Genomic DNA, 124,243 nt, shown 5'->3' on the forward strand with positions numbered 1-124,243 from the left:
CCTGCTCACCACTGACTCGCTGTTAGTCCAATACAGCCAGACCCTACTGCTGGTATTGACCTGCGACGCATCACCTTTTGGAGTTGGCGCAGTCCTCAGCCACAGGATGCCCGACGGAAAAGAAGCACCCATCGCCTTCTACTCTAGGACTCTTTCATCGGCAGAGAGGAACTACAGCCAGATGGACAGGGAAGCGTTAGCTGCTGTAGCTGGAGTAAAACATTTCCACGAATACCTCTACGGCCGCAATTTTGAACTAATCACAGATCACAAACCGCTGTTGGGACTTTTGGCGGGAAACCGCCCCACTCCGGTCTCCCTTTCTCCACGCATGACCAGGTGGACTGTTTTCCTGGCTGCGTACTCCTACAAGTTAATTCATCGACCGGGCTCCACTCTCGGACACGCAGACGCACTCAGCCGTTGCCCATTACCTGACCTTCTGCCAGACCCCACTCCCGAAGTACCGGTATTGCTCATTGACTGTTTGGACTCTGGACCGGTTTCTTCCTACGACGTTGCAAGGTTCTCCTCTAAAGACAATTTAATAAAACAAGTTCAAACTTGGGTTTGGAGGGGGTGGCCGAAGGGAAACGTGGGCCCGGAATTCAAAGTGTTTTGGTCAAAACGCGACGAACTCTCAGTGTTACAAGGTTGTTTATTGTGGGGGGATCGAGTTGTTATTCCTTATGCATTACGTAGAAATGTGTTAGAGGCATTACATGTAGGGCACCCGGGGATCGTTAGAATGAAGGCGTTAGCGAGAAGTTATGTCTGGTGGCCAAACATGGATAAAGAGATAGAGGAGTGGGTGGCCACTTGCGATCCATGCCAAGAATCAAGACCAGCACCCCCGGAAGCGCCCGCCACTGAATGGGAAAAGCCGAAAGCACCCTGGTCGAGAATACACATCGACTTCGCAGGGCCAGTTCAAGGTCAGACGTTCCTTATAGTTGTGGATGCATACTCCAAATGGCTAGAAGTAGTCCTAATGACTTCAACCACGGCAGAGGCAGTCATTAAGGTTCTACGGTGACTTTTCGCCACTCATGGCCTGCCCGACCTCCTGGTATCCGATAACGGGCCCCAGTTCACGGCCATGCAATTCGAAACATACTTAGCAGGTCAGGGAATTCGGCATGCCCTCGTCGCGCCATTCCATCCGGCATCAAACGGACAGGCGGAGAAAATGGTGCGATCCGCAAAAGAGGCCCTCACTAGGATGGGTCCAGGTGATTGGCAAACACGCATTGACCATTACCTATTAATCCAACACATTACTCCCAGCGCAACGACGGGTAGGAGCCCCGCTGAACTACTCATGGGCCGCCGTCTTCGGTCTCACCTGGACCGTCTGCACCCAAATTACTCTGCCATAGCTCCCCCAGACTCTACAAGCAAGATTCGGAGTTTTAGCATAGGGGATTCAGTATACGCCCACAACTATGCAGGGGGAACATTGTGGATGCCAGCAAAGGTCATTGGTATCACGGGTCCATGATCGTATCTATTGGAACTAGAAGATGGGCGGAACTGGAAAAGGCACATCGATCAACTACGGGGTCGCCTGGCGCACTCAGATCTACGAACAGAAAACGAGAACTACCTGCCATTGCAAAGCCAGCCACTCGAGACCCCCAACACAGAGATCTACGACACCTGCGAGCCAAGGACAGAACAAGAGGTCGAGCGCGAAACAGAACAACCCCCAAGCAACGAAAGCGAGCAGATCCCCGAACGTCAAAGCAACGAGGGCCTGCAAACGCCCGGAAACGAAACACAGGAAAAAACCAATCCTGCAACTACTTCCAACCAACCCGAACTGCGACGCTCCTCCCGAGTAAGACAAACACCAACGTACCTAAAGGACTATGTCACTAACCGCAACGTTCCGTCTAGTAGGGGAGGGGTGTTAGATATTAGCATATATCGGAGGAAGTCTCCTCTCTGGTCCGCTGCTACAGCGGGAAACAGGTATCGCTCTGATTGGTCGAGAGGCGTACCCGAGTACTATAAAAGGGGAACCCTCCGGCCACAGAGCAAGCTGGATCACTACTACTACTAATAAAGAGCTGTTAAGTCACTTCGTGTCCGCAGTCTGTTCTCTCGTTGCCCAGATCTAACACAAAGAGAGAAATCTTATTGTTCCCTCAAAAATGTAACATATCCTTTATCTTTGGAAATCCTCACAAAAATGGAAGGACACTTTGATTCCCACAGTGGATGAATAACTGCAAAAGTTGATGGAGTAGTAGACATGGCTAAATTGACACCTTTTATTAAAGGGGAAAAAAACACAATTACTTTTATTTCTACTTGGAAACCGCTTCTGGACTTTGGGCTTGAGGTGGGGGGAAAAATGAAACTTTGGTTTTGGGTTTTACCGATTCGATAGGTTTGTTGTTATAGAAATGGCTAGTTTATAATACCATGTAAAAGTAGAAAGTTGTGGTTTGAGGCCATTATCTTATTCTACTGCAGCAAAAGGAATAGAATAGAATAGAATAATAGAATAGAATAGAATAGAATAGAATAGAATAGAATAGAATAAGTTGGAAGGGACTTGGAGGTCTTCTACTCCAGCCCCCTGCTCAGGAAGGAAACCCCATACCATTATAGAAGCATAAGTCAATGCCTCTTCTTTCTTTTTCCCCTTCTTTCCACACTTCTCCCTTCTCTTCTCCCTCCCTTACTTTCCCAGTATTTTTTTTTTAATTTTATATTATAAACTAATTTTTTAAAAAAACCATCTTCATTTCAGATTGCCATTTACGGAAAGAACTTTTGTGTATCAGCCAAAAATGCCTTCAATCTCCTGATGCGGAATGTTGTCAGGTAACCAAGTTGGGATAATGGAGTCCCTCAGACAATGTGGAGAAGGAAGGAGGGGAAATATTGTCTCCATTTCACCTTTCTCTTCATCTCAATGCAGAGTCGTAGTCCTGGATAAAGTCACAGATCTGCTGCTGTTCTTTGGGAAGCTCTTGGTGGTTGGAGGAGTCGGCGTCCTGTCCTTTTTCTTCTTCACGGGGCGAATCCCCATTGAGGATCCCCGGTTCAAATCCCCAGTCCTCAACTACTACTGGTTGCCCATTCTGGTACGTCACGGTGGTTTTTTGGTGGGCAATTGTAGCTGTTTCCTGCCTCCTTGAAAGCTTCTTAAAACAATTTTGGGCAGGGAAGATCCAAAATTGAGGGCTGAGGTACAGGTAGTCCTCTTGTGACCATAACAGAGTCTGGAATTATGGCCGTAAATCATTGCAGTTATAAATTGAGGCATCCCGCGACTGAATCCGTTATTTTTGGCAGCAGTTGTTAGGTAAATGCTGTGGTCATTAAGCGAATGCCGCAGTCGTTAAGCAAATCCATTTTACCCGATGGCCTTTTTTTTTTTTTTTTTTTTGCTGGAAAGCAGATATAAATGATAGGGACTGGCAAAAAAACAACAACAATCAAAAATTACAGTTGCGACTGTGGGACATTATAAATGGCTGCAAAGATGAGCTGGATGTCAGATCATGTGACTGCATGGTGGGTGGGTGGGTGGGTGTGGGTTTGCCCATTGCAGCTTTGTAAATGAGTCATAAGTAGCTTTTGAGGGGATCCATCGTTAAGCAACCGGTTGTAAATTGAGGACTACCTATACATACAGCATATTAAATCTATGAAAAGATTCGGCAGGCCCCTAGATCCAGATGAGTGGGTTGCAGTGGTGGGGTTCAAATTTTTTTACAACCTCTTCTGTAGGTGTGGCCTGCTTTGTGGGAGTGGCTTGCCAGCCATGTGACTGGGTGGGAGTGGCTTGCTGGCCATGTGACTGGGTGGGGGTGGCCAACTTGTAAAATGATGTGAAACTCACTTAACAAAGCTCTTGCTTAGCAACCAAAATGTTGGCTCAGAAACTCTGGCATTTGAAGCATGCACGTCTTAAAGCTGTCAAGTTACAAGACCCTTGCACCCCTAACCCTTTAGAAAAGAACCCTCCAGGTGTGTTCAAACTTGACAACTTTAAGATTTGTGGACTTCAACTCCCAGAATTCCTCCTCCAATTATGTTGGCTCAGGAACTCTGGCATTGAAGTGTGCAAGTCTTAAAGCTGTCAAGTTACAAGACCTTTGCACTCCTAACCCTTTAGAAAAAAAAACCCCAGGGGTGTTCAAACTTGACAGCTTTAAGACTTGTGGACTTCAACTCCCAGAATTCCTCCTCTCGCTCTTCAGCTTGATGATGCGCGGACAGGCAGGGGGAGGGAGCTGGAACCGGTTCTAAACGACACTGTAGATTTGTGGAACCTCTTCTATAGAAGAGGTTAGAACTGGCAGGAACCCATCCCTGGTGGGCTGGCATAAAATTGCATGGGATCGAGAAAAACTGTTGCTTAGGGCAGAAAGAGTCAGAGAAACTTTAGCCAAGTGGTCATTAGTAAACTAGTGACTTAAGTCTGTAGTCAACTGTGAACTGCTTCCTGTGTTCTTCAAACACGGTATGGTTGATAAGAGAAAGAATGGAAAGAAAGAGTGCAGAGAAGAGCAGCAAAGATGATTAGGGGACTGGAGGCTGAAACACATGAAGAATGAATTGGGTATCTCTAGCTTAATGAAAAGAAGGACTAGGGGTGATAGGATAGCAGTGTTCAAATATTTGAGGGGCTGCCACAACCTATTTTCTAAAGCACCTGAAGGCAGGACAAGAAGCAATGGGTGGAAACTAATCAAGGAGAGAAGCAACTTAGAACTGAGGAGAAATTTCCTGACAGTTAGAACAATTAATCAGTGGAACAGAAAATGCCTCCAGAAGTTGTGAATGCCCCAACACTGGAAGTCTTTAAGAAGATGTTGGATAGCCATTTGTCTGGAACGGTATAGGGTTTCCTGCCTAGGCAGGGGGTTGGACTAGAAGACCTCCAAGGTCCCTGCCAACTCTCTTCTTCTGAATATAAATTGTGAACCACCAATTGCATCTTTAAGAACATGGTTCACTTCAGGGTTGACACATGGTTGATAGGAATATCATAAAGTAAATTGCATCCCACAGTATTCTAAAACTGAAATTTCACCATCTTTCACTTCTCTCTCATTTCCTTCCTCTCTTTCTTTTGCTTCAGACTGTGGTTGTAGGTTCCTACCTCATCGCCCAAGGATTCTTCAGTGTCTACAATATGTGTGTTGACACGCTGTTCCTCTGTTTCTGTGAGTATTCTTCCTCACATCTCTGGATCCCATTTCCCTAAGAGCAGTGTTTCACAAAGTGTGGTCCAAGGAACCTTGAGGAAGCCCCAAGTTCCTTTCTGGGGTCTGTGAGATCAAAATTATTTGCCAGCCTTGGTAATACAATATTAAAATCCCATCGAACAATGGTGAGAAGTGGTAGTGGTCGCAAATGCATTAATTTTAATGTTTAATACCGTAAATATCAATACATATAACCCATACAAGGTGGTGTGGAAACTCAGTGGGTTAAAAGACATCAGAGGAAGTCTATACTCCCAACGCTTTGAGTCCTACTACTGTGTGACAGAGCAAGTTCCCCTTACTTGCCTCTACTCCTGCCAACCTGCCAGTTGGGAAGCATGTACAGTATAAAGGCAAGTAGATAAATAGGTACCACTTCACTAGGAAGCTAACAGCTTTCAGTGTTATGCCGTGTGTTTTGCACTGTGGCGTGATGTCATGCTGGCCACATGTCCATGGAAACATCTTTGGACAGCACTGGCTCAAGGGCTTAAAGAAATGGAGTTGAGCATTGCCTCCTAAATTCGGATACAACTAGGGATGTTAAACCCACAGGGACTCCTTTACCTTTAAGCCCATACAAATGAAAGCACTTTTGTGGTCATAATTTTTAAAAGGGGGGGGGGGCTCGGCCTTGATGGCCTCCTGCAGCCCTGTCCCAGCAAAAACGGAATCCAGGGAGGCTGTGCGCAGTTTGCCCAGGGTCTGTTTTGGGCTGCAACAGCCTCCTGTAGTCCTTAGGGAGGCCGTGTGTGGCCCATCCAAGCTCTGTTTTTGGCTGTGACTGCCTCCTGCAGCTCTCTGCCAGCAAAAGCGGAGCTCGGGTGGGCCGTGTGTGGCCTCCCGAGCTCCATTTTCGCTGGCAGAAGCACCACGGACTAGTCCTTCACTGTTTCCAGAGTGGGCCCGCGGGCCTTGAGTTTGACACCCCTGCTCTAGAGAGTATACCAATCTGGGGAAACTCCTCCAGATAGATTGCGGCTGCTTCAGTTTGGGGTTTAATCCCAAATATATCTGGTGCTCTGGTTTAAAGGTAATGGGTTTGGGGGAGGGAGTCTTGAGTTCTAATCCTGCCTTGGGCACCAAACTCAGCTATGTGTCCTTGAGCTAGTCAAAGTGCCTAGGAAGACATTCCTGGCAAATTAACCATTGGAACAGCTTTCCTTCAGAAGCTGTGGGTGCTCCATCAACGGAGGTTTTCAAGAAGAGATTGGATAGCCATTTGTCTGAAGTGATGTAGGGTCTCTTACTTGAGCAGAAAGTTGGACTAGAAGACCTCTAAGGTCCCTTCCATCTCTGTTATTCTATGTACCGAATTTTTCAGAATATAAGACACTCCAGAGTATAAGACGCACCTTAGTTTTTGGGGAGGAAAGTAAAGGGGGGGAAATTTTGCCTCTGCCTACCAGCATTCATCAGTATTCATCTGGCTAGCGTTCTTAGCAAAAACCCTGGTCAGCTTCAGCCCATTAGCCGGTTCAGCACGAGCAGCTGATGGGCGGGCGGATCGGCCTCCTGGAATACCCCCCATTCAGCTGTTCCCAGAGATGAACGTTAACAACAGGTTTGGTGGTTGTGAGTGCGCACTTGCTCATTGGGGAAGATGCACAGCTTCAAAATTGCAGCTGATCATCGCAGGGCGCTCCAGTGAGTTCAGCAGGCGAAGCGCAGAACCGGTCCAACAAGGCAGCAGCTGTTCCGGGTTGCCATTTTGGCCTCTGCGGCTCGTGTTTTCATCCTCCGAAAGCTCCGTTTGAGAGGACGCGCGGAGGCCGAAGGGTGGGGACCTGCAGGTGGGCAGGGCTACATTCGGGGTATAAGACGCACCCAAATTTTCACCCTCTTTTTGTGGGGGAGGGGAAGCGCGTCTTGTACTCCGAAAAATACGGATTATATGAAAACGTTGCTAAGAGACTATGAGGCAGCTGTCCATGGAGTCAGCAGGAATCATACAATAATACAATAGTAGAGTTGGAAGGGACCTTGGAGGTCTTCTAGTCCAACCCCTGCTTAGGATCAAGGACCTGGACAGGATCTGGAGGGTCTGAAGTTGGAGAAGAAATGTATCGTACGTTTAATAGCCAACCTGGTGTAAACATCTTCTCTTTGCCCCCATAGTGGAAGACCTGGAGCGCAATGATGGTTCCCAGGAGAAGCCGTACTACATGTCCAAGTCTCTTATGAAGATCCTGAACAAGAAAAACAAGAAGGCCAAGGACAAATAGGAAAATCCGGGACTGGAGGAAACCCCTCAACTTATGTTATTGGTCCCCATCATTTCTTCATCATTTTTTTGTCATCCGTATCTGAGACAACTTAATGTACTTCCCTTCCCCTTCACACAATGTTGTGTGGACTTCCGCAAGATGACTTGAAACTCTTCTTCATTTTTTTGGGGGGGGGGCCATATTGCCAACCCACCTATATTGCTGTTTATTGTGCAGATTGTCTATTTATGAATAGTTGACCTATTTAATTTCTCTCCCGTGCCATGGGTCTCTTTTTGGAATCCTTGTTTTGATCTCTGTCTTCCCAAAGCATTTTTTTGGCCACCACTCCGCTTCCTTGGTCTGGGATCATTTAACCGATCACAGCTGTTTTGCACTCGTTCTGGTCAACTTGTCTTTTCTGATGGGTCAAAATCAGGGCTCTTTTCGTAGTCTTTGGTTGTCCACTTGCTCCATTTGTAAAATACAACCAGGCAGTGTGGTGAACCACAACAAAGCTCCTTCTTAAAGCGTGTCATGCAGAAGCAAATCTTCTCCTGTTGCCACCATCCCTGGGTGCAGCAATCTCAGAAAAATCTTGCTTCCCTGGCACGTTGAGTTGGTACCCTCTGGAAAGAGTGCTTTGGGCCAGGTGTCCAGATGTTCTCCAGATGTTTTGAATGTGAACTTCCGAGCTGGAGTCAGAACCCAAATCATTTTGATTGCTCGGTCCATCCTTCTTCCGCTTTGATGACTGTTAGCACATGGTTGGCCTTTTCAGAGATACCTGGGTTATTTTCTAAAGGGCTGTTCCTACCTTGTCTCTCTGATTTATATTTTTATCCTTGACTATTTTTTAGAGCATTAAGCCCCCGCGTGTTGTTGAATTCCTGTTTCTGACTCCTTCCCCAGCCAAAGACTTTTCTGAAACTGGTAATTATTCCAAGGTGCCATCTTGTATTTCAGATCAAATTGTTCTTTTTCCTCTTGAGCCAATTCTCTTTCTGAATGTCTTACCGGTTGAATTGTTCAATATTGCACTGGCCAAGCACCAAATGACAAATGGTTTTCGGTACGCTGAATGTCGGCCATCTTATTTCCTAAGTGCCTTTGTGGATAAACTCCATTTCTGATATTGCAATGCCAACATTTGGCTCGAGTTTATGATTTACAAGCCAGCTTAAATCACGCCAACTCCCTGTCACCTCTAATTTTGCTTTGTTTCCTTCACTTTTATCTCTGCACTGGTTTTCCTCTCTTTTTTCTTTCTTTCCAGGGTATCTCTTGCCAATAAAAAATAAAAATCATACTGTGGCAAGGTGCAAAACACCAACTCTGTTCTTCGGATCAATTTATACCTTATGCAAGGGTGCCGTTGCAGGCATTTTCTGTACATAGCTTTTTCTCTTATGTATAAAAATGAAAAAAATGTTTTATATAAAGAGTGCCTGTATATTAAATATGATTTTAAAATAATATCGATTGCGGTCTTCCTTCTGTATGTAGAGTCTCTTGTTTTGCCAATAGGAGTTTACCTGGTCCCAGTAGTCCCACTCTTTTCTTTTATCATAGCCCGATTATGAGTCCAGGAGGGTGACTTTGGGCCACTCATTCTGTCTCAGCACAATTCATCTCACAAAATGTCTATGGAGATTTTCAGTCATCCATGGTTGTCCCTAAAGGAGGACGGCTTGACAAGATGCCTTTTCAAGCGGCAACTGGACTTTCTAGAACAGGAGTGTCAAACTCAAAATCTGCGGGCCGGATCTGGCCTGCAGAGTTGGCCTGGAAACAGCAAAGGACCGGCCCTCGGGGCATCTGCCAGAAAAAATGCAGCTCAGGGGACGGGGGGGGGGGGCACGTGTGCCCACCCTACTCCATTTTCAGCCGTGACGGCCTCCTACAACCCTCTTGTCAGCAAAATCGCAACTCCGTTTTCGCTGGCAGGCAGCTAGCAAACAAAAACAAAACAAAACAAAAGGATAAATGTTTCTCCTTTTTCATTTCAGAAGGGGCAGGAAAGGAGAAAGGGAAAGAAAAAGAAGTAAGATGGGAAGAGAGCAAGAAAGGAAAAATAAGGAAATAGGGGGAAGGAAGAAGAAAGGAGAAGGAAGAGGGAAGGAAGGAAAGGAAGGAAGGGAGGGAGGGAGATTATAAGAGTGAGTGAGGGTCTCAGGGAAGTCCTGCCTTAGCACTTGGCACTACAGATGCCCCCAACACAAGTGATGTTGAGCTGATCACGCCATGGCCACCCCAACCCACCTGCCCTCCCGAGGTCAAAGACAAGTTACACAACCCTGATGTGGCCCTCAATGAAATCGAGTTTGACACCCCTGTTCTAGGAAGTCCAGTTGCCTCTTGAAAAAGCATCTTTGGATCACCTCACGGAATTGTTATTGAGGGGAAAATAGGAAGCGGAAGGAATATTTTGTGGGTTTTGTTTGCTGCCGTGAGTTTGTAACAATAATAAAGGCGGGATACAAATAAATAAATAAAAAACATCCCCACAGAGATGCGGCAACATGGGAAAATGGGCACGAGTCTAAATGAACTGTTGTAAGTCAAGGACCACCTATAGCTTTGGGTTTGTTTGTTTTTTAAAAAAAGACCTGTTTTCTTAATTCTGGGTTAAGCCGTTGTGAAAGCGGCAGAATTCCAGAAAATGCAAAGAAGGCCCAAAGAAGGGTAAAGGTTCTGATTTTAAATCTCCTCATCGTGTTTTGGTTTTGGTCTGATCTAAAATGGGCCTCTTCTCCCCCTAAAAACCCCCAAAAGAACCACAGAAACATCATAGGCGGCTTTGTATTGCCATTTTAATTTATTTCAGGCAGTGAATTTCTAAAACAGTAACTTTCAGCTTGCAAAATCTTTTGAGGAGAGCTCTTCTCACTAACAGGGAGATGCCGCTCCATCGATGTTCATCCAGAAACACGTCCCTTCCCTCCCCAAGCAATGAAAATCAAAACACCTCCCCACATTCAATCGACCTCTGCTCATTTATTTCCATTCATCCAGTGGCCGGTTCTCCTTCTTTGGCATCTCTTGGTTCTTTGGGTCTTGGAAATCGGGTTCAAATGGAAGGAAGCAGGAGATGACCTGAAAATGAGCGGGGGGGGGGGGGGGGGGAGAGAATAACATTATTGTTGCTTTTTGAGAACTCCTTGCCCGAATCATTAAGTGTTGCAGGTATCGTGAGATTTGTTGTTGCTTAATAGCAATAGCACTTAGATTTATAGATCACTTCATAGTGCTTTTACAGACTTCTCTAAGCGGTTTACAGAGTCAGCCTATTGCCCCCAACAATCTGGCTCTCCATTTTACCAACCTTGGAAGAAGCCTAGGAAGGAATGCTCTGAAGAAAAGTGTTGTGGCCCGCCAGCGGCCAGCAGATCTGGCAGTACATACAGACAGTGAGGAGGTTGGGGAGGAACCTGGGCCAGTCCTGGAATCTGGGGAAGGCTCTGATGAGGGCTCTGTGTCAGAGGAAGAGATGGGGCCAGGGCCGTCGGACAGTTATCAGCTGCCTTCGGAGTCAGAGATCAGTGGGGCAGAAGAACAGCTGGAGAACTATTCCCGATGTGTGCATGTGCAGAACTGCCAGGAGAAGAGAACAGCTGAGGAACAAGGGTCGACTCGGGAGTAAAGGCACAGGTGGAGGGTGAATGGCCCCTCCCATAGGGAATAAAAGAGGAGCGAAAGGGGAGGGGAGTTTGCAGGAGACAATTAGTTCAATTCATGAGGGTGAAGATCTGTTCCTGACTTCTTGCCAAGTATTGTCTGCTACAGAGTGGCGTTTGGAAGATATCGGCCTGGCAGCTCTCCAAGCCCGATAAAAGGTCTGTAGTTGTGAAATCTCATGAAAGACAGTTGGCCGGGACTTTGCGGGAGTGGAATTCCCTTTAAACTAAATAAAAAGGGTTTTATCGGGACGAGGAGTTGGCCTCATACTTTTGGGAAGCCTAGGTCAGAACAGGAAGAAGATGGTTTGCCAAAGAACTGGGTCGGAGCCAACGCTAGTTCAGTTATCACATGGCATGACTGGTTCCAGAGCAGGTTGCAGGTGGTTGAAGTTGGGAGAGGAACTAGCACTCTCAATCAGAAAACATCCTCTCATTACGTTTCCCTTTTTAGCGGGGGGGGGGGGGGATTAGGATGAGAAAATAAAACTTAAAAAGATAGAAGGAAAACAGAGGATGGTTAGAAATGGCAGGTACAGGTAATCCTCAATTTGCAACCATTCGTTTAGCAACGAAAATTACAGCACTGAAAAAGTGATTTATGACTGGCCCTTATGACAGTCGCAGGATCCTCATAAATGCATAAACAAAATTTGTGTCCTTGTCAGCCAGCATGTATTTACGATGTTTAACTTTTCTCTCCAATACAATTATCCTTCCTTCCTTCCTCCCACCCTCCCTTACTTTCCTTCCTTCTTTCCTCCCTTCCTCTCTCCCTGCATTCCTTCCTTTCTCCCTCCCTCCCCCTCCTTTCCTTCCTTCCTGCCTTTCTTCCTCCCTCCTCTCTCCTTCCATTCCTCCCTTCCTCTCTCCTTCCCTTCCTTCCTTCCCTTCCTCCCTTCCTCTCTCCTTCCCTTCCTCTCTCCTTCCTTCTTTCCTTTTCCTTACTTTTCTCTTTCCCTTTCCTGTGGTGGCGCAGTGGTTAGAATGCAGTATTGCAGGCTAACTCTACTGGCTGCCGAATGCCAGTAGTTTGGCAGTTCGAATCTCACCAGGCTCATGGTTAACTCAGCCTTCCATCCTTCCAAGGTGGGTAAAATGAGGACCCAGATTGTTGGGGGCAAATAGGCTGATTCTGTAAACCACTTAGAGAGGGCTTTGAAGTGGTATGAAAGTAAGTGTTACTGCTGTTGCTATTGCTATTTCCTTTCCTTCCCTTCCCCTCCTCTCTCCTCCCTCCCTGTTAAGAATTCATCCACCAAGTCAAACCCAAATGGAGGACATAACTGTATGTGCCCAGCATCTCCAGTGTGGTGAAAGCTGCTCTCCCACTCAAACCCTTTATTGAGGCCCAGTTCCCATCCACAAGTGTTTTCTTTGCCTCTTTCAGGAGTTGGCAGTGGGCTGGCCCTGGTTGCCATTGCCACATTCTCAGCCTTGTTCCCGTGACTTACTTTGTCCCTCTGGAATGTGTTTGCTTGCCGTGGCCCAGTGAGTCTGTAAGCGTTGAAGGAGCCGGTCCTTCTCCTCTCCTTCTCGCAAAGCTTTCTGCCAAAAATAGAAGAGGAAGGTGACGTTGAACCTGAGCAAATATAGGAGGAGTAAATCCAGGGATATTTGGGAAGGGGCAGAAGGTCAAAGAAGTCAAGATGGCAGCTTTAGCCTTGCCATCAAAACTCCCTTTTTTTTAACGTGGGATTGCGTGGCTGCCATCTTGATTATTTTTGACACCTGGAGACTTCCCTGAGGAAATCCTGCCTGCTGAAAAGGCACCACTTTGCTCCACATGGAAACCACTTCTGAACTTTGTGCTTGGAGTGGAAAAGAATGACATTATGATTTGGGATTTTACCGATTAGACTGATAGATCTTTATAGAAATGGCTTGTTCATATTATTATGAAAAAAACAAAAAGTTGTGATTTGATGTTAATGCCTTATTTTACTGCCACAGAGGGAGTCGGAAGTCAATGTTTCTTTTTCTTTTTTTCTTATCCTTCCTCACTTCTCTTCCCCCCTCTTCCTCCCCACCGTTTTCCTATTTACTTTTGCATTTGTATCTTATTTTATCTTATAACCCAATATAAATGTTAAACCGAAAAGGCACCACTTTGGAGAAAACACTGCTGGTGATTAATCCTGTATAAAGAGAAGTTGCTAGACACAGGTAGTCCTTCATTTAGACTGGTCGCTTAGCGACTAAAGTACTCTCCAGAGAAACTCAAGGCCCGCAGGACGGATCCAGCTCGCAGGGTGCTTAGCAGCCCACAGGGCTCCCCTGCAGACAATGAAGGACCAGCCCGCAGTGGGTCTGCCAGTGAAAATGGAGCTTGGGAGGGCTGCGTGTGGCCCGCCCAGGCTCCATTTTGGGCCGCGACGGCCTCCTGCAGCCCTCTGCCAGTAAAAATGGAGTTTTTTGGGGGGGGGGTCACGGCCAAAAATGGAACTTCGATAAGTGATGTTGAGCTGCCCACCCCAGCCACGAGGTCCCCCTGAGGTCAAACACAACCCTGATGCGGCCCTCAATGAAATCAAATTTGACAATACAGGTAGTCCTTCACTTACAACCATTCATTGACCAACCGTTCAAAGTTACAACAGCACTGGAAAAAGTTACGACCGGTCCTCATCCTTACAACAGCGGCAGCATCCCCAAAGTCAAGTGCTCATCGCCTGGGCCCTTGGTAACCACGTAGTTACAATGGCTAAAGTGTCCTGGGCCAGGCGATCCATCAATTGTGAGCTTCCCAACAAGTCAAATCAATGGGAAAGGCCAAATTCTCTTAGACAAGTGAATTTGCTGTGATTTGCTTATCAACCCTGGCTGGGGGGAAAGGTTGTACAATTGGGAGTTAACTCACTTAACAACCGCTTTGCTTGGCAGCAGAAGTTGTTGTCAACAATTGTGGTTGTTCAGTTGAGGACTACCTGTAACATTGTTTCTGACCCCCAAATCTGAGAATCCTCTTCCAGTCATTCAATTGTTTCCCAAATCTAGCGCAAAGGCCTTGATAATTTTGATCACCTCCAGCGCATGTGCCTTTAGGTTCTCCATCTCTTGGAGTTCAGCCAATTTTGTGCAATGTTCCTCTAGGAGAACAGCTCCTTGGCTTAGTTTGGCTTCAGCCTGGGTCAGCTGACTGCGGAGTTGTGCGATATCCTGGCTTCGCTCTTTGACATCCCGAGATTGTTGACGTAGCTGCTCCTAAATAGGCAACAGAGGAACAGAAGCTGTTTACTTCCACAGAGAAGGGGTACAATCAAAAAACATTTTTAAGTTGTGCTGGCCGATAGTTGGAGTGACTGTACAAGTACAGGTAGCCCTTGACTTACGACCACAGTTGAGCCCAACATTTATGTTGTTAAGTGAGAAATTTGCCCCACTTTATGACTTTCCTTGCCACATTTGTTAAGTGAATCACTGAAGTTGTTAAATTAGTAACACGGCTGTTAACGTTAAACTGGCTTCCCCATTGACTTTTGCTTGTCAAAAGGTAATCCTATGATTCTGGGACAGTGCAACCAACATAAATACCTGAATTTTGATTACACAATCATGAGGGTCCTGCAATGGTCATAAGTGTGAAAAAAAAATGGTCATGTCACTTTTTTCAGTGACATTGTAACTTCAAACAGTCACTAAATGAATTGTTATAAGTCAAGGACGATCTGCACTGCACATAAAGTATATCCTGGGTGTTAAATTCGATCGCGTCAGGAGCCGGATTGTGACATATCGCAACATTTTTTTTGCCTTTGCGGAGCTGGGATGGGCGTGGCCTGCGCGTGACTTAGCCAGCCCTTAGGCCGCCAATATGACAGGCCTGAGGTAGATTTAGCTCATCTGGTTTAGCTCATCTAACTTGTTTTATCCCGTGAGGTTCACATCAATCTTGGAAGTCTGAAAGTGCACTCTTCTCCTCTCACCCCTCCATCTTCTTTACATCTTCAGAAACTAGGGAGCAGTGGTGAAATCTAATTTTTTTTTTTTGCCCATCAGTTCTGTGGGCGTGGCTAAGTGGGGGTCATGTGATGGGGTGGGCGTTTTTTCACTTTTTAAAGCATTTTTTTTTCTCCTGCTGGTTCAGGAGAATAGGCAGGAAAAAATGATTTTAAAAGTGGGGGGGAAAAAAGCTTCCAACGATCATGCGGCTCACAGCTGATCCGCGCGATTGTCGAAAGCTCTTTTTTTCACTTTTTAAAGCATTTTTTTAAAAAAGTGGGGTGGGGGGGAAAGCTTCTCGCGGATCAGCTGTGAGTCACGCGATCATCAGAAGCTTTTTTTTACTACCGGTTCGCAGAACCAGGGACAATTGTTCCTATTGGTTCGGCTGTACCGGGAAGATTTCACCCCAAGGAAGGTTCCTTCTGAACCTCTTGCCCCGCCCACTATCCAGCAGGAAAAAAAATGCTTTAAAAAGTGGGGGGGAAAGCTTTCCGCGGATCAGCTGTGAGTCTCGCGATCATCAGAAGCTTTTTTTTCTACTGGTTCGCAGAACCAGGGACAATTGTTCCTATTTGTTGTTTGGCCAAACCGGGAAGATTTCACCCCAAGGAAGGTTCCTTCTGAACCTCTTGCCTCACCCACTATCCAGCTGTGGGCTATGCTGTCTCTTCTCTGACTATTCCCTTGGCAGAGTCTGTTTTCCAAACCCCACCAAGGTCTTTCCCACATGCCATCACAAGATCAAAGACAAGATTGAAGAGAAAGACCAACCTTTTTTAGGGTTCCCGGACCTCGTGATGCCCCCAGTTGCACCTATCGTTACCTGGAGTTTGTGCTCTCGGGCACTGGCTGCATCTTCTACTACCTGCAGCTGCCTCTGCCACTCGGCCTGGAGCCGTGCCTGCTCAGCCAAGGACTGGGCCAGCAAATCTTCCTTCTCCTGGATCTGCTCGAGCAACGCTGGAGACAAGTCGGAGCTACTGAGGGAATTTGCAAGAGCCTAGAGCCGAGATAGAGAGGTGGAAGAAGAATAGAATAAAAGAGTTGGAGGTCTACTAGTCCAACTAGGAAGGAAATTACTGTACTGGCATCTGTGACTGAGTAGAGAGGTGTTATAGTAGAACAGAATAACAAAGTTGGAAAGGACCTTGGAGGTCTTCTAGTCCAACCCCCTGCTCAGGCAGGAAACCCTACACCACTTCAGACAGATGGCTATCCAATATCTTCTTAAAGACTTCCAGTGTTGGGGCATTCACAATTTCTGGAGGCAAGCTGTTCCACTGATTAATTGTTCTAACTGTCAGGAAATTTCTCCTTAATTCTAAATTGCTTCTCTCCTTGATTAGTTTCCACCCATTGCTTCTTGTTCTACCCCCGGTGTGCCTTGGAGAATAGTTTGACTCCCTCTTCTTTGTGGCAACCCCTGAGATATTGGAACACTGCTATCAGGTCTCCCCTAAGTCCTTCTTTTCATTAAACTAAACACACTCAAATCCTGTAACTGTTCTTTATATGTTTTAGCCTCCAGTCTCCTAATCATCTTTGTTGCACTTCTCTCTGCACTCTTTCCAGAATCTCAACATCTTTTTTACGTCGTACTGACCAAAATAGGATATTTCAGAGTTGTCCAATGTGGAAAGGGCCATTTTCTAAAAATGTTTGAAGGTGCAGGTAGGGTATTGGGGAAGGTGCTAGATTAGAAGGAGGGAGGCCCAGGACATAAACATCTCTCAGCCATGTAGTTTCCCTGAAGTACTCTGGGCCAAGAGAAGAGAGACCCAAGTTCTAACCATTTTTCAACCATGGAAGCTGCAGGGAACACCCTTTCCATCCAACCTACCTCAGAAGAGTATGGTTGTGTAGAAAAATAAGTGGGAGAGCACCGTTAGGCGGGATACAAAAACAGGTAGGCCTCGACTTGCGACCACAATTGAGCCCAACATTTCCGTTGCTAAGTGAGACAGTTGTTAAGAGAGTTTTGTCCCTATGTTAGGGCCCTTCTTGCCAGAATTGTTAAGTCAATCGCTACCTTTGTTACATTAGTCATAGGAAGTTAGTAACCCGGTTGTTAAGTGAATCTGGCTTCCCCATTGACTTTGCTTGTCAGAAGGCCGCAAAAGGGGACCCCGGGACACTGCAACCGTCATAAATATGAGTCAGTTGTCAACTCACAAAGCATCCCTGGCCTGCTCTCGAGTTGCCATAGGCAAGGGGGATGAAGCAACACAGCAGCCAAAGCAGAAGCACATTCCAGACATATCTTCCTCAAGGCTGCCTCCCAGGGGTTAAGAGCCGTAAATACGTGGGGTCAGAGTTGGCTTCACTTGGAACATGCCGACATGAAGCTCTTAATAAATAACTGGATTTCTTTTGAAGTTTGGCTTGAGGTTCATGATTTAATTAGGGCATCCGTTGTAACCCTGACAGAAGCTGCCAGGTGTCTCAATTTTGATCACCTGACCACAGGGATGCTACAATGGTCGTAAGTATGAAAAACAGTCATAACTTGCATTTTTCGATGCCATTGTAACTTTGAATGGCCACTAAATGAACAGTTGTAAGTCAAGGACTACCCGTACAACATATCAATAACTAAAATCTGGATTCGGTAGAGGAAGAGCTACCTCCACATCCTTGGTGCTACTGGTCAAAGCTTCCTGGAGTGCTTTAATCAAGGTTTCCTTCTCCTTCAAAGCCAAGACCAAGGTTTGGTTCTGCAATTGCCAGGCCTCCTGAGTTGAGGCACAGAGAGACTCCAAGCGATGGGTTTCCCGCTCCTTCTGGTTCAAAAACTCCCGCAGAGCCTGGGACATGGAGGGAAGGGAAGGAGTTTGAGTTTGAGTTTATTTAATTTATAAACCGCCCCCTCTCCCCGAAGGGACTCGGGGCGGTGTACAGACAATAAATATACAGTAGGACAACAAGGCAAAACACAAAACCCAGACAAACCAACTTACACATACAGTCCGTACAATAACCAAACTAACGATAGTTAAAAATAGTTCCAATTAAAACCAATTTAAAAACCCCAAAATTTAAAAATTTAAAATGCCATCCAGGAAGGTCAGGATTAAATTATACTATATTTCTGATTACAATTACAATTGGGCCAGGCCGGCTAGTCGGAACAGGTGGGTCTTGAGTTTCTTACGGAAGGAGCGGAGATCAACAGTAGTTCTAATATCGGGGGGGGAGGTCGTTCCAGAGGGTTGGGCCCATCACAGAGAAGGCTCTACTCCTGGGCGCCGCCCGCCCGCATTGCTTAGCGGATGGTACCCGGAGGAGTCCCTCTCTGTGAGAGCGGATTGGCCGCAGGGATGTGTGGGGTAGGACCAGAGAAGGTCAAAAGCCTCCAGACAACCCAACAGCTGCAGATTCGCGCCTGTCCCAAGCCTCCCTTCTCGATATTCATTAGAGATTTTTTTACACCAAGGATCATTCCTCCAACCTTGGAAAAATCGACACGATGGCTAGTCTTTGATTTATGACTCTCATGGACTCTGCCCATGATAAGTCACGAGAGTCGCTAAACAGGTCACTTGATGTGACCGACCCAACTTTATATAAACTTTTTTTTGCAGTGGTCATTAAGCGACGACATGGAGTGGTGCAGTGGCCTAGAGGTGGAGCGAACTCACCTCACGATCAGGAGGCTCTGAGTTCGATCCTAGATAGCGGCAGATATTTCTCTCTCTGGGCACAATGAGTAATGATATGCTGCGAACTCTGCATTGGCAACAGGAAAGGCATCTGGCCAGTAAACACTCTGCTTCATTCAGTTGCTGTGACTCCACCCCGATGTAAGGGATTACGGGGTCATTAAAAGACATATAAAAAACCCTGGCATGGTCATTAAGCAACCACTGCAAAGTGAGCACTGTGGCCATAAAGCGAACCCCTTATTCCCTGTGAACCATGCTAGTTTTCAAAAAAACCATCATAAACATGATCATGGGAACTTAAAGAGTTGTTGTAAATGGCTGAAAATGTGGGCCAGTTGCTAAGCGCCTGATATGAGATCACATGACCTTGGGGAAGGGGGCCGGACATTGGAATTTTGGAACTGGGTTGTAAGTACCCCTGGGGAGTCAGTTATAACTTGAATGGTCACTAAGCAACTGCTGTAAGCTGAGGACTATCTCAATTCATACAGCAAGAATGCACACTTTAAAAAAAAGGAAATAAAATGTATAAATGTTATTAAAACATATAAATGTATAAATAGCATATAAACAAATAAACAAGTATTGTCTGGCAGGGAACAATCACCTTTGAAAGAAGGAAAATGCAATATTGTTAAATACTATTTGAAGTTATACTAGACTTCCATGTCGGAAGCCCCGAAGCACTTCCATGGTGAAAAGATCAACGGGTGACATCGCCGTTGCCCGAGGGATGCACAGTTGGGGGCTCCTTTCGCATCCCCATTAAGTTTTCCATCAAAGTGGTACCCATCTATCTACTCGCAGTCGCCCGCTTTCAAACTGCTGGGTCGACAGGAGCTGGAGCGAGTGACAGGAGCTCACTCCGCCACAGGGTGGCAAACGGGTCTCAAACGAAAGCCTGACAATCGTCAGCCCAGGATCCTAACCACATGAGCCATCAGGCTTCTAACGTTTAAAGTTGTCACACTCTTCCCAAAACCTCACACATCCAGAAACATGAGAAAAAGTACTAAAAAGGAAGCCAGGGCTACAATGACTTCTCCCATCATGCTGCACCAAGTCAAACAATCCTTCATGACATTGTCTGCATTACCGGATCCCTCCCGACTTGACCCCAGGTCTGTCCATTCATACATGCATGGTCTCCTCTTCTGTGCGGAGGCTGGTGTTGAGTAGTGCCAAATCAGCATCTTTATCTTTCAATGCTTCCTGAAGGTGTCTTAACTGGCAATGAACGGACTCCAGGGCCAATAAATTGTTGGATTGAATCTTCTGTGGCAGTCAAAGCAAAAAAAGAGAATTAGGAATTATTTTTGATATAGATAGATAGATAGATAGATGAGAGAGACAGAGAGAGAGAGGGAGAGAGAAATTGATATTAGATATAGATTAGATAGCTATAGCTATACATGTAGATGTAGATATAAGATAGATAGATAGATAGATAGATAGATAGATAGATAGATAGATAGGTAGGTAGGTAGGTAGGTAGGTAGGTAGGTAGGTAGGTAGGTAGGTAGGCAGGCAGGCAGGCAGGTAGATGCAAGAGAGAGAGAGATTAAATATACAGATATAGATTAGATAGCTATAGATATATAGATGTAGATATGATAGATAATAAGATATAGATAGATAGATAGATAGATAGATAGATAGATAGATAGATAGATGATAGATTAGATATACAATAATACAATAGTAGAGTTGGAAGGGACCTTGGAGGTCTTCTAGTCCAACCCCCTGCCTAGGCAGGAAACCCTATACCGTTTCAGACAATAGATATATGTAGATATAGATTAGATAACTATAGCTAAAGATATATAGACGTAGATAAAGATGGATATTAGATAGATAGATAGATAGATAGATAGATAGATAGATAGATAGATAGATGGATGATAGATAGATAGAAAGATTAGATACATGTAGATATAGATTAGATAACTATAACTATAGCTAAAGATATATAGATGTAGATAAAGATAGATATTAGATATATATTAGATATAGAGATAGATAGATAGATAGATAGATATAACGATTAGATACATGTAGATATAGATTAGATAGTTATAGCTATATATAGAGAGAGATATAGATGTAGACAGAAATAAGATACAGTATAGGTAGGTAGGTAGGTAGGTAGGTAGGTAGGTAGGTAGGTAGGTAGGTAGGTAGGTAGGTAGGTAGGTAGGTAGGTAGGTAGATAGATAGATAGATAGATAGATAGATAGATAGATAGATAGATAGATAGATAGATAGATAGATAGATAGATAGGACATCACCTATCTCCAATTTACAACCCAGTCTTTTAAACAGTTCCAAGAAAGCTCCACACCCATTTGCACTACTCAGGTGACCTTGAGGATACAAATAAACCTCCAAGTGGCCTCAATGACTCTCTAAACGGATGCAAATGACCAGCTGTGTGCAAGGAGTATAAACCCTTCCATTCCCCACCATCCAGTCAGAATTGAAGAAGCTTCTTGAGTGAAGGGTGAAACATCCTCAAAGAAAAAAACAGAAAGTCCAGTTGCCTCTTGAAAAAGCACCGTTGGGATTTACTCTTTATGGTTTACCTCTAATGCGTGGTCTCTATCTTTCAGACGCAGGGCCATCTGCTTGACCAGGGTTTCCAACTTGGGGGCGTTCACCCCAGGAGATCCGAGTGACAGCAAGGTGGCCAAACAGTCCTGGAGAAGAAAATTAAGACAAAAGGATCAGAGAGTTCCTTTCTGAATGGACCAAATTCTTCCTTAGTTCCGCATTTTCATCTCTTCTTTTTCATTACATTTGGGATATTTGTTTGTTCATTTGTTTGTTAAATTTACTTCCTCCCCATCTCACACTGTAAAGTAACAGAGAGAATTTTGTATATTATCTTTGCATTTCAAAGAACTCTTGAGCCCATAAATTACTGTGTTACCTGCTTTTTCAGTATTTTCCCTATGAAATACAACACAAGCAAACATAAATGCATACAAGCAATAGAGGTAAGTCTTGATTAATATAGTTAATGAATCTGATAAAATGATTGCATTATCAGTGGTCCTCGACTTACGACCCAAATGAGCCCAAAATTTATGTGATTAAGTTGAGATTTGTTAAGTGAGTTTGCCCCATTTTACGACCTTTCTTGACAGAGTTGCTAAATGTTCAGTTAGTCTCACACGGTTGCTAAGTGAATACGGCTCCGCCATTGACTTTGCTTGTGGGAAGGTCGCAAAAGGGGGTCACATCACTCTGGGACACAGCAACCGTCATAAATATGAGCCAGTTGCCAAGCATCTGAATTTTGTCCATTATCTAATTATGCAAGTGATATTTCTATGGAAAATAATTTGTTCCAGCTTCATGGAAATGGGCAAGGAAAAACTTAATATGTATAACATTATATATATGTATGTATGTATGTATGTATGTATGTATGTATTTGTGTTACAACCCCTGGTATGCCCAAATATGGGAGGGAGCTCGCTCCTCCCTCTTTCTGTCCTTCGGCTCATCACAGAAACCATCCAGGCAGAAACCCATATTTTTATTTTTAAAGTTGCCTTTTTATATTTGTGTTGCATTTGTGCTGATAAATAAATAAAGGGAGACTAGTATAGATCTATTTCAAGCTATTTAGCTCTCATCAGCTAGCCATACCCTTACTGGGATTTGAACCTGGGCTGTATTATATATTACGCAGGAGCCTTAGGATTTGAATAATGGCACATGAAGGTATGTCACCCGGCACCCACAGCCTTGCCTGTATGTCTTCTGGGTTTCTGGCACGCATGCATGCGTGACGATCAACTGTCCTTGGCGTGTGTGGCAGTGCCAAAAACAGGTGTGCGGAAGTGCACTGGGAAGTTTATTGTTGGGTGCGCATGCACGCCAGAGGCCGGACGTTTGGCTTTTCCGGAGCACAGTCCCTTTGCGCGCACAGCAGTGTCCAAAATTGGCCCGTGCATATGCGCCAGCCAGCTAATCATTTGGCACGCATGCACGCTAGAAGCTGGACATTTTCTGGAGCACGGCCCTGGCAGGCGTGTGCATGCGCGACGTTTCTGCACAACCTTTTCGGCTCTTGGTGTTTGCCGAGAAAATGTTTGCCATGCCTTAGGATATCCTTCACCCTGTTCCAGAAAATGGGACAGGTGAGGCAGTCATCCGATCACCTGTAGTGATCTCTCTTGCTGGGCTCACCTGTAATACCTCCTCCTTGCTTTGCAGACACCTGGTCAGTTGATGGGTCAGCAGCTCCTGGTGATTCGTGTCCTTCTCAGGTGGAAAGCCAGCTTCCTGTGTCACAGAGAGAGGGGGGGGGAATATTCCAGCTTTGCGAAGTAGCCCAATACAATACAATACAATACAATACAATACAATACAATACAATACAATAGCAGAGTTGGAAGGGACCTTGGAGGTCTTCTAGTCCAACCCCCTGCCCAGGCAGGAAACCCTATACCGTTTCAGACAGATGGCTATCCAACATCTTCTTAAAGACTTCCAGTGTTGGGACATTCACAACTTCTGGAGGCATTTTCTGTTCCACTGATTAATTGTTCTAACTGTCAGGAAGTTTCTCCTCAGTTCTAAGTTGCTTCTCTCCTTGATTAGTTTCCACCCATTACTTCTTGTTCTACACTCAGGTGCCTTGGAGATTAGCTTGACTCCCTCTTCTTTGTGGCAACCCCTGAGATATTGGAACAATGCTATCATGTCTCCCCTAGTCCTTCTTTCTCTTAAGCTAAACATACCACTTCCTGCAACTGTTCTTCATATGTTTTAGTCTCCAGGAATCATCTTTGTTGCTCTTCTTTGCACTCTTTCTAGTCTCCACATCTTTTCTACATCGCAGCCCAGATAAGAAGCACAGTCAGAATTAATAGCTCTATCTTTAGTGCAAGATTATAGGGAGGCTCAGTGGCTGAGCTTGTCGATCAGAAAGGTCAGCAGTTCAGTGGATCGAATCCCTAGCGCAGAGAAATGGAGTGAGCTCCCATTACTTGTCCCAGCTTCTGTCAACCTAGCAGTTTGAAAGCACATAAAAATGCAAGTAGAAAAAATAGGGACCACCTTTGGTGGGAAGGTAACAGTCTTCCATGTGCCTTCGGCGTTAGTCATACTGGCCACATGACCACGGAGACGTCTTCAGACAGCGCTGGCTCTTCGGCTTTGAAATGGAGATGAGCACCACCCCCTAGAGTCGGTAATGACTAGCACATATGCGCGAGGGGAACCTTTACCTTTTATAGTAACAGAAACTTGCATGTCTGAAAGTACACGTAGTCCTTATAACCGTTTATTTACCGACATCTTGAAGTTACAACAGCACTGAAAAAAGTGACAAATGACCAGTTCACAATTACAGCCAGTTACGTGAACTACAACAGTTGTTAAGTGAATCTGGCTTCCCCACCGACTTTGATTGTCATAAGGTCGCAAAAGGGGATCAGATGACTCCGGGACACTGCAACCGCCATTAAATATGAACCAGTTGCCAACCGGCTGAATTTTGACCACGTGGCCATAAGGATGCTGCAACAGTCGTAAGTGTGGGAAATGGTCATAAGTCACTTTTTTCAGTGCCGTTGTAACTTTTATCAGTCACTAAATGAACGGTTGTGTTGAGGATTACTAATATCGTCTGATTTCAGCTGTAAACCAGAGACAAAACAAAGTAAGACAAAGAACAATTACATACTGAATTATTAGATATCTGAATTATACTGAACAATTAGATAATGAACCATTAGATATCTGAAACAATATAGGGTTTCCTGCCTAGGCAGGGGGTTGGACTAGAAGACCTCCAAGGTCCCTTCCAACTCTGCTATTGTATTGTATTGTATTATAGATACGAAATTTAAAAAATCTTGCATTTTAAAAACTATACTTTAAGCTTTTTTACTGTAAGTTAGAACAAGCAACTTTAACAATAACAAAACGTACACTAGCGGTTTATAATATAGAAAAGCCTCTGTGAAAAAAATAAGAAAAAAAGAATCCTAAAAAAGGGATCAAAGAAATATAAATGTTCAGAAACATTATGAAGGCTTCGAAGTTTGAGCAGATTCAGTAAGAAATAACATCTAAGGACACTGTCAGATTTTAATGAAACACCTAAGTATCTCAAGTTGGTTTTCAATCCCAGGGAACCTGAACAGGACAAACCGACATGGATCTCAGCTAATTTAAACCCTAATTCTGCTTACTTCTTTCTGGCTGAGTTTAATGCATCAACTCATCCCAAGAAGAAAGCTGTGTTTTATTATAGGCAAGGAAGCAGTCATCCGTTTACTATAATCTTCTCCTGCTTTAATCACAACTTATCCTCACATCTGAACCCAGGATCCTAGCTTTATGCTCCTCTACTTACTTCTTCTTTCATTTAAGCCCATTGCAATCAGTTTACTCTCTTTGGCATCACTGACAGAGAAAGGAACAAACCAGGCATTGGTTAAACACAGTGTTTTCCCTCCTCTGTCACTTTAATTCTGACTTAAGTCAATTGGGTTTGAAACCCCGAGATGCACGCAATGGGGCGAGCACCCGTTCTTGCCTCAGCTCCTGCCTGCCTAGCAGTTTGAAAGCAGGCAAATGCAAGTAGATTAATAGGTACCACTTTGGTGGTAAGGCAACAGTGTTCTGTGTGCCTTTGGTGCACAGCCATGCTGGCCACATGACCACAGAAATTGACTTCAGACAACGCTGGCTCCCTCGGTCAAGAAACGGAGATGAGGCACTGTGCTTAAGAGTCGGACATGACTGATAGGGAAGCCTACCTTTTTAGCCAAACACACATGGAACAGGACAAAAATGAGATATTATGGTGGGCAGAATGAGGTTACACAGCCATAAAGGCCCCCTTAAGCAAAGAGGTTGGACTAGCTCTCTCTCAACCTCCACCAGGCCAGTTTATTGGGTGTAAGACTAGACTACCGTATTTTTCAGAGTAGAAGACACACCTTTTCCCTCCCCAAAAGAGGGAGAAAATCTGGGTGAGTTTTATACACTGAATACAGCATTTTTGGCCTCCCGAAAGCCCACCCGCTTCACAAAATGGACATGCAGAGGGTTTGGGAGGCCTGCAAAGTGCTCCTGGGGGCTGGGGAGGGCAGAAATGAGCAAAAAAACGGAGCATTTTTTACTTGTTTTTGTCCCACCCCAGTCCCTAGGAGCATTCTACAAGCCTCCCAAAAGCCTATGCACGCACTGTTTTTTGCAAAATTTGGGGGCCGTTTTAGCAAAAAAAACAGGCCGTTTTTTGCTCGTTTCTGCCCCCCCCCCCAGCACTTCGCAGGCCTCTCAAACTCTCTGCATGCCTCATTTTTCACAAAATTATACTCCGGAAAATATGGTAATTTTCTCCTGGAACAAACAAATGGGAATGTTCTGAGCCAAAGGGGGAGGGGGATCCAGGAGTTGGGGGTCAATTCCTCTGCCCTTGGAGGGGCACCAATTGCTTGGGAGGCACTGCTTAACAAAAGAGACATAGAAGACTTACGGGTTCTACCTGGTTGAGTGCCTCTCCTTGTTTCTCCTGAAAGCTCTTCAACTCTCTCTTGGCTGTTTCAAGACGTTCCTTCAAGTTATCAAAATATCTTTGGAGGTCCTGGTGCAGAGACCGCGGAACCTGGAGCTTTGGGAAAGACAGAATAGCAGAACAATAGAGTTGGGAGAGACCTTAGAAGCCTTCTGGTCCAATTCCCTGCTCAAACAGACCCTATACCATTTCAGACAAATGGCTGCCCAATCTCTTCTTAAAAACCTCCCGTGATGAAGCACCCACAACTTCTGAAGGGAAGTCGTGATTAACGTATTTTTCTGAGTTTAAGACGCATCTTTTTCCCTTAAAAAAGAGGGTGAAAATCTGGGTACATCTTATAGAGAGTGCTCCTGGAGGCTGGGGAAGGCAAAATGAGTGAAAAATGGGCAGTTTTTGCTCATTTTTGTTGCCCCCGCCACCCGCAGGATTACTCTACAAGCCTCCTAAAGGCTATGCATGTCTTTTTTTGACAAAAAAACAGGGCCGTTTACGTACCTTCCCCCCCCCCAAAAAAAGAGAGTGAAAATCTGGGTGCGTCTTACATACTGAATACAGCATTATTGGCCTCCCGACCCCCCCACCCCTTTGCAAAAATGGACGTGCAGAGCAGTGGTGGGTTTCAAAATTTTTTAGAACCTCTTCTGTAGGTGTGGCCTGCTTTGTGGGAGTGGCTTGCCAGCCATGTGACCGGATGGGAGTGGCTTGCCAGCCATGTGACTGGGTGGGCATCGCCAACTTGTAAAATGTGGTGAAACTCATTTAACAACGCTCTTGCTTAGCAACCAAAATGTTGGCTCAGGAACTCTGGCATTGAAGTGTGCAAGTCTTAAAGCTGTCAAGTTACAAAACCCTTGCACCCCTAAACCTTTAGAAAAAAAAAACCCTCCAGGGGTGTTCAAACTTGACAGCTTTAAGACTTGTGGACTTCAACTCCCAGAATTCCTACTCCAGTCATGTTGGCTCAGGAACTCTGGCATTGAAGTGTGCAAGTCTTAAAGCTGTCAAGTTACAAGACCCTTGCACCCCTAACCCTTTAGAAAAAAAAAAACCCAGGGGTGTTCAAACTTGACAGCTTTAAGACTTGTGGACTTCAACTCCCAGAATTCCTCCTCTCATCTTGATGATGTGCGGACGGGCGGGGGGGGGGGAGGGAGCTGGAACCGGTTCTAAACGGCACGGTAGATTTGTGGAACCTCTTCTATAGAAGAGATTAGAACTGGCAGGAACCCACCCCTGATGCAAAGGGTTTGGGGGGCTTGCAGTGCTCTTGGGGGCCGGAGAGGGCAAAAGTGAACAAAAAATGGACTGTTTTTGCTCATTCCCCCCCCCCCCCCGGGAGCACTCCAAGAGCCTCGCAAAGCTCTGCATGCCCTTTTTTTTTTTTGTGAAAACAGCCTGGTTTTTGCTCAGTTTTGCCCCTTCCCAACCCCCAGGAGCCCTCTACAAGTAACCAAGGCTCTATATGCCTCCCCTTTTTTTGCAAAAAAATGAGGTGTACAGAGGGTTTGGGAGGCCTGCAGAGTACAAAAACTTTTTTTTTCTAAATTTGCCTCTTCAAAATTATGGTGCATCTTATACTCCAGTGCATCTTATAGTCTGAAAAATACGGTACCTCTATGCCTGAACTCAGCAGACCCTAGCTTACTTTTTCGTGCCTCTTACCTTTGGCTCAAAAGGCAGAAACTCATCCATTAGGTCCTCATAGGATTCTTCTCCCACGGGGCTCTCTCTCTGGGGAGCGGCCCTCCGCCAGTGGCCCACCAAGACGGGGATTTTACTTCCGGGTGGGACCTTTAGCTGCTTCCTTCTAATGTCCTTCAGGTTTCTCAGCGCCTCCCTGGCTAGTTCCGATTCTGGCAGAGTGTCCAACGATAGCATGGAACACGATTCGACGTCCCCCAAGCTCTGGGACCGCAGAGAGGCCTCGGAGCTCGCGCAGCACACGGTAGGCATGCTCTGTGACTTGTCCCGGCAGAGGGGGAAGACAGGGGACCCCGTTCCCAGCCGTCTCGGTGTCCGGCACACCCACTCGTAATTGTTGTCGTCCACCCTCAGCCCATGACAGCTGCGACATTGGCGGTTCCGACAAGGGGTGCCTGGCTGGCTGCTGTCGGGGGCGTCAGCCCAGCATTCATATTCGGAGAGGGCCATATCGTCCTGCAGGAGGCGCTGGTACTGCACGTGGGGCAAATCCGCTATGCTGGCTGAGATCTCTTGGCCCGCGTAGGACGCAGAGGCCTCGTTATCTGGAAATTGCCGCCTGTGGATGTGGCGCAGCGAGCGGGCCAACTGGTCTTTCTCCGAAAGCAGGCGCTGGAGGCGCTCAATGGAGAGTGCTTGAACCCGGGCAATGACCGTGTCAAAATGGTACACCCGCTCCAAGGCCTGGGCGCATTTTCCACACAGGAATTCTCCGCGCCCATCTCCACGCTGGGGAAGCTCTTGGTCGAGGACATAGGACAGTATCACCAGCAGGTCGGGGCGCGAGCTGCGACTGTTCCGGATGAAAAGCCACCGCCGATGATTCCCACGCAGCACGCTGCCACAAAGACGGCAGAAATTGTTGGGGCTGTCCATGATTTCAGAAGCGCTGAAAGTGGAACAGAAAAGAATCTTTTATTTCGAATTTTTCTCAGGCTTCCATGGAACCAGTCAAAAAGGTGCTTTTTCATGAAGCAACCGGACTTTTTTGCTTTTTCTTCGAAAACATTTCACTTCTCATCCAAGGAGCTTCTTCAGCTCTAACTGGATGGTGGGGGAATGGAAGGATTTACCGTATTTTTTGGAGTATAAGATGCACCTTCCCCCCCCCCCAAAAGAGGGAGAAAATCTGGGTGAGTCTTATCCACTGAATAAAAGCATTCTTGGCCTCCCGAAATCCCGCCCCCTTCACAAAAATGGACGTGCAAAGGGTTTGGGAAGCCTGCAAATTGCTCCTGGGGGCTGGGGAGGGCAAAAATGAGCAGAAAATGGGCTGTTCTTTGCTCATTTTTGTCGCCCCCCCCAGCCCCCAGGAGCACTCTACAAGCTTCCTAAAGGCTACGCATACCCTGCTTTTGGCAAAAAACTAGCCAGTTTTCGCAAAAAAACGGTCCATTTTTTGCTCGTTTCACCCCCCCCAAGAGCACTTTGCAGGCCTCTCAAACTCTCTGCATGTCCCGTTTTTCACAAAAAATGAAGCGTGCAGAGGGTTTGGGAGGACTGCAGAGTGCAAAAACTTTTTTTATTTGCCTCTTCAAAATCCAGATGCGTCTTATACTCTGAAAAATACGGTATATTCCTTGCAGGCAGCCAAGTCATTATAAATCCCTGATAGCGAACCTGTGGCACGCACAGCTCTCTCTGTGGACAAGCGAGCCGTCACCCCAACTCAGCTCCACCGCACATGTGCGCACACCTCCTGTGGGGTCAACTGGTTTTTGGGTCTCTCCCACGCATCACAGGTGGAGGGGCGCATGCGGGAGGCACGCACGTATGTGGAGGGTGCGGGGGAGGGGTCGTGTGCACATGCATGGGGGTGGGGCACATGTGGGGATCATGCACACCTGCACGGGGGGGTGCAAGGGAGTGATCACACACGCATTGCATTATGGGTGCATGCCCGCTTTTGGCACTCAGCGACAAAAAGGTTAGCCATCACAGTTATAAATCCTTCCATTCTCCACCATCCTGTCAGAGCTGAAGAAGCTTCTTGATGAAAAATGAAACGTCTTCGAAGGAAAAAACCAAGAAAGTTTAGTTGCCCCCCAAAAAAGCACCTTTGGGGCAACCAGGACCTGGGTGACTGAGCATCTCTACAGACTTTTAGCTATACAATGTGGGATGAACACCTTTGGAATGGTGTGGGAGTAGGAATGGATTGTCAAAGGGGGGAAAAAATTGCAGACTACCCTGTTTCCCCGAAAATAAGCCCTCCCCGCATAATAAACCCAATCAGGCTTTTGAATGCATGCGCTAAAATAAGCCCTTCCCCCGAAAATAAGCCGTCCCCCGAAAATATTGCACCACAGCAGCAGCCATGAGGTGACCACGCTCGCCTCCTCCTGCACCTCAAAAATAATAAGACCTCCCTGAAAATATTGCACCACAGCAGCAGCCATGAGGTGACCACGCTCGCCTCCTCCTGCACCTCAAAAATAATAAGACCTCCCCGAAAATATTGCACCACAGCAGCAGCCATGAGGTGACCACGCTCGCCTCCTCCTGCACCTCAAAAATAATAAGACCTCCCTGAAAATATTGCACCACAGCAGCAGCCATGAGGTGACCACGCTCGCCTCCTCCTGCACCTCAAAAATAATAAGACCTCCCCGAAAATATTGCACCACAGCAGCAGCCATGAGGTGACCACGCTCGCCTCCTCCTGCACCTCAAAAATAATAAGACCTCCCTGAAAATATTGCACCACAGCAGCAGCCATGAGGTGACCACGCTCGCCTCCTCCTGCACCTCAAAAATAATAAGACCTCCCTGAAAATATTGCACCACAGCAGCAGCCATGAGGTGACCACGCTCGCCTCCTCCTGCACCTCAAAAATAATAAGACCTCCCTGAAAATATTGCACCACAGCAGCAGCCATGAGGTGACCACACTCGCCTCCTCCTGCACCTCAAAAATAATAAGACCTCCCCATACAGCTGGAAGGGACCTTGGAGATCTTCTAGTCCAGGCTTTTGCTCAAGCAGGAGATCCTATGCCATTTCAAATGATTGTCCAGTTTCTTCTTAAAAACTAGGTTGCTTCTCTCCTTGATTAGTTTCCACCCATTGCTTCTTATTCTGCCCTCAGGTGCCTTGGAGAATAGTTTGACTCCCTCTTCTTTGTGGCAACCCCTGAGATATCGGAACACTGCTATCATGTCTCCCCTTGTCCTTCTCTTCATTAAGCTAGACATACCTAGTTCCTGCAACCGTTCTTCATATGTTTTAGCCTCCAGCCCCCTAATCATCTTTGTTGCTCTTCTCTACATACTTTCAATTTCCTTTGGAGAACACAACTGTGGACAAGGAAGTCCCGCTTAGATCACCAAGAAAGGAGGCAGATGGTAATCCGTTTATAAGAGGAAAAGAAAAAATCCGCTTAAAGGAAAAGATCAATAGAAGGAAGGAATTATCTAGGGTCGGTTCACTTACATGCATGGACACATCCCATATGGAACTTTCTTCCAATATTTACAAAACTGATAAGGCTAAAAAGTGAATGTGTGTGTGTGTGAGAGAGAGAGAGACAGAGAGAGAGACAGAGAGAGATACAGAGACAGAAAAATGGAGAGAAGCATGCCACTGTCTTATTTTAAAGAGAAGACCAGTTTAAAAATGAATCAGGCACATTTCCCCAGAAATATGACATAGCTTACACAATCAAGTGCATTAAAATACAACAAAGCCTTCAAGTCACATCAGGGTTGGTATCACCCAACCAATACATTTTTGCAGACTAAACCCCAGAAACTTCCAAATCAACAGGTCACCCATCCGGTTTCCAGCTGGCCTGGAACAATCCGACAGGTACAGGTATGTACTTCCCTCCTTAAGAATACAGCCTTTCTGTTCTCAGCCCTGCCCCGGATTCAGAAACAGGAAGAACCAGCTGCTGAGTCATGCTTCTGGTCCCTTTAGCCTAGCAATGTCCCCTTTTCAATCCAGCCTTGGCCACGGAGATGCTACAAACTCCCCTCAGTTGCTTTGGCGTGCGGTTTGCAAACCAGGGCTTGCAAAGCAAAGCTGAGAGATCAGCTTACAGCAAATTTGAGCAGACCACGAAAGGCTGAAGGAGGAGAAAGCCATTGAAACTCCCTTCCTGCTACTCCCAGTTTGGCAAAGGGGAGAGCCATTCCCTCGAGAGATATGGGGGGGAGTATTTCTCATCCGCTGCAACTCCTTCCTCCTTACCTTCCTATTGGTCTTCGGCCCCTTCACTCAGAGCAAAGGGCAGGAGATTAGAGCACACCTGGCTCAGAAGCTCCGCCTCCCAAGGAGGAGCACAGGGAGGAGCTTCTCCTTGGATAAGCATTTGGGCTTTCCACCTCCTCCCCTTGCAGGTGCAGGGAGGAGTTAGAAGCTTTGCACTACTTCTCCCCCATCTGGATTGTAGAAACGGGTTAATTAAAAAGGTTAATTAAGAGCTGAGGTGGCGCAGTGGGTTAGAGTACAGTACTGCAGGCTACTTCAGCCTAGCTGCAGTTCAGCAGTTCAAATCTCAGCGGCTCAACATTGACTCAGCCTTCCATCTTCCAAGGTGGGGTAAAAGGAGGACCCAAATTGTTTGAAGGCAATGTGCTGACTCTGTAAACCGCTGACAGAGGGGCTGTAAAAGTACTGCACAGCGGTATATAAGTCTATGTGCTATTGCTACGTGCTATTACTTCGGATGAGAAGGGAAAGGCCTTCAAAGAAAAAAAAAAACAAGGAAGCCCAGTTGCCTCTTGAAAAAAGCTCCTTTGGGGCAACCATGACCTGGATGCCTGAGAATCTCCATAGACACAAAGATTACTTCCTCGTAATCTTTGACCTGGCCAAAGGATTATCAGATCCTTACTCGGGTCATTCAATGCCCCAAACAAACCCTCTGCTCCACCGATTATTCCGTTTGCAAAACTTGCCTCCTCCCCCGACCTCCCCCACCCCACGACTAAAAATTTTGGACACGCACCTTAAAACACGCGCGCATACCCCACCCGTGCTTCCTCTGCCATTGCAACAGGTAGTAAAATCCAATCGGGGGGTGGGGTAGGGTTGGAAGCTCACTTTGCTGTATCGGGATGCACCTGACTGTCGCTTGCTCGCGGCGGGGGTCTCCGGACTCTCTCTCTCTCTCTCTCTCTCCCCCGAAGCGATCCCTTTAACGGGATCGCTCCACCCCTCCTCCCTGGGCGAAGGATCAGAGTGATCGGAAGGGATTCCCGTCTTGTCCTCTTAACCCTCTCGCGCATCGGAAAGCCACTGGCGCCTTGTGAAGCCTCACTTCCGGATTGTGAAGAAAATTCGGGGGAAGAAGGTCCTAACTACCTCGCGCCAATTTCCTCAGTGGATCCCAGTGGATCCCTCTCCCGTGCAAGGTCGAGCCCCGTTTTTCGCGATCCGCCGTCCCGATTCTTCTTGCCTTGTCGAGGCTCGTCCCGGTTAAACGTCCCCTTCCACCACCACCCCCGGCCCTCGCCCACTTGCCTTTGCGCCTCCGGGGTTGCCTGGCGGTTCGGGTTTGCACGGGGACAACCAGCCCCCTTCGCGGATCGTGTGAACGCTGGATCCATGGCCGAAGTACAGCAGCGTGACGGTTTCCCCAGCGCCCTTCCGATCTGCGCATGTGGTTCCTTGAATCGCGCAGAGGCGGGGCGCCGATCTGCTTACTTCAGGGAGCCCAGATGAGTTCACTGCACGGTTTTGCTGCCATCTAGAGGCGGTCCGCAGCTTTGCAGGCCGGATCTGGCCACGCTTCCGCGTCGGGAGTCTGGCAATCTGGGCTCGCCCGGGTAGCAGTTCTCGGACGCGCCGCCAGAGGGAGCCGCGCCGCCAGATCTAGAAGCGTCCAGAATTAGAGAGCCTTCGCTCACCTGAAGACGGGCCGGTTCCTGCCACGTGGCGCCCTCGGCCTCTTGACACTGGCTGCAGCCGTGCAAAAGCCACCCGGGGCCTGTTTTTTGACGCCAGACCTACTGTGGAAAAAAAAAATAACTTTGGGTCCTAGGAAGCCTGCAAAGGGTGATGGCTGGCAAGCAGGCTCAAAAGAGGGAGAGTGTCCATTTCAGGAGAAAAAAAAATGGAATAGAATAGAATAACAGAGTTGGAAGGGACCTTGGAGGTCTTCTAGTCCAACCCCCTGCCTAGGCAGGAAACCCTATACCGTTTCAGACAAATGGCTATCCAACATCTTCTTAAAGACTTCCAGTGTTGGGGCATTCACAACTTCTGGAGGCAAGTTGTTCCACTGATTAATTGTTCTAACTGTCAGGAAGTTTCTCCTCAGTTCTAAGTTGCTTCTCTCCTTGATTAGTTTCCACCCATTGCTTCTTGTTCTACCCTCAGGTGCCTTGGAGAACAGTTTGACTCCCTCTTCTTTGTGGCAATCCCTGAGATATTGGAACACTGCTATCATGTCTCCCCTAGTCCTTCTTTCTATTAAACTAGACATACCCAGTTCCTGCAACCGTTCTTCATATGTTTTAATCTCCAGTCCCCTAATCATCTTTGTTGCTCTTCTCTGCACTTTTTCTAGAGTCTCCACATATTTTCTACATCGTGGTGACCAAAACTGAATGCAGTATTCCAAGTGTGGCCTAGTTGGGAACTTTCTTTCCATCCTGGCACTTACTGGGAGCTAAAGGAACTGACCAGTGGAATGACCACAGGTAGTCCTTATCATAATGGAGCCCCACTTTTCTGTGGCTAAGCGAGTCTTGCCCCTTGTACTGCAGTTGTTCAAGCGAATCACCGCAGTTCGTAACCTAGTCGCACAGCTGTTAAATGAATCTGGCTTCCCCATTGACTTTGCTGGTCAAAAAGTCACAAAAGGGGGATGCTGTGACCCCGGGACACTGCAACCGTCATAAATAGGAATCAGGGTGTGAATTTTGATTACATGTGTAGATTTTGATCACATGACTACGAGGATGCTGCAACGGCTGTAAGTGTGAAAAACAGTCGAGTCACTTTTTTGGGTGCCGTCGTAATTTTGAACGGCCACTAAACGAACTGTTGTAAGTCGAGGACTAAGCTGTACATTATGGAATGATGCACTGAAAAACATTCAACATTCAATCCCAAAGGTGCTTTTTATGAGGTAACTGGACTTTCTGGGTTTTTCTTTGAAGATGTTTTGCTTCTTATCTAGAAGCTTCTTCCAGCTTCTTGGATAAGAAGTGAAAAACGTCTTCCAAGAAAACTTGTGAAAAAGCACCTTTCAGACAACCATAACCCGGATGGCTGGGAATCTCCATAGACATTTAGGGATGCGCTTTGGGATTCAACATCTAGCAACTTCTATTTCAGTGGGTCTCAACCTTCCTAATGCCGCGACCCTTTAATACAGTTCCTCATGTTGTGGTGACCCCCAACTATAAAATGATTTTATGTTTTTGGCATTTTTTTGAAAATATGTGTATTCCGATGGTCTTAGGCGACCCCTGTGAAAGGGTCGTTCGACCCCCAAAGGGATCCCGACCCACAGGTTGAGAACCACTGTTCTATTTGCATATTCACCCCCTCCCCTCTTTTTTTTGTGGATAAGGATTTGTCTACTGCAAAATGTGACAAGAAAAAGGTTCTTTCGTTGAGCTGCAATCTTGGAACGGGGAGCCAGGATGTTTGGTTGGAGATCTGGAGATGAGTTGGACCTTCCATAATTGCATGTAAAACATAGTTTTAACAGAGAAAGTTCTGGACTGGTCCACCAAAGACTGACCTAATTTGCAACTTACAATGTACTTTTATAGTCCTCTTTGTAACTTACAACTGATGATGTATTTTGTAGTCCTCGAGTACCAGTTCATTTAGTGACTGCTTGAAGTTAACAACAGCACTGAAAAAAAAGGTGACTTAAACTTATGACCGTTTTTCACACAACATTGCAGCATCCCCATGGTCACGTGATCCAAATTCAAATGCTCGGCAAATGTCTCACGTTTATGACGGCGGTTGTGTCCCAGAATCACGGGATCGTGAACAACTGCAACAAATCCACTTAGCTGTGACTGGGGCAAGGAAGATCGTAAAAAGGGACAAGATTCACTTAACAAATGTTTCACGGAGCCACAGAAATTTTGAACGTAAATCGAGAGCTACCTATAGTCCAAGCAGACCCCAGCATTCATCCATTTCCCCTACGCAATGGCAGATGACGGTCTCGTTTCTTTTTTAGCAATCATGCAAAGCGGAACTTACGAGGCATGCCAGGAAGTAGCAAACTAAAAATCATTTTTTAAAAAAAAATCATTAAAAAAAATCATTAAAAGATGCCAATTTTGTGGCCCGGTGTGATGTTCAAAATCTAGGCATGTATTTTCTAGAACAGTTTGCAAACCTCGAGGCTTTTATTCCCAAGTGATGAGGGCGTAACACAGGGTTATGTCCTTATGACATAACCCAAGGCCTGCAGGGTGCTTAGATCTGGCACGCAGGGCCGCCCTGAAAACAGCGAAGGACCGACCTGCCCTTGGTGTGTCTGCCAGCAAAAACGGAGTTCCGTTTTCAGTTGCAATGGCTTCTTGCAACTAGAGAAAATGGAGCTTGGGAGGCCCTCGCTGGCATAGCGCTGGGGCCACCACAGGTGATGTCGAGCTGACCACACCTACCCTGCCCTCCCCCCCCCCCAGGTCAAATATGCCACACTTTTCGGAGTATAAGACGTACCTTTTTCCCTCAAAAAAGAGGCTGAAAATCTGGGTGGCTCTTATACAGCATTTTTTGCCTCCTGAAGCCCCGCCCCCTTCACCAAAATGGCCGTGCGTAGCTTTTAGGAGGCTTTCAGAGAGCTTCTGGGGTCTGGGGAGGGCAGAAATGAGCAAAAAATGGGGCCGTTTTTTTGCTCGTTTCCCGCCCGCTCCCCGAAGCACTCTACACTATCCATGCCCTTTTTTTTGGGGGGGGGGGGGGGAACCCTTGTCAAGTTGGCAAGGTTGAAAAAAAAACCCTATTAGATCAAATCCAGGGTGAAAAAAAAAACCCATTAGATCAAATCCAGGCTGAAAAAGAAACCCCATTAGATCAAAGGCTTAAGATACAGAAGGATCTTGACAAACTTGAACATTGGGCACTATCTAATAAAATGAAATTCAATGGTGGAAAGAGTAAGGTTCTACATTTAGGCAACAAAAACGAAATGCACAGGTACAGTATAGGTGATACCTTGCTCAGCAGTAGTAACTGTGAAAGGGATCTTGGAGTTCTAGTGGACAATCATTTAAATATGAGCCAGCAGTGTGCAGCAACTGCCAAAAAAGCCAACACAGTTCTAGGCTACATCAACAGAGGGATAGAATCGAGATCACGTGAAGTGTTAATGCCACTTTATAATGCCTTGGTAAGGCCACACTTGGAATACTGCATTCAGTTCTGGTCGCCACGATGTAGAAAAGATGTGGAGACTCTAGAAAGAGTGCAGAGAAGAGCAACAAAGATGATTAGGGGACTGGAGACTAAAACATATGAAGAACGGTTGCAGGAACTGGGTATGTCTAGCTTAAGAGAAAGAAGGACTAGGGGAGACATGATAGCAGTGTTCCAATATCTCAGGGGTTCCCACAAAGAAGAGGGAGTCAAACTATTCTCCAAGGCACCTGAGGGTAGAACAAGAAGCAATGGGTGGAAACTAATCAAGGAGAGAAGCAACTTAGAACTGAGGAGAAATTTCCTGACAGTTAGAACAATTAATCAGTGGAACAGAAAATGCCTCCAGAAGTTGTGAATGTCCCAACACTGGAAGTCTTTAAGAAGATGTTGGATAGCCATTTGCCTGAAACGGTATAGGGTTTCCTGCCTAGGCAGGGGGGTTGGACTAGAAGACCTCCAAGGTCCCTTCCAACTCTACTATTGTATTATTGTATTATAAATCCAGGCTGGAAAAAAACCCCATTAGATCAAATCCAGGCTAAAATAAAAAACCTATTAGATCAAATCCAGGCTGGAAAAAAAACCTATTAGATCAAATCCAGGCTGAAAAAAAACCCCATTAGATCAAATCCAGGCTGGAAAAAAAAACCTATTAGATCAAATCCAGGCTGCCTGGTGGAATCATAGAGGCTCCATGAAGCTTTCCATCCAAGGCTAAGCAGCCAATGTGTCTGGAACGATTTGAGGATCTTGCCCTGGGAAGAGATTTGGAACAGAAGATTTCCAAAATCCTTTCCAATCCCAGCATTCAATCCCCATCCTGTTTTAACAATCTCAAAATCCCTTGCGGGGTGGAGTCTGGGCAACTGAATGGAGCTAAGTGTTTACTGGCCGGATGCCCTTCCTGTCACCGATGTGGAGTGTGGTTCAGCAAATATATATTCTCAGGAGGCCCTCCGAGAGAAATATCTGCCTCTACCTGGGATCAAACTCGCAGCCTCCTGGTTGTGAGGTGAGAGCTCCACCTCTACGCCACCGCACCCCTCAACTCCCAGCATGCAATGAGCCTCTAAATTCCAGTTGCATTTTGGGGGGAGGAGAGCAAATGTGATCATGGTCACAGAGGTCTAAAAGAGACATGAATTCATAGCGAAGACATGTCAGCCTCTAATGCTGCTATTTCTACACAATTCACGTTTGTTTTTGAAAAAAGAACCTTATCGTAAGGACAAAGGGGGAAACTAATCCAAAGGAAGGCTTAAAATGGAAAGAGATCCAAGAACACAGTTGAGTGTTTTTATTTGTGTGAATCCTGCCTTTCCCCTCCCCTCCCCTCTCATTTCTACCCCAAGTAAAGAATGGAGCCGAAAAATGATTTTTTTTTTAAAAAAAAACAACCTTATTTACATCGCACAAGTGTGTCTGATACACAGTTGTCTTCTTAATCCTTCAAACGCGATAGCAGCGTTCTAATAGTTGAGGGGCTCCTACAAAGAAGAGTGGGGGGTGTCAAAAAATTTTCCAAAGCACCAAAAGGCAGGATGGGAAACAACGAATGGAAACTAATCAAGGAGAGAAGGATTAAGGAGAAACTTCCTAACTAGTGAGGACAATTAACCAGTGGAACAGCTCGCCACCAGAGGTGGTGGATGCTTCATCACTGGAGGCTTTCAAAAAGAGATTGGACAAGCAGTTGTCTGAAATGGTATAGGGCAGTGATGGCGAACCTTTTTGTTGTCGGGTGCCAAAAATGCGAGGGCATGTATGCCAGCACGCATAATGCATGCGTGTACAACCCTCTCCCTCCCCACGTATGCTGCAATGCTTGCCTTTAAGCTGAGTTTTCCTCCAGGGGGCCAGAGGAGGTCACTTTGCCCTCCCCAGGCTCCAGAAAAGCCTCCGGAGCCTGGGGAGGGCGAAAAACAGGCCCAACGAGCCCTCCAGAAGCCAGAAACGGATCGTTTCCAAACTTCTGGTTGACTCGTTGGGCCCGTTTTTCGCCCTCCCCAGGCTCCGGAGGCTTTCCTGAAGCCTGGGGATGGCGAAAATGGCCTCTCCTGGCCCTCTGGAAGGCCACAAATCAGTTGGCCAGTGCGTGCATGTGCGCAGATAGCCACGTGCCATAGGTTCGCCATCACAGGTATAGGGTCTCCTGTTTGAGCAGGGGGTTGGACTAGAGGATCTTTTGTTGTATTCGGGTCTTTTCCCATGTAAGGTTGGAGGCTGAGGCAGCCTGAGCCTCCAGCACACGTGATCCCATTCCCCGCCTTCCTGATGATGTCACCAGCCTCACCAGCCATAAACCTCACTGCACGTCACTGAATTCTATTACGTATCATGTGTATTAAATAACTAAAAGCAATTTGTATCCTGGTCAAGCGACAATTCCTCCATATTATCCTTTCTAGATTGAAGACTTGACAAGATTGATATACTTCTAGGGTAAGTGCCCAGACCAATAGTAACCAAGTATCCTGCCACACTTAGTACAGAGTGAATGTGGAGATTTATTTACTTCCCACCTTTATTTTTTTAATAAATAACTCCAGGTGGAAAACATATGTAGATTATACTTCCTTCCTTCTATTTTCCCCACAACAACCACCCTGTGAGGCGGGCTGGGCTGAGAGAGAGTGACTGGCCCAAGGTCACCCAGCTGGCTTGCATGGCTAAGGCAGCACTAGAACTCACAGTCTCCTGGTTTCCAGCATGGTGCCTTAACCACTAAAGCTGTCTCTATCTGTACTTATTTATCTGTGTGAAGGAAGGAACGGCCTTGGGGAGAAAATGGATTGGGGTGAATTGCTTGTTTTCTGGGCTATCTGTAGCAAATTAAACAAGTGCAGTATTTCTGATCCCCAACTTTTCTTTTTGCAAAAAGCAACAAAACGAGGAAAACCACTTCAGATAATCCTGCCTCACCCAAACAGTCTGAAGTAATAGCACACTCTTGTATGGAGAGACGTCGTTCCAGCATTCAAAGCAAAAAAAAAATGGGGCTGATACCGTGTTTCCCCGAAAATAAGACAGGGTCTTATTTTCTTTTGCCCCCCCCCCCGAAATAAGCACTTGGCCTTATTTTCGGGGAGGTCTTATTATTTTGGGGGTGCAGGAAGTGGCGAGCGTGGTCACCTCATGGCTGCGGCTGTGTTGCGCGACACAGGGCCTGCTGCTCTTTTGGCCGTGGCCATTAGCATGACAGAAGGGGCGTGGTGGCTAGGATTGCGGGAGCGGCCGTTAGGTAAGGGCGTATGGGGTGCAAGGGAGATGTTCCCCCCTCCCTTCCCCCCCTCCAGCATCGTCGGAGGAAGTGGCGGGAATCGGATGCAAATGCGTTTAAATATTTTTCGGGAGGGCTTATTTTCGGGGGAGGACTTATTTCAGCACATGCGCTCAAAAGACCGATTGGGCTTATTATCCGAGGAGGTCTTATTTTTTTGGGGGGGGGAAGGGTGCTTGTGAGTCTCTTGTTTAATTCTCTCAGAATTATTATTTTTTCCTGAAAACCTGATCCTATCCACCTTGCTGGAGGGCATTAAAAAAAAAAATCAGAAGTGCTTCTAGTTCGATAGACTGACAAATCTCCAATTCCCCGGTGTCAAATTTGTGGGTCGCTTTATTTACTGGAAGGCAACTCAGTTGTGTCACTTCCTCCTAAACAAGCAAAATAGAGAATTCGGGGATACCTGAAGCCAAAGGTGGGTGCACGGAAAGTCTAGCGGCTCAATTCCCACATCACGGTTCAACGACATACCAGACAGAGGTGGGTATCACATACGTTTACCACATGTGTGCAGCCTCCCATGCATGTGCTTTGCTCGTGCGCGCGGCTTACACACATGTGAGTGGCTTCGAAAACATGGCTAAATAGGACTGCGTGGAGCTGGGGCGGGCCAGCCACAGGTCACCACTACCGGTTCAGCCACACCGGTCCAAACCGGCTGAATACCTTCTCTGAAACCAGAGTTCACAAACCATAATGACTGGAAGTCCTTATGAAGGATAGAAAGCAACTGGAAATATGCAAAAGGGGGTTTCAGACGATAAACGTTTAGTAACTTTTTAAAGCCAACCTTTTCAGGTAATAGGATTGTATCACTTTAAACTACAGGTATGTGTGTGTCACATTCTCGATTACTTCCCTCAAAGAATATCTTCACTGTAAGAAGGTTGCCAAATCCATTTGTAAGGACTTTCTACATGAAGTACACAGCTGTAGCCTTCCAGATGCTGCTAAACCTACCAGAATCTGGGACTTAAGTTGAGAAACATCTGGAAGGCAAAAGACACTTTACACACACCTCGTATCTAATGATAAGCATCCCCTTGGAATCCCAGCTTAAATTTAACTCATTTCCCCCTTCAGACCTGATCTAATGTTAAAAGTTAAACCTGAGTCCATGTAAACATCTTATTGTAACTTGATAAAAATGTAAGAGTTTTAATACTGTTTGCACGCAAAGCTGCGAGGCTCCTGCTCTAGAAACAGGGAGAGAGAAAGGTCACCTTGTTGGAAGTTCTGGTCTCTTAAAAACGGCTAGTCACTCTTAAATACACATTTTCTTAAAAAATAAAATCAAGATCATGAACATTTTTATCTAAATTGGCTTTCTGTTGCCATCCTGAGGTTGTGCTTCTAAGGAGAAAGGAAATATTACACCGATGCAATCTGCCTTCCCAAAGTCAGTTGATAATTTATAATATTGATGTATAACTGGAGGCAGGGATCCTTGAGCAATTTCCAGCTTGATTTATGTAAAGAAACACACACACACAGACATAAATATCAGCTTTCTGCTGGAACTCTGAGTTATTCGGGTTTTCTGGCATTCCATTGGTGTTTTCTTTAATGGCGTGGAACTGGATTCTGGATCAAAGTTTACACCTTTACTTTTCTTCCCCCTCTGGTGAAAGTCAAAGTAATAATTGGAGCACAAAACTAAAATTAACTGAGGGGATAAATGGTAAGATTTCCCTCCCCCTTGAATTTGTTCTCACAAACATTTGGGCTCATCTCTCTTAAACCCAGTCTTGGGTAGCTGTTGCATTATTATTATAATACGAAAAAATATAATCTACGCAACTAAAACATTTCCAAACTGGAGATCAAATGACGCTAAACACCAGAGTCGAAACCTAAAAAAGGGTAAATACCTCCAGTTCTCACAGTTAATGTGTTTCTGCCATAGGCTGGCTACTAGAAAATATGACTTTTGGGTATGTTTGATTAAACGTAACTGTAATCCATTTGCGGTCTTCTTTTTTGTCTGTTTGTTTTGTCTTGCAGCTTAGCCACAACAAAGGACTAAGGCTCCAGTTCATCTGAGGCCTTCCATGTAGCATCTTAGAACACCCAAATTTGCTCCTAGCTTCCACCAAAGTCTTGCAGGGAAAAAGTTCTTCTGCTGTGGAAAAAAGAATCCATTCCTAGAAAAGCTACAGGCAGATGAATTGTTTTCACTGTGGGAGGAGAAATGCCAAGTTGAGGTCAGAGAACACAGCTTGGAGTTTTTGCGCTCTCTCCCTCTCTCTCTCTCTCTCTCACTCTTCCTCTTCTTCCTCTTCCCAGGCTTGGCCAATTACGTCAGCCATTTGGCAATGCAAGTGTCATAGACGGTGCGGTTGGAGTGCCAGTTCATGTGAGAAACATTGGCCATTTTGCAGAAAACAATGTCGCCACGCGCATCCAGAGTCTTCAAGCCAAACGTGTCGAGGAGGTAGACCTGAGAAAGGACCAACGAAAATCAAAAAGTTCAACTGGGTGGACCTTCAAAGCCACTGAGCAGCACCAAAACCCACATTTTGAGGGTTGCAAAGGCAATAAATCAGCGTTCTTCAACTTCAGCAACATTAGGATGTGTGGACTTCAACTCCCAGAATTCCCCAGCTGACTTCTTTTGCGAAAACGGGTGAATTTTTCCCCAAAAAGGACATGAATAGCTTGGTGGGGCTCCTGAGGGGTGGGGGGCCCAAAAATGACCAAAAAGCAGCCTGTTTTTCACGAAAACGGGTCTGTTTTTTGTCAATTTTTTTTGCATGCATAGCCTTATAGAGGCTGGGGGGCAAAAATCGGCCCGTTTTTCGCTCATTTCTGCCCTCCCTAACCCCCAGGAGCTCTCTGAAAGCCTCCATAAGGGTATGCATGGCCATTTTGGTGAAGGGGGCGGGGCTTCGGGAGGCAAAAAATGCTGTATTCGATGTATAAGTTTTTCAGCCTCTTTTTTGAGGAAAAAGGGTGCACCTAGTTACTTGCGGGATCGTATTCTGCCCCATACATCCCTGCGACCAATCCGCTCGCACAGAGAGGGCCTCCTCCAGGTGCCGTCCACTAGACAGTGTCGGGGGGTGGCGCCTAGGAGTAGAGCCTTCTCTGTGGCAGGCCCAGCCCTGTGGAATGACCTCCCTCCGGATATTAGGAATACCTCTGACCTCCGCTCCTTTTGTATTAAGCTTAAGACCCACCTATTCCAAGTAGCTGGCCTGGCTCAACTTTGATCTAACCATATCGCTCCTGACGGGTTTTTAATTGGGTATTTTAATTATATTTAATTATTTAGGGGTTTTTTAATCACTGTATTCTAATTGTTTTTTATTCATCAGCCGACCTCCTCCTTGTGTATGTCTCGGTATATGTCTCTGTTATATGTTTGTTTTGTCCACATATTTATTTCATATGTTTCATTGTACGCCGCCCCGAGTCCTTCGGGAGAGGGTGCGGCTAAGAAATAAATATTTATTTATTTATTTATTTATTTATTATCTCATACTCCGAAAAATCGGTAATACATTCTTCCTGCCACATTTTTTCACCTCACATTGGTTAGTTTGTCCTTACTCACCGGCTGAGACGTCATCTCCCTCACTATCTCGTTAACATCGTAGAAGGCAAACATACTATAAAAGAAACAAAACAGAACAATCCATGTAAATTCATACAATGTATCTAATAAATCTAGAAGAACTTTCACCTTTTTCTTTTGAAATATTTTAATTCCATTTTCATCACTATTTTTATGTCTGATGTAGAATTTTATGTCTATATGCATAGATGTACCTTACTGTTAGGGTCCCATAGTAATACACCCACAACAAACAGAACTCCAAGGCAGGTAGATTCCTCAAAGAACAGTTTATTTAGATATGTCATATGGGCATAGGCTGGTGAAAACCGACTCTAAATGTTCCTGCGGTTTTCACCTAATTAAAAGTAAAAGTTTTCCCCTTTTCCCAAATAGTCACATGGTCCAATCAGGGTGCTGTCTGGTTACTTGGTAACATCACTCCTCCTTTTTCAGCCACTGTTGGAATGCCCTTGGTTCCCAGGGGAAAGTATTTTGTTTTGGCTAAAAACCCCCAGCTATCTCTATATCCCCCTCCGTAGCCCTCATCTCCATCGTGGCAACACTGAAGCCTCAAAGATGGCCTCTGTCAGGCCAGCTTCAGAGTTGACACCTACACGGATCAAAGACCAGAATGAAATTCACCTACTTACAAGAGGTACAGATGATGTCTATGTACAGAGTGAAAAAATAAAGAGAACAAAGGACAGTTAAGATGAAGAAATAGAGATAAATGCAGAGAACCGGAAATAAAAAGTTGTTTTGGAAATGGCTGGAAGAAACTCTCCCTCCAAGGGAAGAGTAAATGATTTTAAAGGGAAAATGGATGAAATGATCTGGGGTTAAACTCAATAAGGGAATGTTGGAAAGAAAAAAAACTTAAACATTTACATGGGAAGTGATGACAAGGCACAATACTGATTTTGAAGAGGGAAACTGAAACAAACATGGTGTAGGGTTTCCTGCCTAGGCAGGGGGTTGGACTAGAAGACCTCCAACGTCCCTTCCAACTCTACTATTGTATTGTATTTGTTGTACTATACAGGTAGTCGTGGACTTACAGATATTTGTTTACTTGCGGTTCGAAGTTACAACAGCACTGAGAAAAGTGACTTAGAACAAGCCCTTTGAAGTATCCCCAAGGTCAGGTGATCAAAATTCATATGTTTTGGCAACCAGCATGTATTTACGATGGTTGCGCAGGAAGTCTGAGGTCATATGAGTGCCATCAATGAGTTTCCCAGCTGGCTTCTGTCAGTGGAAGAAGCCAGATTCACTTAACAAAACACACAATCCATTCAACAATTGCAGTGATTCACTTAACATCCGTGGCCAAAAAAAAAAGTTTATAAAACTGGGGACGACTCACTTAAGAACTACCTTGCTTAGCCACAGAAATTCTGATTCCAATTGTGGTCAAAAACCGAGGACCACTTGTAAATGTTATCTCCAACAAAAGAATGATGACCCCAAGACACTACAACCATCGTAAATACACACCAGTTGTCAAAGTGACTGAATTTTGATTGCCTGCCCGTAGAGATGCTACAGTGATGCGCAGTGAATGTTAAATCATGTGATGCATTGAAGAGGATGACTCTAAAAAAGTAATGCACTGAAATAACAAAGTAACTGTGTTTAATTGGGAAAATGGATTACACCGTTATGTATTGGAGATGCACAGTTTGAAAAATAAACAGCAAAGGCAGTTGATACTGTGTAAAATAGAGCAGATGTTAATATCTAATACAGATACTATCTGTCCTTAATATCTGATATCCATCAAAATGGGTGCTGCAGCCATCTTATTTCATGATATATAAGATTCAGTATAAGATTTTATGCTGCCATAAATTCATAAAAGGAGAATTTTTGCTTTGATCTACAAGCATAAATGACGTCTTACTGACAATGGCCTTCTCTGAGCATATTCCCTAACAATTGGCATTTGGAGGCAATAGTTCCTGACTTTGCTAAGTAGTCTATTATGGTAATTAGTAGTAGATTTTAAGTTCTCTGCACTGATACATGGAAAGTAAAGGAATACCAGTATATGCAAAAGAATGGCTTTGCAGAATATCATCATCATTTAACGACCCCATAATCCTTTGGCCAACTGAATGGACCTAGCCGAGTGTTTTAATAGCCAGATGCCCTTCCTGTCACCAATGCGGAGTTTTGTTCAGCAGATATATTCTCAGCGTGCCCACAGAGAGAAATATCTGCCTCTACCTAGGATCAAACTCACAGCCTCCCCACTGTGGGGTGAGAGCTCCACCTAAAGGCCACTCCAAAATGGCTCTGCGGAAAATCAAAACTGAAGTGGCATGGAGGATGCAGGATATGTGTTTGTCCCTTCCCCCAGGCCAGGTGCTGGAAAACATGTTTTGATTCAGTCAGAGGGAATGCTGCAGATTCTCTCTCTGCCTCCCGATGGTCATTAAGGAAACAGGTTAAGCAGCTCAAGTCTGCACCGATTCCAATATTCCCAGGGTTTCAAGTGGTGTCAAACAGCTTCTCCTTGCTAAAACCTTTAAGTGGCGATCAGCGCTCGGCTTCTCTCTATTGTGGCCCACCAGCAGCCTGCAGAACTGGCAGCAGATTCGGACAGTGAGGAGGTTGGGGAAGAACATGGGCCACTCCTGGAGTCTGGGGAAGGCCCTGGGTCAGAGGCAGAGATGAAGGCTCTAGGTCAGAGGCAGAGAGGGGGCCAGAGCCATATGCCAGTTATCAGCTGCCTTCAGAGTCAGGCATCAGTGGGGCAGACGAACAGCTGGAGCCTGTTCCCAGCATGTGCATGCGCAGAGTTGCCAGGCGAAGGGAACAGCTAAAGAACAGGAGTCGACTTACGGCCGCAAGTGGACAATGAATGGCCTCTCAGAGGAAAATAAAGAGGAGCGAAAGGGGAGTGGAGTTTGCAGGAGACGATTCGTTCGCTTAATTGGTTCGTGACTCTCTGAAACTCCTTGCAAAGTTTTGCAGATATCGCCCTGTCAGCTCTCCAAGCCAGATAAGGTCAGTGACTGTAAATCCTCCCTAGAAAGACTTAGCTGGATGTGAATGAGAGGAATTCACAGTAAATTAATCAAAGGGGTTTTTGTCGGGAGAAGGAGTTTGCTTCATGCTCTTGGGAAGCCTTGGTTAGAACACTCTCACTCCAGAACTGAACTTGCCATATCCAAAAGCTCACCTGGATTCCCAGGGCATGATGACCCCGTCATCTGGGCCGCCGATCAGGATCAGCTTGCGGATACGCAAAAGGTTTCTCTTCCACGCTGCAAGAGGAGCAGAATTTCAGAAACGTGGTTGCTTCCCCAGCTTCTCCTCTTTCCCTTGTCTCCCCTTTCCCTCTTCTTGCCTCCTCAAAAACGTCTTCAAAGAAACACCAGAAAGTCCAGTCCTTGAAAAAAAAGCACCTTTGGGACAACCACGACCTGGATGACCGAGAATCACCATAGACTGAAACTTTGGAACTTTTCCTCCTGTTTTTATAAAAGGCATAAGCCATAAAACAAGTTCTACTTATTTCATCTTCCCCTATTTGGCACTCTCTATGTCTTGTTGGGATTGCCCTTTCCCAAAGGATTCTGGGAGTCGTGGTCTCCACATTTCTGGAAATTCTGATGTTAGGGGGGGGGGGGTATTTTAAGCCTTTAAATGGGGAAGCTGGGAGTTGTTTGCAGCCCACAAAATGGAGCTGAAATAGGGGACAGAAAACCTGCCTTCAGTTTCACAGAGATTTGAGGACGCCCATAAAAGACGTTATATCTCTTAAAAAGCAGACATAAAATACAGGTAGTCCTTGACTTACAACCATTCATTTAGTCGTCATCATCATTTAATGGCCCCATAATATCTTGCGGGGTGGCGTCTGGGCAACTGAATGGAGCTAGCAGAGTATTTAATGGCCAGATGCCCTTCCTGTTGCCAATGCAGAGTTTGGTTCAGCAGATATATTCTCAATGTGTCCAGAGAGAGGAATATCTGCCTCTACCTAGGATCAAACTCACAGCCCCCTGATCGTGAGGCGAAAGCTCTACCTCTAGGCCCTGGCACCACTCCTTCAACCGTTAATGACCGCCTGAAATTACAACGTTAATGAAAATCATTTTTTCACATTTACGACGGTCGCAGCATTCCCGTGGTCATGTGACAATAATTCAGATGCTTGGGAATTGGTTTGTATTTATGATGGCTGCAGTATCCCAGGGTCATGTGATCCCTTTTTGCGATCTTCCAATGAGCAAAGTGAATGGAAAAGCCACGATTCACTTAACAACCGTATTGCTAACTTAATACCTGCAGCGATTCACTTAACAATGGTGTCAAGAAAAGTCAGAAAACAGGCCAAACTTCATTTGATAATGGTCTCGCTTAGCAATGGAAATTTTGGGCTCAATTGTGGTCGTAAGTCAAAGGCCACCTGTATGTTTGGGGGAGACTAAAGTGGAAAAGGCATCTATTTTCTCTTTAAAATGACTAAAAAATGACCCTGAGTATTTCAGCTTCACCTATTCCAATGACGTCATAATTTCATTGGCCCCACCCCTCACATGGCCCCAGGACGTTCCAGGCTAAAAACAGATTTTCCTGCTCTACCTGTAGACAAATGAAACGAACCATTCAACCTCCAGGAAATTTCTAGTAAAGTTGTCAGGTCGGATGCGTTTAATTATCTCCTTTTTCCCCCCTTCTGGCTTTGTTCCTTTTTTACTTTAAGATTTGTGATCCAGCAATTATTTTTATGAATTAATGCATAGGTTGGACTACTGTTTCTTGACCTTGGCCAACTTTAAGAGATGTAGACTTTGGTGTTGCCACAAAGAAGAGGGAGTCAAACTATTTTCCAAAGCACCTGAGGGCAGAACAAGAAGCAATGGGTGGAAACTAATCAAGGAGAGAAGCAACTTAGAACTGAGGAGAAATTTCCTGACAGAACAATTATTCAGTGGAACAGCTTGCCTCCAGAAGTTGTGAATGCCTCAACACTGGAAGTCTTTAAGAAGGTGTTGGATAGCCATTTGTCTGAAACGGTATAGGGTTTCCTGCCTAGGCAGAGAGTTGGACTAGAAGACCTCCAAGGTCCCTTCCAACTCTGCTATGGTATTGTATTATAACTCCTAAAATTCCCCAGCTACTGAGGAATTCTGGGAGTGGAGATTCGGGCTGGGGAATTCTGGGAGTCGAAGTCCACATATTGCCAAGATTAAAAAAAAACTGGTTTAGGCTGTTGGCAGAGATGATGCAGAAAAGTAAAATTATTTCAGGCCATAAAAGCTATCCCCGAAGCAAGAATTTTGAATGGGATTTCATGAGTTATCCCAAAGGCTGAAAGTTGGACAAGCTTGAATTTTAAAGCCCCCAGGTGATCTGGCTTGGCCAGGCTTCTGTGAAAGGCTCAGGCAAGGGGGGGAAAATGAGCAATGATTTTTCCAGTCACCTTGCATCCTCCATATTAGGAAATGTTTCGCTTGCCAATATAGTCATGTGTACTCCTCTTCTAAACTACTGCTGGAGGCACACAGAGGCAGCTCTTTCTGTAGGGCAGAGTTTGGACAGGCTCCTAAAAATAATAATCCCTTTTGGCAGGAATACACTGGAACTTTGGTTTGCTCTGGGGGGTTGAACAGAGATTCGTAGAGCTGGAGAGAGCTGGAGAGAGACACTGAATCCAACTCTTCTTGGTGCAGGAATTGAATTAAAGCAGGGCTGTCAAGCTCAAGGCCCATGGGCCGCATCCGGCCCACGGGCTGCTAAAATCTGGCCCACAGTGCCAGCCTGGAAATAGCAAAGGACCAGCCCATGGTGCCTCTGGGAGCCAAAATGGGACACAGTGGGCTACACACGCCCCCCCATGCCCCGTTTTGGCCAGCAGGGTGCTGCAGGAGGCATCCGTCCTGTCTTTCCCCCCCACCCCAAACCCGGCCAGCCTACAGAGGAAAACTAAAATGCGGATCTGGCCTCGAAGAAATCCAGCTGAACTAAAGCATCCTGGACTGATGGCTGCCTAGCCACTACAGGTAGACTTTGACAACAAATAGAGCCAGGAATTTCCGTCTTAAGTTGTGGGGGGGGTCATAAGTCGAGATACCACGTGACTGGACTTGTTTTTCATGATAATTTTTACGATGGTTGTAAGGTGAGTCACAATAGTTGTAAATCGAATCATGTGGTTATTAAGCAAATCTATCCTTTTTTTTTTTTTTTTTGCCAGAAAAAATGTCACTCTGAGCACGAGATGGGTGAGTCCTCAATTTGATTAAATCAATGAAAAATGTATCAAATGGCAGTCATACGTCCACGGGATGCTACAACTATCATAAATGTGAGAAGGCTGCCTGTGCTAGTGTGGTCACGTGACCATGGGGGGGAGGTGAAGGGTGGTGGTCATAGGTTATAGGTCATAAGTAGCTTTAAAAAATTGTTATAACCTCAAGTGATAGTTAAATGGCCAGTTGTAAGTCAAGAACGATCTATATCAGCGATGGTGAATCTTTTTTGGCTTGCGTGCCGTAAGTGGGGGAAGCGCAGGGGGGTCATGTGCGGGCGTGCTGTACCCATAATGTAATGTGCGACACACACCCCGGTGGGCATGCGCGGACTACCAGTGCATTTTCTACCCACCAGAACAAACGCCAGTTCATAGTTTAACAGCAAATTCTGGTATTATGGCAACTAAGATAATGCTGGTAGTCCTCTACTTACAACAATTCGTTTAGTGAATGTTCAAAGTTACAACAGCACTGAAAAAAGTGACTTGTGACCGTTTTTCCACACTTGCGATCGTTGCAAGCAACCCCATGGTCACATGATCAAAATTCAGATGCTTGGCAGCTGACTCATATTTATGACGATTGCAATGTCCCACAGTCACATGATCAATTTTTGCGACCTTCTGACAAGCTAAGTCAATGGGGGAAGCCAGATTCACTTCACAACCATGTTACTAACTTAACAATGACAGTGATTTACTTAACAAGTGTGGCAAGAAAGGTCCCAAAATGGGGCAAAATTCACTTAACAAGTCTCTCGCTCAGCATTGGAAATTTTGAGTTCAACTGTGGTCATAAGTTGAGGACTACCTGTATTTTGAATTAACCACGAAGCAGGAATATGTGGTGTTTGCTACTAAACCATTCTCCATTCTGTACTGGAATTGGATATTAAATGCTAAAAAACATTTACCACTTGCATTGGGGTGAAGTCTTTCATCATTCAACACGGCCAAAAAATTGCTATTGTTGAGGTAAAGATCTCGATGATGTGGGTCTGAAAATGCAAAAGAGACAGGGGAGGGAGGGAAAGAGAGAAAAGTTGAGAGTAACTTTGTTTTGTTTCCGTATCGAAAAGACATCTCAATTAAATCATTAAATCAACCTTGAGATTTAGGATATATCAATTAAATCAATTAAGTCGGGAATGCGGTGGCTCAGTGACTGGGCTTGTCGATCAGAAAGGTCGGCAGTTTGAATCCCTAGCACCGCATAACAGAGTGAGCTCCCGTTACTTGTCCCAGCTTCTGCCAACCTAGCAGTTCGAAAGCAAGTAAAAATGCAAGTAGAAAAATAGGAACCACCTTTGGTGGGAAGCTAACAGTGTCTCCGTGGTCATGTGGCCGGCATGACTAAACGCCGAAGGTACACGGAAGGCTGTTACCTTCCCACCAAAGGTGGTCCCTATTTTTCTACTTGCATATTTAATTTTAGCTAAGTCTACAGCGTGAGTTCAGTGACTATAATTTGAAAATCATAGCTTATGGTTTAATGAGTTGTATCCACACAACCCAATTACATTTGGGCATCCAACTTGGATTAAGACAAGAACCAGGCCCAAAAGATGAGTCCACCCATTGCACTAAACATAATGCAATTTCTTTGGTTATCGCTTAGTGTTATTATTAGCTGAGCTATTGGAACTTCAGCGAACCACATTCAAAACAAACCATGGCCTCACACAATATATGAATTCAGCAATATAGGTGGAAACATTCTGGAGAGAGAGAAGTTTCCTGAGGATGGGTGTTGTGGCCCACCAGCGGCAGCTGGAGATGGCAGCAGAGGCTGACAGTGAGGTGGTTGGGGAGGAGCATGGTCCAGTCCTGGAGGCTGGGGAAGGTTCGAACGAGGGCTCTGCATCGGAGGCAGAAAGGGGGCCGAGGCCATCTGGCAGTTCTCAGCTGCCTTCGGAGCTGGACAGCAGTGAGGCAGAGGAACAGCTGGAGCCTGTTCCCAGTGTGCGCGTGCGCAGAGCTGCCAGAAGAAGAGAACAGCTAAGAAAGCAGGGTCTAGTTGTGAGTAAAGCCACTGGGGGACGCTGAATGGCCCCTCCCTTAGGAAATAAAAGAGGAGCGAAAGGGGAGTGGGCTTTTGCAGGAAACAATTTGTTCGTTCGGTCACTCGCTCGCTTCAGGAGTGTGAAGATCTGTCCGTGAATCTCAGAGACTCTGTGCCAAGTCTTTCCTTGCACAGCACTGTGTTTGGAAAATATTTACATGGCAGCTTCCCAAGCTAGATAAGGTCTGTGGTCCTAAATTCACCTTTAAGAGACTGTTTACCAGGCCTTTGCTGAATGTGAATGAGAGGAATTCACATTCGTTCAATAGAAAGGGTTTTGTCGGGACTAGGAATCTGCTTCGTGCTTTTGGGGGAAGCCTAGATCAGAACAATGGGATCCAGCACAAGTCTGAAAGCTTGGAAGACGAAACCTCTGGTCCTGGCAACTTGACCCAAACCCAGCAACATTATGCTGAGACACACACATTTGCCTTCGTCCGTAGGTAAAAACAGTTTAAACTCTTAAAAGCCCCCCATGAAATGCAGAATAACTGCTGACGTCACAAAGCAGGCTGAATTTTACCATTCCAGTAGTTACAGATGGAGACATCTTGACCCAGCTGTGTGTAGCAGATGCGGTAGAGGTTGGACTTCATGTAGTGTGGAAAGAGCCACTTCAAGTACTTGGTATCTGAATTGAAAAAGAAATGTAGAAGTTGCCAATGAACAGTTTCCCCACCACTTGGAGTCCTAGTGGGCAACCATTTAAATATGAGCCAGCAGTGTGCAGCAGCTGCCAAAAAAGCCAACACAGTTCTAGGCTGCATCAACAGAGGGATAGAATCAAGATCACGTGAAGTGTTAATACCACTTTATAATGCCTTGGTAAGGCCACACTTGGAATAATGCATTCAGTTTTGGTCGCCACGATGTAGAAAAGATGTGGAGACTCTAGAACAGAGTGCAGAGAAGAGCAGCAAAGATGATTAGGGGACTGGAGACTAAAACATATGAAGAACGGTTGCAGGAACTGGGTATGTTTAGCTTAAGAGAAAGAAGGACTAGGGGAGACATGATAGCAGTCTTCCAATATCTCAGGGGTTGCCACAAAGAAGAGGGAGTCAAACTATTCTCCAAGGCATCTGAGGGCAGAACAAGAAGCAATGGGTGGAAACTAATCAAGGAGAGAAGCAACTTAGAACTGAGGAGAAACTTCCTGACAGAACAATTAATCAGTGGAACAGAAGTTGCTTCCAGAAGTTGTGAATGCCCCAACACTGGAAGTCTTTAAGAAGATGTTGGATAGCCATTTGTCTGAAACGGTATAGGGTTTCCTGCCTAGGCAAGGGGTTGGACTAGAAGACCTCCAAGGTCCCTTCCAACTCTGCTATTGTATTGTATTGTACTGTTTTAAGTTTAGGATTTTCTATCATTTTGTAACCCAATCTGATGGTTCCAAGACAGGACAGCCCTGTATGCCTTTGGAAAGGCTAAAGCACAGAAGGCAACTAGCTGGGGTAGCCATCTCTAATCTTAGCTCCTTTTCAAAGTCAATAGCTGTACGCACCCCAGCTACCGTGTTTCCCTAAAAAGAAGACAGGGTCTTATTTTCTTTTGACCCCCGAAATAAGCGCTTGGCCTTATTTTCGGGGCGGTCTTATTATTTTTGAGGTGCAGGAGGCGGCGATCATGGTCACCTCATGGCTGCTGCTGTGTTGCAATATTTTCGGGGAGGTCTTATTTTGTGGGGAGGGCTTATTTTAACGCATGTGCTCAAAAAGCCCGATTATTATGCGGGGAGGCCTTACTTTTGGGGAAACAGGGTAATATGGGAGCTGAAATCCATCTATTTGGAGGTGGCTCCAGTTGTAAAAGCTAGGAGATGGCGCTGTAAAAATACCAGAGACTTCCATCTTAGTAGTGCAAAAATAAATATAAATAAATGTATAAGGGTAAATACAGTCCTTGACTTACAACAGTTCATTTAGTGGCCATTCAAAGTTACTGAAAAAAAATGATTTATGGCCATTTTCCACACTTACAACCATTGCAACATCCCTATGGTCACATGATCAAAACTATTGGCAGATTAGATTAACATTAGCAATTAAGGAGAAAGAACAAACTGATTATTACTTGATATGGGAAGTGTTTTACCAATGGTTAAACAATAAAAAGGAAATTGGGAATAAAAGGAAAGGTTAAAAAAAAAGGTTAAAAGAAGAACAGAAAATATACCATGTTTCCCCGAAAATACGACAGGGGCTTATTTTCTTTTGCCCCACGAAATATGGCCTTGGGCTTATTATCAGGGAGGGCTTATTGTTTTGGGGCTGCCGGGCGGCTGCTCCCTTGTGAACTGGCTCCCGAAGAGCCGGGCACAGCCTCAAGGGCGAAGCAGCCGTGAGGTAACCACGCTCAGGAGCAGCCGCCCAGCAAATCCCCTCTCCAGCCGGGCAGAGCGCCATTCACTGACCTAGGGGGTATCCCTAAGGTGCTAAGCCATGTGGCGCTCTGCCCGCCCCCCAGCTCCCGCGGCTTGGCACATTCGGGATACCCCCTAGGTCAGTGCATGGAGCTCTGCCTGGCTGGAGAGGGGAGCTGCGCGAGTGCCTGTTCCGCCCGCAGCCTCACCAAGACCTTGCGCAGATCTCCCAGGGCACCGCCGCCCACCGCCGCCCCGCTCCGAGGATAACTTCCAAACTCCAAAACTCAGGGCCGAGTCTTCCAGCATCGGCCGGTCTAGGAGTGCTCTCTCTATGGTGGGCCGGCTGCAGGTCAGTGAATGGCGCTCTGCCCGGCTGGAGAGGGGATTTGCCAGGCGGCTGCTCGTGAGCATGGTTACCTCATGGCTGCTTCGGCCCTGAGGCTGTGCCCAGCTCTTAGGGAGCCAGTTCACAAGGGAGCAGCCGCCCGGCAACTCTCCCCTCCTGCCAGGCAGAACGCCATTCCCCAACCTAGCGGTATCTCGAAGGTGGCAAGCAACGTGAGCGCTCCCACCCACCCCCGGCTCCTGCGACTTGGCGCTTTTGGGATAACGCTAGATCAGTGAGTGGTGCTCTGCTTGGCCGGAAGGGGGGGTTGTCCAGGGGGTTTATTTTCGGGGGTGGGCTTATATTTTTGCCCACGCGAACAATGTAGCAAGGCTTTAGTTTCGGAACAGGTCGTATTTTTGGGGAAACACGATACTAGTATAAAAATGAGAATAAAATGACAATTGTTAGTATTACTATGGTGAGAATAATTATGTTTAATGTTATTATGGTATTTTTATTGGAAAACATGTTAATGAAGGAAAGGAAGAACATTATAATGATTAATTGTTTAATGTATTATAATTTGTGGAAGAATGTTCCACAGGAACATTTATACTCAGATGACACACTGCTTAAGGAAAGATTGAATTATTGTATTTAAAATTTGGAAAAGTAAATAAAAAAACTTTTTAAAAAATTGTTGGCAGATTATTGGCAACTGACTCATATTTATGACGGTTGCCGTGTCCCGGGGGGGTGTCATGTGATCCCCTTTTGCGACCTTCTAACAGGCAAAGTCAATGGGGAAACCGGATTCACTTAACAACCATGTTACTAACTTAACAACTGCACGGATTCACTTCACAACTGTGGCTAGAAAAGGTCGTAAAATGGGGCAAAGCTCACTTCACAAATGTCTCACTACACAACATGAATTTCGAGCTTAACTGTGGTCGTACGTTGAGGACTACCTGTATAAATCTATGTTTAAATATAACAAAAACAAATGCATAAACGGAGGTGCAAAAATGAAACATCTGGATTGGTGAGGCATGAACAGTAAGCCGAACAGGACAAGGGATAAAATCACCATCATCTTTTAACAACCCCATAATCCCCTGCGGGGTGGAGTCCGAGCAACTGAATGGAGCTAGCAAAATGTTTTACTGGCTGGATGCCCTTCCTGTTGCCAATGAGGAGCTTTGTTCAGCAGATACATTCTCAGTGTGCCCAGAGAGAGAAATATCTGCCTTTACCTAGGATTCAACTCAATGCCTCCTGATTATGAGACGAGTGCGGGGGTTCCAAATAGCATCCAAAATTAAATCAGAGTCCGAGGCAAAGTATTACTTAAAGTTCCAATCTATTAAGAGAGCCATGTTGGCACATCTGGGAAAACCTGAATCTGAAAGCTTCCCGGTTTTCCCCACCCAGTTGAAAGTTCAAGATCTTGCCCCCACACCCACACGTCCATCACATGGTCCAATCTCCCACTGCCATGTTGGCAGTTCCACCCATCCGCTTCCGGTCAGGTCCAAAGACAAAGGATTACCTTGGCTTTCGAGAAAGAATTTCGTTATGGCTACATATCATCTAACTCCCTACAATCTCCCCTCCCATTTCCCTATAATAGAAACTGCATAGTAGAATAATAGAAAGTTTGGCAGTCCAAAGATCCAAAAGAAATAAGGCTGCAGGCCTGACAACGAGAACTCCACCTCTAGGCCACCTCTTCACTCCATAACAAGGGATAAGGGACTGAAAATGAAATATTATACTTTGTTGTTATAGAAATGATTAGTACCTATCAGAAATGTGAAGCAAAATGTTGAGTTTCTAACTGTACTTTGTATTCTACTGCACCGAAGAGAGTCAATTCTTTTTTCTTTCTTTTTCCCTCCAGATGTACGTCCCAAAGTCCCACAAAAATGTCACCAGAGCGTCCCTTATCTTTGTTTCATTATAATACTTACCCCCATATTGCCCCATTTGCGGGGAGGAGAGAGAGATGAATGTGTCCACATTGTGGTCGGGCATCGTGGAGAGCAGAGCACGACAAATAAGTCCTCCTGTAGGACAGAGTGAAAATTGTTAGGGAATTGCGCAGCCAGTATCCAAATGGCATCAGAGACGCTGACACGGACTTGTAGTTTCATATGAGTAGCAATAGCGCTTAGACTTCTATACCGCTTCACAGTGCTTTACAGCCCTAAGCGGTTTACAGAGTCAGCCTATTAACCCCAACAATCTGGGTACTCATTTTACCCACCTCGGAGGGATGGAAGGCTGAGTCAACCTTGAGCAGGTCAGGATCGAACTGCAGGCAGTTGGCAGAATTAGCCTTCAATATTGCAATCTAAGCTCTGTGCCACCGCAGCTCTTGCATAGGGCATTATGATGTACATGTTGACAACATACTTATCAACAACCACCAATGGCTGCAAGTTATTGGAATACTGCATTCTAACCACTGTACCACCATGGCTCTGATGTTAAATAAATACATTTAAGGGGCCCTTGGTGCTCTCTGAGCTTGCTTGTTTTCTTGCAAACGTCTGATTACCCTAACTAGGTAACATCATCAGTGCTATTGGTACCGTGTTTCCCCGAAAATAGGACATGTCCTGATACTAAGCCCAATCGGACTTTTCAGGGCATGGGCTAAAATACCCCCCTCCAAACTAGCCTTTCCCCAAAAAAAACGTGGCAAAGAGAGCACCTGCCACAAAAAGAGCACCCGCTGTGCCTCGTACCCCACCTGCCACCCCCCAAATTGCGCCCCAGCGCGAGACATACATCTTACCGGACAGTGGCAGCAATTAACAACTTCTCGAACTTGCGAGAAGTTTTTTCTTTACTGTGTAAGGTGTTTCCCTGCACAGACTGGCTGAGAGATGCGACGGAGCTGCCAGTGTCCAGTAAGACATGTGTCTCGCGGCCTGGCCTGGCCCATCCCCAGCTCTACCTGTCACCCTCCAAATTGCACCCCAGCGCGAGATGCACATCTTACCAGACTCTGACAGCTCCGTTGTGTCTCTTGGCCGGTCTGTGCAGGGAAACACCTTGCACGGTAAAGAAAAAACTTCTTGCGAGTTCGAGAAGTTGTTAATTCCGGCATTCGTGCGAAGTTTTTCTTTACTGTTCAAGATGTTTCCCTGCACAGACTGGCCGAGAGACGTGACAGAGCTGCCAGTGTCCAGTAAGACACGCGTCTCGCACCCTGATCCTCCCCATCCCCTGCCTTACCTGCCACCCCCCAAATTGTGCCCCAGCGCGAGAAGCAGATCTTATTGGACAGTGGCAGCTCCATTGCATTCTTCGCCGTTGTGTCCAGGGAAATGCTTTGTAAAAAAACCTGCAAGTTGAAGAAGTTTGAACTCGCGAGAAGGGTTTTTTTTTAACGTGTTTCCCTGGACACAACGGCGAGGAAGGTGGCGGAGCTGGAAAGCTAAGACATGCGTCCCGCTTTTCACCCGTCCTGCCTGCCAGAAAATAATAACACACACACACACCGATAATAATCCCAGGCCCTTATTATGGGGGTCAAAAGAAAATAAGAACCTGTCTTATTTTCGGGGAAACACAGTGCTGTTTGCTGTCAGTTTATATTCTGGTATCCTTGCCTGTCTGTGTAGGTGAGTCTTAGAGATTCTTTGATTGGGCTGTTTACTGATGGCTCTTTGGCAATTTCTCGATTGGGGTATTGTTTACTAGATTGTTGGTCTGAAGTTAACCTTGGAGTTAATCTATGCTGATCTGCCTGCGGATTACTGGTGGAGAAATGCTGGAGCCTTTTTGTTCTCTTTTGGCCTCGTTCATTGTCTCTTTTGCATTGTCTATAGACGTTGTTAATGTGTCTATTGATGGCTGATCTGTCAAAGTGCCAGCCTTCTAGAAATTCCCTGGCATTTTTGGACATGGTTTGATTTCGGATGGTCACATTTTGCCAATTGAAACGATGGTCAAGTCTGTCTATATCTTGTGAAATTAACCAATTTTTTGTCATGTCTTCTTCTTCTAGCTGACAATTAGTGTTCATCGATGTATTTTGCTAATATACTGTATTTTTCGGACTATAAGACACACCGGAGTATAAGACACACCATGATTTTGAAGAGGTAAATTTTTAAAAAGAGTTTTTGCACTCTGCAGGCCTCCCAAACCCTCTGCAAGCCTTGGTTTTTGCAGAAAAAAAAGGGAGGGCATGCAGAGCTTTGGGAGGCTCTTACAGTGCTCCTGGAGGCCTGGGGGGGGAGGCAAAAACAAGCAAAAAATGGGCCATTTTTTGCAAAAAAAAAAAAAAGAGGCATGCAGAGGCTTTGGGAGTTTTGTAGAGTGCTCCTGGGGACTGGGGGAGGGGCAAAAATGGGCCGTTTTTTGCAAAAAAGGGGGGCATGCAGAGGCTTTGGGAGACTTGTAGAGTGCTCCTGGGGGCGAGGGCAAAATCGCTTCATTTTTTGCTCATTTTTGCCCTCTCAAGCCCTCAGGAGCACTTTGCAAGCCTCCCAAACCATCTGCACGTCCATTTTTGCCAAGGGGGCAGGGTTTCAGTAGGCCAAAATTGCTGTATTCAGTGTATAAGATGCACCCAGATTTTCACCCTCTTTTTTGAGGGGGAAAGGTGCGTCTTATACTCTGAAAAATACGGTAGATGCCATTTCACATCTATATTTACAGTAAATAAGACAGGCACATCACTACATCATGGCGTAAATCAGAGAGCATACAGGGCACAGAGAAGAAAAAGGCAGGGGGAAAGGGGGAAACTCCCCCTCCGCATCCACAGCAACCAATCAGAGCTCAGATTGACCCATGCAGGAGCCAGCGCTCTTCAAACAATGGACCACAACTGTATGTTGTGGCTCACTGCACAACCCCAGCTACTAAATTTAAAGATCTTAACAGAAAATAATCAAGTTTTGGAAAAGGGGCAACAGCTCCGTTCTTCTCCCAACAAAATCCAAATCTATATAACATCCACATCACAATATTTATTTTTAAATCTTCATTCAAATTAAAAAATGATCTTCTATCTTGACTTTTTGGGCCTTCTATTAAAAAAAAAAACACCAACCTTTCACAATAGGTAGAAGATTAGAAGCGGGGCCTTTCAAGTACAGTAGTCCACAAATTACAACCTCTTGCTTAGCAACGGTTTGAATTTATAATGCCACTGAAAAAAATGTGATTTACAACTGGTCCTCACACTTACGACCATCGTAGCAGCCTCATCCATATTTGGGGGTTTGGCAACTGGCACGTAGCATCCCAATGTCATGCGATCACCAGTTGCGACCTTCCCAGTCGCCTTCAGACAAGCAAAGTCAACGGGAGAAGTCAGATCTGCTTAATGACTACGTGATTCACTTACAAGCTGTTTAACAATTATGGGAAAAAATATCAGGAAATTAGGCATGGCACATGCCACATTTGCTTAGCAGTGGAAATTCTAATCCCAATTGCAGCTGGAAGCTGAGAACTACTGATAGTCCTCGACTTACAACCACAATTGAGCCCAACATTTTTGTTGTTACGTGAGAGATTCGTGAAGCGAGTTTTGCCCCTTTTACGACCTTTCCTGCCACGCTTGTTAAGTGAATCACTGCACTTAGTGACCTGGTTGTTAAGCGAATCCGGCTTCCCCGTTGACTTTGCTTTTCAGAAGGTTGCAAAAAGGGGGTCACGTGACCTTTGGGACGTAAGTACGAACCAGTTGCCTGCCCCAAGCAGCTGAATTTTGATCACATGATCATGGGGATGCCACAAAGGTCATAACCGTGAAAACGGTCACAAATTGCTTTTTCCAGTGCCGCCGTAACATTGAACGGTCTCTGAATGAACTGTTGTAAATGGAGGACTATTTGTACCTGTATTTCTCCTCAGATTTGGAAACATTTGTGAGTTCCGTGAGGAGATTATGACAAGTGGCACAAAAGAGTATGACAAACATTACAAATATTTACATATGCAACAAACTTCCTAAATGCAAACTAACAGAATGATGCTTGCCCCGGATTGGCCTTTGATGAGCAACCGGAGCGAGAAGCTCACCAGCCCTTTTATTTTCCCACAGAGTTTCTGAGGTAACATTGCTTTAGGCCTGTTTTGCTCAACCTCACAGCCTGAAGATGTTTGTTTGTTTGTTTGTTTGTTTGTTGGATTTATAACATGTGCAAACATCAACTCCCAGGTCAAAGAAGGGAGGCTTAAAGACGACTGGGTGATGTCCATACAGTCCAATCACCTCTTTCTTGAATACATGTTTAGCTAAGCCCTGAGTTGCAAGCCAAGGATGTTATGAACATCGCTTTTTGCTTTAGGCCTCCAGCTCAAATAAATATGGAAAAGATGAGACGGTGAAATGCATAAACATAAAGGAAGCGTTTGAAGCAGGGGTGAAATCCAGCAGATTCTGACAGGAAATTTTCTAGCGGAAATTTTGAGTAGTTCGGAGAACCGGCAAATGCCACCTATGACTGGCCCCAGAGTGGGGTGGGAATGGAGATTTTGCAGTATCCTTCGCCTGGAATGGGGAGGGAATGGAGATTTTGCAGTATCCTTCGCCTGGAATGGGGAGGGAATGGAGATTTTGCAGTATCCTTCCCCTGGAGTGAGTGGGGAGGGAATGGAGATTTTGCAGTATCCTTCGCCTGGAGTGAGTGGGGAGGGAATGGAGATTTTGCAGTATCCTTCGCCTGGAGTGAGTGGGGAGGGAATGGAGATTTTGCAGTATCTTTCCCCTGGAGTGAGTGGGGAGGGAATGGAGATTTTGCAGTATCCTTCCCCTGGAGTGGGGTGGGAATGGAGATATTGCAATATCCTTCCCCTGGAGTGGGGGGGAATGGAGATTTTGCAGTATCCTTCCCCTGGATTGGGGAGGGAATGGAGATTTTGCAGTATCCTTCCCCTGGAGTGGGGAGGGAATGGAGATTTTACAGTATCTTTCCCCTGGAGTGGGGAGGGAATGGAGATTTTACAGTATCTTTCCCCTGGAGTGGGGTGGGAATGGAGATTTTGCAGTATCCTTCCCCTGGAGTGGGGAGGGAATGGAGATTTTACAGTATCTTTCCCCTGGAGTGGGGAGGGAATGGAGATTTTACAGTATCTTTCCCCTGGAGTGGGGTGGGAATGGAGATTTTGCAGTATCCTTCCCCTGGAGTGGGGAGGGAATGGAGATTTTACAGTATCCTTCCCCTGGAGTGAGTGGGGAGGGAATGGAGATATTGCAATATCCTTCCCCTGGAGTGGGGAGGGAATGGAGATTTTACAGTATCCTTCCCCTGCCACACCCACCAAGCCACGCCTGCAGAACTGGTAGTAAAAATTAAATGAATTTCACCACTGGATTGAAGTCTATAGGGGAACTATTATTTATGGCAGCTCCATTTATGGTTTAGTGTAGGCAATGAAGATGTTGTTCCATTTAAACAGGGCCACTCAAACTTAGACCTCTCTCTCTCTCTCTCTCCAGACCAGTGATGGCAAATCTATGCCCCAGGTGTCAAAGTTGACACACTACAACATTTTGAGTGATGCATCAGTGTTCACCGACACCTGACAACAGCTATTCTCAACAGCATCCCCTGTTTTTGCATGATTTGTGGAGTTTTCAAAGGCAACGCAAGAATGGATTAGAGTTATGGTCGTGTGAGAATGAAGCACCTGGTTTTTGGAGGCCATGAAAAAGTGTTTTCAGAAGCTACTACAAGAACTAAGGCCTTGTGTGACCAGAATTGCCTTGGGTGGGCCACAGGGGCCAATCAACAGAAAGGGAACACCTCCAGAAGGTAAGTGGTATATGGCAGGAGAGGCACTCGGATTGTTCTCCATCACTTGTGAGGCGGCTGTTTTGAGTGGCATCAGTCACACTAGAGCTGAAGTGAAGGCTTGGTGCTTTACTCAGGTCTAGGACCAGCCCTGTCACTGAGTGCAGATTGCCTAGATGGGTGGGGGGTAAGCTAGATAATTGTTTCTCTTTTGCTTGGGCTGCCTGTGTGTGTGTGTGCATCTGAGAGAGAAGGAGGGAGGGAGGAATGGGGAAGGGGGGCGGAGGAAGGGAGGGAGGGAGAAAGAGAGATAGCGACAGAGAGACAGACAGACAGAGACAGACAGAGAGAGACAGAGAGAGAGAGAGACTATCGCTGCCACCCAGAGGTGATATTCAGCAGATTCTGACCAGTTCTGGAGAGGTAGTGGAGACTTTAAATAGTTCAGAGAACCGGTAAATACCACCTCTGACTGGCTCTGCCCCAGTGGTGGGTTTCAAAACATTTTAGAACCACTTCTGTAGGTGTGGCCTGCTTTGTGGGAGTGGCTTGCCGGCCATGTGACTGGTTGGGAGTGGCTTGGCAGTCATGTGACTGGGTGGGCGTGGCCAACTTCTAAAATGTGGTGAAACTCACTTAACAACGCTCTTGCTTAGCAACCAAAATGTTGGCTCAGGAACTCTGGCATTTGAAGCGTGCAAGTCTTAAAGCTGTCAAGTTACAAGACCTTTGCACCCCTAACCCTTTAGAAAAAAAATCCCAGGGGTGTTCAAACTTGACAGCTTTAAGACTTTAAGGTTTAGATAGAGGCGGGCGGGGCGATTGGTGAGCCAGCCAATCAGTGAGCAGCGAGGGGGCAAATGTGGTGTGGACGGGCAGGGGGACGGAGTTGGAACCGGTTCTAAACAGCACGTAGATTTGTGGAACTTCTTCTATAGAAGAGGTTAAAACTGGCAGGAACCCACCCCTGCCCTGCCCCCATCTAATCTCTGCCTCCTGAGTCCCAGCTGATCAGGAGGAAATTGAGATTTTGCAGTGACCTTCCCCTGGAGTGGGGAGGGAATGGAGATTTTACAGTATCCTCCTGCCACGCCCACCAAGCCATGTCATAGCCACCAACCCACGGCCAAAGAACCAGTAGTAAAAAAAATTTGAATCCCACCATTGCCGCCACTCGTTTGCTGCCGATCGCAGCGATCGGTGGTGAATAGACTGTAGTGAATGGGCCACGGCGGTGATAATGCTAGCCAGATGATTATTGGATGGATGCTGGGAGGCAGAGGCAGGTTTTTTTCCCCCCTTCCTCTAAAGCTAATGTGCGTCTTATAGTCTGAAAAATACGGTATGTGACTCAGTCAGCCCCTTCCAATATGGAGCAAGGCCTTTCTTTGGCCATACCAAGAGCCCCCATTACCTTGCGAGTAGCAGTAAAGGTGGACCCCGTCAACAGCATTCTGCATAATGGGGTAAATCGCTTGTCGGAACCCCTCCACTTGCATCCATAGAGATTTCAAGCTTTCCGTTCGGTCAAACAAATCCACAACTGAAACATTGGTTCCTGGATGAGTCTGTAGGAATTTGACAGGGGCGAAAAGCACGAGATATTTTCTATCCCTTATCACATTCTTTGGACATTGGGAAAAATCTAGGCTGACGCTCTACAGCAGGGGGTGTCCAAACTTGGCAACTTTAAGACTTGTGGACTTCAACTCCCAGAATGGAGAGTTGAAGACCATAAGTCTTAAAGTTGCCAAGTTTGGACACCCCTGCTCTACAGTAAACTGAACCTCCAGGAAGAAGATTGAAGCATAAATTCTGAAACATAAATTTAAAAAAAAAAAAATCTTACAGATGAACTACTAGATTACATAGTCCTTTTTCCCTGTCAGTAAAGTAAATAACACACAGCTTTCAACAGAGAGGAGGAATGAGGGAAGTATAAAAGTTGTACAAAGAGGAAACGTAAGCCCTGCACTACTCCAATCATTGTCTCTTCCTTCTAGATACAAATATCATAAACATAAAGCTACATCTATTACTTAGTCCCAACCAGAGGTGGTAATTCAGCCAGTTCTGACTGGTTCTGGCAAACGGGTAGCGGAAATTTTGAGTAGTTCGGAGAACCGTCAAATACCACTTCTGGCTGGCTCCACCCCCATTCTTTTTGTAACCTCCCAAGTTCCAGCTGATCGGCTGGGTTTTCTTCTGTTGCCCTGCACAGGAGAATGGAGCTGGAACGCAGGTTAGTGGGGTAGGGAGGGAATGGGGATTTTACAGTATCCTTGCCCTGGAGTGGGGTGGAAATGTGGATTTTGCAGTATTCTTCCCCTGCCATGCTCACCAAGACCAGAACTGAACGCAGTAGTCCAAGTGTGGCCTTACCAAGGCATTATAAAGTGGTATCACGTGAAGTGTTAATACCACTTTATAATGCCTTGGTAAGGCCACACTTGGAATACTGCATTCAGTTCTGGTCGCCACGATGTAAAAAAGATGTGGAGACTCTAGAAAGAGTGCAGAGAAGAGCAACAAAGAGGATTAGGGGACTGGAGGCTAAAACATATGAAGAACGGTTGCAGGAACTGGGTATGTTTAGCTTAAGAGAAAGAAGGACTAGGGGAGACATGATAGCATTGTTCCAATATCTCAGGGGTTGCCACAAAGAAGAGGGAGTCAAACTATTCTCCAAGGCACCTGAGGGTAGAACAAGAAGCAATGGGTGGAAACTAATCAAGGAGAGAAGCAACTTAGAACTGAGGAGAAACTTCCTGACAGTTAGAACAATTAATCAGTGGAACAGAAGTTGCCTCCAGAAGTTGTGAATGCCCCAACACTGGAAGTCTTTAAGAAGATGTTGGATAGCTATTTGTCTGAAACGGTATAGGGTTTCCTGCCTAGGCAGGGGGTTGGACTAGAAGACCTCCAAGGCCCCTTCCAACTCTACTATTGTTTTGTATTGTGTTGTAAGTCACGCCCACCAAGCCACACCTTGCCCACAGAACCGGTAGTAAAAAACAATGAATCTCACCAGTGGTCCCAACTTATTCCTTATCTCCATTAGGGAAAATCTGATGATCCAGTTTCTCCTAAATATTCTTGCCCCAAACCAACAAGGGTTGCTCAAAGTCTGGTCACAACACAACCACAGCTACCCACTGTAGTCATTCTGTGCAGAAAGCAGCAATCCTAAACTTGTTTTGCCTTGAAATTTGAAGAACGTATATTTGATAACACACTGATATAGGGGGGGGGGGAATATTACCTGATGGTTATTTCTCCCCCCCCCCTTTTTTCTCTTTCATGTATTGAGGCAGTGTGATGTAGTGATTACAAAAGGCCAGAGTTGGATTAATGAGATCTTGGCTCATAGTCCTACTGAGACATACAATGGTTCCTTGGTACACAATTGCTTTGAAACTCAGCAAATCTGGTACTCAGCACATTTTGACGTGAACTTTTTGGTTTGGTACTTGCTGTTGAGTTTGGTACTCAACACTGTCCAACAACACAGAACAGCTGACCTCAACAAGCTAGAACTTGTTGGGGTCAGCTGTCTTGTGACTCACTGCCTTACTCCTTATGGGAAAAATTTGTTTGGTACTCATAGTTTTTGGTACTCATTGCATCTCCCGGAACCAATTAATGTTGATTATTGAGGTACCACTATAATTCTCAACCTAAACTGCTTATAGGGTGTTGCAAAGGAGGAAAAGGAGTAGAGGAAGGAGCATGGTGACTAATCTTGAAAAAAGGGTGGGATATTTAGACAGGATAAATTACAATTATCTTTGTTGAGCAGAATTTACATAATCAAGATGAATGTTTCACCAAAAAATGTGATTTCTATTTCAGACATTATCAATACCGATGATTGATGGACGGTATAACTTAAACAATGGCAAAAGGATATTTCTCGGTACACGTGGCAAGAGTCAAAAAAAATTGAGAATAAGCATAAATTGTTGCAAGACGCTAACGAAAAAGGAGGGTTGGGTTTACCAGGTTTAAAATTGTATTCTGTGGCATGTTGCTTGGCCTGGATGAAAGAATGGGTGACTTTCCAAAACAAACCAATTTCGTTGTATTTATTTTGTACAATGACAATAAAGGCTATGCTCTACTAAGGGATTATTAGTTTTGAAGGGTCATGAATTGAGACTTGGATGGCAATAAAACAAGCATTTGGCAGCTTCAGTGTTTCAGCCCTCGTCTTCCCCAGCCCGGAAAAACCAGACTTTCCAGCTCAATCCATGTGCAATATCAGCCTGTTTATCATACCACACAGAAGTAGTACGTATATTCTGTCTACAGCCTGCCCAGAATGAGTCACCCGAGGCCCAGAAAAATAAATTACATCCTAATCCAGATTCTAATCGGGACAAGGTGACTACAGATGTTCTCCCTCCCAGATTAGCCAAGGAGAGGAGAAGAAAAGGATAGAAGGAGGACGGAAGAAAGAGAAAGAGGAGGGGGAGAAAAAAAGGGGGAAAGGAGGGCAGAGGGGAGAAAAGGAGCAGAAGGAGGAGGGAAAGGGAGGAGGAAGAGGAGGAGTGAAAGAGAAGGAGAGGAGGAGGAGGAGGAGAGGAGGGAAGAGAAGAGGAGGAGACGAGGAGACGAGAGGAGGAAGAGAGGAGAGAAGAAAGGAGGAGGAAAGAAGAAGGAGAGGAGAGGAGAAGAGAGGAGGAGAGGAGAAGAGAGAAGAGAAGAGGGGAGAGGAGGAGGAGAGAAGAAAGGAGGAAAGAAGAAGGAGAGGAGAGGAGAAGAGAAGAGAGAAGAGGGGAGAGGAGGAGGAGAAGAGAACAGAGAAGAGAAGAGGGGAGAGGAGGAGAGAAGAAAGGAGGAGGAAAGAAGAAGGAGAGGAGAAGAGAAGAGAGAAGAGAAGAGGGGAGAGGAGGAGGAGAGAAGAAAGGAGGAGGAAAGAAGAAGGAGAGGAGAGGAGAGGAGAAGAGAGGAGGAGAAGAGAAGAGAGAAGAGAAGAGGGGAGAGGAGGAGGAGAAGAGAACAGAGAAGAGAGGAGAGGAGGAGAGGATACAAATAATTATTTATGAGGTCATTGTCTATAGTTCCCATCATCCCCCATCAGTCTGATCAACGTGCCCCCCCCCACTCACCTCATTGATGAAATTAAGCAGGAGCTGGAAGTCAGAAGGGCTGTCAAACAGGCCATGGACCACGATGACAGGCTTGTAAGAGGCAGTGAACGTGAGGAAGAGGAAGGTGAGGCAGAAAGCAGCCAATAACCGGAGACAGCCTCGGTGGTGCGGCATGGTCCCACCAGCTGGACGAGAGAGAAGGGTTAAATTAACCTCCAGCCCAACCCTAAGAGATTTCTCACTCTCCATTTAAGCCGGCAATTGCTTCCTATGCTCAACAATATATTACGGAGTGACTGCCCAACCTAGAAGTGGGAAACATTGAGTCTCCGGCCATGTCAAGAACAATCACAACATGGGGGATCTGAGTGCACACACACGCACACGCACACACACCTGCTATTTACTCCAAAGGCAATTGTTGAAATCCCTTCCCATTCACCTTCACTTGTTCCTTGGATGCTTCCCCCCCCCCCCCCCCCCGCTTTCACTTAATCTTGTTGCTTTTTCTGGGCAAGACGATGCGGTTTGAATCAAAGCTTCAGGTTTTAACACTCCTCATTTTATTTCCTAAAAAGGCTGCAGAGAAAAATGATCTCCAATGCATCCCCATAAGAGCAGTAGGCAAGGCCGGCAGACAACAGTAATGGGTCGGGTGGGGAGGGAGGAGGGAATGCATTGGATGTAAGGGAGGTTTAGGAGGGAAATTTGAAATGAAAGTGTACAGACTGGAAGCATGAGATGGAATTATAGCTGAATTATAGCTGAATTATAGCTATTCTAATCCCTCTGGATAAAATTTTAAATTAGGTTTGACTTTGGGTGTTTTAATTGTTTTTTAATTGCTTTTTGCTGTTTTTAATTAATTGATTATTTATTTATTATGTGCTGTATAATGCTTTTTGTATATCTCCTCCTTGTTATTTATTTGTTGTGTAGTAAATTGTACGCCGCCCCGAGTCCCTTGGTGGAGAGGGTGCGGCATATAAAATGGATTAATAAATAAATGGATCCAACACCCCAGGTCATTGGTTGAGAACATCCAAGGCAGACAAATCATTCCCAAAACAACGCAAGTGCAAATGATCGATGGAGAATGGACAATGGAAGGTCCAGGGAGAAAAGGGAAAGTTTTCCTTTGCTGTTTGCGCGCGAAATAGTTAGATCCGGCTTTTCTAGTTCTGTACCCATAGGGAATCATCAGTAAAGTTATACTCTTGGTAAAAAAAAAAATGTTCCAGGAGTTTCTTTTGCTGTCTACGCCAGTGGGATGGTTGACAATCTCTTTGTATGAAGCTTGTCGAGATAAAGGTACTTCTGACCGACATCTTGTTTTTCATGGGCACTCTGTTTCATATTTTACAATCTTAAGTTCATGTTGGTACATTCCAAAGCATTAATTCTGTAATTCTCTTTGATCCAAGCCTCCTGACCTTCTGTAAAACCTTCAAGTCTTCTGTAAGATCTTAAAGATTTCCGTAAGAGCTTAAAATACCTGGTTCTGTCAGTTGGCTTGGGGCTCCAATAGGGAAGCATCCCACTGTAGGTGGTTGATATCTTACGAACCGATCCCCCCCCCCCTCCATCTTCCTCCCTTCCCATCGTTTAGCTAGGGCTGTTTTGCATTTTTGTAATATTTCATTTATATAGTTTTATCTTTTTAATATTGTATGAGCCGCAGTGGCGCAATGGTTAGAGGGCAGGTTACTTCTGCTTGACTGCTGGCTGCCTGCAATTTGGCAGTTCGAATCTCACCAGGCTCAAGGTTGACTCAGCCTTCCATCCTTCCAAGGTTGGTAAAATGAGGACTCAGATTGTTGGGGGCAAATAGGCTGACTCTGTAAACCACTTAGCGAGGGCTGTAAAGCACTGTGAAGCGGTATATAAGTGCTATTGCCATTGCTATTATAAGTACAGTTACTCCATGGTAAGATGGCTGGCCGATAAATTTAATAAAGAAATAAATCACATAATATTTTCGCTTTTTGATCGGGAAGGGGAAAGAAAGAAGAGAATGAAGGATTGGCAACCTATTAGGCACAAGAAATTGGGACGGTCTACCCATTATCAATGTAAAATCAGAAATATAAAACCTAAAAACAAATTCTCGTTGCCCCCGTGAATGCAAAAATGCACAGTATATCTTGAAAACAATTTTCACTTTCAACGTTTCCTCTGATCACTCTCGCAGTAACTCAACCCAGACTGTGCCATTTATTCTTTCAGACAGAGGCACCAGGATTCATACAAGCGGAAATGATTTGCCTAAGTCTACTCAGTGTCCGTAAATGCAGGACGGATGTGAAAGTAATCCCTGATCCGCTATTATTCCTCACCGGGCAGGAATCCCACTGACCTACTTTCACACAAGCAGGCAGTGTGTCCCTTGCAAATCAGCGCTGAAAAGCACGGATTGCGTCATCCAGAAGAAATCTGTTTTCCAACTCAGATTTCCTTCTAATCAAAGGCCTGAATGCATCCCATTCATTTGAATCTGTAAAGCAGCACATTCCAATGTAAGCCTCTTCCAGTTTTGGAAACTAAAATCCAGAGCTTGAAATATAACAAAGAACGAAGAATGAAGAAATGGATGTTTAGAGAAAAGACACTAATTACCATATTTTTCGGAGTATAAGAAGCTCCGAAGTATAAGACACCTAGCTTTTGGGGAGGAAAACAAGGCGGGGGAATCTGCCTCTGCCTCCCAGCAATTTGCCTCCTTGCCACAAACAGCAAACAGTACAGACAATATGCACTGTTTGTGGTGTTACCTTTCAGACTATTTCTGCCCTCTTGGAAATAGACACAAAGGAGAAGCCGATGACAGGTTGCTCCGACTCAGAAGACTGACCTTCTACATAAGCTTATTAACTAGCCAGGATTTCTCTAGATCGGCCTTCTGCAACTTCGTACGTACACAATGTGGCAGATCTATTTAGATACACCAGGTTCACACATGCTATGCCAGGGGTGTCAAACTCAAGGCCCACGGGACAGATATCGCCCATGGGTTGCTTAGTTCTGGCCCACGGAGCTGCCCAGGAAATAGCGATTGACCAGCCCGCCAGCCTTGGCCAGTGAAAACTGAGCTTGAGAGGGCCGCACACAGCACTCCCAGGCCCCATTTTTAGCCAAGATGGCCTCCTCCAGCCCTCTGCCAGCAAAAATGGCACTCCCGGGCTCCGTTTTCGGCCACAACGGCCTCCTCCAGCCCTCTGCCAGTGAAAATGGAGCCTGGGAGGCCCACATGGGCCCTCCGGGACTCTATTTTTGCAAGCAGAGGGCGGCAGGAGGATCCACCCAGCCTCATCCAGGCCACCACAGTTGCCCTCGACATGAGTGAAGAGCTGGTCACGCTTCCCCTGGCCATGCCCCCACTAACCACCCTCCCCCACACACCCCCCGAGGTCAAACACAACCCTGATGCGTCCCTCAATGAAATCAAGTTTGACTCCCCTGTGCTATGTTGTATGGAGGCTTGTTTGGCATTGGGTTGGGTCAGTAATATTGGGTTTACGCAACGAAGTTCATAAATCATGGTTTATGGCCAAGCACAACATTGTGGCTTTATTTAATGAAAATGCAAGACGAAACATGTCTCGACACAATATGTGGACTCAGTCAAGTAACACTTATTCAATAAGCGTTAGTGAAGCAAGTCTCCGTGGGCTGACTTTTGGGGTAATGCCAAGTAATAATCTCTGTCAAGTAATCCAGATTCAATAAGATGAATATTCAACCAAGCTATGCCTATCTTTTCCCAATATCTAGTTCCTCCCTAGAGAAACTCCGGGTGGATTTTAAGGCTCTTAAAACTACATTTCGAACTGATCTTCACAGCAACCCTGTAAAATGGGTTAGGCAGAGAGGAATAGACAGAAGGCAAGTAAACCTTGACGTACGATCGCAATTGAGCCCCACATTTCGGTTGCTAAGTGAGGCATTTGTTAAGTGAGCTTTTCCCCCTTTTACGACCTTGCTTGCCACAGTTGTCGAGGGAATCATTGCAGTTGTTAAGCTAGTAACATGGTTGTTAAGTGAATCTGGCTCCCCCATTGATACTGATTGTCAGAATGTCGTAAAAGGAGATCACATGACGACCCCAGAACACTGCAACTGTCATAAACATGAGTCAGTTGCCAAGCATCTGAATTTTGATCAGGTGACCATGAGGATGCCGCAAGTGTGAGAAATGGTCATAAGTCACTTTTTTTCAGTGTCATTGTAACTTTGAATGGTCACTATACAAACTGTCAAAGACTACCTGCCAAAATGTACCAAGTGAGTATCTCAACTTTAGCTCAGACTATCTCATTTTGTGACTTCTAAATATATTGGATTATGATCGCCAAATTGAAGAGGATGAAGGGAGATTTGGACCTGCCACACTGTGGGACCTTTCTCCTATTCCAGAACCATTTTTTAAGGGTGGGGGATGTCTTAATCAGTTCTGTTAAGCATAGCTGTACAGCAAGGGTCTCCAACCTTGGCAACTTTAAGACTTATGGACTTCAACTCCCAGAATTTCTGGGAGTTGAAGTCCACAAGTCTTTAAAGTTGCCAAGGTTAGAGACCCCTGCTGTAGAGGACAGAGGGAACGAAGAGCAGCCATCAAGGCAACTATGAGATAAGAGAGGTTTGAGCCCTCTGAGGAAGCATCTCGGACAACCCCCTCCTTAGTTCAACATAGAGATAAAGAAGAAGTAGGAATTTAGTAATTCTTAGATTGTTTTAGATTGTTATTAAATGTTTATTCGTCAACAAATAATTAACTATAATAACAATAATGAAATGATAATGGATACAGGTTAATGATATATACATGTACTGGCAAACTCGTAAAAGAAATTTGGATATAAATTGCAAATTGCGATCTGGGAAAAAGACCTATAAATTTTATTAACAAACTTTTATTTAGATCTTGTCATAAAGGTATAATGTTTTTTGTGTTTGACAAGAGGAGGTGGGATATAAATAGTAAATGATTTTTAGCCAATTATAATAACAACAAGGAAATGTCAATGGATATTGTTGAATAATATATACATGCTTTGGTATTGGCAAAAGCAACTTGGATACAAACTCTAAACAGCGAGTTGGGGGGGGGGAAAGGGGGAAAAAGATTTAGAAATGTTATTAATTGACTTTTACTTAGAATATGTCATAAAGGTGTAATGTTATTAGAGGATTTTTGAAATAGCTAATGAATGCCATTATGTGGTTGTATCTTTAAGTATGAATGATTTGAGGTAAAAGCACGTTCAAATAATTGTAGTCAAATGAGAATTGTGGTACATTGATAGTAAGATATACAAAGATTTTTGATTTTAAGTGTATAATCTAATATGAACTACAAGTAATGGCTGTGGAAGAAATGCATGAAAATTATCTGTAACCGATCGACACGCTTTCTACAAGATGTAATGAAGGATTATTCTTTTTTTGTGTTTTTGTTTAATTAAAATTTAAAAAAAAATAAAAAAAAAGAAGATAAAGAAGAAGTGCATTTAGCCTTGCAAGATTCAGGGATCCATGTGGATCAAAGCCAATCAGAAAATGTTCCTTGAACAAATATTGCTAGCTTTCCCAAACAGTTGCACCATGTTTAATAGGGAGACAGAACACTAGTTAATCTTTTGCCCCCTACTGATTCTTCTTTTTTTTCTGGGATTTGGTGCAGATTTCCCAACTCTGCTTGATGGTGACAGAAACCCAACATATAACTCCTTGAATGCAACATATGATATCACTCATGGGCTTTGCCCCAAAGGTGCTTTTTCAAAGTTCTGAAGAAGCTTCTTGGATGAGAAGCAAAATGTCTTCAAGGAAAAACAAAGAAAGTCCAGTTGCCTTTTCAAAAAGCACCCTTGGAACAACCGTGACCTGGATGACAGAGAAACTCCATAGACATTTACTATGCTTTGTGCACACCGGCTAATCTCTGTTTAGCCAGAAAGGGGAATCTGTGTACATGGCTACATTTTAGCTTAGCAAGCTATTTGTAAACAAATGAATATATATGAGGGAATCTGCCCAAAATAGGAAACTCATGGTGGCAGGAGAATATCCGCAGAGGATGCTTGTCATACAAGTCAAGATAATGCCCAGGGATCACACGAATAAAGTCTTACCTTCACACAAAAAAGGGGAATGCAAAATTTTGGTTGCGCATGTCATTTTGACTTTTTTTTTTTTAACCTCAACTTGGACACTCCTGTCCTGTTTGATGAGCTTTGGTATTATTTGCCAGCTTGGGGATTTTCTTTTTCATTAACAGAAAAAAAAGGAGCATTTCATCAAATAAAATGAACGAGGGTCAAAGAAGAGCTGTGTGGATGAGCAGGGAAATAGCTCCTCTCCAACTCCATGATATGAAAAACAAAAGGCCAGTTGCCTTTTGAAAAAGCACCTTTGGGACAACCATGACCTGAATGACGGAGAATCTCCACAGACATATGTATTTTTTATTTGATTTGAGGGCAAAACGATTGAGGGCAAAAGAAGAAGGGGATGACAGAGAATGAGGTGGCTGGATGGAGTCACCAAAGCAGTCGGCGTGAGCTTAAATGGACTCCAGAGGATGGTAGAGGACAGGAAGCCCTGGAGGAATGTTGTTCATGGGGTCGCCATGGGCCTCGACACGACCTCGCCACTAACAACAACAATTAAAATTGAAGGGCAGATAAATCTGGAAAACTATACCAAAAACAAAGCATTCATTTCAATTGCTTAGAGGTCCTCTCTGTTATCCCTTGGTTAAAAGAAAGGCAAGCTGAAATGTAGAGAAACAGCACCTAAAATACAGGACTTTGACCTTCTGATAGCTTATATACATACACACACACACACACATACACACACTCAAGTGAATTAAGAAACACAACTCTGGATCAAAGTCTAGGCTTAAAACAAGCGGGCAGGCCTTGTGTTCAACAATAGGTCTCACTCCGATATAAACAATTCACGCCGAGCATGATGGGAATACAGAGTAATCTTCGAAGGCCAAGCCTACAATTTCTTGGAAGCACTAACCACACTAACAACTGTAATACTGACATGCTGTTACATGAAAGATCGGCATCTATCAGATGTCTCCCAGCGGTGAAGACAGCATTTTCCGGGAGTTAAAACAGGAAAACCCAAGATTACCCCTAAGTCTTCCTTAGGCGTCTTACCTGCTCGCACCTCTGTTGGCAGCTCCCACGTCTGGCTGATGTGCTTGGAGAGACCTTGAGCTCTATGGCATGGCTCTGGCCAGGATGTTGGGATTAAGAAGGACTTCTCCTAGCTCCGCCTCTTTCCTTTGAAGCAACAGCAACACCTATTGGGTGGAGACAAGAAATTCCTGTCGTCATTGATCAACGCAAGCAACAGCCACCGATGGCTACAGAAGTTTTGTAAATTGTGATTTCAGATGATGTGGGCTCAGTAGAAGGCTGAGCAGCCATCCAAGCCTACGTATTTTCCTCAGTGGGTATCCCTACCACAGAAGAACATCAAAGTTAAGAGATTCTTGAAGCTGCCCTCAAAAGCTTCAGATATGGATCCATGAAAGACTCAGTGGAGAGAAGCATCCAAAGAGAAGATTCTCTGAGAAACCTTTGATCCAGTCAGTCCAAAAACCAACTGAAAACAGAGCCACCAATTCCAAAGTCATGCAGACAGGCCTGGAAGATACTATAGTTGGTGGCACTCAGAGGTGGTATTCAGCAGGTTCTGACCAGTTCTGGAGAACCAGTAGCGGAAATTTTGAGTAATTCAGAGAACCGGTAAATACCACCTCTGATTGGCAAATCTATTCTCTGCTTCCCAAGTCCCAGCTGATCAGGAGGGAATGGAGATTTTGCAGTATTCTTCCCCTGCCATGCCCACCAGGGATGTGCGGTCAGGGGAGGCAGGGGAGGCAGAGCCTCACCACGCTCATCATGAAAATTTTTTTAAAAAGGGAAAAGGCGCTGATGAGCCTTCTGCACACGTGGTCGGGAATGGGAGCGCTCCACGATCCCCTTCATGTTGACTCAGGAGTCAGGAAGGAGGGGAATGGGACCACGTGTGCAGGAGGCTCCTCTAGCCTCAGCCTCCCTCCTGTGCACGTCCCATTCCCCGCCTTCCTAAGTCAACATGAAGGGGATCGCGGAGCGTGAGCCACGGTCCCGCGGAGCGCGCTCCGTGGTCCCCTTCATGTTGACTCAGAAGTCAGGATGTCAACATGAAGGGGACCACGGAGCGTGCTCCGCGGGACCGCGGCTCACGCTCCACGATCCCCTTCATGTTGACTCAGGAGTCAGGAAGGAGGGGAATCCCTCCTTCCTGACTCCTGAGTCAACATGAAGGGGATCGTGGAGCGTGAGCCGCGGTCCCGCGGAGCACGCTCCGCGGTCCCCTTCATGTTGACTCAGGAAGGCGGGGAATGGGACATGCGCAGGAGGGAGGCTGACGTGGTCCCCTTCCCCTCCTTCCTGAGTCAACATGAAGGGGACCACGGCTCACGCTGATGACGTCACTAGCCTCACTAGTCATAAACTTCACCGCACGTCACTGATGCCCACCAAGCCACATCACGCCCACCAAGCCTTGCCCACAGAACACGTAGTAAAAACTGGTGGTACTGAAAACCACCAAGAGTTGTAAAAGGACCAAGATGAGAGAACTTTCTCCATTCAAGTCTCAACAAGGGTTAACTAAGAGCATACCAACGCCATTCCAATTCCATTCCGGGAGTCCTTGACTTACAACGGTTTGTTTCGTGACCATTGAAATTTACAACAACACTGGAAAAAGTGACTTATGACTGTTTTTCACATTCATGACCATCGTCGTGGTGACATGATCAAAATTCAGATTTTTAACAACATATTTATGACCGTTTCACTTTTTGCGACCTTCTGACAAGGAAAGACAATGGGGAAGCAAGATTCCCATATTACTAGCTTAACAACTGCAGTGATTCACTTAAGAAGTGTGACGAGAAAGTCGTAAAATGCAGCAAAACTCACTTAACGACTGTCTCACTTAGCAACAGAAATGTTGGTCTCCATTGTGGTTGTAAGTCAAGCACTCTCCTGTACCTAGATCTCAACTCTGGTTGGAAAGGGTCTTCCTGCCAGTCCACTTCTTCTAAGGGTATGCCAAACAATTGAGTCACAGAGCCAACAACCTTTACCAAAGGTGAGCTGGAGACTGGATGATAATTATTTACCTCCTCCACATCCAGGAAGTCTTTCTGAAAGAGAAGGAGCCATTGCCGCTGCCTTGCCTACAATTTCCAAAATCCAGAAAAAAAAATTCCCCCTCCAACTACCCAGAGGAATCAGATGACATACGGAGGCATCTCGCAGGGGGCAAAGGTCATCCTAGAGGGCCCTCCACCCACTTTCTCAGAAGTCATGAGCCAAAATTAATCCCAGATAACTTGGCAAGATAGCGTCCTTCTCACAGACAAATCCCAGATAACCTGGCAAGATAACGTCCTTCCACCCACCCAGGTGGAATCGAGACTGAAATGGATCTGAGAGACTTTGCCAGCTAAATTAGTTCAGGGGTATCAAACTCAAGGGAAATATAGTCATGTGTACTCCTGCTCCTAAGCTACTGCTGGAAGCACACAGAGGCAGCTCTTTCTGTAGGGCAGAGTTTGGACAGGCTCCTAAAAATAATAATCCCTTTTGGCAGGAATACCTTGGAGTTTTGGTTTGCTTTGGGGGAGTTGAACAGAGATTCATAGAGCTGGAGAGAGCTTTTTAGGACACTGAATCCTCTTCTTGGTGCAGGAATTGAATTAAAGCAGGGCTGTCAAGCTCAAGGCCCAGGGGCCGCTTAAATATGGCCCACAGTGCCAGCCTGGAAATAGCAAAGGACCGACCCGCAGTGCCTCTGGCAGACAATACAGGGCGTGGGGGTTCCACATGTGCCCCCCCATGCCCCTTTTAGCTGGCAGGGTGCTGCAGGAGATATCCGTCCCATCTCCCTCCCCAACCAGCACACAGAGGACAACAACAATGCTGATCTGGCCCCCAAAGAAATCCAGTTTGACCCCCCTGATCTAGTTACAGTGGCCCTATAGATAGAAGTTCTTGATGTTGATTCTTAGGGAGAAGAAATAGAGGTGCTTCACTTCTCTCTCTTTTTTTTTTTTTTTAGATCAAAAAATGGATAAACAACTTCAATACACAATACTACACATACTCACTGCAGCTAGGATTGCTTTGGCACAAAACTGGAAAAAAATCAATACACCCGCAGGCGAAACAATAATTAGAAAAGTACTCGAATGTGCAGAGATGGACAAAATGACAATCGAACTGAAAGAGAAGAATCGGATTTCTATAAAATATGGAATATAATTTATAAGTGGCTAGAAAACAGAAGCCAAAACAGAAAATAGAGAATGTAAATATATGATGATATAAATAATCAATATTATTGTAAGTGTTAGTACTACTGTTGCTATATTATAGGACAAGGTAAAAGCAATGGGAACGCAATGCAGAATGGAGAAATATAAAGGCAAAACTTGAAAGTTGTTACAGAAGGCTGTATAATTACTTTATATTGTTATGTAAGTTTTGTGTTTTGTTTTTTCTTGTTGTGTTTTTCTTTCTGTTTTTAAAGATTAAAACGTTCAATAAAAACTATTAAAACGTTCAATAAAAACTATTTTAAAAAAAGAGGTGCTTCACTTTTCATTACCATGGAGTAAGCCAAAAAAAAAAAAGAAACCCCCACTCCATAATTTTTACCACTTTATCTCCCAGGGGCCTTCATGTGTCATCGTAACTTTGAACAGTCACTAAATGATTGTACAGTTGTAATTCGAGGACTATCTTTCTAGAAAAGGCTACCAAAGTCTATGTTAATCTCAAACCAACACAAAAATGTACATTCATATAACTTTTCATTGAAGAAAAAAGATCCAGGAAATTACATCAACAGTGCCTCAGACAGAATCTCTTTTAATCCTTCCTTACTGAAAATCTAATTCAAATAGTGACAAACCAAATCTATCAATAATCCACTAGTAGTCCTCGACTTACGATGACATGAGCCTGAAATTTATGTTGCTAAGAGAGACAAACCAAATCTATCCATAATCCACTAGTAGCCCTCAACTTAGAACCACAGTTGGGCCCGAAATTTATGTTGCTAATTGAGACATTTATTAAGTGAGTTTTGCCCCATCTTACAATGCCGCCGTTGTTTCTTGCCACAATTGTTAAGTGAATAACGGTAGTTGTTAAGTTAGTAGCACGGTGGTTAAGTGAATCTGGTTTCCCCATTGACTTTGCTTGTCAGAAGGTCGTAAAAGGGGATCGCATGGTCTTACGACACTGCGAAGGTCATAAATATCAGTCAGTTGCCAAGCACCTGAATTTTGAGCATGTGACTGTAAGGATGCTGCAATGGTCCTGAGTGTGAAAAACGATGATGTTGTAACTTTGAACAGACACTAAATGAACTGTTGTAAGTCGAGGACTATCTCAAGTCAAGACCCACCTTTTTCAAGTTGCTGGCCTGGCTCAACTTTGATCCAACTATATCGCTCCTGACGGGTTTTTTATTTGGGGTATTTTAATTGTATTCAATTTATTTAGGGTTTTTTAAACATTGTGTTTTTACTTGTTTTTATCTATCAGTTCACCTCCTCCTTGTATATGTCGTGTATATGTCGTATATATGTCTTGGTATATGTTTTGTTATATGTATGTCGATATATTTATTTCCTATGTTTTGTTGTACGCCGCCCCGAGTCCTTCGGGAGAGGGTGCGGCTAAGAAATAAATATTTATTATTATTATTATATTTATTCTCTCCTGTAGGTACACTGTCCAGAATCCAGTGAAATTGGATGGCTAAGAAATTCAAATAAATAAAAGCAAAATAAAGGAAAGGATACATTTGGTACTGAAAATTAACTTGTCGATCATCTACAGTTCTTAACGTCTTTATATATTCCAAACAAAGCTCTATTTTATTGCAATTTATCAGAGGAAGCCCTTATTCTCCAAATGTTCCCAAATCTTTTGCTACGGATTCTGAGGTCTAAGTCTCAGACATACCTGCAAAACATCTGGTCCAGGTTGTATATTCCTGCCATTTGTTACCTGTAACAATTTGAATATGACAACCTACGGAAATGGGCTGGAATCATATTTCTCATTCCTGGAAGCCTATTTTGTCCCAAGCATGCAAGACGTATTTAAAAATAAATGCAAGAAAACCACATTTTTATTCACAAAAATACCTGGAGGGTTTTTTCCCAACCCATTTGGGAAATCAGATCTATTATGAGATTATAGAGGGGTTTTTAGGTGCGGTAAAGAAAAAAAAGCTTACCTAAGTTAAATGATAGATTTAGGTAAACTGGATTAAAACCAAATCCAGTCATGTGTTATACCTTAAAGTTCACCTAAGGTGAAGAACAAAACTCCAAGGTACAGTGGCGTAGCGTGGGTTATCAGCACCCGGGGCAAGGCAAGTAATTTGCGCCCCCTAACCCGTGGATTTTAGCACTCGAGTCTCTTCCACTAGATTAGTTAAAGAAACCCTTACCCCTAAGCACATGTATTGTTTGTTATGAAAATACTGATGTAATTAAAGTAAAATGCATCTAAATACAAGTTTATTTTCAAACACTTTATTGAGTTTAGTGATCCTGCCTATGCCCTGCTAAGTGTCCAGCGTGCCCCCTTTCAATGCGGAATGACCAGCGTGCCCCCTTTCAATGCGGAATGACCAGCATGCCCCCTTTCAATGCAGAGAGAGACCAGCGTGCCCCCTTTCAATGCAGAGAGACCAGCGTGCCCCCTTTCAATGCAGAATGACCAGCGTGCCTCCTTTCAATGCGGCCGGGGCCCCCTGCACCCCCCACGCTACGCCACTGCCACAGAAGCATCTTTGGACAATGATGGCTCGCTCGGCTAAGAAAGGGAGATGAGCACTGGCCCCTAGAATCAGACATAACCTTTACCTTTTATAAGTATTACAGATAGTCCTTGACTTACAACCACAATTGAGCCCAAAATTTATGTTGCTAAGTGAGACATTTGTTAAGTGAGTTTTGTCCTATGTTAAGAAATTGCGGCCAGTTTCTTGCCACAATTGTTAAGTGAATCACTGTAGCAGCACGGTTGTTAAGTGAATCTGGATTCCACATTGACTTTGCTTGGCAGAAGGTCGTAAAAGGGGATCACATGATCCCACAATACTGCAAGTCATAAACACGAGTCAGTTGCCAAGCATCTGAATTTTGATCATGTGACCGTGAGGATATTGCAACAGTCATAAGTGTGAAAAATGGTCATAAGTCACTTTTTAAAGTGATGTTGTAACGTCAAACAGTCACTAAATGAACTGTTGTAAGTCAAGGACTTCAGTCTGTCTCACTAGGTATAGATATTTGTTAATATTTTCATAATGACCTTTGAGGGAGTTCTGTATACAGTCACAATTAACAGAGAGTGCTTAATTTGAATCTCTTTAGTCATTTCCTACATTCTACCTTGCACTTGGCTAGGAAGAATTTATTATTTAAGAGTATTGCATCTAATTAAGATGTCAGCCTCTGCTTTTTAGTCATCAAAGTTAGGTATTTTCTATTGCAATTATCTAGTATTTTGTATAATTACATAATTATATTCCTTGCTTGAATACTTTCTTCCTGAAAATAACGTAATGATATTTAACAGAATCAAATGCACATTTCTTCCCTTAGAAATCATAAATCAAATCTACAGGTATAGGATGGAGGACATGGTGATGTCTTGGTAATAGAACTTATGCAAGTATTTTGAAAAGATAAAATAATTGCATACAATATATGAGTGAATGTTGCAATGTGGCTGCAAAAAAGGCAAGCACAATTTGTATACTTTTCAAATCACAGGAAGGAAGTGTTCCCTTTCATTCTGTGTTGGCCAAATCGCATGCTGAATTATTGTGTACAATTTAGAGCATCACACTAAGAAGGATTTAGACAGATTCAGAAAATAACAGCAGAAATAAATGCAAGGGAATTTAATATGCTCCAGTTATTGTGTCTGCAACTTTAGGATTATATTACTCAATGGCAGCTGTGTTTTATGTACTCCCAAACACAGAGACTTTCACAAGACCATCCTAATGTCCAAACACTTTATTTTGCTTACTATTGATTTAAATTCCCAAGAACAGAAACTGGATTGCCAAGATTGGTCAAACATGCCTGCTTGCAGAAGAATCATATTATGAGGGGTCTTTGGTGCTCTTTGAGCTTGCTTGTTTTCTTGCAGAGGTTTCATTACCCAAACTAGGTAACATCATCAGTGCTAGTAAGGAGTGTGGCGTCACTAGCACTGATGTTACCTAGCTTGGGTAATGAAACGCAAGCAACTTCAGGGAGCACCAAGGACCCCTCATATCAACCCTGAGGTACAAATATTTCTCTTTTATTAGAATCATACTGCTTTACTCCTGAATCCACAGATTGCACACGTCTTATTCTTTAATTAGGCATGAATTTGTATGAATGCAATTTAGTCAACAAACCACAGCTAAGCCAACTATGGCTTTTCATGGAAACAGATTTCAACCCCCCCCCCCCCAGGTAAATCCATAGTTTGCTTACTCCTAATTATTTCGCTAAGCCCGACCTGTCTCCGCTCACACATAACGTGTGACTTAAATGCACATCTTGATTTACAAGCCACAAGTAAGCAAACCACCACCTGTTTTACACAGCTGCATAAATATGTTCGCCCGCTTTGGTTTCTTCCAGATTACTTGAGGGATGCAAGAGACTTTTGATGTCCCACACAAACATTTAGCGGAACCCAAATTATGTTAGTATCAGAGAAAAAGGTCAGCCGGGACAGACATGTTTCACCCTGGCACGACTTCTATTCTTCGAAGAGCTGCGTGAACGGGAGGGCAAAGCTCTACCGAGCGGATTTCAGCCCCCCCCCCCAGCAGATCTAAGTTGGCCCCAAAAGTAGCAGCTCTGCAATCGCCTTAAAGGCGCAGGAGGTCCGTCGGTGGGGGGGAGAGGGGGGAAGGCCAAGAGCGGCCACGAAGGACCGACAAGGGGCAAATGTCTGGCGTAGGGAGGCGCTGGCGGTGTCTTTAAGGCGCTGTCCCCGCCCCATTTTCAGACTGCTGGACACCCCGCCTTCCTCCTGCCGAACCGGCGGCGGAGGAGCGGGCAGTACCGTGAGAGCTACGAGCCGCAGGTGTAGGCAGGCGAGTGCGAGCGCGCCCCTCTCAGATGTTGCGCCCGGTGCGGCCGGCCCCCCCTGCACCCCCCACGCTACGCCACTGCCAAGGTAGAACATGCAGGGAAGAACTAGTTCCCATAAGGCAGCAGTGTGTAGCAGCAGCAGCCAAAGATGCTAATACTGGGTTGTACAAACAGAGGAATAGAATCAAGATCACCCAACATACTAGTACCACTTTATAAAGCCCTTAGTAAGACCACACCTGGAATACGGCAACCAATTTTGGTCACCACAGTACAAAAAAGATGTTGAGACTTTGGAAAAAGTTCAGAGAAGAGCAACTAAGATGATTAAAGGCCTAGAGACAAAAAAAACATATGAAGAACGGTTGCAGGATTTGGGTTTGGCTAGTCTAGAGAAAAGAAGGACTAGGGAGGAATTAATAGCAGTATTCCAGTATTTGAGGGGCTGCCACAAAGAGGGGGTGGGATTTATTTTCCAAAGGACCAGAGAGCAGGACAAGAAACAATGGTTGGAAGCTAATCAAAGAGAAAAGCAACCTGGAATTAAGGAGAAACTTCCTAACAGTGAGGACAATCAACCAGTGGAACATCTTTGCCTTCAGAAGTCCATCGTTGGAGGTTTTTAAGAAGAGACTGATTTAAAATATATGATTTGATATGAATTATAGGGGATGACTGTGGAAGAGAGGCACGAAAGCTTTTTGTAAACCAATTGACACACTTTCTATAGTATGTAAAGAAAGAGGATTCTTTGTGTTGTGTTTGTTTGTGTTTATTGAAAAATGTAAAAAAATTTCAAAAAAAAAAGAGAAGAGACTGGGCAGTCACTTGTCTGAAATGGTATAGCAGTGATGGCGAACCTATGGCACGCGTGGCACAGGTGGCACACGGAGCCATTTGTCAGGGCACGCGAGGCGCTGCCCTGTCAGCTGACCAGTGCGCATGCGCGTGCTGGCCAGCTGAGTTCACCCTTTTTTAAAGCCATTTTTCGCCCTCCCCAGGCTCCAAAGGCTTTATAGGAGCCTGGGGAGGGCGAAAAGAGCCTCCCCCACCTTCCCCGGAGGCCCTCTGGAGGCTTCATGAGCTTCCCTGAAGCCTCCGGAGCGCAAAAAACCGGCCCTACGGCTAAACCGGAAGTTCGGGAACGGACTTCCGGTTTGCGTGGAGGGTCATTTTGACCCCACTTATGGCATGCGAGCCAAAAAAGGTTCACCATCACTGTGGTATAGGTTCTCCTGCTTGAACAGGGGGCGAGACTAGAAGACCTCTAAGGTCCATTCCAGCTCTATTCTATGCTATTCTTTTCATCCCATCCCATCCCCCAGGGTGGTAGCAAATGACAAAGCAGATCTGGGTGCCCCCCAAAAAGGAATAATGTGGCTTTGGAGAACGATGATATTTTTGCGACAACAAACTAGGCCCGCCAAGGATTTTGTGTAAAAGCTTTTATTGACCCATGTTCTTTAATACTGGCACTTGGATCTCGTAAAGCTTCCATCTGAAAGAGGAGAAATGTTATTAAAAGCATAAAGATTTAGAAGAGTGAAGGTCATCTGTTGATGATCATAGGCGTGACGGAGTAATTTCCTGGGCAACAGTATGGAGATGTTTCACCATTATCTTCACCACTATCTCGTGGTACACCATTTATCGTCTTTGGGGATGTTTTCTTTCCCAACCCTCCAAACAGACCGGCCTTTGTTGTGAATATGACATCCAATGCATGTGGGGAATATCATTACAGATTTGTATTTATTAGCATTCTCTCTACCAGCCGAGAAATATTATCAGCAAGAAACGAAACACATCCCAAAAGATCATCTGAAGAACTGTGACGTTTCCACCCATCCAACTATAACAGTAATAAGGGCAGGAGTTACAGGCAGTCCGCTACTCACAAGCGTTTGATTAGCAACAGTCCAAAGTTACAACAGCACTGAAAAAAAAAAACCAATTCACTACTCATCCTCTTGCTTAGCATTGTTGCAGCATCCTCAGGCTCACACGCGATCAAAATCCGAGAGCTTGACAACCAACATGCATCGATGATGGTTACCTTGCTCAACAGTAGTAACTGTGAAAGGGATCTTGGAGTTCTAGTGGACAACCATTTAAATATGAGCCAGCAGTGTGCAGCAGCTGCCAAAAAAGCCAACACAGTTCTAGGCTGCATCAACAGAGGGATAGAATCAAGATCACGTGAAGCGTTAATACCACTTTATAATGCCTTGGTAAGGCCACACTTGGAATACTGCATTCAGTTTTGGTCACCACGATGTAAAAAAGATGTGGAGACTCTAGAAAGAGTGCAGAGAAGAGCAACAAAGATGATTAGGGGACTGGAGATTAAAACATATGAAGAATGTCTAGTTTGATGAAAAGAAGGAGTAGCCCGCATGCGTACCCACCACCCGCAACATTCCAGCTGCTTGGCAAAACGTCGAATGCCCCGATCGGCTCAAATAGAGGTAAGGAAGGCGGATGGGTGGGCCCTCTGGAGCACTGTACCGGAATGGTACCTGGGGCTCCCAGCAGGCACTGGTAAGCCCGTACCGGGACATAACGGTCGTATCCCACAACTGGCACATATACACAGTCTTGTGATTCCCCCTTGATTGCAAAGATTTCACTTGACGTTCTCACTGACAGGCTGTTAAAAGTGCAATTTGGATGACACTACACTCACGTAGACCTACAATTGGAGAGTCTAGTCACGTGATGGCAAACCTATGGCACATGTGCCAGAGGTGGCACGCAGAGCCCTCTCTGTGGGCACAAGTGACATCGCCAGCTGCTTTCCTGGTTTAAAAAACGCCACTTTCGGGTCTTTTTTGGGCTGTTTTCGAGGCTGAAAAACAACCTGAAAATGGCTCATAAACAGCCTGAGAATGGCCCCCAAATAGCCTCAAAGCAGCCCAAAAAACAGCCTGAAAATGGCCCAACGAATATCCTGAAAACAGCCCCAAAAACAGCCTGAAAATGGCCTGAAAACAGCCCCCAAAACAGCCTGAAAATGGCCTGAAAACAGCCCAAAAAACAGCCTGAAAATGCCCCCAAAATGGCCTCAAAACAGCCCAAAAACAGCCTGAAAATGGCCCAACGAATAACCTGAAAACAGCCCCCAAAACAGCCTGAAAATGGCGCAACAAATATCCTGAAAACAGCCCCAAAAACAGCCTGAAAATGGCGCAACCAATATCCTGAAAACAGCCGAAAAATTGCCTGAAAATGGCCTGAAAACAGCCCAAAAAAAACAGCCTGAAAATGGCCTGAAAACAGCCCAAACAAACAGCCTGAAAATGGCCCAACGAATATCCTGAAAACAGCCCCAAAAACAGCCTGAAAATGGCCCAACGAATATCCTGAAAACAGCCCCCAAAACAGCCTGAAAATGGCCCAACGAATATCCTGAAAACAGCCCCAAAACAGCTTGAAAATGGCGCAACAAATATCCTGAAAACAGCCGAAAAACAGCCTGAAAATGGCCTGAAAACAGCCCAATCAAACAGCCTGAAAATGGCCTGAAAACAGCCCGAAAAACAGCCTGAAAATGGCCAAACAAATATCCTGAAAACAGCCTAAAAACAGCCTGAAAATGGCGCAACAAATATCCTGAAAACAGCCGAAAAATAGCCTGAAAATGGCCTGAAAACAGCCCAAAAAAACAGCCTGAAAATGGCCAAACAAATATCCTGAAAACAGCCTAAAAACAGCCTGAAAATGGTGCAACAAATATCCTGAAAACAGCCGAAAAACAGCCTGAAAATGGCCTGAAAACAGCCCAAACAAACAGCCTGAAAATGGCCTGAAAACAGCCCCCAAAACAGCCTGAAAATGGCCAAACAAATATCCTGAAAACAGCCTAAAAACAGCCTGAAAATGGCGCAACAAATATCCTGAAAACAGCCGAAAAATAGCCTGAAAATGGCCTGAAAACAGCCCAAAAAAAACAGCCTGAAAATGGCCTGAAAACAGCCCAAACACAGCCTGAAAATGGCCCAACGAATATCCTGAAAACAGCCCCAAAAACAGCTTGAAAATGGCCAAATAAATATCCTGAAAACAGCCCAAAACCAGCCTGAAAATGGCCTGAAAATAGCCAAAAAAGAAACAGCCTGAAAATGGCCTGAAAACAGCCCAAACAAACAGCCTGAAAACATGCATGCGCACACTGGCCGGCTGGTCTTTGGGTTAGGGTTTGCACGTGCATTCCAGTTTGGGCACTCAGTGCCAAAAAGGTTGGCAATCACTGGTCTAGCCAACATTGGAGAGTCCAGCCAACACCCAGGATGACAGGACAAGATTGCAGTTCTAATCGGGATAATTTGGAAAACTTGGCTAAGAGGAACAAGATGTTCTCAACCGGGAGAAATGTAAGGAGGAAAAACATAGAGCGCAAATACAGGAGAGATCCAATATTAGTGCTCAGGCCCATTAAATGGCGCCACAGAGAAGACGGGCAGGAGCTATTTTATGTTGCCGCAAAAAATTAGGAGCAGAAATAATAAGTTGCAGCTACCTAGTATTTAATTAAAAACTCCTGAGTTATGTAACCGCAATCAGCAATTGGCTAGCATTAATGGCCGTTTAATCAGAATCAGAATAGAATCTGGAAGGGACCTTGGAGGTCTTCTAGTCCAGCCTCCCTGCTAAATCAGGAGATCCTATACCATTTCAGACAAGTGGCTGTCCAGTCTCTTCTCAAAAACCACCAGTGATGAAACACCCACAACTTCTGAAAGCGAGCTTTTCCACTGGTTAATTGTCCTCCCTGTTAGGAAGTTTCTCCTTTATTCCAGGTTGCTTCTCTCCTTGATTAGTTTCCACCCATTGCTTCTTGTTCTTCCTACAGGTGCATTGGTAAATAAATTGACCCCCTCTTTGTGGCAGCCCCTCAATACTGGAATACTGCTATCATGTCCCCCTCCCTGGTCCTTCTTTTCTCTAGACTAGCCAAACCCAAATCCTGCAACCGTTCTTCATATGTTTTTTGTCTCCGGGCTTCTTCTCTGGCACTTTTTCCAAAGTCTCAACATCTTTTTCTGTAATTTGGTGACCAAAACTAGATGCAGTATTCCAGGTTTGGTCTTACACCTGCAGCAGCATCACACAGTCCCAAGACTGTGATTTACGTTTTTGCCCCAAATCAGCATTTACTTTTGATTTCTGGCAAAGAAAAAAAAATTCCCCCAGCAAACAATGGGTTTTCTTAATGATTGCAGCATTCACTTTATGACCACAGTGTTTGCTTAATGGCCACCACTAAAACAGGTGGTAAAAATGGATTTGGTCCTGCTTTACAATGATCACAACTCACAAACCCTAATGGACAGACTCCATTACGGTTGTAAATCGAGGACTACTTGGACTGTAGAAGATTGGGCTGGAGAGCTGGGGTCCCCTGACCCTCTGGTCTGTGGACCAGCACTGGGCCGCAGCATGCCAGAAACCGGGCCACGCAAACAAGCAAAAAAACCCATTCGTGGGATGCATCCCACTCTGGTCCACGAAAAAACCGATCCCACAGAGCCCACAGAACCGATCCCTGGTGCCCAAAAGGTTGGGGGGCCCTGGGGTAGAGGATGCTTTTCATCACCACTGTTCTGTGAATCCTATGACCAACTGCTGCCATGCAAACTGCTTTATGCTATTTTTCGATCATGAATTCTACTATCCTAATTCTGAACATTGACTGACAGCAATTCTCTCAGAGACTCTTTACGGAAGAAAACAGATTGGGTTTTCTTCCAAAGAACTTTCATGCCTTCATGCCAAGCCTATATTCTACTATCACACATGCAAGAATGCGTGATCATAAAACTCCAGTACAACGGAATGAATTGTATTACTTCAAACCAGGAAATCTTTTTCTTGCAAAACTGAGAGAGGAAACATTAAAGGCAGCTTATTCCTGGTTTATAGGTCTCTGGTGTGTTTTTATTCTGGTTACCATGCTGTAAAAAAGATGTGGAGACTCTAGAAAGAGTGCAGAGAACAGCAACAAAGATGATTAGGCTAAAACATAAGAAGAACGGTTGCAGGAACTGGGCATGGCTAGCCTAGTGAAGAGAAAGACCAGGGGAGACATGATAGCAGTATTCCAGTATTTGAGGGGCTGCCACAGAGAGGAGGGAGTCAAACTATTTTCCAAAGCATCTGATGGCCAGACAAGGAACAATGGATGGAAACTGATTCAAGGAGAGACTCAACCTAGAAATAAGGATACATTTTCTGAAAGTGAGAGCAATCAACGAATGGGACAGCTTTGCCTTCAGAAGTTGTGGGTGCTTCATCACTGGAGGCTTTCAAGAAGAGGCTGGTCAGCCATCTGTCAGAAATGGTGTAGGATCTCCTGCTTGAGCAGGGGATTGGACTAGATGACCTACAAGGTATCCTCCAACTCTGTTATTCTATTCTATTCTAAATAGTGACTGACACATCTTGATGGACAGGATAATCAGGCCATGATTTTATGACTCAAGGTTCAAAGGAGGTAAGGTATACAAAACATTTTGAGGTTCAAACTCTGTGGTTTCCGAACTTCCCTTGCTTCCAAGTCCAAGATGTTGGAAGCACGTCTGGCATGTCAGAACAGCTGTGGTTGGAACAAGATAGTTTGGATTGGATGTTTTCCATCCTGAAGCTCTTTAGATATCTCTGTTTGGTAAACTGATTCAACAGGCGGCAGCATTTCTGTATTGTTGCCAAAAAAAAAAAAAAAATTGCACAAATATGTCCATGCAGCTACCAGGAGCCAAACTCAACTTGAAGGAGACTTTATTTGTACTCCTTATACTGTTAAAAATAAAAAAGGCAATTTCTTAACTTGAAAACCTGATAGGAGCAACCCAAATCTTCAATATCTTCATAAACGACTTAGATGAGGGAATAGAAGGGGAATCTGCCAGGTTTGCGGATGATACTAAGCTGGCAGGAATAGCTACCACACCGAGAAGGTAGGCTCAAGATCCAGATGGATCTTGACAGACTTGAGCACTCGGCCCTATCTAAGAAAATAAGAAAAGTAAAGTCTTACACTTAGTAAGAAAAGTCTTACACAAAACCCAAAGTACAACTGTAGCTATGATGACGAACCTATGGCACGCGTGCCACAGGTGGCACGCAGAGAGCCCTCTCTGTGGGCACACGAGCCGTTGCCCCAGTTCAGTTCCACCACACATGCACCTCCCGCCATCCAGTTGGTCTTCATGTCTCTGCGTCGCATACGCGGGGAGCATGTGGGGGCCCCATGTAGGGGGCACATGAAGGGAGCGCATGCATGCACGGGGGTGGGTGAGAGGCATGCAGGGGGCTGCACACACATTTCATTTTGGGGGTTAGCATGCATTCACGTGTGTGTGCCTGCACACTTTGGGCACTCGTTCCGGAAAAGGTTAGCCATCACTGACCTACAGACTAGGTGGAACCAGGCTCAATAGCAGTGACTGTGAGAGGGATCTTGGAGTCTTAACGGACGACCAGTTAAATATGAGTCAGTAGTGGGCAGCGGCAGCCAAAAAACTCAAATGAAATCCTAAACTGCATTAATGGAGGGATACAATCAAGATCAAGTGACTTACTAATAGCACTCTATAAAGCCCTAGTAAGGCCACACCTAGAGTACTGCATCCAGTTTTGGTCATCACACTATAAAAAGATGTTGGGACTCTAGAACAGGGGTGTCAAACTCAAATCACAGGTGCTCCCAACATGAGTGACGTCGAGCTGGCCATGCCCACCCTGGCCACACCTACCCTTCCCCCCCCCAAGGTCAAACACAACCCTGATGCATCCCTCCATGAAATCGAGTGTGACACCCCTGCTTTAGAAAGAGTGCCAAAAAGAGCAACCAGGATGATTAGGGGACTGGAGGCTAAAACATACGATGAATGGTTGCAGGAACTGGGCATGGCTAGTCTAGTGAGAGCAATCAACCAATAGAAGTTGCCTTCAGAAGTTGTGGGGAGCTTCATCACTGGAAGCTTTCAAGAAGAGATTGGACTGCCATCTGTCAGAAATGGTGTAGGGTCTCCTGCTTGGGCAGGGGTTGGACTAGATGACCTACAAAATCCCTTCCAACTCTATTAATCTGTTAAATAAGCAGCCTCTGCTGCTTCTTTCCACACCAACAACTCCTTGCAAGGTTGCTATGTTTGTGGGTGTGTCCTCTATTTTAAAACATCCCCATAAACAAGTAGCAGTCTTAAAAGAGAAACTTTTGACCTCTGTCAGAAATAGGATTCCATAATGTCAGGGTTCCAAATAGCATCCAAAATTAAATCAGAGTCCAAGGCAAAAGATTCCTCTAAGTTCCAATTTATTAAGAGAGCCATGTTGGCACATCTGGGAAAACCCGAATCTGAAAGCTTCCTGGGTTTCTCCACCCAGTTGAAAGTTCAAGATCTTGCCCCCATATCCACAAGTCCATCACACGGTCCAATCTCCCACTGCCATGCTGGCAATTCCACTCATCCAATTCCGGTCAGGTGCAGAAGTGCAAAGACAAAGGATGACCTTGGCTTTCGAGAAAGAATTTTGTTATGGCTACATATCATCTAACTCCATACAACCCCCCCCCCCTCCCATTTTCCCACAATTGAAAATGCATAGTAGAATAATAGAAAGTGTGGCAGGCCAAAGATCCAAAAGGAATATGGCTGCAGGCCTGACACATACATTCAGTCTAACCCGGCATGGTCCAATGCTACTCCTCTTTTCCCTTCATGAAAACAACTACTTAAGAGAGTTGCCAGAACTAATGCAAGAACTGGATGGTGCAAGAGACACCGTTGATCTGCTTCATACATACACATGGTGCAAGTGCCATTTTTTTTTCTCCCTGTTTTGCAAAAGAGCATTTCTTAAAAGGGTATTTAACTCAGCCTCCTAAGTAGGACATGCCTATCTGCATGGGGAAATCGGGGCTGTTTCAACATGATCCTTCAGTTTGGCCATCATTCATCCTTCTTCTTTTTCTTCTTCTTTTTAACCTGCTTTTGAAGAGGAACCCAGCGAGTTGTCAACTCATGATTCAATGTCAAGTCAACTCCCTCTGCAATTCTACAGAGCAACAGAAGATTTAGGAAGGGTGTCGGAGACAAGCAAAATTTCTACTAACCCACGATGACAGAGAGCTGTAAAGTGACTCATGATCGGGGGCAACCTGCTCAAATGTTAAGCAAAATAAAGGTTACCAGGTGAAACAACCCCAGTCTCTATGGGGTTGCAAGGCCACCAATGATGATTCTGGCTCTGGCTGTCAGAGGTCCAGTGGCTGGAGCCTAGGTCTAGGATCTATTTGGCCAAGGGGAGTACTCACAAGTCCATGAATTAGATAAAACTGGAATTAGAATCAATTTGAGAAAAGGTGTTAGCAGCAAGCAATGACACATACCGTATTTTAGGTATAAGACGCACCTTTTTCCCCCTAAAAAGGGTGAAAATTTGGGTGCGTCTTATACACTGATTGTAGCCCCACACACCCACCAGTCCCAACCCTATGGCCTCTGCCTCCTAGCAATTTACCTCCTTGCAGCAAACGGGGGCTTGTGAGGCCGAAACAGCTGATGATTGGGAGAAATTGAAAGTGAAACGCTGTTTGCTCCACGTGGCAAATTGCTGGGAGGCAGAGGCAGATTTTTTTTTCTTGTGCTAATCAGGCTGTTTGCTGCAAGGAGGTAAGTCAATAACTACAAATGCCTATCGATGCTCAAATTATTACTTATTTTTTAAAGACTGCTTTATTATTGTTCTGGACAACTTAACAAAATGAAGAAGCATTTTAAAAAAAATGCTTGAACTGAAGAGGCCCCGTGCTATTGTATCTTTTTTTAAATAGCAGAGAATAACTATAGTCCCAGAAAGCACATCAATTTTAACAGCATCTGTACAAGAATAGTCTGAAATGTAACACTCCAAAGTGTATATTGTCTGTACTGTTTGCTGTTTGTTGCAAGGAGGAAAATTGTTGGGAGGCAGAGGCAGATATTTTTCCCTTGTTTTCCTCCCCAAAAGCTAGGTGCGTCTTATACTTCGGAGTGTCTTATACTCTGAAAAATACGGTATGTCCTTACTGAGGGACTGAGTCGAAAGCTGGGTATGCCTAGCAACAGGGGCATGTCTTAACAGTTTTAACAAGTTCAGTCCAATCAGGGAGCAGACGAAGTCAACACATGCCTGGATGCTCCACTTCAATGGAGAATACAACTGGACAAGGCCATGGGTCAACTAGGCCAGCCACTGAATATAGGCCCTATAATGCAGGATGCAGTCAAGATATGGCTGAGAAGCGGACATCTTGTTTATACTTAAATATCAACTGTGGCAGCCTGAGGCCTTACTGAACAGCTTCTACCAGAATCAGAATACAGCTGGAGGGGATCTTGGAGGTCTTCTAATCCAGCCCCATTCCAGCAGGAGACCCTATACTACAGGGATGTCAAATTCAAGGCCCAGGGGCTGGATCCTGTCGACAGGGTGTTTAGATATGGCACACAGGGCCGCCCTGCAAACAGAGAAGGACCGGTCCGCAGTGCCTCTGCCAGTGAAAATGGAGCTCGGGAGGGCCACCCATTTTCTCTGCCAGAGGGTTGCAGGAGGCCAGCGCAGCCAAAAATGGAGCTTGGGAGCCCATTTTCGCTGGCAGAGCAATCGGGCCACCACAGGCGCCCCCGACACGAATAATGTCAAGCTGGCCACGCCCCGAGGTCAAACACAACCCTGATGTGGCCCTCAATGACATCAAGTTTGACATCCCTGCTATACCATTTCTTCTTAAAAACCTCCAGTGATGAAGCACCCACAACGTCTGAGAGCAAAACTGTTCCACTGGTTAATTGTTCTCATCGTCAGGAAGCTTTTCCCTTCATTCCAGGTTGCTTCTCTCTTTGATCAGTCTCCAACCATTATTTCTTGTCCTGCCCTCTGGTGCATTGGAAAATAAGTTGGCTCTGCCTTCTTTACTCAAACCTGATTCTCTTCCATTTCACCCATGATTCCAGCCTTGCCCCTGACAAATACAGATATACCTTGACTTGCAACGGATCACTAACTGACTGTTTAAAGTTACAACAGCACTGGGGGGAAAGAAGTAACTGTTTTTCACACTTAAAGACCATTGCAGCATCCCCATGGTTATATGATCAAAATATGGACTCATATTTATGATGGTTGCAATGTCTTGGAGTTATGTGACCATTGTTTGTGGCCTTCTGACAGGTCAATGGGGAAGCCAGATTCACTTAAGTCAGGGGTGTCCAAACTTGGCAACTTTAAGACTTGTGGACTTCAACTCCCAGAATTCCCCAGCCAGCAGAGCTGGCTGGGGAATTCTGGGAGTTGAAGTCCACAAGTCTTAAAGTTGCCAAGTTTGGACATCCCTGACTTAAGGTAAAGGTTCCCCTTGGACATATGTGCTAGTCGTTCCAGATTCTAGGGGGCGGTGCTCATCTCCGTTTCAAAGCTAAAGAGCCAGCACTGTCTGAAGTCGTCTCCGTGATCATGTGGCCAGCATGACTAAAAGCCGAAGGCGCATGGAACGCTGTTACCTTTCCACCAAAGGTGGTCCCTATTTTTCTACTTGCATTTTTTACATGCTTTCGAACTGCTAGGTTGGCAGAAGCTGGGACAAGTAACGGGAGCTCACTCTGTTACATGGTGCTAGGGATTCCAACTACTGAACTGCTGACCTTTCTGATCGACAAACTCAGCGTCTTAGCCACTGAGCCACCGCGTCCCTCCAGATTCACTTAACAACCCCATTAAAGTTTGTAATATGAGACTGAATTCACTTCACATCTGTTAGGCAGTTTCTTCTGAATTCCAGGTTGCTTCTTGATTAGTTTCTATCCATTGTTTCTTGCGCTGCCCTCCGGTGCTTTGGAGAATAAATTGACACAGCCCCCCACTCTCTTGCCTTTCACTGATACAATGATGCCAGCAAGCAAAATGGCCTTGCGTGGCTTCCCCTTTATCCGGTGCCTTTCACAATTCTCAAATAGATTGAAATTGATTTGCACAATTATATTAGAATTAGAATTAGAATTAGAATTATATTAGAATTAGAACCAATTAGAAGCTTGCGATGGAAGCTGCCTACAGTCTATACTGTATGTGGATTTTGATGACAGGGAAGTTGCATCAAAGAAATAATTAAAACCTCTGATTTAATAAAGTCATCCTACGTACATGGCCGTATAACAGAAAATAACCACGTGGGAGAAACCTGAAGAGTGCCCATGGCTTCGGTTAGTTGCATCGCCAAAGGGAAATTTGCCCTGTTCCCACCAGCTTACACCTCTGCTTAATCTATTCTACAAGCTTGGAATTGGGGACCTTGTCTGGACCATGGTTAAGCAGCAGTGGGTGGGATTCACAATTTTTTTACTAGCGGTTCTGTGGGTGTGGCTTGGCTTGGTGGGTGTGGCTTGGCTTGGTGGGCGTGGCAGCAGAAGGATACTGCAAAATCCCCATTCCCTCCCCACTCCAGGGCAAGGATACTATAAAATCCCCATTCCCTCCCCAGCCCACTAACCTGCTTTCCAGCTCCCTTCTCCTGTGCAGGGCAACAGAAGACCTAGTCGATCAGCTGGGACGCTGATTAGCTGGGACTCGGGAGGTAGAGAATAGATGGGGGCGGAGCCAGTCAGAGGTGGTATTTACCGGTTCTCCAAACTACTTAAAATTTCCCCAACCGGAAATTTTGGTCACTACCGGTAGTTCTACCACTACCGGTCAGAACTAGCTAAAATACCATCTCTGTAAATAAGCACACCATAAAGCAAAACAGACTTAAGTGCAACGTGTGAAACCTATCCCTGAGTAGTTTCAGATTATAAAAGTGTTTTAAAATGAAGGAAAAATGCAATAATGCAAACAGCAGACAGAGTGGATAAAGAAATTCCAGGAAGGTATCCTACGCACTCAAAGAGAACATAACATTTATTGCCAGGATTGCTAAACATTTCCAGTATCATATTTTCTATTATTTATGAAACCCATTTTATCCTGATATTCTACACCATCATAGTATGGCCAGAAACCACTAGAATAAAATGCTTATTAAAATATATGAGTATGTATTCGATTAAAAAATCTAGATTTGTTCAATTCCCTTCCTTTAGAAAAAAAGCATATAACTTAGCATTATAGACCAAACATGAATAGCAAATAATTGTTCTGAAAACAGAACTGCACTGAGCCAGGGATGGACAAGCAAAAGTGTATTTTAAGATTACTTAGAAATATATTTTTAAAAAATCAATGCCTGGGAACGGATACAAAAAGCTGAAATATTTAACAGTGCAATTTTCCACATGTCTCCTCATAAAGAAAATTCAAAGGGGCTTATTTTCAGGTAAAGAATTTTTGGATTGTAACTTCAGTCCTTTTAAAATCAGCATCTAATGTTGCCATCCAGATGAACCCAAAGAGGCATGGAAGAGACATTTCTGAAAATGTTAAAATGTTACTGTCAGGTTAAAAATTTCAAAGTTGCAAGTGGCGACAGCCAACTTCTTAGCTATAGCTACAAAAATAATCCCTTAGCGAATAGCTGAATACATTTTAGTTTTGAAAGGTTTTAAATAATACCTATCAGTGTATGTTATCTATCCAATTGTTTTACTTTAGGCGCGGCGGCCTCTTAGGTTATAGTTAGGATTTGCTGTTCAGATCTTTTGGCCTTCATAAATATATCATTATACAAGAAAGAAAGAAATTATACGTCAATCAAAATGCTGTTGCTTTGGCTTGGGGTAAAAATCCCTGCAATATGGCTTGTAAACCTGAATTTATAGCTTGTTCGACCACATCAAACAAACCATGACTTATCACAACAGATAAATCTGGGGAAAGACTTTCATTATCCGAGTGCCAGTGAATGAAGCCTTTGTCTCAAAGGCACACCACATATCTACACTTTCGCATACCTACTCCCTGATCTTGTTGTGTTCATACAGATAGCAACGTTGGTTACTGATTTTAAAAGCCAGAACTGAGATTACAATCCCAAAACCTCTTCACCTACAAATAAGCCTGTTAAAATGTGTTTCTTTACAAAGCATGCAGAAGATTTTGTAGCAATGCAAAGAAAAGACCAGTGGTGGGTTCCTACCAGTTCAGACCGATTTGGCAGAACCAGTAGTAGCTTGGCAACCTGGGTCACGGGGACCGGCAGCGACTCAGGCCTGCCACGCACCCGAACAGTTTCTCCTAGCGGCACCGTAGGCACTGCCATTTTGGTTTTTGCTTCTGCGTATGCGCAGCGCAATTTTAGCTGCAAGGTGCATGCGTGTGCAGCGCACATCAAGCACGCATGGGGCGTGTCCCTGAACAAACCGGCAGTAGTCTCTGTCGGAATCCACCCCTGGAAAGGACCCTGAGTTTCTTCCATTAATGACAACCTAAATGCCCTTCAGAACAGATTTTTTTTGAATTTTAATTAAACAAAAACACAAAAAAAAGAATCATCCTTCATTACATCTTGTAGAAAGTTACAGATAACTTTCATGCACTTCTTCACAGTCATTACTTGTATAAGATCTACAAAGATATACAAATCTTTGTATATCTTACTATCACTGTACCACAATTCTCATTTGACTACAATTATTTGAACGTGCTTTTACCTCAAATTATTCATACTTAAAAACACAACCACACAATGGCATTCGTTAGCTATTTCAAAAATCCTCCAATAACATTACACTTTTATGACATATTCTGAGTAAAAGTCAATTAATAAAGTTTCTAAACCTTTCCCCCCCTTTTCCCCCCCAACTCGCTGTTTAGAGTTTATATCCAAGTTGCTTTTACCAATACCAGAGCATGTATATATTATTAAACAATATCCATTGACATTTCCTTGTTGTTATTATACTTGGCTAAAAATCATTTACTATTTATATCCCACCTCCTCTCGTCAAACCCAAAAAACATTATACCTTTATGACAAGACCTAAATAAAAATTTGTTAATAAAATTTATAGGTCTTTTGCCCAGATTGCAATTTGCAATTTATATCCAAATTTCTTTTAGGGGTTTGCCAGTACATATATATATATATATCATTAAGCTGTATCCATTATAGATATTTTGTACTCCTCCTTGGCGCTCCTTGGCTGCTATTTATGGGACGGGAACAAAAATATTGGGAAAGGCGTCACATTAATCATTTCAACTTGAATGATATAAAACAGTGGATTACAGCAGATTGCAACAGAGAATTACAACCGTTCAGAGTTACAATGGCACTTAAAAAGTGACTTATGACTATTTTTCACACTTGCAATCATCGCAGCTTCCTCATGGTCACCTCAAAAAAAAAAATCGGATGCTGGGCAACTGATTCATATTTATGACGCTTGCAGTGTCCCAGAGCCACGTGATCCCCTTTTGAGACCTTCTGACAAGCAAAGTCAGTGGGGAAGCCAGGTTCACTTAACAACCGTGTTACTAACTTAACAACTGCAGTGATTCAGTTAACAATGGTAGCAAGAAAGGTTGTAAAATGGGGCAAAACTCACTTAAGGAATGTCTCTCTTAGCAGCATCGGTTTTGGGCTCAATTGTGGACGTAAGTCAAGGACTACCTATACTGTAGTGGGGAAGAGTAGGAGTACGTCTGGAAGGCTTCTGATACAGGACACTGTGTTTTTATTGATAAAGTAGCCGATAACCTGGCATTGCCCTGGTATTTATTTTTAGGGGGAAAATGTTCAGACCAAACATAATTTCTAATGTGGGATTTTTCCCCTTATCAGAGGGAGCCCCCTTGTGGAGTACTGTGAAGCAGTTACCATGGCAACTCCACTGTGCTGTACAGTAGAAGCCATTTTACGGCAGTACATTAAAAGCCATTTAAAGGCAGAACAGGCTGCATCTTAACAGAACACACACACTGAGGGGTGTTAGGGGTGTCTTACCCCCACAGTATTTGTTTCCAGAGAGTAAGGCATCTGTGTACCAAATTTGGTTGAAATTACTCAAGGCGTTCCAGGTATGCTGGAACACACACACAAACACACACACACACACACACACACACACACACACACACACGGTTTTGAGGGGGAGCTACCAGGCACTACCAGGCTGCAGACTCAGGGATCACCTTCCTCATTCTTTGCACCTGTTTTTTTTTTCAAAGTTTTTTATTTTTTGTTACAAATTTAAAATTCTTTTATAAACGAAGTGTTGCCCGGTTTCCCTCTTTAACATTCTCACATATACATAATTCATTTTATATTATATCTCCATTTCCAATTTTAGCCGTATTATTTTTTCCCCTGTATTTTCCATCTTAAACTTATTTTTTCTTAACCCATAAACAATATCATTAGTTGTCCCTTCAGAAATAAACCAACTTTATCATTTCATTTGCCGTCTTTTTTCTATAGATGAAATATATCCTCAAATTCAGTTTTTTATATAATAAGCATTTTACTTAATTAGTTTCCACGATTAATCATATTAATATAATTTCCTAACATCTTAATTAACTACATATCATTACCAGGATTAACATATTTCATTTTATTCTACTAATATATCCCTTTCTTTCCCTTTCTCCTTGACTAATCATTTTCTCTTATTTCATCTTATTCTCTTTAATGTTCCACTTGATTTTTCCAGTTGTCCTTTTATCCCCGTTCCTAGATTTTCTCTCTTTTATGTGTGTGTGCGTGCGTGTGCGTGTGTATGTATGTATGTATGTATGTATGTATGTATGTATGTATGTATGTATGATGTCTTTTCTTCTGAATGTTTTCTATCACTTTTCGATAGATTGTTTGAGTAACCCTCCCCAGGATTTCTCTTTTTCGCTTCCCACTATTCCTCTCTTTGGTTTTGGCTAATTCCTTTTTTGAATGCCATTTCCCTTTTTCCTCTTTCTGCGTCTCTGTAAATCTCGATAGAATTGTCTAACTGGTTTTTTATTTTCAGCTTCTTTTTCTACAATGTTAACTTCTTGCTTCTCATTTGTGTTCCTCTTTGCCAGATCCTCTCCTGCTTCCTGTTCTATGCGTTTCAACGATTTTTCTGGTTCTTTATTACCTTCTAGTGTTGCACACACATCTTTTAACATTGCAATTAGTTCTTCGTGCATTCCACACTCCATGTTCAAATTTAACAAACTTTTAATATCCTTATATTTTACCACAATTAGTTAAAACCCTCTTCTTCTTTCCAAGCCAGGGCTTAATATAAACTCCTTGTGTTTGCGTTTACAGCCTTCTGGTCACACTTGTATCTGTCTGTCCTTATTCCTCACTACAACCCTACTTTCTCCTTATGTTTCTTGCTCCAGGGTTGGGGTCTTCAGGCTGCCAGGCACTACCAGGCTGCAGACTCAAGGATCACCTTCCTCATTCTTTGCACCTCTGTGTAAGTTTGATGGCCTTTAAAAAGGGCTTAAATACTTGCTTATTTGACTAAATGCAGTGTTTCTCAACCCCGACAATGTAGAAGATGTGTGGACTTTAACTCCCAGAATTTCCCAGCCAGCATGGGCCTAACTATCCCACCCTTGGGATTATTATCTTGTCCCCAGGTTAATATTTTAATTACAGGATTTCTAGGGACTCTGTTGTATCACAGAGCATTGTTTGAAAGACGCACGCTGCTGTCTTTGTCTTCAGGGTTAATCTTTGTGTACTGGTGGACTTACTGGATTTTTGGGGTTAGATTTTTTTTTAATTGTTCAGGGTTTATAGACACACACACACACACACACACACACACACACACACAAGGTAAAGGTTCCCCTCGCAAATGCTTGCTACTCGTTCCCGACTCTAGGGGGCGGTGTTTATCTCCGTTTCAAAGCCGAAGAGCCAGCACTGTCCGAAGATGTCTCTGTGGTCATGTGGCCGGCATGACTAAATGCCGAAGGCTCACGGAAGGCTGTTACCTTCTCACCAAAGGTGGTTCCTATTTTTTCTACTTGCATCGTTACATGCTTTCGAACTGCTAGGTTGGCAGAAGTGGGGAACAAGTAACGGGAGCTCACTCCGTTGCGCGGCAGTAGAGATTCGAACTGCCGACCTTTCTGATCGACAAGCTCAGTGTCTTAGCCCCTGAGCCACCGCGTCCCTGATATATGTACGTATATATACGTACGTCACAACTATTATTATAACCATTATCCTATTCTCCGAACTTTTTTCCAGACTTTTCGTATTAAACACTTAGTCAAACACTTTGATGGCAGAGGATGTGAAGATGAGCCATTCCTTCCCCTGCTTGGTGACAGCACAGCTAATCCACACCTTTGGGACTCTTCAACAGGAATTAATGACTGATGCTATAAATAAACCTAAACTAAATATCTTCCCAAGCTGTGATCGCTGTTTCACGCAAACACTAGGTCACAAGAAAGCAAATCCTAAGCCATGATGAGCCTAGTCATCGTACATGAAGCAGGCCAGGGAGACCACAGAGGGAGGAAGCTTGCCCGATTCCTTCCATAGGATCCAATGAGATTGATCTAAATAACTGATTTGCTATTTGCTCTCCCAGAGAACACCTCTCCTACATCCACTTTCCTGACATTGTGTTCTTCTGATACGTGGCAATGCAAACGCATTCATCCCCAAACAGATGTGGTTGTTTGTGTATTAATTCAAATGTGTGGATTATCTGCCCATCTTAATAAGTGATCCTGGGTAGCAAAATATCACAATGTGCCTGGGGAACCACCCGGCTCAGGGATCTGCCCTTGATTCTCTAAATCCCACATATTTTACAAACAAGCTTGTTTCTCAATCACCTGTTCCAGAAACAACTCATTGCTGGCAAAAAAAAGGGCTGTACTTTTTTGTGCTTATCCTACCAAGGAAGTAGTGGAAATGCAGTGGTCCTTGGCTTACAGCAGTTCATTAGTGACCATTCAAAAATTACGACCGCACTGAAAAAAGTGACTTTTTTTCCACACTGAAAACTACAGACCTTTTGCATCCTGGACATAAATTGTTTCAGCTCCTACCCTCAAAACAACGCTATAGAGCACTGCACACCAAGACAACTAGACACAAGAACAGTTTTTTTCCTGAACGCCATCATTCTGCTAAACAAATAATTTCCTCAACACTGTCATATTACCTACTTAAACTGTATTATTATTATTCTCTTCCTTCCTATTACCTATCTCTTCCCACTTGCGACTATAACCATGTTGCTTGTAGCTTTAAAATTTATATTGTTTTATTTGTTTCCTAGTATAATTTGATTGCTTATTAGTAACCTATGACTATCACTAAGTGTTGTATCCTGATTATTGATTAATGTATTCTATTTTATTTTTCTTTATGTACACGGAGAGCATATACACCGAAGACAAATTTCTTGTGTGTCCAATTGCACTTGGCCAATAAAGAATTCTATTCTATTCTACTATAGCATCCCTATGGTCATGCCATCAAAATTTGGATGCTTGGCAACTGACTCATTTTTATGATGCTTGAAGTGTTCCGAGGTCATGTGATCACCTTTTGAGACCCCTGACAAAGGAGGTCAATTGGGAAAGCCTGATTAGTCTTACTAATTGAACAACTGCAGTGATTCTGTCAAGCTCGAAGGAACCTTATGGTGTTCCATCCATTATCGCTTCTCAACTTGCCAACAGACAAGTGGGGGAAGGAAGGGTGAGGAAGAATGTAGGCTCCAGACATCAAAGAGGAGAACCATGAGAGCCAAGGTCATATCTGCAAGTGTCAACCAAACCAGAGTCTCTTCCTCATAACAATACAATGACATTCCATTCGACAATGTGCCCTACATTAACAGGGGGGAGGGGGAATTCTATATCACTACTGCAACACTCTCTATATGGGGCTGCCCTTGAAGAGCACCCGGAGGCTTCAGTTGGTCCAGAATGCGGCCGCGCGGGTTATCATGGGGGTACCTAGGTGCTCCCATGTTACACCCCTTTTAGGCGGCCTGCACTGGTTACCGGTTGTCTTCCGGGTACGATTCAAGGTACTAATTATGACCTTTAAAGCGCTCCATGGCTTAGGCCCAGGGTACCTGCGAGACCACCTACTGCCACTAGTAGCCTCCCACCGTCCAGTACGATCCCACAGAGTTGGCCTCCTCAGGGTGCCATCGGCCAGACAGTGTTGGCTAGCGACCCCCAGGGGGAGAGCCTTCTCTGTGGGAGCGCCTTCCCTCTGGAATGAGCTGCCCCCGGAGCTTCGCATAATCCCTGACCTCCGGTCTTTCCGACACGCCCTAAAAAGTCGGCTTTTCCAGCAAGCCGGCCTGGCCTGTTAATTTTATTTAATTTTTAAAATGTGAGTGTTATATAAATTGGATTTGTTTTTTGGACTGTTTCTAATTTCCTTTTAACTTTTGTACTATGTGTTTTTTAATGCTGTACGCCGCCCTGAGTCCTTGGGAGAAGGGCGGCATATAAATCTAATAAATAAATAAAAATAAAATAAAATAATAATAATAAATATTGTAACTATGTAGGTTTGCATGGTTAGGTAGAACTGGATTGTGTGCCAAAATGATGTACTCAATCAAGTTTTGCACTGAGACATTGCCCAGTCTTGAGTGCAATTACTTCAATTGGGATTGTAACAGAGGTGGTATTCAGCAGGTTCTGACCAGTTCTGGAGAACCGGTAGCAGAAATTTTGAGTAGTTCAGAGAACCGGTAAATACCACCTCTGACTGGCCCTGCCCCCATCTATTATCTGCCTCCCGAGGCCCAGCTGATCAGAAGGAAGTGGGGATTTTGCAGTAACCTTCCCCTGGTGTGCGGAGGGAATGGAGATTTTACAGAATCCTTCCCCTGCCACACCCACCAAGCCACGCCCAGCAAGCCACATCACACCCAAGCAACGACCACCAAGCAACACCATGCCTGAGCCATGCCACGCCCACCAAGCCATGCCCACCAAAGCCACACCATGCCCACCAAGCCACGCCAACAGAACCAGTAGGGAAAATGTTTGAACCCCAGCCGCTGGATCGTCAGTCAGGGACATTGACAGATTTATTTAGCCACTGTGGCAAGACAGGTCGTAAAATGGAACAAAAGTCAATTAGCACCTGTCTCACTTAACAAAAATGTTGGACTCAATTGCGGTGGTAGATCAAGGACTAGCCAGCTCCCCCTTAGGTTTCTTTCATTCAGTGGCATAAGTCGAAAAGTTCAAAACAACAGAAGAAATGGTGACGTTAAGATTAATGATGGATGCTGCAATTCAACTGCACCGCCCCAAGCGTACATATCTTTATTGGCCCTTTCAGTAGAGGAAAAACACATATTTAAAAGCGCACAAGACAACCCATGACCTGTTGAGTCATCATTTAAGAAATATTTCCATACCTAAACAGCAAAAGAGAATGACACAGGGCAAAAAGCTGTAGAAGTAGGAGTAAACACTTGCTGGCTTGACCGCAACTGACCATCCTCTGGTAGCCAATAGCACGGTTGATCTATCTATTCAACTGCTGATGGCTAGATGGAATTATTTTACCTGGTATCTGGTAATAGAATAACAGAATAGCAGAGTTGGAAGGGATCTTGGAGATCTTCTAGTCCAACTCCCCCCTGCTCAATCAGGAAACCCTATACCAGGGGTGTCCAAACTTGGGAACTTTAAGACTATCCAACATCTTCTTAAAGACTTCCAGAGTTGGGGCATTCACAACTTCTAGAGGCATTTTCTGTTCCACTGATTAATTGTTCTAACTGTCAGGAAGTTTCTCCTCAGTTCTAAGTTGCTTCTCTCCTTGATTAGTTTCCACCCATTGCTTCTTGTTCTACCTTCAGGTGCCTTGGAGAATAGTTTGACTCCCTCTTCTTTGTGGCAACCCCTGAGATATTGGAACACTGCTATCATGTCTCCCCTAGTCCTTCTTTCTCTTAAGCTAAACATACCCAGTTCCTGCAACCGTTCTTCGTATATTTTAGTCTCCAGTCCTCTAATCATCTTGGTTGCTCTTCTCTGCACTCTTTCTAGAGTCTCCACGTCTTTTCTACATCGTGGCGACCAGAACTGAATGCAGTATTCCAAGTGTGGCCTTACCAAGGCATTATAAAGTGGTATTAACACTTCACGTGATCTTGATTCTATCCCTCTGTTGATGCAGCCTAGAACTGTGTTGGCTTTTTTGGCAGCTGCTGCACACTGCTGGCTCATATTTAAATGGTTGCCCACTCCAAGGGACTCCAAGATCCCTCTCACAGTTACTACTACTGAGCAAGGTACCACCTATACTGTACCTGTGCATTCCGTTTTTGTTGCCTAAATGTAGAACCTTACTCTTTTCACCACTGAATTTCATTTTATTAGAGAGTGCCCAATGTTCAAGTTTGTCAAGATCCTTCTGTATCTTAAGCCTATCTTCTGGAGTGTTGGCTATTCCTGCCAGCTTGGTGTCATCTGCAAATTTGATGAGTTCCCCATTTATTCCTTCATCCAAATCATTGATGAAGATGTTGATTTGGATGAGGGAATAAATGGGGAAGTCATCAAATTACACATCAGTGTAAAGGTTTATGATTCCCCCCCCCCCTGCTTCTATTCAATCGGGGCTTTAATAAAATCACAAATAATAAATTAAGCAAGAGAAACAACTTGTTCAGAACCATCATGTACCGTATTTTTCAGACTATAAGATGCACTGGAGTATAAGACGCACCATGATTTTGAAGAGGTAAATTTTTAAAAAATGTTTTTGCATTCTGCAGCCTCCTTTGTTTTGTTTTTTTTGTTTGTTTGTTTGCAAAAACGGGGTGTTTTTTGCCAAAAAAACGGGGGGCATGCAGAGGCTTTGGGAAGTTTGTAGAGTGCTCCTGGGGGCTGCGGGGGGCAAAACCAAGCAAAAAACAGCCAATTTTCTGCAAAAACAGGCCCATTTTTTGTCAAAAAAGGGCATGTATAGCTTTGAGAGCTACGGTTGGTGCTAAACCATAATTTATTTAGAATACTAGTTGACTCTACACAACTAGTAAGGCACATGAACTATTCTACATATGCACACAATCTATGTGTCCCCTTAATACCATGCATATAAAGAAAGGTTGCTAGAATTGGGTATGTCTAGTTTAATGAAAAGGACTAGGGGAGACATTATAGCATTGTTCCAATATCTCAGGGGCTGCCACAAAGAAGAAGGAATCAAACTAATCTCCAAAGCACCTGAGGGCAGGACAAGAAGCAATGGGTGGAAACTAATCAAATAGAGAAGCAACCTAGAACTGAGTAGAAATTTCCTGACAGTGAGAACAAATTAATCAGTAGAACAACTTGCCTCCAGAAACTGTGAATGTTCCAACACTGGAAGTTTTTAAGAACAGATTGGACAAGAGATTGGATTTGTCTGAAATGGTACAGGCTCTCCTGCCAGAGCAGGGGGTTGGACTGGAAGACCTCCAAGGTCCCTTCCAACTCTGTTATTCTGTTCTGTTCATGCAAGCTCTGAGCTCCGTGAGGGACATTTTTTTAAATCTACAGTAGTTTGCTGTTATTGTTTTTGAAATGAGACATCGGAAAAGTCTGAATGCGTCTTTTCCCCAGACTGTAGTCACTTTTTGACCTGGTTCCAAATTTCAGATTTTCCCTCCCCTCCCCATCAAAGAGTTACCAGATCACAACCCACAAATCTTGCACTGCAAATGTCACCAAAAGGCAATCAATTACTGGGTCAAACATCAATTGGTAGATATAAAAAAAAAAAACTGCCCTTTATTCTTCCTGTTTCCTAAGGCAGCAAGCAGCACGACAAAGTCAGCCAATCTTTAGAATGACTGAGAGGAAAAATAGGAAAGAAAAATTGACTAATGAAGGGTGAATCATAGCATGGGAGAATCCAAAAGTTAACTACTGCAGTAGCTAAACTTAATTACAAAGTAAACAATTCTTACAGTAGTACTACCGCTACAGTTACCTGCAACTGAAAACACACACTGCAGTATACAACTACCCCACTTTTTTTTCCAGGGCTTATATTTGACCATGGCATCACACACCAGCCACGTCGCGGGCTCAATAACTCCCTAAGCTCAAATGTCATCGGCCAGCTTACACCCAAACCTTTTACGCCCATACAGCTAGTCCTCGACTTACGGCCACAATTGAGCCCAGCATTTCTGCTTCTAAGTGAGGCATTTATTAAGCGAGCGTTGCCCCATTTTGCCACCCTTTCTTCTCACGGTTGTTAAATGGATCGCTACAGCTGTGAAATGAATAACACGATTGTTAAGTGAATTTGGTTCCCCCATCGACTTTGCTCATCAGGAGGTGTGCACTCCTCTGCTCACAACAGAATCCCTTATGCCACCAGGCTTGAAATTTTGGGCTTGGACAACGTCTTAGAACTATTTCACCTTCGGTCTGACTTATGCGTAGTACATAAAATTATCTGCTACAATGTCCTACCTGTCAAGGACTACTTCAGCTTCAACCACAACACGAACACACAATAGATACATACTTAAGGTAAACCACTCCAAACTCGTTTGCAGAAAATACGACTTCAGCAACAGAGTGGCCAACGCCTGGAATGCTCTACCTGACTCAGTGGTTTCTTCCCCAAACTGCCAAAACTTTAACCTCAAGCTGTCTACTGTCGACCTCACCCCATTCCTAAGAGGTCTGTAGGGGGCGTGCATAAGCGCACCAGCGTGCCTACCGTCCCTGTCCTAATGTTCCCTTTTATCCATATCCATTTCATGTATTCATAATCATGTTTATACTTATATCTGTTATCTTGTACATGCTTGACAAATAAATTCACGTGCTTGACAATAAATTTCAATGGGTGGAAACTAATCAAGGAGAGAAGCAACCTAGAACGGAGGAGAAATTTCCTGACAGTTAGAACAATTAATCAGTGGGACAACTTGCCTCCAGAAGTTGTGAATGCCCCAACACTGGAAGTCTTTAAGAAGATGTTGGATAGCCATTTGTCTGAAACGGTATAGGGTTTCCTGCCTAGGCAGGGGGTTGGACTAGAAGACCTCCAAGGTCCCTTCCAACTCTACTATTGTATTGTAAATAAATAAAAATTTAAAAAATCCCTCTGAAATAGGAGTCAGCTGAGCCAAGCATCTGAATTTTAATCACACGACCACGGGGACGCTGTTAAGTGTGAAAAGCCATTCATAAGTCGCTTTTTCCAGCACTCACTTGGTGAACCTGTTGTAAATCGAGGATTTACCTGTATGGAAAAATCCCTCAGTCGCAAAATCTTAACCATACCACGAACTACTAATCCACGAATGACCACAATGTCACCAACCAACCCTCGCCTGAATGCAAGATTCGACTACACGGTGGTTCGATTTTCCGACCCAGCCAGAAATCGGATTCCGATCTTTCTCCAAAGCCAGCTAGAAACCCCCGGGAGCCCCAGGCCTCCACCCGCCCAAACGAAGGGAAAAGGCCTGTCGCGATTCGGTCACCTCGCTGATGCCGCCTCTCCAAACCATTCCACGCGAATGGCAACTCCCGTCACGTCACGGCCAGATGAGTCGCTCATCCATCTCTGGCTGCTGCTGTCCACCCCCTCCCGTGCAGATCCAGCCGGGGCGACGGAGAAAGCGAGAGCGCCCGCCTGGCTTTTTGCAAAGCCGCTTAAAAGCTCCCAGTCTGGAGCTGCCTCCGCGCTGGGCGGCTCTTAAAGGCAAAGCAGCCCGCGGCCAAAGCCTCTTTCCAGGGCGAGGGAAAGAGCTCCGATGCCCTCCGGTTTAAGTAAACCGGGGCTTCGGTCCAGGCGCCTTGTTTTTTCTCTCTCCCCCTTCTCCGATTTGCAATGGATGAGATGGCAGAAGAGTCACCCTGATCTTGGTTTTGCCTCTTGCCGGCGCCCTCTAGTCGTGAGAGAGACTACACTGCCCATGATCCTTTCATTCACACACCCCTCCCCGCATGCAGTTACAAGTCTATCCTTGCAAGTTTGTGTTTTTAATTTGGGGAAGAGAGAGAGACAGACAGAAAGAAAGAGAGAAAGATAGAGAGAAAGAGACAGAGAGAGAGAGAGAGAGAGAGAGAAAGAAAGACACACAGAGAGAGAGAGACAGAGACAGAGAGAGAGGCATAGAGAGAGGTAGAAAGAAACAGAGGGAGGCAGAAAGAAAGAATGTGAGACAGTGCGAGAGAGAGACAAAGAGAGAGAGAGGAAAAGAAAGAGAGAAAGAAAGAAAAGAAAGAAAGAAAGACAGACACAGAGAGAGAGGCAGAGAGGCAGAGAGAGACACCCACAGAGAGAAAGAGACAAAGAAAGACACACACAGAGAGAGAGAGAGAGAGAGAGAGAGAGAAGAAAGAAAGAAAGAAAGAAAGAAAGAAAGAAAGAAAGAAAGAAAGAAAGAAAGAAAGCCAGCCAGCCAGCCAGCCAGCCAGCCATTAGGAATTTCTCTTACAATGCCATTAGCTTCTCCCCATACTGCAAACCGTGGATGGATGGAGAAAGGAGGGGTAGTTTTCTTGCGGGGGGAGCAGTTCTGCCCTGCACAAGATTTAAAAGGAGTAAGAACTTCCTCGGATCGAGACCGAGTAAATCACTCCAGTCCTTTTTTTTTTTTTTTTTTGACAAAAAATAAACACGCGCTTTGTATGATTGGAAAAGTCCAACACCACAGTCAACTCCGTCCAAGATACGGACATCAAGCCATTCGAGTCCCTTCTACATCTCTCATATAATAAGCTAAATCGCTCCAAATCTCTAAATCTCTCATACATACATATATAATAAGCATAATGTAATACAATAAAGTACCGATTTATTTCCCCGATCACCCACCAGATCTTGCCCTGGATCAAGCCGGCAGCCGCTTCCCTGCCTCTTTCCGCCAGCTGATCTCGCTCCTTCCTTCGCGCTACCTTCTTGTTTATTTCCACTCTTGTGCTAGCGCGCCGGCGCGTCAGATCCGGGAAGGGTCCCTCAACTAACGCCTTGGCAACCGCGCAGGCGTCCCCGGCAACGCCAGGTACCAACGTTCTAAGCCCGCCCCCCCCGCCCCTTTCCACGTTGCCTTGGGAAGCTGTTTTCAGGGCAAGAGGTCGTGGAGATGCACTTGGATGCGAGCCAGGTTTATTCCCCGTTCCAAGTCCAAGATGTTATCCCCGAAGTCCTAAAACTTCTTTCTGCAAACATTTCCAATATGTATTCTAAATGGTCTGTGATTAATACGTGTGTGTGTATAACATAACGTAACATAACATAATATAATATAATATACTCTATTTTTATGTATGTGTATGTATGTATGTATGTGTATCAAAGATCATGGGAGGTACTAATACCATTCTATAAAGCCTTGGTAAAACCACTTGGTCGCTCAGTGGCTAAGATGCTGAGCTTGTAGATTGAAAGGTTGGCAGTTCAGCAGTTCGAATCCCTGGTGCCACGTAACGGGGTGAGCTCCCGTTACTTGTCTCAGCTTCTGCCAACCTAGCAGTTCGAAAGCACGTAAAAAATGCAAGTAGAAAAATAAGAATCACCTTTGGTGAGAAGGTGAGAACAGCCTTCCGTGCGCCTTCGGCATTTAGTCATGCCGGCCACATTTCCACGGAGACGTCTTCGGACAGTGCTGGCTCTTTGGCTTTGAAACGGAGATGAGCACTGCCCCCTAGAGTCGGGAATGAGTAGCACATATGTGCAAAGGGAACTTTAGCTTTTACCTTACACACACACACACACACACACACACACACACACACACGCCTGTATGTATCAAACATCACCTGAGGTACTAATAACACTGTATAAAGCCTTAGTAAGACCACACCAGTTTTGGTCACCAAATGTAGAAAAGATGTGGAGACTCTAGAAAGAGTGCAGAGAAGAGCAACAAAGATGATTAGGGGACTGGAGGCTAAAACATATGAAGAATGGTTGCAGGAACTGGGTGTGTCTAGTTTAATGAAAATAAGGATTATGGGAAGACATGATAGCAGTGTTCCAATATCTCAGGGTTTGCCACAAAGAAGAGGGAGTCAAGCTATCCTCCATGAGAATTTCATTTTTTAATGTGTGCCAGTGTGTTCACAGAAAAAATTAACAATAAAAGTTATATGATCTTATTGAAAGTCACCCCAGAACGATGCATCCCCCCAAGTTTTTTTCAAAGGATCCCACCCCCTGAATCATGCCAGCTTTGCTCAATTTCTGCAGGACGAATTAGGGCTGTAACTGATAAAATAAACAAGAGCGCTGCCCATGGTTCTGGAATGGCAACTCTTTTAACTTTTAATTTGAACAGACTGGCCATCGAACTAGTTAATGATTGACTTTCTAGGGGACTTCCTGAATCCAGCTGGCTAATTCTCAGCACAACAGATTATGAATCAGCTTGATTAAAAATGAACAGAGGCAGAGTTTGCACAATAAAGCTTAACAAGGTTGGCTAAAGACTCTGTCTGGATCTGGATGTGTAGTTGGTAAACTTGGTTATCCCAAAGGTGCTCTCTTTCAAAAGGCAACTGGGTTTTCTTATTTTGCTAAAAGGCATTTCATTTCTCATCCGAGAAGCTTCTTCGGTTCTGACTGAATGGTGGAGAATGGAAGGATTTATATTCGCTTTCAGAGGTGGTATTCAGCAGGTTCTGACCAGTTATGGAGAACCAGTAGCGGAAATTTTGAGTAGTTTGGAGAACTGGTAAATACCACCTTTGATTGGCTCCTCCCCCATCTATTCCCTGCATCCCAAATCCCAGCTGATTGGGAGGGAATAAGGATTTTGCAGTATCCTTCCCCAAGAATGGGGAGGGAATGGGGATTTTGCAGTATCCTTCCCCTGGAGTGGGAAGGTTATGGGGATTTTGCAGTAACCTTCCTCTGGAGTGGGAAGGAAATGGGGATTTTGCAGTATCCTTTCCCTGAGTGTAGAGGAAATGGGGATTTTGCAGTATCCTTCCCCTGGAGTGGGGAAGAAATGGAGATTTTGCAGTATTCTTCCCCAGGAGTAGGGTGGGAATGGAGATTTTGCAGTATCCTTCCCCAGGAGTGGGGAGGGAGTGGGAAGTTTGCAGTATCCTTCCTCTGGAGTGGGTTGGGAATGGAGATTTTACAGTATCCTTCCCCTGGAGTGGGGAGGGAATGGGGATTTTGCAGTATCCTTCCCCAGGAGTGGGGAGGGAGTGGGAATTTTGCAGTATCCTTCCCCTGGAGTGGGGAGGGAATGGGGATTTTGCAGTATCCTTCCCCAGGAGTGGGGAGGGAGTGGGAATTTTGCAGTATCCTTCCCCTGGAATGGGGAGGGAATGGGGATTTTGCAGTATCCTTCCCCTGGAGTGGGGAGGGAATGGGGATTTTGCAGTATCCTTCCCCTGGAGTGGGGAGGAAATGGGGATTTTGCAGTATCCTTCCCCTGCCACGCCCACCAAGCCACGTCCACAGAACCGGTAGTAAAAAAAATTGAATCCCACCACTGGTGGTAACTCATTTTTTCTAATACGTGCATTTTCAAACAGTCACTCAATGAATAGTTGCAAATTGAGGCCAACCTGTACACATCGACACATGTGTATGCATATGTATGTGTATGTATATACGTACACACACACACACACACCAATTTGGTGTACCAGTGAAGGTACCAAATGGAAACTGACAGACTGAGATCTAGTCCTGCCTTAGACATGAACCCAGTGGTGTGACTTGGCCAGTTTCTTTCCCTTAGCCCTAGGAAGAATAAGACAAGGGCACACTATTTCTGAAAAATTCAAGGATTGTTCAGGGAATTGGTGGGCATCAAGTTTCCCTCGAAAGCACAAATTTCATTTAATATATGATAGATGTCCTTAGTTGGATTTACAGCATTCATTCATTCATTGGGCTTCTTTGATTAGTCCTGTTTCATGCTGAAGACTGGCAACCATTCATGTCATTTCTCCTTCTGATGCTGATATGCCCAACAGAATCAGAATCAGAATAGAGCTGGAAGGGACCATGGAGGACTTCTAGTCCAGCCCCCATGATATAATAAATATAACAGCATATAATAGATACATTTACAGTATATTGAATGCCAATTTGTAATCAGTCCATCTCTTTGACAGTAATCAAAAGCATTCCCCTTTTGCATCAAGTTCTAACATTCCAGATTTTCAGAGCTGATCCAGAAATTTCTAGGGCATCTATGCTGGTTCATGTACTTTTAGCCCCAAAATAGTTCTCAATTAAATAGGAAGTCCTCACACTATAGAATCCTATTTCTCTTAACATCTAACCTAAAATGCCCTTTACAAGCACAACAGAGAGAGAGGGGGGCGGTGAGAAGGAGAGGGATGGAGAGGGAGAGAGAGGGGAGGAGAGAGAGAGGGGAGGAAGGGAGAGAGAAGGGAGAGAGGGAGAGGGGAGGGGGGAAGGAGGAGAGGAAGAGGGAGGGAGGGAAAGGGAGAGAGGAGGGGGAGAAAGAGAGGGAAAGGAAAAAAGGGAGAGGGTGGAGAGAGAGGGGGGAAAGGGAGAGAGAGAGAGGGAGGGAGGGGAGAGAGAGAGAGAGAGAGAGAGAGAGAGAGAGAGAGAGAGAGAGAGAGAATTATTTGGAGTGATGACTTTTCCCAGACTCTGATTTGTTCCAACCTTTCTGGTAGAAATTACATTAAAACCAAGAGTTGAGTCAGTGACTTGTGATTGTGTTTACTTGGAAAACAATCAGGAGCTGATAACAGTCTTTCAAGTGGAAAATGTCAAGTGGCTGCTTAAGCAGATGTAAAACAGCAGTGGAATGACCTGAGAAGCTCTGGCTGTAAATCATAATTATTCTTCCTCCTTCTCCTCCCTCTCTCCCTCCCTCCCTCCCTCCCTCCCTCCCTCCCTCCCAGCACTGAGAATTCAATGGTTTGAGCCACAGCACCTATTTTTAGATTTTGTTTAGGCCACAGAGGGAGCCGGGCAAACCGCCCACCCTTACAAGGGATGTTGCTACGTTATCATTCCAGGCTGCAGATTCTCCTGGGCACAATGCCCTCAATGAGATAGGGTGCCCCACACACCAAACTCCTTTCCCAAATCCAAAACAGCTCCATTAGGCTTCCAGCTGGACTGGAAGAGATAAACAGGCCCACGTGGATATAAGAGAACACCTGGCGTTAAATTTAAAAACATCTAAAAATTAAACCCTAACTGCAAAGGACTTCCAGAAATAGGATCGACCAGAAATAGGATTCTATAGGTAGCCATTGCAACCAAAAATGAGCTCAAAGTTTCTGTTGTTAAGTGAAACATTTGTTAAGTGCGTTCTGCCCCATTTTACGACCTTCCTTGCCACAGTTGTCAAGTGAATCACCGCAGTGGATAAGTTAGTAACCTCGGTTGTTAAGTGAATCTGGCTTCCCCATGGACTTTGCTTGTCAGAAGGACTCAAAAGGGGATCGTGTGACCTTGGAACATAGCAATGGTCATAAATATGAGCAGGGGTCGGCTTCAAAAATTTTAGCAACAGGTACTCTGCTCAGTAGCTGGATGGTCTGGCCATGGTGGGCATGGCCTTCGGCAACACGGTGGGTGGGGGGGGCATTTTTTCCATCCCCAAGCTCCGGAGGCTCTCTGAAACTTCTTCCGGACTTCTCTGGAGTTCTGGAGTTCTCTGGAGTTCTTCCAGAATTTCCGGGAGGCCCGTTTTTCACCTCCCCGGTCTCTGGAGGCTTTTATTGAGCCTCCAGGAGGGCGAAAACAGCCTCTCTCGGGCTCCGGAGGCTCTCTGAAGGCCGGAAACGTATTTCCGGCCTTCAGAGAGCCTCCGGAGCCCAAGAGGGGAGTCTGGAGTCTCTGGGAGGCCCGTTTTTGCCCTCCCCGAGATTCCGCACGGGTCCTGCACTTACCTGGCATCCAAAACGGGTCGCGTGGAGACTCCTGGGAGGGGAGGAGTGGGGTGGGCGTGGCCAGCCAGGAGTGGGATTTGGGGGTTCACCGAACCACGCAGAATCTTTGCTAGAGGATCGCCGCAGCCCACCCCTGAATATGAGCCAGTTGGCAAGCAACTGAATTTTGATGATTTGATTGTAGGGATGCTGCAATGGTCATAGCTGTGAAAAACAGCCATCAGTTGCATTTTTCAATGCTGTTGTAACTTTGAACCATCACTAAACAAACTGTTGTACATTGAGGACTACCTATATTTTTACACAGTCATTAAAATTCTTGCTCCTTTGTATCCCATATGTAAAAGGGCCAGAAGTGATTTGATCCATCCGTTCCTTGTTTTTACAGCAGCCTGTTCTGATATGAGGCTGTTTGCTTTTCGCTGTGTAAGAAATTCTTGCCATATTTTCCTTGTCCATCATGGGGTTTTTTTCCCAGCAGAAACATTAAAACTAGCTGCCTTGTGGTCAGTTGCATATGGAACACATGCCACAATGTAGTCATCCATGTTTTTCATGTGTGTATAAATGTTGTGTTCAGAGTAACCTGCAAACTTTCATGCTACTTTTATCAGTAGACGTCTTGCTTGCTATAAACACAAGGATGGGAAAACAGAGGCACACAAATACAACACCGCCGTCTTCAACTCACACCCTTTTTTATAGATACAATCTATTTCCGTGTTTCTCAACCTAGACAACCTTAAGATGTATGGACTTCAACTCCCAGAATTTCCCCAGCTGCAAACTGCCACTAAATGCGGGCCGGTTTCCAAGTGCCTAAAATGTGATCGCATGGGGGGAGGGGGGGAACGACGACAACACAACTATCAAAACTACAGGTAAGTACAGGTGGTCCTTGACTTACAACCCAAAATGTTGAGCCCTACATTTTTGTGGTTAAGTGAGACATTTGTCAAGTGAGTTTTGCCCCCTTTTATGACTTTTCCTGCCACCATTGTTAAGTGAATTGCTACAGTTTATAAGTTAGTAACTTGCTTGTTAAGTGAATCTGACTTTCCCCGTTGATTTTACTTGTCGGAAGTTGGAAACAAGTGATCATATGACCCCCCCCCCCCCCGAGATGCTACAATGGTTATAAATATGAACCAGTTGCCAAGCATCTGAATTTTGATCACACAACCATGGGGATGCTTAAAGGTCGTAACTGTGAAAAACGATCGTAAGTTAAGTTTTTCAGTGCTGTTGCAACTTTGAAATGGTCACTAAATGAATTGTTGTAAGTTGAGGGCTACCTGTACCTTTGGAGGGGTCTGTCGTAAATTCAAACAGTCCCTGAGTGACTGGTTGTAAATCGAGGACTACCTGTAGATGAAGACTAAACATTTTGTCTTCTTTCTTAGGAACACCTTCTTATCAAGGGGATTGATGACACCTGGTACCAAGTTACTTAAGAATGCTTTTAGTGTAGGAATGTTGGTGATAAGGTAGAAACTTTTCCAGCTTTTAGTTGAATCAAACTCTTGGCTGAAACTTATTGCTAGGACTACTGAAATGTATGCATGATGATTATTTTTATTATTGGTGTATGAGAATGCACGCTCCTGTGTTTGGCTTATGAAAATATGTGCATTTTAAAATTGTATAAAAGGTGTGCCACTCAAGCAGGGATGTTTCCCATTTTCCCATGTTCCCGTTTTTGAGCAATTTTTTATTTGCAAATTAAAAAAAACATGTGACCTCCTATCACATGTGGTAGACCTGCCCGGAATCGCAAAAATATTGGAAAAGAATTTGGAAGTGGGCACAAGAAATTACGGGGGAACAAATAAAGTATAAACCCGAAACCTTCTTACTAGGAATAATTAAAGGGAACTACACAAAAAAAAATTAAATATCTACTAACACATATATTAACCACAGCTAGAATAGCTTTTGCCCAATGCTGGAAGCAAAACAATATACCGCCGGACAAATTAGTGATAAAAAAACCTTGGATTGTGCAGAGATGGACAAATTAACCCTAAAATTAAAGGACAAAGAAGAATCGGAATACTACGAAATTTGGAATAAGTGGTATGAATGGTTGGAAAATAAGAAAAATAATTAAGCCGAAAACAATATACATAAACATAGAACTGTATATAAAAGTAGGTAAATATGTAAAAATGTATAGATGACATAATGATGTAATAAATGGTAAAGAGAGGAAAACATATACAGATACGACGATGTAACATTGTACAAACTGTTGATATAAAGATTGTAATATGTGATGAAAAGACAAAAACAATAAAAATTATTATTAAAAAAATGTTTTTTTCAATTATAATAGAGCTGGAAGGGAACTTAGAGGTCTTCTAGTCCAACCCTCTGCTCAAACAGGAGACCCTACATCATTTCAGACAGGTGGCTGTCCAGTCTCATCTCCTCAAAATCCTCCAGTGATGAAGCACCTCCAACTTCTGAAGGCAAGCGGTTCCACTGGTTAATTGTTCTCACTTTTAGGAAGTTTCTCCTTAATTCCAGGTTTCTTCTCTCCATGATTATTTTCCATCCATTGTTTCTTGTCTTCCCTTCTGATGCTTTGGAAAATAAGTTGACCCCCTCCTTTTTGTGGCAAGCTCTCAAATACCGGTATATTGTTTGGGCAAAATCACACACGTGATGGCAAATAACTAATCTGCCCTAGCACCAAACTAGAGTTATGAAATGCAGGTAGACTCAACTTACAAATATTTATTTAGCGATTGTTCAAGGTTACAATGTCACTGAAAGATATGACTTATGATCGCTCCTCGTACTTATGACTGTCATGGCATCCCTGCGGTCTCGTGATCAGAATTTGGGTGCTTGGTAAACAGCATATATTTGTAACAATTGCAACATCTTGGGTCCTGTAATTGCTTTTTGTGACTTTCCTAGATGGCTTTCGACAAAGCAAAGTCAATGGGAAAACTGGACTCATGTAACGTCCATGTGATTTACTTAACAACTGCAGTGATTTACTTAACATACAAAGCAAAAAAGATTATGAAGTCAAGTGACTCACTTAACAACTGCCTTGCTTAACCACGGGAATGGAGCTCAGTGAATTCCAGCGTGGAACTGTGATAGGATGCCACCTGTGCAACAAATCCAGTCGTGAAATTTCCTCACTCCTAAATATTCCACAGTCAACTGTCAGCTGTATTATAAGAACGTGGAAGTGTTTGGGAACGGCCACAACTCAGCCACAAAGTGGTAGGCCACGTAAACTCATCCAATATCAGTGTGTGACCTCACAAATGCGCTTCTGTTCCCCCCCTTTCCCCTTTTTTCCCCTAAGATTTAGAAACTTTATTAATTGACTTTTACTCAGAATATGTCATAAAAGTGTAGTGTTATTGGAGGATTTTTGAAATAGCTAACAAATGCCATTGTGTGGTTGTGTTTTTAAGTATGAATAATTTGAGGTAAAAGCACGTTTAAATAATTGTAGTCAAATGAGAATTGTGGTACATTGATAGTAAGATATACAGAGATTTTTGATTTAAAGTGTATAATCTAATATGAACTACAAGTAATGACCGTGGAAGAAATGCACGAAAATTATCTGTAACCAATCGACACGCTTTCTACAAGATGTAATGAAGGATGATTCTTTTTTTTTGTTTTTGTTTAATTAAAATAAAAATAAATTCTTTCAAAAAACAAACAAACAAATGCGCTTCTGGAAGAATGGTCAAAAACTCCCATATACACACTCCTAAACTTTGTGGAAAGCCTTCCCAGAAGAGTTGAAGCTGTTATAGCTGCCAAGGGTGGACCGACGTCCTATTGAACCCTATGGATTAGGAATGGGATGTCACTTACAGTAAGTTCGTAGGGGAGTAAAGGCAGGTGAGCGAATACTTTTGGCCATATAGTGCAAGTTGATTTCACCCCTGATCCAGACTTATATCTACGTTCAATCACCAAAAATCCATGGGACGACTTTGGGGCCGATCACTAAAAAATATCAGAACAGGATTTCACAGAATAAATCAGACATGGAAGCAGGCTACTGCGAGTTCCTTGGGTATAATTTAATAAACAGTAAGCAAATAAAGAGCACATTGCATAAACCCAGTGGGAGAAATGACTTGCTCTTTCTCACCAGCATAGCTTCGGAACAGGAAAAACTGCTTGCCAGCATCACAAAAGGAGATTCTGATGATCGTCTATTGAACCGTGAAGCCTCCTGGGAAGCCTCGGTGTAAATTGAGTTAGAACAGGGCGGAGTTCCCTTAGAAGGGAGGCTCACGTAAAAACTGGCTTGACGGGTATATCTTCGGGAGTGTCCTCAGATGTTTTGCAGCAAACTGCAAGTCCTTTTCGGGTGGTTTGGTTGAAGAAAAGTAGACAAGAGACATAATTTATCAAAACAAAATGAAACCCAAAAGATTTCCTGACTGCTTCCCTGGCAGGCTGGCTCTGGAATTCTGGGAGTTCCAGTCCATAAGTCATAAAAGGGCCCCATCAATGCTTTAGCGCTAGTGATGTGATTGGGAACTTGGGAGAGATCTGGTTGTCTAGAGCCATGATGGTGAACCTATGGGACGTGTGCCAGAGGTGGCACGCAGAGCCCTCTCTGTGGGCATGTGCGCTGTCGCCAGCTGCTCACATGCATTGCATTGTGCTCATGTGCGGAAGCCCCAAAGAGTTTAAAGACAGGTCAGGTTGACAGGCGGGCGGGCGGACCCTCTGGAGCATCATACCGGAACGATATCTGGTGATCCGGGCAGGCACCGGTACATCCATACTGCGGCGTACCTCCTGCAACCCACCACTGATATGTGCGTGCCCTAAACTGAAAGATCAGGTGGCTGGCATGCACATGTGCACCGGCCAGCTGGTCTTTGGGTTTCCGGGGCTTTGGTGCACATAAAAACCAGCTGGCTGACGTGGTGGCCATTTCTCTGAAATGGTATAGGGTCTCCTGCTTGAGCAGGGGGTTGGACCTCCGAGGTCCCTTCCAGCTCCATTCTGATTGAAATAAAAATTGAAACCTTCATAATATGGCTAATAGGGCTGGCATGGTGAGTCCCAAAATGTCCACTTATCAGAATATAAACAGTTGAATTTGCTTTCTGGCGTCGTCTCTCGGCTTTTGATCTGGGGAAAAGGCAGTAGCTCAGAATGGCCAAGGGAGCTTCTGAGGCTGCAGAAAGACTTCGAACCTGGGTCTCCTGATGCCCAGCTGATCATTTTCCCCACTTAGACCAGGCTGAGAAAGAGAAATTGTCCTAGAGTCCTCAAGGCAGCTTCTCTAGCTAAAGAGGGACCTAGAACCAAGATCTATTGGTGCCAGCCCAATATTTTCACCCCAAAATCAGGCTGAGCAGGAGGAACTGTCCCTGAGTCCCCAAGACAGTTTATGTGGCTGAAGGGACACCTAGAACTTGGGTCTGCTAGCATATCAGTCCAACATCCTGACCACAAGACCAAGCTGAGAGGAACGATCTGGCCCAGAGCCCTCAAGGGTTACTGGGTTGAAGGAAGACCTAGAACCTGCATCTCCCTAGTGCTAGACCAACATTTTCACCACTAGACCCAATTGAGAAGGAGGAGTTATCCCAGAGTCCCCAAGAGACCTTCTGTGACTGAAGGGGGACCTAGAACCGGCGTCTCCCCATTCCTGGTCCAGCACCTTCACTGTCTTTTACACCTATTCCCAATAAAATGTGTGCATGAACAATGAAGGGCAGCCAGCTTGTTCACAACTCTAAATGGATCACTCTGCCCCCCAGGATGATGCTCTGGGAAACATTTCTCCTTCCAGCCCCATTCCCTGCACTTATGAGAGATTAGCGTGATTTGTTACAGACAGGATCCCTTCTCCCTTCCAGAGGACAGCCTCCGTATCCCAAGCCTCCTAGGGAGGGGATCTGATCTTGATGTCCATGTGGACTGCAGAGTTTAAATTTCACAACAGCCAGAAATAACAACAGTCGCCACCCCCCCTGTGGTTATTGGTTGGCCGGAGTTATTCAATATCCTGACCTTCTGAACACAAACAGCAACACTAAGAAAACCAGGGCTGGTTCTATGCCCTCAGGGCTGGGACTGGTGATCTGACAAGTGGTACCTGTACTTTTCAGGCAATACTTTTTTTTCCCAGGGTTTCCAGCTGTCAACGAACAGAGACATATGAGTTTGCAATACTGCAGCGTTCCTGCAGCAATTCTTTTTAATGGCCCTGTTTTTCAGACATCAGCAGGTTGAAAGAGAGAGAGGGGGGAGGGGGAGGGGGAGAGAGAGGAAGGGAGGGAGAAGGAGGGAGTGAGAGACACTTTAACTTTAACTTTTATTTGATTTCTAGACCGCCCCTCTCCCAGAAGGGACTTGGGGCGGTGTACAGTCATATTAAAAACAATAAATATACATAATATAAATAAAAAATAAATATAGGTGTGGCTGGAGGAGGTAGCAATAGTTTACTATACAATAGTTAAAGTTAGATTTAAAATTTAAAAATTTAAAAATACATTAAAAAACACCCCTAAAAACTATCCCAGGATAAAATATTTGCCAGGAGGTATAAATGGGACTATAAGTGGGCCAGGCCAGCTAATTGGAACAGGTGGGTCTTAAGTTTCTGTCGAAAGGAGCGGAGGTCAGTAGTAGTTCTGATATCAGGGGGGGGAGGTCATTCCAGAGGGTTGGGGCCATCACAGAGAAGGCTCTACTCCTAGGCACCACCCGTTGGCATTGCTTGGTGGACGGCACCCGGAGGAGTCCCTCCCTGTGAGAGCGAATTGGTCGCAGGGATGGATGCGGTAGGATGCGATCCCGCAGACAGAGGGAGGAAGAGGGAGGAAGAGGGAAAGAAAGAGAAAGTGGAGAGGGAAAGAGAAAGGAGGATTGGGAAGGGAAGGGAGGGAGGGTGGGGGAGTGAGAAAGGAAGAGAGGGAACGGGAGAGAAGAATGGTGAGAGGGAGAGAGGGAAGGGAAGGGGGGAGGGAGGGTGGGTGAGTGAGAAAGGGAGGAAGGGAAAGGGAGAGAAGAATGGTGAGAAGGAGAGAGAGAAGAGGGAAAGACAGAGGAAGGGAGAGAGAGGGAGGGAAGGAGAGAGAGAGATTTTCTCCTAAGTTTTTATTATCTCTAGGCTAAGCCAATAAATCTTTCAGGGCAGGACCCCGCAAGGAATTCATGTTGATTCTGGTTTTCCATTGGAGTCATATATCGTTTCTATAAAATGGAGGACGTTTAGCAATGAATTGTCAGCGTCTGAAAGTCTAAGGAAATATTTTTATATTAAACCATTTTTTTAAAAAAAAGTCTAGTTCCTCTGAGACAGGGTGTTGACTGAACCATTTAGCTTTGGTTTAACAGCAGCAAAAAGGAAATCTTAGATTTCTCCTGCCCCGGGACAATTTTTAATAGCATTTATTCAGAATAAGCTGAATTTACATAACGTGATAAACAACTAAAGCTAAGTACAACCTCTGAACCCAGCCTCTGAGGACTGTAAACAACTGGCTTAATACAATGTGGCTTAAAGCAACATGTGGCAACTATTCCAGCTTGTTCAATAAAGTATGATAAAACAAATCACGTGGGTTAAAAGCATATGCCGTTATCTTAATGTGATGCTTTGGTCAATAAATTATACTAAATGGACATCAAGCCACTGTGTCTTGTTTAATAAATTATGATCACAACAAACTATGAGCGCTCTAAACCATTCTGTAGGACTTAATGCAATATTTCTTAAACTATTTTCTACTCAGGGCTTCTTCTTCCTATTTTTAAAAAATCATGGAGGACCACAAATCAGCTTTTGTTTATCTGCGTTATATTTATCTATATCTACCATATTAAAAAGTAGAATTGATGCCATCACTGCTACTACCTCCTCCTGCCACCATAATCTTATGGGATTTTCATATTGTATTATTTTTCAACATAGTCTGGCAAACCATTTTGATTTTGTGGGTTGTTGAAAGCACCTTCCCCTTCCTTCTTCCCTTGCCTTTCTCCCGCTCCTCCTCTTCCTACCCTCTCTCTTTCTCTTCCTCTCTCTTCCATCCTCCTGTCCTCTCTTCCATCCTCCTCTTTCTTCTTTCCCTCATCTTCCTTTCATGTTCTCCTCCTTTCTCTCTTTCTTTTCTAATATTGTAGGTGTCTCTTTCCGACCTCAGTTTATATTTCCTTGGGATGGTATTTCCACAGACCCAAATATAATTTTATATCATTTCTTATTCCCTTACCTTCGCTAATCTATCCTAGCTACTGTATGTTTTCTTCCCCTTTATCTCTCACTTTCTTCAACACATTAAGTTGACCACAAACTATAATGACAGAATAAATGTATGAATAAGCATATAACTGAATAAACATACAAATAAATGTAGTCATTAAGAAACAATAACCCTCTTTCTCCTTTTAAGATTCACTTGATCTTAGCCACCCACCTTCTCAATGCCAAGCAGGGAGAAGTTGGCTGGGGAATTCTGGGAGTTGAAGTCCACACATCTTAGCCCAGCCAAGTTTGAGAAATATAAGGCTAGCCTAACGATGTAGGATTTCCCTCCCACCCAGGTTCTTTGCCAAGTCCAGCCACTTGTGGACAGCCACTTGTCTGAAATGGAATAGGGTCTCCTGCTTGAATAGGGGGCTGGACTAGAAGACCTCCAAGGACCCTTCCAAGTCTATTTTGATTAACGTTTGCAACACTGCACTTCCCCGTAACGGTTGCAACCCCTTTAGTTTCCACCTACAACTACTAAGTACCCACGATTGAGCTTCTCCTTCCTCTGTGTAAAGCAAATAATAATAACACTGTGTTGTTTCTCTGTGTCATATAATATATGTGGGTATGTAGGCATGTGCATATTTTTTATTTATTTATTTATATTTTTGTCATGTTTAGGTAGTGTATATTGGAGGTGGCGTCCCTTCCAACTCTGTTATTCTATTCTATTCTGCTCTATTTCTTATCCTATCCTATCCTATCCTTATTGCTATTCTATTCTTACTGCTATCCTACACTATCCTTAATTCTATTCTATGTTATGCTATTCTACGCTATTCTATTCTGTTCTACTCTACTCTATCTCTTATCCTATCCTATCTTATCCTATGATTCCATTCCAATTTCCATTTCCATTTCCATTCTGCATATTGGAAGTGCTGACCCTTTTGAGAGCTGTAATGCAACGAAATTTCATTTTAATCCAATGCCCAT

General features: G+C 44.6%; 3 protein-coding genes across 9 annotated transcripts in view; 1 reads left to right on the forward strand and 2 right to left on the reverse strand.

Annotated features, from left to right (window-relative positions):
• The window catches only part of SLC44A4 (solute carrier family 44 member 4), an 84,534-nt gene extending 75,654 nt beyond the window's left edge, over positions 1-8,880 (forward strand). Inside the window, exons 18-21 of the mRNA XM_081934301.1 lie at positions 2,762-2,835; positions 2,933-3,098; positions 5,105-5,189; positions 7,350-8,880. Coding sequence (XP_081790427.1) covers positions 2,762-2,835; positions 2,933-3,098; positions 5,105-5,189; positions 7,350-7,456 — 432 coding nt within the window. The 3' untranslated portion in view covers positions 7,457-8,880. The remainder of the gene's footprint in view (positions 1-2,761; positions 2,836-2,932; positions 3,099-5,104; positions 5,190-7,349) is intronic.
• A 1,354-nt stretch (positions 8,881-10,234) lies between these two features.
• On the reverse strand, positions 10,235-33,736 carry LOC309382603 (uncharacterized protein). 4 transcript variants are annotated; one of them, XM_081934296.1, is made up of 11 exons: positions 33,434-33,736; positions 27,929-28,856; positions 26,225-26,359; positions 22,921-23,016; positions 21,306-21,419; positions 19,860-19,997; positions 17,685-17,864; positions 15,884-16,060; positions 14,140-14,319; positions 12,570-12,663; positions 10,235-10,534 (listed from the first exon to the last, which is right to left on the reverse strand). In XM_081934296.1, exons 1-11 carry the CDS (start codon positions 33,517-33,519, stop codon positions 10,509-10,511), a joined length of 2,154 nt encoding a protein of 717 aa, XP_081790422.1. In that variant the 5' UTR covers positions 33,520-33,736; the 3' UTR covers positions 10,235-10,508. The 4 variants fall into 4 exon arrangements, with proteins under 4 accessions (XP_081790422.1, XP_081790425.1, XP_081790423.1 ...); XM_081934299.1 differs by lacking the exon at positions 33,434-33,736 and adding an exon at positions 31,789-32,156 and having other exon boundaries at positions 10,235-10,494; XM_081934297.1 differs by lacking the exon at positions 33,434-33,736 and adding an exon at positions 31,624-31,741 and having other exon boundaries at positions 10,235-10,494.
• A 7,008-nt stretch (positions 33,737-40,744) lies between these two features.
• PPT2 (palmitoyl-protein thioesterase 2) lies at positions 40,745-110,140 on the reverse strand. Of its 4 annotated transcripts, none has more exons than XM_081934315.1 (10): positions 108,669-109,018; positions 75,225-75,360; positions 68,058-68,224; positions 64,361-64,514; positions 57,154-57,249; positions 53,008-53,115; positions 51,337-51,420; positions 47,342-47,426; positions 44,152-44,206; positions 40,745-43,035 (listed from the first exon to the last, which is right to left on the reverse strand). In XM_081934315.1, the coding sequence occupies exons 3-10, from the start codon at positions 68,211-68,213 to the stop codon at positions 42,892-42,894; spliced, it is 882 nt and encodes a 293-aa protein (XP_081790441.1). In that variant the 5' UTR covers positions 68,214-68,224; positions 75,225-75,360; positions 108,669-109,018; the 3' UTR covers positions 40,745-42,891. The 4 variants fall into 4 exon arrangements, with proteins under 4 accessions (XP_081790441.1, XP_081790439.1, XP_081790440.1 ...); XM_081934313.1 differs by lacking the exon at positions 108,669-109,018 and adding an exon at positions 110,009-110,140 and having other exon boundaries at positions 40,746-43,035; positions 75,215-75,360; XM_081934314.1 differs by lacking the exon at positions 108,669-109,018 and adding an exon at positions 109,985-110,085 and having other exon boundaries at positions 40,746-43,035; positions 75,215-75,360.
• Between the last annotated feature and the right edge of the window lie 14,103 nt (positions 110,141-124,243).

This window comes from Natrix helvetica (genome assembly GCF_964273705.1).
Source record: "Natrix helvetica genome assembly, chromosome: 1".
Lineage (NCBI taxonomy): Eukaryota > Metazoa > Chordata > Lepidosauria > Squamata > Natricidae > Natrix > Natrix helvetica.

Excerpts from the sequence above, each read along its gene's own strand:
- PPT2 (XM_081934315.1), bottom strand. The coding sequence starts at position 68,213 with ATGCCGCACCACCGAGGCTGTCTCCGGTTATTGGCTGCTTTCTGCCTC. Across the intron at positions 51,421-53,007 it reads CATCTGTAACTACTGGAATG|ACCCACATCATCGAGATCTT; the intron begins GTAAAATTCAGC and ends TTGCATTTTCAG. Across the intron at positions 47,427-51,336 it reads ACTTCACCCCAATGCAAGTG|CGTGGAAGAGAAACCTTTTG; the intron begins GTAAATGTTTTT and ends CTCCTCTTGCAG.
- LOC309382603 (XM_081934296.1), bottom strand. The coding sequence starts at position 33,519 with ATGGATCCAGCGTTCACACGATCCGCGAAGGGGGCTGGTTGTCCCCGT. Across the intron at positions 21,420-22,920 it reads GCAAGGAGGAGGTATTACAG|GACTGTTTGGCCACCTTGCT; the intron begins GTGAGCCCAGCA and ends TTTCTTCTCCAG. Across the intron at positions 19,998-21,305 it reads ATAGAGACCACGCATTAGAG|AAGATTCAATCCAACAATTT; the intron begins GTAAACCATAAA and ends TGACTGCCACAG.